Source organism: Tenrec ecaudatus, chromosome 16 (assembly GCF_050624435.1).
Source record: "Tenrec ecaudatus isolate mTenEca1 chromosome 16, mTenEca1.hap1, whole genome shotgun sequence".
Classification (NCBI taxonomy): domain Eukaryota; kingdom Metazoa; phylum Chordata; class Mammalia; order Afrosoricida; family Tenrecidae; genus Tenrec; species Tenrec ecaudatus.
In genome coordinates, this window is record NC_134545.1 from 20959734 (window position 1) to 21098534 (window position 138801).

The window sequence follows — 138801 nt, forward strand, 5'->3', positions numbered from 1 at the left end:
CTCTGTCCACCCTTGCCTCTCCCACCCCACCCCTGTGCCCTGGCTCCCAAGCCTCACTTCTCCCCATGTGAGCGAGTGCTGTCCAGGATGCGCAGGGCGCCGACATGCCACTGCTGGAAGCGGGGGGCCGCGGGCCTGGGCGTGAAGGTGAAGGAGCCGTTGTTGGAGACCTCGGGGGCCAGGGTGTACAGGAAGGACCACTGTGCTGTCCAGTCCTGCGAGTAGGGCTGCCCTGAGGGCAGAGAAGACCCACAGTCTGTGCCCTCTTGCAGACAGTGGCCCTGCTCACCACCTCCAGATCATCCCGGGCCAGGCTGGCCAGGGGGGCCTCAGGGCCTCTTGTCTCTGGCCACCCAGCCCCATTTGTGACCCCTCCAGTCCCCTCACCTGTCTCCTGGTAGCCCCACAGCTCAATGGCGACACTGTGCGTGGGCAGCTGATCGGGGTTCCACGTCACAGTGAGGGTGCCTTCAATGCCAGCTGTCCCGTAGTACTGCCAGTTCGTCTCGTTTACCAGCAAGCACTTCTCCGTCTCTGACACCTTGCTGGGGTGCACTGGGCAAGGGGGGATGCCCAGTGAGCAGACCCTCCCCTCCCCGGTGTGGGGACATCTACCTGGAAGACCGCGGCAGGGTGTAGCACGGGGGAAGTGAGACAGGGGTTTCCCCCACCCTGTGGAGTGCAGCACCCAGGACCTGGGCAGGATGCCCAGCGACTGGTTGGGCCTGTGCGGCAGGTAGAAGGAGGCCCTGAGACATTCCAGGGCTTAGATTAGTGCTGGGGAAAGCCCCAGGGACACAGGGGTATTGGCTCACCAGCCAGCCAGGTCCCCGAGCGGTCGAAGGTGCGTCCGTTGTCCAGCGAGAGTGTGAAGGGGATGAGGCCACTCTCGTAGAGCAAGGGGGACACGCAGTGCACCTGCTGGCGGCTGTCCACCCAGCCTCGGGTCAGCACACGATCCTGAAACCTAGGAGTCCGAGAGGTGGGCCAGGGCCTGTGGGGCAAGACCGCCTCCCTTCCCTGCAGGGACCCAGGGGCGGCACCTACTTGCAGACAATGCCCTGGAAGGCTCCCGGACGCAGCCACAGGACCACGAAGTCCTTGCCGCCCATGGTGGAGCCCGAGTAAGGCAGGATGTCCAAGCAGAAATCCCTCACATCCAAGCAGCAGGTGTTCAGCCCCCCGCAGGTCGGGTGACAAGAGCAGGGTCCGTTCTTGTCCCCACAGCGCTGGGCGCAGCTGTTCTGGGCCCCTGAGGAGAGAGAACACTAGTGCCCACTCAGGTCCCACTTGAGTGCGGAGCCTCTTAGGGACCACAGGGCTCTTGGGGGCACAAGTCCCGCTGAGGCATGACTGGCTTTCAGCCACCAAGGCCCCTGGGCCCAAGGAGCGGGGTCCCCATGCAGAGACAATGTGGCCTGCAGCCTCATTTTGTGGTGGTTACGTGGTGGCTGGTTGATGGCCAACCCGCCAGCTGCTCCAGGAGAGCGTGACGGGGCTTTCTACTCCCACAAGGGTCAGTCTCGGAAACCCACAGGGGCAGTTAGACCCTGTCCTAAGCGTTGTCGTGAATCGATGGCAGTGAGGTTTTCTCTTTATTTTATTTTGCGTTGGGCGTGCCACGCATCGCTTGCCCCACTCCCCTCCCAGGGCAGCGCCCCTTAGAGATTGCACCCTTTGATTTCTGGCCAGTGGTCCTGTTTGGGGAGGGTCTGAAGTCCCTGGAGGGACAGTGGGTCGAGTGTGGGGGGATGCTCTGGTCCTTGCCTACGTAGCTCAGCCAGGACCCGGGCTGGGGCAACCGGCCCCACCTCGCCCTACTTCTTCCACAGCTCGGCTGGCTTTGGCACTCAAGAATGTCAATAAATATGTATTGGCCCATTATGGGATGGCTCTGGGGTGGGGGAGGGGCCAGGGATGCCAGTAAATGGGATAAAGTCAGAAGGATGCGTAGTATGGGGGTGCCGCCCAGACCAGGGTCCTTGGCTGAGAAGCCTCTCCACTTTGAGGGTCTCGTCCCTCCTAAGTGAGGGCAGGGAGCACTCATAGCTCCCCACACCGTCGCCCTGTGCCAGCCCACAGCCCCCTGGCGAACCTGGGCTGCTGTAGGGTGAGGGTGCCCCCAGCCCCCGTCTCTGCCAAGTCCACAGGGCCCCACCCTGGCCCCTGTCCACAGGTCTCCATCCTGCTAGCAGCCCCTCCCCGGGGTCCCAGGCATTCCTCCCCCAGGCCATCGGGGTCCGGGATGGCAGGTGTACCTGTGGTGGGCTGGGGGCCTGGCCCCAGGAGCAGCAGGGTCCAGAGCAGGAGCCAGGGCTTCATGGCGCGGCCGGACCTGCGGGTGGGTGGCGCAAGGCTGGCTGCAAGGAGCACTTGGGGTGGTGGCCGGTCCGACTGACCTCCCCGCCCTCGCCCCGCCCCCTCCTCTGCTGGCCTCTCAAAGTCCACAGGTTGAGGGCGAGGGTGGGCCCTCTGCCTGGCTAGCACATTCCAGAAGCCCTCCCTCCCAGGGAATACTGGCTCTGACCCCACCCTGACCCTACCTTGTCCTCCTCAGAGACTCGCAGACCCTGGTGGCTCCTGGGGCTGCAGGGTGGCACCCCAGCTTGGGCGGCCTGAGCTGGGGAAGAGTGTTGGGGGTCTGAGAGGTAGCTTGACTGTGGCCGATTGGGAGCTGAGAAGCGTCAGGCCCGCCCTCAGCCACTCCCGCCCTGCAGCCCCTTACATTTGCATAGTCCCCGCCCTAGCCTGCCCGTCCTAGCAGGCTGGATGGATGAAGAAACTGAGGCTTGGCCAGCAGACTGGGCGGGGCAGGCCTGCAGAGACCTGGCCCAGTGGCTGCTGGGAGGACTGTCAGGGCATGCCAACTCTGGCTGCAGGCCATGCTGGGCACGTGTGAGGATGCTGCGTCTCAGGACCAGGGAAGGACTGAAGATCCGGCCCCTGGGCTATGGTCCAGCACGCTCTGCTCCCAGCACAGGGCCCGATGCCTAGCTCCCGTGGGGGTGAGGGGAAAGGAAGCCTGCCTGGGTCCCCACAAAGATGCCAGCTGGACAAGTCCCAAACCCCACTGCCATCGCGTGGATCCCGTGATCCTATAGGACACTGGAGTGCTGCCCCTATGGTTCTCCCAGGCTGACAAGCTGTATGGGAGCTGCCAGCCTCGTCCTTCTCCTGAGCAGCTAGCTGGTGGGCTTGAATCGCTGACCCTGTGGTGAGCAGTTGAGTGCTCAGCCCACTGCGCAAGGCCGGCAGCGATTGATCAGCTCTTGTGTGAGCTGTTGTCCCAGGCGGGAGTGGGAAGCCCCCACGGGAAGCCCCCGCACCCTGTCAATGTGTCAGTGACGGCAGCCAGCACAGGCTGGTGGTTGTCCGGGGCAGAGGCTGCTGCCTTGGCATTGGGTGGGCTCCAGGACCGGCACCCCTCCCCCACAAGCCTGGCACTCGGGCTGCGGCTGGAGCAGACTCTGGGACACTCCCTGGCTGCCGCCCATGGTGGGCAGGGGGTCCAGGAGGTGAGGGGTGGAGAGCATGCCCAGCTGAGGGAATGCCCACCCTTCACCCCGCCTGGACCCGGGTCACACCGGCAGCCCCTAGGCCACCTCCAGTGCTGCCCCCTCCCCTGGCACGTAAGGAGAGGTGCTGCAGGGGCCCAGCTGCGCGGCCCCTCGCCCATAGCCCCAGGGAGAGAGGACACAGACACTGGTTCCATCTTTATTAGAAAAAGGAAACGAGACAAGACGGGGGTGGGTGGGGGGGATAAGGAGTGGGCCATGGGGTAGGTGGCTGGCTGGTCTCAGCTGTCCATGTAGTCGTCCTCCTCGTCTGTCTCACTCTCCAGGGACGACTCCTGGCTGGACGTCTCCAGCACTTCCAGGGCCGGTTGGCTCAGGCTCTCCTTCCTCACTGTGGCAGCTGACTGTGCAGACAAGATGGCCGACTGCGGGGGTGGGGTGGGGTGATGGTGGTCAGGGGTTGGATCTGCACCCCGATCCCACCCCTCTCAGGCCCCTCATAGCCTGCACCCCACTCTCACCCTACCAGTCACCCCCACGCTCTCGCCCTTGGTCACCACCTTCAGCCTCTGCTTGGTCTCCTCTGAGATGCTGCCTCTGGGTGACAGCAGGGTTGGCGTGGGAGGTGTGACGGTGATCTCAGGCGGGAACTTGGTGGCGGCCGCAGGAATGACCAGCTTTGGCATGTTGGGTAGCAGGCGTGGTTTGGCCCTGCTGGCCTCAGCCTTGCCCGGGGGGCTTCCAGACGGCTGGGCATCCCCGGGGCTCGGGGCCTTGGAGCTGGAGGCTGTGGGGCCAACAGGGCAGAATGCTGTCACAGGAGATGGAGTGTCCTTTATGACCAGAGACTCCAGGGACAGCACCCAGCCTGCCCTCAGCCAGGCCTCGCCACCCCCTGCCTCCTGTCCAGCCCCCCTCCTGCAGACTGCCATGCTAAGAGCCCTGCCCGCAGGGCCACTGTGCACTCTGGGAGCCTGGGCTGGGGTGTTGTCCAGCACGCTGCCTCCCTGCCACTCCCGCTCCCCACACCCCCTTCCCAGACCTGCAGTCTCCTGAGCTGAAGCAGGCCAGGGCGGGAGGATGGAGGCAGCCCAGGATCTGGGCCAGGGTGAGCTGGGCAGCAGGTCCCAGGCCCTGAGGAGCTCAGCCCTGCAGGCCAAGGACAGGCTGGGGATGGCTCGGTCTGGGTGGGAGGCACATGGGTGCCCGCCGTGGCTTTAAACGGAGTGGGCCTAGCCATGCCAGCTGTCGCCAGCTGCTGTTCTCAGCAGAGTTACTGCCCGTGGGGATGCTGTCCATCCTGGGCATCTATCTGCCAGCCTGCTTCCCCTACCCACACCTTCCATCGGAGGCGACACTTGGGGTCCCACCCTCGACAAACTTGGAGTCCTCTTCACCACATGCCCCCCCAGCCTCCCAACCCAGCATCTCCGCAAACAGGCCCCTCCTGAACCCACCCCCCAGTCCACTTGCCTTACCCTGGCTACAGGTGGGCTCAGCGCCTGCTGGAGGCACCACAGCCTCCGAGGGCCATTGGCTCGGCCCTGCGGGAGGCACCGGCTTCACCTGCTGGCTGCGCCGGGGCTCCTGAGGCGGGAAGATGGCGTCCTCCACTGCTCCTGCCTGTGCCTCACCCTCTGTGGGGACAGAACCAGCTCAGGGCCAATCACATGCCAATCACTCCCACACAGGTGGGAGGCACATCTGGCTCATCCACTCCCCCTTCCCTGTCTCCCTTGGAGGTCCTTCAGAAACCATCAGCCCCCAGTGTCTAACCGAGGGCACGCTGACCACCTCATGAGGCCTACAGGTCTACACGAACCTGCCCTTCACAGCTTACAAAAGGGCTGCGACCCCAAGTCCAGCCAATTGAGGCTGAAGAGAAGAGGGTAGCAGACCCTGTCCCTGTCCTGAAGGTGATCTTATCCAGGTCCTCTGCTCCCACACAGGGAAACCACCCCCGGGCCCTACAGCCCAATCCCTCCAGCCCCCTGCCAAGCCGTCACTTCTGCCCCACTCAGGGCACCTATGCAGGGCTCTGTGTGTCCCACTGGACCTCCAGGTCCTAGGGGGAGAGTCCTGCCAGGAAGCCACCCAGCCTCAGGACACTCGGGGGCCAGCCAAGGGCCAAGGAAGGGATGCAGGCGGCGGGGGATGCCGCCGCCACACTGTCAGGCTAAAATGTCTTTGCTGGCTCGCCAGCCCCCACTTTCCCTGAACCCCTGAGAGAGGGAGTGAGGTGCAGGTGAAGCCTCCTGGATGGGTGGGAGAGGGATGGGGTACAGCTGAGAGCACCTCAGGCAGCCTATGGCTGTGAGAAAGGCTAGGAGCAGATCCCCCCAAAGGTGCCCGACAGGCTGAGCCAGAACCACTCTTGCCACCGCCTGACTTCCTGACCTTCAGAAATGGCCAGGCCATGCTGGAGACCCAAGTGGCAACATCGGCCAGGGGCAGGTAGGCTGCCACCTAGCCCTGGTGTGTAATTTCCTGACGCACCTGGACTGGGATGGTCATGCTGGGTTGGAGCGTGTGGCAGGCTGAGGCAAGAGCCCCATTAGCTGAGCCCCATTGCGGGCCTACTGCCTGGCCTGGGTTTTCTCCCTTTGGGCCTCACAGCAAACAGATGGCGGGCCCGGGGCTGGGTTGTGGTGGGTGGTGGGCCGCTACTGGGACCTTGGTATTCACCACTGCACTCACCACCCCCATGCCAGGCTCTGCTGCCCGCTGCAGGGCCCCGTGTATCTGCAGGCTGCCCAGCAGAAAGGGAGCAGAGCCCCGACGCTGGTCCCAGCTGCTCTCTGTCCCAGCCACTCAACCAGGCAGTTGCCAGTCAGTGGGGTCCTGCTTGTCACAACCTCCCATGACGACCAGAGACAGGCAGACGGGGAGGAACGGGGAGCCAGCAAGCCAGAGGGACCCCTAGGGAGGCCGCTGCACCTGCTCAGTCAGAAAGGACACAGCAAGGCCAGTAGCCCTGGACATTGCTTGGGGCATCAGGTGATGGGAGTGGGGCCAGGGTGCACAGGTGGAGGGCCTGAGTGGCCTGTCCAACCGTGGCTGCCCCTGGGTCCAGGTCTCCAGGCTGTGCCTGCCTTACCCACCCAGGCTGCTAGGCCTGCCAGCCTGGTGCTGGGTCCTAGGTGGCCCCAGTCAGCCCCTCCCTTCGTTCTGTCCTGTCTGTCCTGCTGTGAGATGGCAGGGCAGGAAGGCCCGCGGGTGACGAGGTCCTGCTCCCTCCTCTCGTCCTGGTCCCTTCTTCCAGGGGCCTGGAGAGGTGAGGGTGCCAGGGTGGGAGAGGACAGGGGCAGGATGCTGGCCAGCGGTCCTGTGACTGACCAGACGTGGCCCCCTGCCCTAGCGCTACAGGGCCCCTGCTGGGAGGTGGGAGGAATGAGGTTTACCTGGAGCTAGAGCAGGGGTCCCTGGGGTGGCCTCAGGCCTGTGCAGCCGGGGGGGACCGGGGTCCTTAGCTGGGTCTGGGGCAGCGACTGTGGCACAGGGTGGGCAGCTGATGGTGGCCAAGGTGGGCCGGGGCTTGGCGTGGCTGTCGCTGGGCCGCTGGAGGGCGTCGGGGGTCGTGGGGGTCACTGCCGCAGGGAAGAAGTTCTCTCGGCTGTCCTTGGGGTGCTTTGGGGTTGTGGGCATGTCCCCAGAAGCCTGTAGGACGAAGCAGGGGAGTGCCAGGGGCCTTTGGGTCAGCAAGGAGGGTGCTGAGGAGCTGGGGTGACGCCTCAGGGGTGGGCTAGTCCCCTTGGCCAGCTCAGCTGGTGCACCCAGGGTCCTGAGAGCAGTTGTGGGTGGGGTGGGAGCTGGGCAAGCCAAGCCACCAGTGGTGAGTGGTTCATCTGCCTACCCATGGGGCTCCCCGCACCCCAGACAGGCCAGACTGTCAGTAGCCGGTGGGGGTGGGTGGGTGGGTTGGCCCTTTGTGGTTGGGACAGCAGCCAAGGGGGGTGTGGGTGGAAGGAGCCAGATGCAGCTGGGGTCAGGTCACCAGTGGGGCTATCTCCCTGCATGGCCTCCCTTGGCTGCCTGGACTCCAGCCCAAACAGCCCTCCAGGCAAGGGAGTCTCAGGGACCCGCTCAGCGGGGTGGGGCTCACCTGTCTCTGGGCAGCAGCCCCCAGGTGGACCTGACAGAACTTCACTGCCTGTTCCAGCGCTGCCTCCTCATCCACCTGAGGAGTGGACTCAAGGTCAGAGTGGGACCTCCATCTCCCTCGGAGGGGCTGCTGGCTCCCCAGAGCCAGCTGGAGCAGCCAACCAAAGCCCAGCCCTGGGGTGGTGCCGTGCCCAGCCTCAGGAGCTGAGACTGACCAGGAGGGCCAGGCTGGAGGGGAGGGTGAGTTCTTAGGGGCCCGCCAGGAGCAGAGGGCCTTTCAGTGGGCAGCAGGGTGCGGGACAGAGGGGAACAAAGTCTCCCAGAGCATGCCATCTTGGCAGGGCTGTGATTCTTAGTGGCACTATATGATGATCTCACGCAGTTACTACGGGATGATGCTAAAATGCAGGGGATTTTATGAAAACATGTATGGTTATGTAATGATCCCACCTGTTATAGATCCTTCACCTCTGTACGACACGTGGGCTATGTTATAACGTCATGTGGTCACGTGATGATGCACTGCAGGGGACCCAGGATGCAGTGTGGTTACGGGACGATGTAATGCAGGGTTATACGGAGGCGTGATGATGTAACGTAGTTCTGGGGTGGTGAAACGTGGTTATGCGATGACCAACCACGGTGACATGATGACACAGTGTGGCAGCGGACGTGATGATGTAATGTGGGGAACAGGTAATGGCCAGCAAGTTGTCTTCAGGGGGACGGGGATGAGATTCTAATTGGCTGTGTCCAATGTTCACCCCAAACACAATGAAGTATTTCTGGAGAGGATGCAAGCCCGCTGCAGAAGCGCCAGGGCGCCGTGTGCCCTCTGGGCAGCCCGCCTCACCTGCTTGATGAGCATGTAGGTCTCAGACATGACCCTCTCGATGCGGCCCAGGTCGTAGGCGACACCCTTCTGGCCCTGCTGCCACACACGGTAGGCATCCAGCAGCAGCGTCTTGCCCGACTCTGTGTCCTCCAGGAGCTTCCGCTTGCGGCTGGGCCTGGGGGCCAGTTCCTCAGGGGGCCCGCCTGCCCTGGGCCCCGGCAGTGAGGGCAGCAAGGGTGCGGGGGCAGGGGAAGCCAAGGGGAGCACTTGCCCAGTGCTGATGCTCAGTTCCTCCAGAGACAGCTCGGCCGGCCGGTTCTCGGGGCCCCACTCACGCGGGGGGCGGCGGACACCCCCCTCAGCCATGTCCATGGGCTCTGTGGGGCCTGCCTGGGGGCTCTCCTTGTCCCTGAGCTCCCTGCTTTGGTCCATGTTGTCCCCTGGGTCCAGGACCACAGCCCGGGGGTTGAGGGGACTCGATTTGCCCCCAAGCTCGGTCCCCAGACCAGAGCCATCAGCCATAGGGGGTTTTTTGGGGTGGGGCAGGCCCTCCCGGCCATTCTCAGGGCTGGCCTTGTGGGAGATGTCGGTGGTCATCCTGATAGCCTCGGTCCCAGGGCATTCAGATCCCTACAGGGGACAGAAGCAGGAAAGACCCTAAATCCTGCCACCAGGTCTGCCGCTCCGGAACCCATGCCACCCAGCTCTGACAGTGTGCTGGCCAGTAGGGCATCAGTTTCACTGGGCACAGGGGCTCAGTAACAGGGCCAACCCCAGCCAGTGGTCACGTGCAAGTTCAGGTTCTAAACCCAGTACAGGGGGCAGGTGGCCAGCTGCTATGGGGGAAGTGGCTGGAGGGCAGGCAGCACACCTACCTCTGCGAGCTCCCTCAGCGTGTCCTCCAGCACCTTGACCGTGAGGATGAAGGCTCGCTGCGCCAGGACCTGGCGGTCAGCATCTCGGAGGTACTTCCTGCAGAGGACAGAGGCCCCATGCCTAGTGGATCAGCAGCCAGCAGCATCCTGCACGCCCGCACCGACCCTGGCTGCCCACCACAGGCCCTAAGCCCAGAGAGCTGGTAGAGCCATGAGTCCCTCCCTCCTCAGGTCCTCTCCTGGGGCCCCAAGTGTGAAGCTGGCCGCAGAAGTGGAGGCATAGGCTAGGGTGGTGTCCAGCTGCGCCTGTCTCCCTGCAAGTAGCCACCGTGAGAGCAGCCTGTCCTGCCCGGCTGGCCCTTCCTGGGGGCAGGGTCGTTGGCGCAGCTTGAAAACCCATCTTCCCAGAGTCTGGCTTTCGAGACGGAGCCCAGGGCCAGCCCTGGGCTGTGGTCCAGGCTCCTGGTGGTAGCACTCACTTGCCCTGGTCAGGCGTGCGCTGCAGCATGGAGGACACCTTCAGCAGGGTGCTGTGGTCCCCCAGCTGGGCCAGCACCTTCAGCAGCAGCACGATGGAGCGGTTCATGTGCCAGGCGAAGCTGCCTGGCCGGTCAATCTCATCCACGGGGATCCGCCAGATGCCCTGCAGGGAGGGCGGGAAGCTGCTAAGTCGGGGGGTACTGAAGCCAGGGGTCCCACACAGCTGTCCCTGTAGCCAGAGAGCCTGTCCCTCTCCACCGGCCCTCACTTTCTCTGCAGCACAGCACGGCTTCGAGGATGAGCAGTCCTGCAGCGCAGAGACGTGAGCCCATCCCCTCCCCTAGATAGTACCAGCCAGGGAAGTGCCTTGGAGCCAGGTCTGGTACCAGCAGGGGCTTTAGTCCAGCCTGATAAGGGTCCAGGGCCCCCAGATGTGCTCAGGCCCCACATTCCCAGGGGACCTCACATCACTATGGGCGTCTGCTCTTTGTGAGCAGCCTCTTGACGCTGGTACCAAAAGCCCACAGCCCAGCCCCAGCCCCTCTCATGCCTGTTCCTCAGGCCCCCATAGTCTGCTCAGTCCATGGCTAGCCTTGGGGCAGGACATCTGGTCACCGCCCTGCTTAAAGCCTCCACCGCTTCTTTCGGGGCACGAAGGGAGCCAGCTGTCACAGGCAGGCCCGCTGTCCCGTCCCCAAGCCCCTCTGTCCAGGGCACACAACACACACGCACGCACCATGTCTGTGGGTGCTCCGCAGGCCCCAGGGGGATGGTACCACCTCTCTGTGGCCCCCGCCCCAGCAGGAACCCCTTGAGGATAACCATCATCACTGCCCAGGCAATAGGCTTGTGACCAGGGTGCCCACTTACTGGTGGGGCTCCAGTCAGATCTCCCTGCACCCCACGCCTGGTCCCAATTTCTGGGACTGAAGACACAGAGAAGGGTCTCAAGGTATGTAAGGGGCTTCAGGAAGCGGGTGGAAAGAGCAATAAACAGATGTCTGAATGGTGGTGCTGGCAAGGAGTAGTGAATTACTGCGGAGCACCAAAGAACAGACAGCTCTGTCTTGGAAGAAGCGCAGCCAGAGTGCTCCTTAGAGGCCAGGGTGGCGAGATGTACTTTGGGCGTGTTGTCAGGAGAGACCAGTCCAGTCCCTGGAGAAGGACGTCATCCTGAGTAAAGTAGAGGGGCAGTGAGAGAGAGGGGGGCTCTGGACGAGATCGATGGACACAGTGGCTGCAAGGACTATGTGTGACCTGGTGTCACTGGGAGTGGGGATTGGCTTCGTGGACGTCAGGGCCCTTCCTAGATGCCCTCATGGAGCCTCTACAACATGGCCCCTGCCTGTCTGCTCCCCTGCCTCCACCGACCCCTCCCACCTGCAAAAAGAAAATCACTGGGCCTCTGGAGGGCAGGCTGGTGATGTCTGGGTGCCTATCACATCTTTGAGGCGGAAGAAAAGGCCTGGAGAGTCCTCACAAAACCTTAGTCCCTGAGGACCGGTGGAGCCCAGCTCTGCTGGGATGTGGCCCGGACTGGATGCTGTGGGGTGGGGCTCCTCTCTCTCCGCCATCCCGTCCCCGTGGTGTAGGGGAGCAAAGAGCTGCATCTTTCTCCGTCTACTACTGCAACCATTTTAAAATTAGCCCCACCGACACTTCACTTGTGTGGGGTACTGATACTGTTCAATCAGAAGTGCAGTACGTTCCTAAAATATACATGTCCCCCAGGACTATGGTCCACACCCATAGGTCTGGATGGAACTCAGCTCTAGGTTCGAGTCCAGCTGGCAGGCAGGGAGATCCGGCGGCCAAGCTGTCTCCTCTGGGACTCCTGGGCTTCCCAGGCAGCAGGGACGCTTCACTTTTACCTTGGTTTCTCAGCACACTCACAAATGTCCAGAGAGGGCTGCTCACACAGCCCCAGCCTACCCCCCACAGAGCTGTTTGCCTCCTTGTGTGATAGTCAGCCTACACGGAGCCATTTTAAATTAAGCAATTATTCTGCACCAGTCCTAAAGTGCAACCTCAGGCCTTATAGCATTTTCAACAACAACAACAACAAAAAAACCCACAAGCCAACTAGCCTCTTGTTCCTAAAAACCAGCAAAAGACTATCCCGTACCAGGAAATCATGCAACCACAAAGTCTGCTTGCTCAGTTGGGCCCTTGAACCGCAAGTTCTGCTTCTGTACCAGCCTGATTAGTTGCGCCGTTTCACCGCAAGTTCTGCTTCTGTACCAGCCTGCTTGCACAGTAGAGCAATCTAATGAAACCTTATAAAAACCCAAGTCTGTAAGCAAAAGGGACCAGCCGATGGCCACATGTTGTCTAGGGCTGTCTGGTCCCTGCGCAGGTTTCTTTTGTTATTAAACGTTTTATTTATTTCAATCTCACGCTTCAGTTGTTCTTGTCCGGCTCATGTACAACATTTTGGAGGTTCTGTTAGGCAGCTTAGCCTAGGGAATTGGGAAGTCCATTGACGCATGCCCAGGAGAGCCAGCATAGGACAAAGCTGGATTTTCCCCGCCAGTGGGCTCGGATGGGCGTTGCACCTGGAGCAGCCCACCTGGGCCAGGTGATTGCAATTCAGCCAATGGGAGCGACCTGGGGTCGTTCACCATGCCTCCCTGGGAACCCTTGAAAAGGCAGGGACTGGAAGGGAGGGGGCTGGTCGTCTTCGTGGGATGAGAGAGATCCTTGCGTGACCTGGGGCAGTCTGCCAGGCTGCATGGTCAAAGGAATCCCATGGGTGCCGCGTAAAACCTGAAGCTTCTTTTAATTCTCATTAAATTCACTTGGATCACGAGCCTGGCTTCGGCGTGAAATCTTTCTCGCGTGGAGCCAAGGACCGAGGCTGAAATCTAGTCCCGGAGAGAGAGAGACCGAACAGTTCCACCGAGATTCTTGGTGACCAGGTTGTGCATCAGCGGGACAAGCAAGACCCCAGGAATGGGTGATCTCCTGAGCCTGTGCCACAACTAAGGAAAGGCCCCGGAGAGATAGATGTTCCTCCACCCCAGTTGTTGAATCTTGTCCTGTACTGCAACTAGGGGAGGGCCTCAGAGAGACGTTCCTCCGCCCCAGTTGTTGGATTCTGCCCTGTACCATAACTAGGGGAAGGCCTCGGAGAGACGGTCTCCTGCCCCAGTTGTTGGGCCCGGTTCTGAGTGCTATAGAAACTGGTGTGCACTTTCTGAATTTGGAAAATAGGTTCGGTTGGACGCAACATTTGGACACTCCCAGAGGACCAGGGAGACGTCCCTGTGTTCCCTGTTCCTGTAAGTTAATGCCCTGGTGGTATTTTTTTTGTTATTTGTCTTGTGCGTGTAAGATTGCTGTACCTTGTTTATCGGTGTTTTTGTCCTTGTGTGGCTTGCTCTTGCTCCCGCCCGTTCCCTGTTATTATTTGATTTCCAGTGGCTGGAGTAAAGATCATGGGACAACAGCAGTCAATTCCGCTCCACTGCCTCTTAAAATAACTTTTCTGATTTCTCGAAAAGGTCTATGTCAAATTATGGATTCAAAACTAAGGCCTTCCGCCTCAGGTCCTTCTGTGAGATGGACTGGGTTGCAGGAGTGCCTAATTGGCCTTAGAGGGTACTTTTTCCCTGCCCCTCCTGTACCAAGTTCGAAGGTTTGTCTATGGAAAACCAGGTCACCCGGACCAAATCCCGTACATTGATGTGTGGGTTAATGTAGCCCCTAACCCTCCTCCATATATTTGAAAGTTTCTTCCCCCTAAGCAGGTCCTGGTGGCAATGGAGAAGGAAACCCAAGCTAAAAACAGGAAGCCTCCGAAACTTTATCCAGTCCCCCAGAGTGCTGAAGAAGAACTTGAAATTCGGCCACCGTGCCTTGAGCCCCCCTTGAGGCAGCCAGGCCCTTGGCCCCTCCTCTGTACACCACGGCCGGGATGGGTCTGGTGCCCGCCCCTGAAATGTCTGCGCCTTTCAGTCCTCCCCAGGATATATGTAAACACCAAGAGTGAGCAAAATAAGCCGGACAAGGCTCCAGTCGGCATTTTCCCGTTAAGACAAACTGTTCCACCCCCAGGAGCAGGTCAGGCAGTCCCCTTTATGGGTTATGTTCCTTTCTCTATGAGTGATCCTTACAAGTGGAAGCAACAAAACCCATCCCAGGGTTTCATCTCTTTACTGGAAACTGTCTTCCACACCCATCAACCTACCTGGGTGTTTGTCAGTAACTCTTGCAGGTCTTGTTCACTGCAGAGGAGCGGGAAAGAGCCCAGCGGGAAGCCCATAAGGTCCTGCTCGGGACTGCCAGCCAGCCAGTAACTGCCCCCCATCTGCGAGAAGCCTGTTTCCACCTCAGCGTCCTGCCTGGGACCCCAATGATGCACAGGGCAGGGGAGCCCTGACCCGGTGCCGCCAATATCTGTGGCAGGGCCTCGGGGGGCTGCTAGGAAGCCCACTAATTTGTCTAAGGTAAGCAGAGAGCTACAGGTGAGTCACCAGCCGCTTCCCTTAGATGCCTTATGGAGGCTTATAGGCTGTACACCCCACTCGACCCCGAGGCCCCTGAAAATGGGCAGGCCATAAATATAGCGCTTGTAGCAGCACAATCAGCCCCAAATATCTGCAAAAAGCTGCAAAAGCTGAAGGGGTTTGGAGGTAAAAATCTTAGTAAGTTAATAAAGATAGCCCCAAAGTTTTTAATAACAGGGAGGATCCATCCACCTGTAACCTCCACAGGGCAGACGGCAAAAACCACGGTGGCTGCCCAGCGGGAAGAACAAGAAAGAAACAGGCCCAACTCTGTGTCACAGCAGCCACATATGTGGGTTGCCAGCTCCAGGCGGGCCAAGAAAGCTATCTACCAGCAGATCAACGCGGTCTTGCAGACACCTTTTCCAGAGACAAAGCCCAAGGTGCGTGAATCCCTGGGCGCGGTGGGGGACTGCCGTCTGTGAATAACTGGTTTTGCAGAAATCGCCAAGCTACTGTATGAAAGCAAAAAGGAAGAGGGGCAGGACGTCCTGAAAACTCCTGAGCCAAGAAGCTGCCTTAAAAAAAAAAAAATTAAAAGGGCCCTTCTGTCGGCCCCAGCCCTAGCTCTTCCGGATCTGCAAAAACCATTTAAACTGTTTGTAGCAGAAGGTAAGGGGTCACCAAGGGGGTCCTCACGCAGCACCTGGGGCCGTGGAGAAGACCTGGGGCTGACCTATTAAAAAGCTGGACCCAGTAGCCACCGGGTGGCCAGGATGCATGCGGGTCATAGCAGCTCCTGCAATGTTGTTAAAGGAAGCATCAAAGCTCACGCTGGGCCAGGGCATTACCGTCATGGAGGACACTCGGTGCAAAGCCTGCTAAGAAGCTCACCTGACCGCTGGATAACAAATGCCCGCGTGCTCCAATACCAGGTACTGTTGCTAAACCCAACCAGCGTCCAGTTTTCCAAAACAGCCACTCGCAACCCTGCAACCCGACAAGCTGGCCGAGGAGCCAATCCATCACTGCACGGAAACCCAAGGAAACTCAAAAGCAATTAAAGAAAACCTGTGTGACCACGCGGCCAAGGAAGCAGCCATGGGTGCTCAAAACCTGGGAGTGACAGTGGCCCTAGTCGAAGGTAAGAAGCCCCCTACTCTGCTCCAACCTAAACTGCCTGTTCACCTTGTCTGTTCTGAATCTGAACTTAAGTTAGCCCAACGGCTGGCGGAAAAGGCAGCCCAGCTGGCCTGCGTCAAAGACCCAGACGGATGGCTGATCCTGCCCGACCACCGCAGGCTAGTGCCAGAAGCAGTTGGGCAAGAACTAGTGGACCATCTTCATAAAACCACTCATTTGTGGGGAACTAAGCTGTACCAATATCTGTCTACAAGGTACAAAATTCCGAACCTCCAAGAGTGGACTCAAGCAGCTGCTGAAAAGTGCATCACTTGCGCCCAAGTAAACGCCCCACCAGGTTCGCCCACCACCTCAGCATCGAGAGTGAGGCACTCCCCGGCCAGTACTGGGAGGTGGACTACACTGAGGTTAAACCAGGACTGTATGGCTATAAATATCTGTCAGTTTTTGTTGACACTTTTTCAGGATGGACAGAAGCATCCCGACCAAGGCAGAGACAGCTACTGTGGTCTGCAAACTGCTGTTAACTGAGATCCTCCCCAGGTTTGCCATTCCCTTACAAATTGGCTCTGATGATGGCCCGGCCTTTGTAGCTCAAATTTCTAAAATTTGAGCATTAATTAAAAACTTCACTGTGCCTGCTCAGGACAGGTAGAGAATGAACAGAACTTAAAAAAAAAAAAAAAGGCTTTAACTAAATTATGCAGAGACTGGCGAAAACGGGGTCAGACTTTTGCCTTTTACCCTGTTGCATGTGCAGTGTACTCCTTACTTCAAAAACGTAACACTATTTGAAATTCTATAAGGCCGGTCGCCTCCTCTCTTACCAACCAGTTAACCTGTCTTACTAATGCTGAACTTTTAAAATCTATACAGGCAGTCCAAGAAATCCACAGCACCAACAACGCCTTAGTGGAGCCATCACCACCTTCCAGGAGGGGCTGGACCCCATCTGGCCAATAGGCCAGCCCGGGCTGGAAAGTCTGGACCTCTCTGTATTGGGTCTGGGTCAAAGGTGGACTGGACCTTACCAGGATTAATGTAGTTTTGGACATCAAGTACATTATTGAGAGGGAAACAAGTCACATCATTGTCGAAGCCATTTCTGCTTATTTTATTTGTAATTTATGATTTGATTTGACTACAGTAATGGGGGAGTTGTGATTGCTGGAGAAGATAATGATGATGTAATCGGTAACTTAAAAGAAGCTCAGTATATCCGCACAGAAAGAATGGAACAAGCCTTCGGCGCTATTGACCGTGGAGATTACTGTTTGGAAGGCTACAGAGAAATGCTTACAAAGACTTGGCCTGGAAGCATGGCAACATTCACTTAGCAGCCCCATGCATTTATTCTGAAGTTGTGGAAGCATTGCAACTTCAACCAGGATTGTCTTTTCTTAACCTGGGAAGTGGAACCAGATATTTAAGTTCAATGGTGGGCTGGATTTTAGCTAATTTTATTTTTGTAAAAATTTTATTTTCAAGTAGATGAAGCTGTTTATATTTCTGTATATGATTTATAGGGTGTATAGTTTTGTATATCTTTGAGTGTGTGTATTCACAAAGTAATCTTTCTTAAATGTGGAAACACAATGCAATATTCTTCTCATTCCAGCCCTAATTGTGGTAGTTATACTTAGGTCCTGCAGACCATCCGAAACTTACAGCAGTATGTGCCGATAGAGAGGCTGGAAAACAATCTACCTTTACCCTAAAAGGCTTACAAGGGGAAGGGCACTGTTCCCAAGGGTCCCCAGGAGCCCACCAGTGTAGTCAGTATTGTGCTACTGTCTCTGTAATCCCCTCCTTCACAGACCCATACCTATTGGTTGCGCCTGCAGGCATGTGGTTTGCCTGCTCCATTAGAAGCACTCCCTGTTTGTTCTCCCTAACCCTGCGTGCCTCTAAACAGTCTGAATTGTGCATATTGGTACATCTTTTACCCCAAGTGTACTTGTACTCCGGGGAAGCTGGGTGGCAGCATTTCAATACTTACTCATGAGTTGGAAAAAAAAAGAAAAAAAGCACCCATCCTAGTTCTCCTGCTGGTGGGTTTGGGCATTGCTGGGCCCGCCTCAAGGAGCACAGCTGCCACAATACAGGGAAATGAAAACTATGAAATACTTAGCCATCACATTGATAATGACTTACAAGACTTAGAAAACTCTGTCAGCTATTTAGACAGGCCTCTCAACTCTTTAGCTGAGATAGTGCTGCAAAACAGACGGGGTCTTGACCTCAAGCAAGGGATAGGTTTATGTATGGCCTGGGAGAAACTTGTTTTTATGCCAACCACTCAGGAATAATTAAAGATAGTCTAACCCTAGTCAGGAAAAGACTTAATGAACGGGAAGAAAGTAGAAAAGGTCAAGAAGGATGGTTTCAGCAAATGTTCAACTGGTCTCCCTGGCTCAGCACCTTAGTGTCCAGCCTAGCTGGCCCGCTGCTCTTGCTCTTACTGGGACTAACCTGCGGGCCGCTCATCAACAGACAAGTCCAGTTTGTGCAGGACCGAATACAACCTGTTGTTAGTGCTAAGCAAATCTTACGAGCAACTAACCCAGAGTGAGCCACCACTACAGTCGTTTGAAGACTCACACCTGGGAGATTCACAAGTGTAACAAAAACAGGGGGAAATGTGATATTCAGCCTACAGAGCCATTTTACATTAATCAACCATTCTGCACCAGTCCTAAAGTGCAACCTCAGGCCTTATAGCATTAAAAAAAAAAAAACCACAAAAAACCCCAAATATCCCTTGTTCCTAAAAACTCAGCAAAAGACTATTCTGTACCAGGAAATCATGCGCCCGCAAAGTCTGCTTGCTCAGTTGGGCCGTTTCACTGCAAGTTCTGCTTCTGTACCAGCCTGCTTGCACAGTAGAGCAATCTAATGAAACCTTATAAAATCCCAAGTGTGTAAGCAAAAGGGACCAGCGTGGGCTCCCTGGGCCTGGCCGCGGGCCCAGCACCGCTGACTTGGCCGGGCAAACCTCCGGGGCCAGGCCTAACGTGGCAGGCACTGCCACTAGGGGCTGCGTTCCTAGCCCTCAGGGGCTGCGTTCCTAGCCCTCCCGTGGGGAGCTGCAGGCGAGGGGGCACGGCCCTGGGCGTGTTAGGGGCCCCAGAAACCACAGGGCACTGTTCCCACCTTGCTGTAGGGCACGATGGCATGGCGCCCCCCCGGAGTGTGCCAGGTGGTCCCTGGCTGGTCCCTGCGTAGGTTTCTTTTGTTATTAAACTTTTTTATTTCTTTCAGTCTCACGTCTCAGTTGTTCTTGTCTGGATCATGTACAATACTTTCGGGGCATACAGTGGAGGTGGGGGCTGAGCCCCAGGGCGGGCGGTAAGCCAGCCCATGGCAGCTCTTTCTGACAGTGCGCGCCCTGCCCAGACATGGTGTTGGCACACACTTGGGAAGATTCCGGCATTCCCTGCACGGACCCAGTGGTGTGACTCAGGGTGCTGGGTGGCGAGGGTGGGAACTGCCAGCGCTGAGGGGGAGCCAGCACTGGAAGAATGGGGAGTCCCTGCTCCGTGCCAAAACACAGCCCTCTCCCACCCATCACCTGCAAACCCACAACACCCAAACCACAGGCCCGCTGGGGGAGGGATGTCGCAGAGCCGTGCCCGACTGCCCGCCCACAGACACAGCCTCCTGGCGCTCCAGCACAAGTGTGCGCACACCTCTTCCTAAAGGACACTGCTCCAGGGCACATGGCCAGCAGGCGCCCCCCCCCCCCCCCACGAAGAGGGCCCAGGCTGGGCCCGCCCTCAGGGAGGCCCCACCTCTACTGTCCAGCCCCTTCCCGCAGGCTGGCCTTCTGGGGCAGCACCTTCCACAGCACTCTGGGCTGAGATCTCAAAGTCTCTGCAGATTCCGCACAAGTCCCCGGGCACCTTCCGGGCTGCTGCGGTGCCCTTGGCCCCCACTTCCACTCTGAGGTCCCTTGCCATCCTGGCTGGGCGGCCCAGGGCCAGGGATTCCCCCCGCGCAGCCCCCCAGGTAATGCGCCGGACGCGGGCAGCCCCGGGGAAGCCTGCCACCAGGCTGCTCCCAGCTTCTCCCGCGCGTTGGGTCCCCACTACGGCGGCGGCCCCTCCCCCACCATGAGCAGCAGAGGCGACAAACAAGCGGCGCGCGCCCCGCCCCTGCGTGCGCACTCGCCACCCCGGCCCACCCCCGCAGGCGCGGTCCTCCGCCTCGCCTCCGCAGGGCGGCCAGTGTAGCGGGGCCGCCCCCGCCCCCGCCCCGCTCACCATCCCTGGCGCGCCCGCGCCCCCGCCAAGTTGCCCGGGCCGGCTGGCTTTCTCTGTCGGCGTGGCCGCCCGCCCGCGCGCCCTCCGGCAGGCCAGGTCCACTCTGGCGCGTCTCTTCCAGGGCGCCCTGCCAGCGCCCCCGCACGCCGCCCCGGCCGCCCACCTGACGCTGCGCGGGGCGCCAGCCCGGCGGGGGCCCAGCGGCCGCCAACTTCCTCCGCGGGCGTGCCCTGGGAGCGGCGGCCCCGCGGGCCGGCTTCCTGCTGCCTGCGCCGCCCCGGGGGGCGATGCGCTGGCCCCGGGCGAGCTCCTGCCCGCCGGCTCCGCCGTGGCATCTGGGCCGGGGGCAGGGGCGGGCGCCGGGCCACGGCCGCCAGGCGGCTCGAGCGGGCCGGGGCGGGGCGGGCCGAGCCGCCCGGGGCGCGGGCTCCCTGGGCCTGGCCGCGGGCCCAGCACCGCTGACTTGGCCGGGCAAACCTCCCGGGCCAGGCCTAACGGGGCAGGCACTGCCACTAGGGGCTGCGTTCCTAGCCCTCCCCGTGGGGAGCTGCAGGCGAGGGGGCACGGTCCTGGGCACTGTTCCCACCTGGCTGTAGGGCATGGTGGCATGGCGCCCCCCTGGAGTGTGCCAGGTGGGACCCTGGGGCATTAGTGTCTGCCTGCGGGCACACCACGGGGGTGTGTCAAGCCCGGGAGTCCGACGTGGACAGTTGGGGAGTGAGGCCGAGGAAGTTCGTTCAGAGGGGCTTACAGCTGGAGAGGCCCCCACCCTGTCCAGCCCTTTCACACCCCTTCACACACACTTCTCAGCAAGCCCGTGACCAGATCAAGTCCAGAGCCGCCCCCCGCGCCCCCCCCCCTTTCAGGCTGTTCTAGTCTAAGGTGAGGCCTGACCCATGCTGGGTTTCTGCTTTCCTCCTGTTGGGATGGGGTGGGGTGGGGGTGGGACACTGCACCCTCACCCTGGGTCATGTTATGCCTCCAACCTCTGACTGACTCGTTTGGGGGACCTCTCCTGGCTGCGGCCTCTCTGGAGATCTGGGTGGAGGACGCAGTACTGTGTCTCAGCAGACAGCTGCTCTGGTCAGCTGCTGGCTCCCCCACCCCAGCAGCAGACAAGACCACAGGCCTGAGGCGCTGCTTGGCCACAGAGGCTTTTCTAGGTCCTCTTCTGCCTGGTCCTGGGCGCTCCAGCTTGGCTGGCCTCTCACCCCCACCCCACCCCACCCCCACCCGGCTCCAGGCATCCAGCCTTTCTTCCCCATCCCAAGCCCTCAAGTCCCCAACTCCTGCCCACCAGTGTCTCCCTGCAGTCCACAGCAAGGTGGTGGAGCCCTCAGACCACTTGCCACCAGTGCTCGCCCTCGGTCCCGGCCTAGAGCCCGTGGCCCGTTTACGCTTATTCCTCAGCCTCCTCTGAAAAGCAGACTGGGCCCCTCAGCCCTCGGCTCCTAGCTCTGTCATTCCTGCAGCCCCACAGGTGAGGCTTGGCCAAGCATGCCCCCCTCAATGGGCCGGGGCGGCTCCCACCTGAACGACACAAGTCAGTGTGACACTCGCCCCCTCCCAGTCTCCCCTGGTCTCAGCCCCGTGCCCCCAGAATTCTGTCTGTGCCCTGGCACGCTCCACACAGGGCAGATTCCTGATGTCTCGCTGCGAGCAGGTGGCCCTCTGCGTCCAGCATATCACACTCTCCTGCTATCTTCCATGGCCTCCTCTGGGGCAGAACCAGGCAGGCTAGGTCCCCTCGCGGGGCCTCCCCCTCAGTGGTTCATGTGCATGTGGCAATGTGGGCAGGGCACACATCATGGCTGGTCATGAGTGCAGGTGGGGTGGAGGGATTTGGCCTCGGGGTGGTGCCCACAGGATACGTAGAACTACTGGCCCAAACCTAGTTAGTTGCCATGGGAACCAGGGGCCAGGAGCACCAGGTTCCTCTGGTCTGCAGCTCAGCCCCAGGCTGCTCCGGAAGCCGCCAAACTTTCCAAATAGGAAAAGTGGAAAAAGAAGGTGGGGGGAGAAGTGAGCTCCAGAGAGATGGTGGGCCAGGTACTGGAGCAGAGCAGGGTGGAGAGGGGCAAGGGGGTACTCAGAGCTAATGGGGGTAAGTCCAGCCCACTACCCCCAGCCCCCTGGAAAAAGGGCTGGGAAGCAGGCTCTCTGCAGACACGGGAACACGCCTGCCACAGGTGGTCAGCCCAGAATGGGGCCATGGCCAGATACCCTCCACCTTCAACATGCCTATATCTGCCCAGCCCCCTCCCAGGGCAGCCACAGCAATAGGCACAGCAGAGGGCAGAGCCCCTGCCTCTCTAGGTGAGTCCCCTGTTCATGCTGCTCTGCTCAGACCCCTCCAGACTGGCTGGGACCGCTGTCCTGGGCCTCGGGGACACTAGGTCTCGGAACAGGGCTCTGAGAAAGCTGGCAGAGGACAGGGAGCCTGTTCTGATGGAGCATGTCCCTGAAGGCTACCGTCTGCCCGTGCATGTGTGTTAACCAGGCACCCGGAGGCCATGGGAAGGAGAGTGGTCAGGGGCCCAGCCAGCTTATGACCAGGAGGCTGTGTGCCACGGGGCTGCACTTTTGGACAGTGGCAAGGCTGAGTCTACACCTGGACTTGGGGCTGTCTCCAGGTGGCCTAAAGAGTGTTGCTGAGGGCGTGAGTGACCGTGTGGTCTGGTCAGGGCAGTGGGTCTCTGGGCCCCCAGGCAGTGGGGGAGGAGGGGAGGGAAAGACCACCAAGGCAGGTGTGCATGGCCCTTGCCGGGGCACTGACGGGAGGAGGAAGAGCCGGGCACCCAGCCTCGAAAGACGTGAGAACGTCCCCTGGTCTCCTTGTTTATGCTTCGTGCCGCCGACTCCCAGACCATCTCAGCGCAGCTATAAATAGTGCTGTTCACAGCGGCTCCACCCTCCCGGCCCTCACTGACCCAGCCAGCCAGCCAGAGCCCAAGGCTGGGCAGCCAGGCAGGTCCCCGCATCATGGGGGCTGAGGGGGAGGCCTATCCCTTCCAGCAGTGTCCTGACAATGCCCGAGACACCCCGTGGGCACCCCCTGGGCCTGTCCTCACTGCCCTAAGCACGCGCTCAGTGCCCACAGTGAAGCAGGGTGGCAGCTGCATATAACTGGGTGCCTGGGGCACCCTCACAGCAGCTCTGGGAAGCCCTCAGAAACACCCTGCCCCCACGGCGGGCCAGAGGGCGCCTCAGAGATGCTCCCCTGCCCGCACAAGCAAGTACACCCCTTCTTAGGACCAGACCAGGATAAGGATCCCAGCCTAGCCACCACACGTCTTGTGAGCCTCCCATGGGGCTCCTGGTCAGAGACGCTCGTGCCTGGCCAAACACACGCTGTCCAGCAGGCTGTGAACCTGTGCACAACACACAGCAGGAGGCAGCCGCACCCACATGATGTGGGCGAGCACCAAGTTCCGGGAAAGCACCCTCCGTGCACACACACTGCTTGCTTCTCAAAGACTGGGGAGAGGACACAGACAGACCTGCCCATCCTTCCCAACTGTCACTTAGGGAAGCTGAAGGTCGGTCGGCCTCAGGCCATGGCTGTGTGGTGCGGTGGCCAGGCCTTGCCCAGCCCTCACCCTGCACCACTCAGCCTGCCCAGGCCCCATGAACCCTGGGGCAGATGCACCAAGCTCTCTCCTGTCAGCCCCAGGCAGCTCAGCGTGCCTTGTGAGGAGGTGTCAAAGGACGTGTGGGGACCTGCTTCAATCCGCTCCACAGGTCTCAGGCATGGACACCAGGTGGAGGCCAGGGCGGGGTCCACCCCTAGGGTCTGCAGAGGACCTGTCCCTCGGGGGCTGCGTGTGTGGGGAGGAGGGGAGGCACGTGTCTGTCCCAGGCTTGGCAGCTGTCTACACAACCAATTAAAAAAGCTGGTAACAGAGTGCCAAGGACAGGTGGGAAATGAGGTGGGTGGGGCATGCTTGGGACCCATGCTGAGGCAGACAGACGCAGGGCTGGCTCAAACCTATGGGGGCACAGAGGTGCAGGGCTGGGCGCTGCTTCCGTCTGTCGTACATGGTCTGGGGCCACTATGGGTTGGCGCGGTCGAAGGCACCCGACAACGACCCCATCGCCATGCAGCTCTGAAAGTGCCACAAACGCTGGATGTGGACTTGCAGGCATGTGTGAAGACCAAGGCAGGAAACAGTTTGTGCACCGGGAGGGTGCCTGGGCAGGGAGAGCAGGGCTGCGCACACACGGAGCAACCACTGGCCAGGAAGGACCCCGTCCCGGGATGCTCCCTGACAGACTGCTGAGGGGTCCTCAGGGTGGTCAAGGCCTGACATTGAAAACACACGCACACACGCAGCCAGGGTTTTAGTGTGACCAGCGGTTTTTCTGTCTTTGTAAGTCCTTTGGCTTTGCTCACGGGGACCTCTGACTATATTTACGGGCACCTACGCCCATGGGCACTCCCCTACAACTATGCCCATGAGATCTGCACCCGTGTGGATGTTCTTTATGAAACAGCTGGCTGTACACACAGGCCCGTGGGTGCAGAGGGAGAGAGGCTGCACTCCTGTCTCCTCTCCACAGGCACCCTGAGAACCACCCCATCATGGAGGCGCTCAGGTCCTGCTCAAGCAAGCCCACCTGTCCCTAAGGTCCTGCTGTGTGCAGGAGGCAGAGTCCTCGTCCAGCACGCCCACCACCTGCCACACTCAGGGGCGGGCACTCTAGGAGCCTGGAGCCTCCTCGTCACTGACAGCAGTGGTCCCACAAGTCCAGGGCTCCGGAGACCCCCATCTCTCACCCAGCCTCTCCCCACAGCCAGCGTGTGCATGCTGTGCCATCTGCCTGCCCTCTGGGGGCGTCTGACCGCATGAGCCCTCGCGGGCTCGGAAATCCAACAAGCGAAGTACTCACGTTGAAGAAATTGGTCTTGTTCCTCTCACAGAAGAGCCCCTGTGCCGGCATGTGGTGCAGCTGTTGCCACGGGATACTGCTGCCTAGCAACACGTCTCGGGCCCACTGGAGGTTCTGGGGAGACAGAAGTAGGCTGGGGGTAAGTGCGTGGGCTGCTGGGTGCCCGTGGGGAGGGCGGGTGAGGTGTCTGCACAAGCTGGCATCATGGGTGGTGCTTCCTTTCCCGAGCTGGGTCTGCCGGGCTCTGGATGGCGTGAGGTGGGTTCAAATGGGACCCCCATGCCCACCTCTGAGATTCTGTGTGGATCTGCACCCTGTCTTTGTCAGGGGCCTCCCTGACTAATGACACCAGCTTGGGAGGGCCTTCCTGTGGCAGGACGGGTAGGGGGCCACCATGATAGAGCTGAGCCAGTGGTCTCGCAGGTGACCCCAGGGCTGTGGGTAAGCAGCAGCTGGTTTGGCTGCCCGAGCATATGAGCACCCCGCCTTCCCCAGGGCAGTGCCAGCGGCCTGGCTACCCAAGCATGTGCCAACACGGGCTGGACTGAGCCCCGCATGGTCCTGGGGTCAGGCTGCTCTCGCAGGGCCAGGCTGCACCCCTTTAAACTTCTCTCATGACAACTGTGGGCTCCCTTGCCTGCCTGGGCCCCAGTGAAGTCACAGAAAGACAAGAGGGTCGTTTGTGGCTCCGACAGAAATTCTCCCACAGTGTAGGAGGTCCAGGTGTGGTCTCAAGGGGAAGGCTCTCTGTGTGTGTCTGCTCCGAGGCCTGTTTCCTTGAGGAACTGGACTGTGTGTGTGTGTGTGTCTGTCAGGGCGTCCGGTTCTACTGCCTGCTCAACAATCCCTTTTGCACAGGCAGTCCCTGGGCTGTGGGCATCGGACGCAGGGACCCCAACAGTAGAGAGCCCTATTGTGGTTTGCACCGCAGGCGCTGTGCCTTGGGGCGCTGTGGCCTGTCGTCACCGCATGGCCGGGCCAGTGGCCTCAGTGCGCCGCCAAGTGTTGTTTTCATGTGTTCCACGCCCAGAAAGGAACTAAGCAAAACCAAAAAAGCCCAAACCCACTACTCTCTAGTCATTTCTGACTCATATTGGAATTGGAGCCAGGGGCTAGAGACAAGGCCGCCCACCTCACCAGAGGCAGGGGCTGGATAGGGCTGCCCTGCTAGTCGGAGGGAAAGCCTGTGCTTGCCCCGGGCCTGCCTGCTTGCTCAGAGCCCCGATGACCCTGCGCTGGCTAAGACCGGGGTCTGGTAGGCCCTATGGGAGACCCCAGGCTCTAAGCCTGTGTTTCCCACCATGGGTGATCCCGCCCCCTGGGGGCATTGCTGGAATGATCCAGGGGCAGCAGAAGCAGAGGCTCGTGCTCCATCCTGATGACTACAGCACAACCGGTCCTTAAGGGTGTGTGTGTGGCGGGGCAGGGGCTGAGTAAGTTTTGTTTCCTGGAAGGTGGGGGGGGGGTAGGCCAAGTGAGCTTAGGAACCTATGGTCCAGGAAAAATGAACACATACGTCAATTCCCTACACGGAATTAAGGGAAACAGATCATCCGCCCTGGCTCCCCCCATGGCCCCCTGGACCCCATGCTGGTTCTGACGCTCCACACCCAGTTTCCCTGGTCTTGGCATAAAAGGAGTCCCAGGCAGGCAGTACCCACCCTGTCCAACCCCAGACAATCTCCTCTGGTTGGTTGTAATTTTAGGACACGTCTTCACCCAAGGAGGAGAGGGAGGCACTTACTGCCCACTGAGGAGGTCCAGGGGGTCCCTGGTCCTGGAACACATCTAAGCCATCGTCTGCTTTCCAGAAAGGGCTGGAGGCCGCCGCCTGCCTCCAACCCCACGAAGAATTGTTGTGTTGGTGGTTTGGGCAGGGACCCCAGCGGCGAGCCCAGGCTAGGGCAGCAAGCAGGGGGAGGAGGGCTGGGCACTCAGAGAGGGCAGCCAGGCATTGGGCAGGTAGAGGCCCAGGCTGACCCTCACATGAGAAGGTCCCTGGGTGTGCTGGCCTTTGCCCTGACCCCACAGGTCCACCCCAGCCTGGGTCCGGCACCACAGGCAAGCCTTTCCCCGACTGGGCCTCCTTGCAGGCCCTGGAAAGCTGCGCCACCTTAGGGTGTACCTCCCGCTCCGTGACCCCTACCCGGTGGGTGTTGCTGTGGGCGTAGAGGAAGGCCAGCCTATAGAGGCTCTTGTAGTGCTGCGGGAAGCGGCTGAGGCACAGGCGGAAGGCAGCCACGCACTGCTCGGTCAGGAACTGGCGCTGCTCCTCGGCACCAGCCGGCAGCCCCTGTGGGAAGGTGGCCGGCTCCCCAGCGGGGTCCCCCCGTCTCCTAGTCTCCCATGAGGAGGGGGCCGGGGCAGTGGGCTTGGCAGGGTGGCAGGCTGAGGTGGGGGGCTCCGCAGCAGGCCGCTGGCTGCCCTGCTCGGCTGCCCGGAAGCCCTCCAAGCTCGCCAAGGATTCCTCGGATTTCCCTGCAGTTGAAGAGGAAAATGTGGTCACCCCTTGGATGGACACCAGGCCCCACGCCTCCACCCCCTCTGCTGGACAAGGCCCCATGGCCTCCACCTCCCTTCGCTGGATCCACAACATCCACCCCCTCTGCTGGACAAGGAAGGCCCCATGGTCTCCACTCGGGCTGAGGTGGGAGGAGGGAAGGCTGTCTGGGAGAGAGGAGGGGCTAGGCTGGGGGCTTCCCAGAAGGTGAGGTGGGGATGAGGCCTGACCTGCCGCCATGGGTCCAGGAAGAGCTGAGAGCCTGACCACAAGTCTCCCTCTCTTCACTTCTGAAAGCCTCCTGCCAGAGGCCAGAGGGTGCCCCGCAGAGCAGGGCCCCAGGTGCTACACACACCCATCCTGTCCGGTGGTGGTACCCATAGGCCTGCCCTTGGTGGACTCTGGCAAGGCCAAGGTGAGGAGGCCCAACCAGCAGAGGCTCCAGGGTGAGGAGGGAACTGCGTGGTGTCCCCAGCACAGCAGCAGCGCAGGGAGCAGCTCAGGAGGAGGGAGATAGGAGGGTGCCAACCCTAGGCAGTGCTGCTTTGAGCTGTAGGATCCGGGAGGCCGGAGGAGGGGTAGCCCAGGCCAGTCAGGCCCTGCAGGGGGAGACTCTTCTAGGATCACTGTGAGCCCCAGGGGTGTGATCAGACCTGTCAGACCTGGCCCTGCTCCTGCTCGCAACCAGAGCCTGGCCGAGTGTGAGGCCGGGCTCCAGTGTCTTGGAGAGAAAGAAGGGGCCTGGGGGTGTGGTGGGGAGCACACACCCTCCATTGGCCAAGGCTGGCCAGGCACCTCTCCAAGTAGCAGATGTGGGCAAGGTCCCCAGCACCAAGTCCCTCGTTTTCCTGGCCAATGGCAAGTCACCTAGCTCAGGGGTGCACGGGATGGTTGGAGCAAGAGGCAGGGGGAGCCTCCTGTGTCTGGAGGCCCCGGCAAGGCTGCTCTGGTATTAACGGCCCCCATCCCTTGCCCCCAGCCCAGTAACCCCCAGACTCAGTGAAGCCCTGGCACCTCTGTCCTCCTGCAGCTCTTTCCCAGGGGCTCCTGCCTGGCCGGCCGACGGCAATCTCTTGTCGGCCACGCTGGACTTGCGGGGGCCCTCCAGTGAGGTGGCTGGCTCGGGGAAGAAGTCCTGTGTGGAGCTGGAGTCTGAGAGCGCCACGGCCGTGCTGTCTTGGCTTCGTTCTGCAGGGAGGATAAGGCATGACCTGAGTCCAGGGGTCCTGCCAGTCATCGGCTGGGTACAGCTGTTCTGACCTGCACCCCCCCCACACAGAGGGGGCACTGAGCCACCAATCTGGGCGTCAGCATCTGATGATGCTCATGGTCACTTTCGCTGGCTCCCACAGGACCCGGAAAGAGACATTCCCCCTTCCTCAGATGTAAGCGGTGCCCACCATCCCACAGGGATTTTGGCAGCTGTTTGCCTGGAAGATGGCCCCAGGCCTGCCCTCTGTCTGGGAAACCTTCCTGAGGTCCCAGCCCTTGGCTCCAACAATGGACTCCAGCTCACAGTGACCTTGCAGGACAGAGCAGGGCTGTCCCCTGGAGGTCCTGAAGCTGCCCACCTTTCCATAAACAGCCAGCCAGTGCGCCTACACCAGGCTCCTGAAGTGAGGGAAGCATGGGGAGCAACTGCCCGGCTGGGCTGGGAGGTCACTGGACCCGGAGGGAGGAGTGGGGGGGGGTCATACACATTCACTGGCTTCTCTCCTCCACCTCCGATAGGTGTTTATGAGAAGGGTTAGGGGCAGGGGAAATTGGGAGTATCATCCATTGAGCTGCCAACTACGAGATCAGTGGTTTGAAACCAGCAGACACTCCGGGGGAATGAGGAGGCCATGTGCCCGTCCAGCATTAAGTCCTCCAGGGTCATTCTGAGTCAGCTCGGGCCTGGAGGGGCAGGCAGCATGGTCCCCGCGGTGGGAAGGGCTTGAGCTCGGGCCTGCCCGGCTCTTTGCCAAGGAGTCCTGGTGGCGAGTGGTTACAGACTGAGCTGCGGTTCTCAAGGTTCGTGGTTTGAAACCACTAGCTGCTTGTCAGGAGAAAGACGGGGCTTTCTACGCCATCCAGAGCTACAGTCTTGGAAGTCCACGAGGCAGCTCGGCCCTGTCCTGTGGGGCCCCTGGAGCTGGCCCTTTCACAGGCCGTTAGACCCAGGTGCTCCCCTGGCCGGGAGGGGTCGGATCCTAACAATGGACTTCTCCTGAGAGGCAGCATGGCTCCAGCCTGAGGCAGAACCCAGCCATGAAAGACCGGTGGGGGTGGGATGGGGCCAAGAGGCAGGAGAGAGACCCTTCCTAAGGCCACACAAGCAGCCCAAAGCTGGAACATGGAGGACAACGAGCCTCCTCTGGAAGCCAACACTAGAGGAATTGGGAGCAGGCACGTGCCGGGCTGCTAATCTCAAACCACGATCTGACGGACAAAGAGGAGGTTTTCTACTTCTGCAGAGTTACAGTCTCAGAAACCCTGTCTAGGACCGCTATGAGTTGGAGTCAACTCAACGACTGCAGGCGTGAGTATTTAGTCACCGGCAACAGCAGAACCCCCGTTAGACACGACTTCCATCCAAAGCCCTGTTCAGCTCAACTTCTCTTCAGATGGCAGCAGCACTGGGAAGCACAGCTCCTTTTGTCTCTTGTTATTTAGTGAAAAACAACCCCCACCCCTCCTCTGGAGAGAGAGAGAGAAAGTCCACAAAATCAGACTGAGAGCTAATGCGGACAACAAACTTATAATCATCATCTCAAAAACTTACTGCCACTGAGCTGACTGGCTCTAGTTAATACTTGTGCTTAACATCATCATCTCATAGAGACCCAGAGCAGAACTGCCTCTGTGGGTTTCCAAGACTTCAACTCTTTATGGGAGTAGAAAGCCTTGACTTCTCCTTTGGAGCGGCTGGTGGTTTTGAACTGCTGGCCTTGTGGTTAGCAGCCCAATGTGTAAGCACTAGGCCACCAGGGCTCCTTGCGTCTTCTAGTAGCTCAGGATAAAGACCTCACAAAGACAAAAACAATCTTTTTTTAAGTGAAAATATTAACCAGCCTTGGAAACCACCAGCTGCTCCTCAGGAGCGAGAGGCTCAGAAGCCAGGACTCAGGGCCTGTCCTAGAGGGCTGCCGTGAGTTGGCATCAACTTGACCACAGTGTCTTTGGTGTGGGGGTCAGATAGTGAGGATCAACAGGCCCAACATTTCTGAAGCAGAAAGAACCTCGAGGTGCAAGACTGGTCTCACAGACAAATATTGGCTGACACAGGGCCCATCAGAAGACAATGGCAAGAATACCGTCGGGAAGCTGATCCATGCACGTGCACCCTGCTAATACAGTGCACAGAGGGCCAGCCTTGCTCAGGATGAGGGAGTGTCCTGCTGACCACTGCTTAGCAAGCACCATCCGACTAGGGGAGGGGAGGGGCCCCACAGAAAGATCTGAGCTGGAGAAGCGACTCCCTGAGGCCTGCAGGCCTCTCCCCACCCTGGGAGCCAGTCAGCACTGCCGAGCCTCCTGGAGTGGAGGGCAGAGCCCTGGCCCAGTGAGCAGCTTGCGGGCGGGAGGTGACGTTCTGAACAAGCCCTGTGGAGAGCGGGTCTCCTAGCTCACCAGCTGCCTGGACCAAGCAGGCCATGGCAGCAGTTGGAGACTGCCGGAAAGGAAGGAGGGAGGGCAGCAGAGGGAGAACCAGGGCCGAGTTGGCCATGGGCCCTCAGACTGGAGGTCCAGGGGCGGGGTTTTCCCAGGCCTGGAACAGAGATGGAACTTGGTGCTGCGCAGTAGCGCTCACCCAAACTCCAGGGGCGTGGTGTGTGGGTGCGTGCGGTGCAAACTGAGCTGGACTCCAGATAGTCCCAGGGTGCCCCCTGTGGGATCTCCCTTTCCATATTTCCCCACCCCCAACTGTCCTCTGAGTCTGTCTATGCACACTCCACAGACCTCACAGGCTCTGTTGGTCGGCCTGGGCCCGCTGGAGTGTGAGGATGTGTGAGTGACAGTAACCAAACCCTTGGACAGTCTACGTCTTAAGCAACTGCTCCCCTGAGGACCATGCTGCTGAGCACTGTCTCCCCCACCCCGCTGCCCACTGCCTCTGCAGCCCACCAAGACAAGGCCAGCTGTGCAGGATGGGCGCCCATCTACAAGCCAGGCAATGGGGACAGACAAGGGGGGCACGGAGACCTTGCAGGCTGAGGGTGGACACACAGAGGAGGTGGCAGGGGGGGTGGACACAGGGCCGCTGCCCCACCCCTCCCCAGAGCCAGACTGTCCAAAAAGCTCCCCACGCTCAGATGTGGAAGGCCTGAACCTCACCAAGCAGCGCACGAGCTCAGAATCACTCTCCACACACTCAGAATCGTGCTCATGCTCACGCTGAAAACCGCTCACCGTGCACACAGCTCACCGTGAGCACACCCATTACTAGTGCTCGCAGCTCAGCCTGTGCACAGAACTCACGTCCACTACACACAACTCATGCCCCACATGCACAGCTCAGTTCATGCTCACACTGTGCAGTTTGCGCTCACAACTAACCCTGTGCACTCACAGCGCACACCCGGTGTATGCTCACAGCTCGTCTGCACGCTGTTTCACTCACTGCACTTGCAGCTCCTGCTCAGTGAGCACACTGTGCACTTGCTCAAGGCCGATGCTCAGAACCGCTCAGCGCGCACACACACACACACACACACACACACACACTGCACCAATTCATGCGCACTGGCACATGCTCTCAGCCCTGTGCTGCTCAGGGGCCCCTCTCCTGTCCCTGGCATGAGCCAGAGTGGGAGCAGCTTCAGTGACGGGCCACCCACTGATCAGGCTGGTCTCTCTGAGGGCCAGCCACAGGCAGGGCAGCTGGGGGAACGTTTCACTGAGTGCCATCCAGAGCCAGGGCCACGTGGCCTGCTCCCGGTCCCTGGGGGGCGGTGTGTGTGACCAGCAGGCCCTGGCTGCTATCTGCAATGCTCCACCACTCAACTCAGTCACCTCCACATCATCCATGTGCCTCATTCTCTCAGGCGCTAGCCAGGTGGCCCACACTGTGGACACTGCCTCCTGCCCACAAGCCCACGCCTCTCTGCTCCTCCAGCTCAAGGCACCCTCTGGGCACCAAGCACGGTCGGTACTCAAGGGCTGCCCGACCAGCCCTCTGGTCCAGCAGTGCATACACCACCTTCATCTCCACCTGCCATGGCAGGAGCTCAGCCCACATGAGGTCAGCTAGGGCCTGAAGACCCTTGGAAACGTTAAGGCGGCAGGCGTGAGGACAAGGTAGTGGCTAGCCTGCCACCGACAGCCCGCCCTCAGCGCGGAAACCCAGGACAGCCAGCTCCACCACATCTGCACCCTTTGAGGAGGCTGCTCTGCAGGCATGCCGCTCCCCTGTTCAAAGGGCCTCTCCTCAGTCCAGGGAGGGGCTGGGTGGCGCATACTGCTGGGCAAGCCCTGTGCAGCCTGGACACCACCCGTGCAGGCAGCTCCCTCACTGTGCTGGGGCTCTGCGTCTGCACGCACACAACAGGTATCCTCGCAGGGAAGCGCAGGCAGCTGGGCGCCTGTGCAGAGCACGTGGGTGTGCACATGTGTCTGTACGCTGAAGCAATGGCATACAGGTACAGCTGGCAGGAGGGCAGTGGCAGTAGCTGCCCGCGGGTCATCAGCTCAGAACTGGGAGGACGGGCGCCGGCAGAAGCCAAGCACAGCGACTGTTCTGCGAGCCACAGGCCAGCAGGCTCGGAGGCGGCGGCAGGACCCTGTCGGGGGCAGGGAGCTGGCTGCAGGCGAGCATGCGTCTGGGCTGTCCCCGAGGGCACCGCCGTGACAGGGGCAAGCGGGAAGACAGCCTGGAGGACAGAGGGCACGGGGTGAGGGCAGCATGGGCAATGCTGGCGGGGGGAGGGGCAGGCGAGGATGAGCACACAAGGACACGGCACGGTGACAGGGACAGGAGACGATGGCAGCAGGCAGGGAGGGTGGTGGTGTGCTTCCCAAAGACCCCACGGCCTGAGTCTCCCCAGCCCCTTGGCCCTGTCCCCAAAGGCTCCATAGCCCCAGCCACCCTGCCCATGTTCCTGCCCCATCTGGTTCTAAGCGTCTTCTCTTCCAAGGCCTCCACGCCCGTCCCAGGAACCTGGCTGGTCTCTCTGAGGCTGACCTACTTCTCTGGCTGCAGGAACCAGGGCTGCCCTGTGGATTGATGCAGGCTGGTTGGCCCTGACACTGGACGGAGGCCTCAAGGAGCCTGCCTGCTGGCCAGTCCTTCCCTTGCAAAGCCCTGGGCCCAGAGATGGGCATGTAGCAGCTGCTGCGTTTCCTCAGGACCAGCTGGAGGGCACAGGTACCACCCCCGCCCGGGAACACTCACTTTCACCAGGTTCCAGGCTCTGGGCTGCAGACGAGAAATGGCTGCTCTTCCACGGGCGCCCTGCCTGGCCCACACAACAGTGTGTGGTGGGCCCCCCACACTCACAGAGACATGCACACACACACACACAGACATGCACACGCACACATGCATGCACATAGGGGCACTGGTTTTTATTCCCACACCTCCTCATGCTCTTGGAGCAAGTGAGTGTGGGTGAGCGGGGCCTCGGCTCGTCAGCTCCGGGGACTGGCCTGGCGAGTTGAGGCTGCAAGCACCAGGCTGGGACGGGGCTCGGACTGGGCTGGGGAAGCCTTAGTGACTATGAGACTGACGGGGACTGCTGAAAACCTAAATGAGATGTATCACATCAGGCTCCTGCCACGATGTTGGAACCTGGAACCTGTCTGTCCGGCTCCCTACAGATGCCCAGGAGGCGCCCCAGGGTGGCTGCATCATGGCGGTGGGCCGGGCAGCCCCCGGCCTGCACGGGGAGGTGCAGTGTCTGCCCTCTCTGAGGCTGCTGTGGCCCTCTCCTGTGCCTACAGGGCACTCACTCGGAGTGTGTGCTTCTTTTCTGCAATGGGAGAGAGCGTGCTCGTGAGTGTGAGAGAGAGAAGCGTATGGGAGGGGTGCTTCAGGCCCAGGTGTACAGGTGGGGCAGGGTATGAAGGCCAGGAGTAAGGACCCCTCTCCTGGAACTGGGGTGCTGCCAGCAGGGGTTCCCAGTGCAGAGCTAGTTCCCACATCGACTTAACCCTCCATGACTAATAAGCCCCTGCAGGCCACCGTGCCTGTCGCCACCCCTGGAGCTGGGCAAGGGGACGGGACCACACTTGATCCTCCCAGCGCCCTCACGCAGGGGAGTCCACAGCTGAGGAGCGAGCAACAGGAGAGGCCCGGGAGTCCGTCTGTCCGTGTACACAGACACACACACCAGCCTCAGTCACACCCACACCCACCAGCTGCTCTCACAGCACTGCCCTGCTCTGCGGGAACAGTGGTGCCAGCTCCTCCTACCAACAGGGACACCCAGTGTGTCCCTCCTTCTATGAAAGCCACAGGGTGGGCAAGGGAGGGGAGGGAGAAGGAGGGGAGATGAGGAGGAACAGGAGGTGGGCATGCAACCCCCCCCCCCATCGATGTTAGTTGGGGTAGGTGAATGGTCGCCACCTGCCCTCCCACGCACATGGTGGGAAGTGCAGCCTGTAGGGAATGGAGGGTACCCAGCCCGCCCCTCTGGGGACGCCCAGGTGGGCAGGGGAGCAGGTGGCGAGGCTGCATGTCTGGGCGCAGCGTCCCGGGAGTGAGTCCATGAGGTTAATGAGCACCGCACCATTGCCCGTGCCGCCCGCCCCATCTCGTGCCTGCTGGCCTGCGCCCCCGCCCCCCGCCGGGGCTGGCGTAGGGAGAACAGGGATGTACCGTCCGACGTCGCCTGCTGGTGGGGTTTTTTACATTTGACGTAATCGTGGTCAATCGGAGTGGCTGTGTAAGGTGGGGATGTCAGACCTGGGCCAGAGGAGGAGGGGAGGGAGCCTCCGGGGCCCGGCAGCGGCCCGGCCGAAGAGTGGGAGTCCTCGTCCGCCAGGCAGGCCTTCTCCCTGGGGGCCAGAGCAGTGGTCAGAACTGTCCCCGCCCTGTGTCTACCAGGAGACAGGGAGGACAGGCAGACACCCCCCTCACCCCTCCCCCCCCACACGGGCAGACTCTCTCTCGGGGAAGTTCAGGGGCAGAGGCAGCCCTGCGTGGGCGTCCCAGCACACTCACTTCTCTGCAGCTCGCGGCATGCTCTTCTCCTCGCCCCTGGCAAAGGGCCCTTCTGCAGCCTCCTTCATGAAGCCCACCAGCACCTCCGCACCAACGCCAGCCTCGGCCGTGCCCAGGAGCTTCAGGATGGATGCATGCAGCCGGAAGTACACCTAGGAGGCAACCAACCAAGTGTCAGCGCCCGGCCCGCTGCCGCACTGCCACCACGCTCAGCTGGCGCGCGGTTCACAGCTACCAGCCGCAGCTGGACGTGAAGAGGGAGGGAGGCTTCCTGGTCACACGGGGAGCAGGGCAGCCCTGCAGCTCCACTCACAGCCCCTCCTCCCCGCTGGGACCCGGTGTCCTGCAGAACCAGAAGAGGCCACTGCAATCCCGCCAACACTCACTGCACCCCTCGGTTTACAAACGGGGCCAGGAAAGCCTAGGGTCAGGGTCAGCTGAGGCTCGTCAGTCCCGGGTCCTCGAGGGACGCCACAGCATGTACAGGCAGGCACGGGCTGTCACTGCCCAGCGCACACCAGGCTGGGGACGTGCCCCCGCGCTCTCATGGCCGGCCAGCCTCATCCCCGAGGGGCTCTCGAGAAGGTACCCCTCAAGCACTGGCCGTCCGCCCCCAGCCTGCACTCTGGGTGCAGGAGACGTTGAGGCACCCACACACTTGGGGAGTAGACTAGGCGGAGCATGCTTCTCCGAGTGGCACTTCATGCTTCCCCTGGGAGCTGGGGTCAGGTGCAGACAATGGTCGCTCACCAGAGCTCTGCGGCCTCTATCAAACAGCCGGCTCGGCACAGGGAGACGGCCCCCACCCCCGGGGCGGACCCACTTCATCTCTACCTCTCACCCTTCCCCCGAGAGCTCTAGGCTCTTTGATTGAGACCCTGTCGGAACGGCAGCTTGGGCACCCTCTGGAACAGTCGCCTTTGAGTTTGGGGATGAAAGGAAGTCGGAAGGGAGCACGATGTGTGAGGGCAGGCCTGGCTCCTCTGCGAGGGCGAGCAGGGGCACCGGCACGATGGGGAAATGTTCCTCAGCCACCCACCCGGCCTGGTTCTCACCAACGAATTTCCCTTTGTTTCAACTTCTCCCGAAGCCCCGTGATCTCCTGTGTCCTCCGAGACAATGTCTCCAAACCTGAGTGAGCTCTGCCTTGAAGGCAATGGCCTTGTGCTCTCACCGGACCCAACAAGCCCGAGACAGTCTACCTGCAGCCAGCTACCAAGATCACCCCGCACGAATGAAGCCAAGGAGCCCTGGTTGCTGCAAACCCCAAGGTCAGCAGTTTGAAACCACCAGCTGCTCCACGGGAGAACGATGAGGCTTCCTGCTCTTGGAAAGAGTTAGTTTTGGTAATCCGCAGGGGCAATTTGACTCTCTCCTGTAGGGTCACGGTGAGCCGTCGGTTTGGGATGAACTGGGGCCCTAGCAGGCAGCCATCCCCCCGATGCGTCCGTGAACGTGATTTTTAAAGTATGATACACATGCACAGCAGCGGTCCCAAAGTAACATGTTGGCCGATGCTGGCCGTGGCCACACTGGCTCGGGAGCTGACCACTCCTGTGAGGGTGGTGGGGGCCAGTGCTGTGGGGCACAACGTTTTGAGGAGGCTCAGACCCACCCCCTCTGGAAACCCGAGCTACACAAGGGGGCCTCAAAAAGACCCTGGAACAGCTTGAACTCCCTTTCCCTCGAAGGGCCCTCGTGTCCCAACGGCTGGCGGGTGCTTTCCCGTTCCGACACATTTCCGTGGTTCCCATTGTGCATGTGTGCTAACGCCACACTCAGAGAAGCCTCTCCACCTCCCTGCGCCGCAGTCTGCAGCCGGCCTCTCACCGGCTGGGGGACCTCAGGACACCCAGGCCCAGAAGAAGATCTGTGGTGCTGCTGAGCCTGCCACCACCGGGTGTCCTTCCTGTGGCCTGCCCAGCCTCACCTCCAGCGCCTCCATGGCCAGCTCGGGCGGGTTGTGATAGTGGATCTTTTTGGGGTAGCGGGCGGCCTCCTCGTGCAGGTGGTGGCTGGCCTGTCGGTAGTGCAACAGGTACACGGCCGGCGGCTGCTGCTGCTTCTCGGCCACCTTGCCCAGCATGTAGTGGATGAGCCACTCCTCCTCGTCCCCGTTGCCCTCGCAGCTGGCCGCCGACGTGAAGCAGTGGCGGGCCGTCTCCAGCATGCTGTCACGCCGCCCCTCCATCTGCAACAAGACACGGGTCCCACCGAGCCTGAGAAGGCAGGCGCTGCCTGAGCCTACATGCCCCCCGCCCCGACCTTGACTCGTAGCTGAAACTTGGCGTATGGGAGACCATTACGGTGGAGACTTGGAGGAGTGGGGGCTCCTCCCAGGTCAGGCTCCAGGACCTGGAAGCCCTGGGACTTGGGGGAGTAGAAGCCCTCCAGCTAAGGCTCCAGGGGATGGGGACTTCCTTAGGCCCAGACATCCTCACAACCTCCACCACATCACACGTGTGAGGGCCGCTCACAGCGCCCTGCCCTCAGTGGGATGTGCAGCCCAGCCAGGGCCTGGGTGGGCTGTGTCTCTCTGGAGGGAGGCTCAGGTTGGGGTGCTGGCTGGGCTCTGCACATGGCAGGTTGGTGAGGAGCCTTCTTCCAATCCTGAGACTTCCTTCTGCTTCATCAGGAAGCCCAGCTTCGCAGACCATCTGCTTGGCATGCGGGTGAGGAGGGGCGGTGGGGGACACAGCCCGACACACACTCGCTGCATCCCTTTGCCGCTTGACCGACTCCTGCTTGGACATGGACGTGAGCAGGTGTTCTGAGTGCCCACTCTCCTCAAGCAAATGTCTCTGTGGTCAATGCAGTGTGGGCCAACGTCTTCTGGAACCCCGTCTCATGCCAGCGGTCATCTCCCTCGTGTCAGGTCCTCTTCTGAGCCCGCCTGGAGTCCCTGTTGACAGACGGCTGGAGGGTTTGGAATTCTCCTCAGCAAAATCTTCCTTGGGTGTGATATGAGGTGACTAGAGTACCCGATCACTTCCACCATCTGTTGGATTTCCTTTCTTTGGAATGGGCACAGAAGGGGTCTGGTCAATTGGCCAAGAAGCTGTCTTCCAACTTGGTTGGTGCAGATGAGTGAGCGGCGTCTGCAGTGCTGCCCCTGTTTTCTGAAAGCGCTGGAATTGGCAGTCTATCAATTCCTGGAGCCTTGTTTTCTGCAAATGCCTTCAGCGCAGCTTGGAATTTTTCCTGCACGATCATCGGTCCTGGAACACACGCAACCTGCTGAGACGACTACATGCTGACTAGTTCTTGTTAGTGCAGTGGCTCCGAGTTCCTTCTATCTTCTTTTGACGCTTCCTGCATCGTTCAGTTACCGTGCCCGCAGAACCCTTCCACACTGCAAGTTGGAAAATCAAGTCCCCAAACCAACCAGGCGCCACCATTCTCTGTTTAAGAATGAGCCCACACTCCCCGTGTCCTAACGAGATGCAGGCACATATCTATCACCGCTGGCTAGTTCACACCATAGCAACCTTGCGCCCACCTCAGTGGAGCCACCTGGCCCTTTCCCAGTGTCCACACCCTCAACAGTAGCCCTCCGTGACGGCCTCGCCTCTCAAGTCCCTCTGCATCGTCGGGGTTTTACACATTGACATCACTCTTGTGGAAACTGGGCCACTTCTGGGAGCAGGGCTGGGCCTCCCAATACTGAGATTATTCCCCAGGGAGATGCCTCGGGGTCAAGGAAGGCACCCAGGGCCTGGGGGCTTGTGTCCTTCTCTGTAGGGTAACCAGCCTGAGTCCCTGACAGAGGCCAGAGTGGTTGAAGGGGCCAGAGCCTGGCTCTATGATGACCAGAGGCCACTCAGAGATCAGTGTAGTCCGAGGGGCAGGGCAGGGGTGGTCTGAGTGCCCGCCCTCGGGCATGTCTATTCAATTCAGCCAACAAGCCTGGGAATGTTGGCCACCTCACATTGGTTCCTGGACACAGACAGCTGCATAAGAGCTCCTATGAGGGGCCACTTGATGGACCATGACTGAAACATGTCCCCCTGGCTTCTGCAGGCTCCCTCCAGGAGCCAGGGCTCCCTGCTGGGCAAGACCTGGGGCACACACTGCAAACCCAGACACAGCTGAGGACCGCCCCACTCCGCCCACTGTTGAGAGCGTGACAAGGTTCTGCCCAGCTCACTGGAGGGACAGGCTGCCCGCACCTCTCAACTGGCCTGGAACAGAAGCTGTAGTGGGGTCTCTAGCAGCTGGGCAGAGAAGGCACCTGGACATGCCTGCGCCGGCCTATAGCACGTATGGGGGAGCCTTCCCCGTGCCCTAGCCCTGCCACCCACTCACCTGCTGCACGACCTCGGGGGGCAGCTCGGCCCTCCACTGTTTCAGCTGGCGTGAAGCGAAGGAGTGCAAGGCGTAGGACATGGTGCCGTATTCGATCCACAGGGACAGGTTGGAGCTATCGATCTCCAGGGCTCGGCGGAAGCAGTTCAGCACAGGGGTGGCATGCTTCCAGATGGGCCCGTCACTCTTGAGCTCGTTGGAGTTGAGCTTGTCCTGAATGCGACTGGCTCGTGCTAGGGCCATGCCTGCCCAGGAGTCAAACCTATGGGTGACAGAGGGAGCTTAGTGAGGGCTGGCATGGAGCAAGGGTGTGGCCCAGACAGCCACTGTCTGGCTCTGAGCCCTGCCTGGACCGGTCAGTCACTCTTGGGCCTTCTATCTGACCATGGTGCACTACAGCACTGCGTGGTGCTCAGGAGTCAGTGTGATGGCATGAGGCTGCCTGGCACCTCACCCCTTCTCAAGACCCACTGCGTCCCACACACAAACTCGGGCCTGACCCATTCAGACGGGGCTGTATTGAACGGAGTGGCCCCGACCTCCCAGTTCCATACATCAGGACCACCCAGATGGGCCACCCCGCCTTCCTCCGACCAAGACCCACCCAGATGGGCCCCTCACACCTCCTCTGACCCAGCGTCTGCCCAGGGTCCTCTGCAAAGTCAATGCTCTATATTCTGTGGATAACTCGCCTTTCCTGGCGCTCCAGTGTGGAAAAGATCCCAGATACAAACCCATTCTATAGAGAACCCCTTTAAAAGCCCCTTTATTCAGGCTTTAACAGGGCAGAGACTAGACAAAAGGTAAGCCCGCTGCCATGGAGACGAAGTTCTAGCGCCCCTGCCCGACAGCCACACTGCTCCCTAGGTTTCTGAGACTGCATCTGTGGGTTTGAACTGCCGACTCTAGTTAGCAGTCGACCCTGAATGCAGCAGGGTACCAGTCTACAGGGACCAGCCCTACTCGCTCGCTCGCCCTCCGCAGCCCCCAGTGCCCAGGCCAGACCTGTCTGGGCAGATGCAGATGTCCAGCATGTAGAACTTGATGGCTTTGGACTGCTCCTTGTTCTTGAAGTGGTAGTCAGCCAGGAGGTAGTAGAGCTCGTTCACCACCTCCGGGGAGGGGTCGGCCCCGTCGGGGAGGCAGGGCACCTGGAGTGGGGGGACGGCGGCAACACGGGGCATCAGCGTGGCAGGTGTGACGGGCCAGGAGCCCGCTGCCTACACCGCCGAATGCCCACCTCGGCCAAGGTGCCCTCTATGTAGGCGGACACTCTGTGCAGGCTCAGCGCTGGCCTCCTGGAGCGGGGCACGATGCTAGCGATGCGCTTCAGCAGGTTGGCCAGGTCGGCGGACACCGTGCTGGTCTTGTAGCTGTCGAACTCCGGCAGCGTCTTGGGCTTGAAGTACTCGAACATGAACTGGGCGTCCTCCCAGATCAGATCCACCTGCAGCAGAGGCAGAGACAACCCTCAGGAAGGTCGTGTGACCCGACCCGGTCACCACAGAGACCAGCACGGGGCGTGGCTCCATCGTACCTCCAGGGCCCACTTCCACACCGGCCTGTGAGGCGTGTGTGCACAGGGGAGGCTTCAAGGAGCGGGCATTTTAGGGATGGAATCCCAATAGCTGGCTAATCGACGGCCACCAGGTAACAACATGCCCAACACCGCTGGTGCTGAGAGCGGCCGTCGAGCCAGTGCCCACTCCCAGCACAAAGTGTTGCGCGGCCCCGCACCAGCCCAAGGCTGGTCGTGGATCGAACGTGGCACTGTTGATTCTTAAAGGAGATCACCAGGTCTCTCTGCTTTGTTTCCTTCATCTCAAAGTGCAGCAGTCACCTACCCACACCCTCCCTGGCATGCTGCTACAGGGCGGGGGGAGGTGGGGAGAGGTCTGCACAAGAAAGGCTGGAGTCCAACAAGGGTGGTCTCCCACAATGGGGTGAGGGCTCTACCATGGGACCCCAATACCCCAGACCTGCCTTAAGAACCCAAACCACCAAAAATGCCGGGAAAAAACATTTGATCTCTTAAATTAGGAAAAAGGCCTGTTCCCATCATGCAGTTTGGGGCACTCAGGGAAATGGCACTGTGCCGCCTTCTGACCAAGGAGCCACCAGATGGTGCGCACGGCTTCGTCCATCTGTCCGGTTTGTTCTTTTAGCTTTCATGGAGAATGGGTGACAGCTGATGGAGGTGAGTTTCCCACCCAACGCGTGCATCTCCCGTCCGTCTGTCCATCACTGCTGTCCCTTCTCCATACCCTTGTTTCCTGTTTCCACTCCTCCTCCCTTCCTGACTCTGCCCTGGGGCCACTGCTCCCCACCCACCCCCATGGTGGGCTCCCAACAGGACCACCACCTTCCAGTGTTACTGCTCACCCACTGGCTTGATTTTCCCCCACCTCCCGACGGAGTGAGTATCAGGGCCCCCAGCGACGCCAGAGCGATGGCCTGAGTGCAGTGAGCGTGGACTGTGCCCTCACCTGCTGGGCCGAGTGCTCCTCCAGGTAGCGGGCCTTGCCCTTCTTGCTGGGGAAGCTGTATAGGCAGTAGAAGCACTGCTCCAGGGCCGTCTCCAGCTCCTCCTTGTAGGGGTGCGTGTCTTCCGAGGTGGACGCGGCAAGCTCCTTCTGGAGAACCCTCACCTGGTGGGCAGAGGCCGGGCCTGAGGAGCGGTGGAGCAGGGAGGGCGCTTCCAACGAGAGGCGGTGCTTGTGTCTGTCAGGGCCCTGTGGAGCTCCCTTCCCACCACACCTGGGACAGGAAAGGGAAGGGCTCACAGGAGGGGGAGGGCGGTGCCCTTAAGACCCCCGAGCTCACCTGCCTAGCTTCCTGCCCACTCCCTGCTGTCTGTGGAGCAAGGCATGGCCCAGCGCCCGTTCTCACGGAGCTCAGGCGAGCTCCAGTGGGGCTCACCCAGCAAGTGCCTGAGCAGCGGTATCAGGACCACGGGAGCCTCTGAGCCCGACCGTGGGAAAGGGTCACACAGTGATCACGTTGGAGCTACAGGGACGAGGCCCAGTGGATGACCACACCCAGCCGTGAGCCAGTGCACAGCCCTTTCCAGAAGCCCTGGGACTTGTAGGAAAACAAGACAAAGGCCAATTCAGCAGATTCAGAGACGCAGTGGCACACAAGTCACACCCTCAACTTCAGTACACCCGGTACAGAGCAGAGCATTCATAAGCACGAGGGGCGTCACAGGGCTGGTGGGAAAACGTCATCATCCTTTCATGCCATTTCCCACCAACCTTCTGAAGCCACCCCACCCGCACCCCATGAATACAAGGATCCAGTCCTCCTGGGACTCAGTGACACCGGAGCAAGCAGCACATCTGACAAGGCTCAGTGCTCTCTGATGAGCGCAGCCTGAGATGAACTGTGGCAGGACTGGGGCCCGAACAACCCTGCAGGGTGACGACACGATCCAGTCCAAGCAGGCAGAGGCCGTCCACAGGAAAGAGGGAAGCCGTCCAACGTCGAGGCGGCAGCGAAGGGGAGGGAAAGCAGGCAGTCAACAGCCCAAGAGCTGGTAGTGAGAAGACTGCCTTGGAAGAGCCTCGGGGAGACGGACTCCCAGCGCAGTCACTGAGGGATGCTGGTTAAGAAAACAGCCGGCAGCAGGGCGCCCAGAGCACGCACAGCCTGGCCTCGAGGAGATGCTCGTGCCCCTACTGCTGCCACCGCCACCGCCACCAACTGGGATGAGAAACCGCAGACGCCTGGCCGGGTGGATGCCCTACAGAAGTAAGAGCTATAACAAGGACAGACGTGCATGTGGACAGACTGCCGTGTCTGGAAACAGCTAACAGCCCATCCGTAGAAGGCCAGCTGAAGAAACTGGCCCATGCCCGCAGTGGAAGACTGCACCCTTAGGAACAACGACGAAGCCGTGAAGCACCTGCATGGGGAACACTGTGCTGAGAGCGGCGCGTCGAGCCAGTGGGACGAGGACAGTGGAGATGGGTGAACACCAGCAAGAGGCGGACAGAGCAAAGGGAAGGCTGTGGAGGCTACCAAGGGCGTGCAGGGTTGACAGGTGCTGACTTGGGGGAGAGGGAGGATGGGCGCAGGGCATGGGGGAGCGGGTGAGGTAGGCTGGATGAGTGGTTTCACCTGTTGAACGCACGGGGGCGCTCCAACTCGTCTCACCCTGGAAAATGAGGTGGAAGGAGAACAACAGGGCGCTCCTGGTCAGGAGGCCGGAGAGGCTTTGGCTCGCTTGCTTTGGACACGTGATTGGGAGAGACCAGCCCTTGGAAGAGGACATGCTCTGTGGAGGGTCCCTGCCATGCGCTGGGCGGATGCCCAGCCTGTGGTGCCCGAGGGCGCCGTGAACTGGCTTCAACCCCGCAGCAAGCAGGGACGACGAGGGAAGCCCATGAGTGAGACCCTCAGTGGGGCGGCGCCTGAAGACGGTCAGCCACAATCCCTGCCCGCCAGCCCGAGCTAGGCAAGCGACCCGGAGGCCATCACGGGGCGGATGGGTTTTTAAAACCATAGCGACAAATATTTACAGATGAAGGAGCCTAGGTCTGGGGTTTGCTTCAAAGGGACCTGGGGGTGGGGGCGCCAGGTGGGGTACAGCCACGTTGATCAGCACTCGATGTGGGCGTCCCAAGAGAAAGGGCTACCGTTCTTGGTCTACGTGCACAGCGAGGGCCTGTGGGAAGCAATGGGCAACGGCAGTGAATGAGCTGCATTTACTCGCAGCCCTGTGAACGCAACTCAGCACCAGCTGCCACAGAAAGCTGCCGAAGGCAGAGACCCTCGGGGCAGAGTGAAACGCCTGTGCCGCCAATCTTCACGGCAACTGACAGCCTCCTCTTTCTGTAGCCCACTCCAGGGCTCCCTACGACACTGAGAAAGGGGGAACCGATCGCAGTGATGGCGTATAACTCCCTTCCGGGGGACAGACAAAAAAGCGGGGGACAGACAGCGGTCAGTGTAAGAGGTGGAAAAAACAAACCAACTATAAATGATAAAAAAACGAGCTGACACCAAGGGTTCCAGTAGAAAGAAAATGCTCTGAGAACGATGATGGCAACATATGTGCACGTGTGCTTGACACAACAGATAGACGTATGGATTGTGATGAGCTTTAAGAGCCCCCGATAAAATGATTAAGCAAACAAAAAAGGCTACACAGCGCTAACAGACTATGTCTTCTGTTCATTCTCCCAAGCCCAGGAAGCTGCCCTGAGTCACAGACCAGCACTACGGCTCACAGCAGAGGCAGCACAGATGTGGACTTTGGGGGCAGGGCCGGGAAGAACCTCCCACACCCTACCTGGAACTCAGCGCCATCACCAGGGTGGGTGGGCACCACACCCCACACCTCTTCGTGGGTGGAGCTGGCTGGTGAACCCAATCCTAGTGGGCAGAGCGGGTGACAGTGACAGCCAAGCCGCCCCCGGGGACGGAGCACTCACGTAGAAACGCAGCAGGGCCCCGTCAGAGTTGCAGCACCAGGACCGCCTGCCCAGGTACTCGTGGGCCGTGTTGAGCAGCATGAGGGACGACGGCAGCATGGCGGTCTCCGACATCCCTGCGCACGGACACACGGACAAGCCACAAGTGACCCACCAGCAGTGCCGTTTGATTTACAACCTTTGCCACTTTTTAAAATCGGGTTGTCTTTTTGTTGCTAATCCTCCCAAGGTTTATACATACTTGGGAAGGGATTACATTTGTTTAACTCTTCTTTAGTCTGTCTCGGCAGTGTCTTAGAGTTTTTGTTTTCTTTCGCCTCCCTAGCCCCTGCAAAACACCAGGATTGTGCTAGATGGAGCAGAGCTTTCTTAGTGTGCATTCCCCACAAGACCGAGCAACTCGCTGAGTGAATGCACCCACGGCATCGCCTGGGAAGGGTCTCTGGTCACAGTGAATTTTTCAAAAAAGCCGTTTCCCTTGAACCTCATTTTTTGTGGTGTCTGATTTAAGAGAACAGGGTGTGGCTGTGAAATTTTGTTTCCTGCTCTGGAAAAATGCTGCAGAAACTGTTGTGATGTTGAACACGGCTTGCAAGGATGGCGCGATGGGAAAAACTCAAGTGTAGGAGCAGTTTTGTTGTTTCAAAGAAGGAGAAATGTTGACTGATGACAAAGCTCATACTGAGCATTCGTCAACTTCCCACATGGACGAAATGTCGGCTCGTGGTGCACTTGGAGTTCGTTCCACCAGGTCAGACTGTTTGTCAAGATTTCTACTTCGAGGTTCTGAACAGATTGCGTAAAAGTTTGCAACAAAAACGGTCTGATTTGTGGCAGACTGGTGACTGGTTTTGCCACCACGACCATGCACATCTCAGTGTGCCAGTTTTGGAAAAAAATAGCATGCCTCTCTTGCCCCACACACCTGACCTCACTCTGTGCGACTTTTGTTTCCTCGAATGCAGGGACACGAAAGGACAGATTTGACAACGACGTAGAAGAGGTGAAGGAAAAACGAGGGAGATGCCGTCAGCCATCCAAACAGAGGAGTTTGAAAAATGTTTCCAAGAGAAAAAGAAAAATGTTTCCAAGTATGGAATCGCAGGTTTGACAAATCTATTAGGTTGTGATGGAGAATACTTTGAAGGAAATAAGGTTGTTTTGTAAAAAAATATATAGCTTTGAAAAAAAAATTCAGATTTTTGGGGGTCTCCCCTCTAGGACTAAATTACGTATTCTCCTAGATGCTGATGTCAACGGATGGGTCTTCTCCCCTATGTTGATCTCTTAATCGTGTTTGCTCAGTTCATCTGCAGTCCCGTTCTTCTGGGGAGCTGCTGCAGGTGATCCGCACACCATGAGGTTGGACTTGCAGTGTTCTCTCACCTTGACGGCTTCACTCTGGAGGATGCTTCATGGAATCTGAATCACTAACCAAAAGTTCCCTGGGGCAAGTCACAGCGGTTCTGCCTCTGTCTTGCAGTCTGTGGTTCTGACCATGCTGAGCTCACCTGGTCTGGTCTGGGGGCAGGCTCTATTCTTTCTTGCCTTCGGCCCCTTCCTGGGGCAGGGCAGGGCAGGGCAGGGCGACAGGTGGCGCTGGGCTCTAACGTCAGTACACTTGCCCTGCTGCCTTCCCAGTCTCTGGCCAGGCGAGGCGGGTGAGGTGCGAGGGCTCTGGAGCCTGCAGGGCTGCCATGATGGGCAGGGTAGCTCTGGAGCAATGCCAGTCCATGGGTGTGCAGCCTGCAGTGTGCTCATCCCTCCGTGTGCCACGCACACCAGCCACGGAACCCATCCATGCCTCCCCCACCACTGAAGGAGCTCCTGCAGGAGGACGCTGGTCCTACAGCTGGCACCCATCACCCCCATCGCTCTTGACAAACCTCAGTCCAGGCCAGAGCCCGGCAGTGGGGACGGCAAGGCCAGGACCCCCCACCCCCGCCAGTCCCTTTGTTCTGAGCACCTTCATCCAGCGGGCTCTGGAGGAGCTGCTGCTGCTGCTGCTGCTGGCACAGGGAGCGGAAGGTGTCCTCCTCCTGCCAGATGATGCGGTGCAGGATGACCCAGGGCAGCACGGAGGACACGTGGGGCTCCTTGGGCTCCTCCTGCACGGCCATGCTGCAGTCAATGACCTGCAGCGGGGACAGAACGACACGTGAGCAGGGGACCTGCTTCCTGCCCCTTCTACTGTCTGTGCTGTAAATCCCAAGTCTACCCTTATGAAAAGAAGCCCTGGTCGTGCACTGGGTTGGGTGTGGGGCGGCTGACAGCAAGGTGGGTGGTTTAAGCCCGCTGGCCGCTCCCTTGGAAAAAGATGAGGACCCTATAATGATTCACCATCTCGGACAGCCTGGAGAGCAGGTCTACCCTGTCCTCAAGGGTCACTGCCAGGCGCAGTCAGCTCATGCTGTGGGTGGGTTCTAGGTACAATACTTGTAAAAGGGTTCAGATGGCACCTGGCTACGTGCACAGTTGCTAACCGAAAAGGGGTGGCAGTTCAACCCCCTGCAGCCCCTCGGAGAAGGGGCTGGCCATCTCAAGGGGTCTCAGCCCTGCAGATCCTCAGAACAGTTCCAGCCTGTCCCCGGGGTGTCTGCACTTAAAAGCAACCACAGGGAATGCCCCAGAGCCACAGCCTGGGGGCAAGCCTGCTCGGGAGCGGTGCTCTTTCCAAGGAGTGGCGTGTGTGGGGTGGGTTGGGGGGGGTGCATGGAGTCACCTGGATGAGGTTGTTGGTGAGCCTGGCCAGGCCTGAGGGGGAAGAGGAGGAGGAGGAGGAGGAGGAGGCCTCCTTCAGGATGCTGCCGCTGCTGTCCACGGAGAGCGCCTGCTCAATGCCAAGCAGCAGCTGGGTGACCGTGGCCACCCACTCCTCCTTGGCAGCGGTGTCGCCGGCATTGACCATCTGCTGGACGGCCTCGTGAAGTGCCACGTCGGAGCACTCAAAGCACTGCTTGCAGTCCTGCAGGCGGAGCAGGGAGTCCTGCACAAAGGGAAAGCCGAGTGAGGCCTCCGCCCAGGGCTGCAGGCTGCAGGCAGCCCAGAGGCCTGCTTTGGGAGTGGGGCACTGGGGAGGGGTTCAGGCACCACCAGCAGCCACAGGAATAGTGAGACTGGCTGAGCGCAGGGCCCCAAAGGAACTGTGCGGGTGGGTGGGGGGGCCGGGGCAGGCACAGTGACAAAGGGAGGTCTGAGGCTGCTCTGGGGTGACGGTGGCGAGTTCACAGGGACATCTTGAAGAGTGGATAGCCGGATAGGTGGTTGATTCAATGCACGATGAGCAGACGGATTGACGGGCAGGTGGGAGTCTGGGTGAACGATGTCCCCAGACTGGCCTCCCCAGAGGGTCAGAGCCAGGTGGGGGGTCTCCCCTGAGTGCCAGCCCCCAGGCTCTGACTGCCTCCGCCTGGTGCTGCTGAGTGAATGGCTCTGACTTGCTATGCTCTGCTCTAGGCCAGTGCCCGAGGCTGTCCCCGTGCTGGCCATGGGTCAATGTGTAAACCAGCCAGCCCGGGGCGCACACACCTGCAACAGCAGCAGCTGGGCTGGCCTCTCGGGGATGGACGTCATGAAGTCCAGGTGCTTGGCCCGGTCGAAGTTGCCGGTGCACAGGGTGGGGCGCAGCAGGCGCACCACGGCTTTGTGGTCCCCGGCCTCATAGAGCCGCTGGATCTCCTCCAGGGACTGGCACCGCTCCAGAGACGTCAGGTTCTTATCGATCTGAGGGAGGCCCCGCCATGTGACCGCGCTCTCCCTACACCCATCCACAGGCGAAAAGCCCATCCAAGACGCATGCCGATCCCGGGATGGAGGAAGGCAGATACACCCGCCAAGATAGGGGGCAGCCTCTGGCCACCGCACAGCAGGGACAGCGCAACAAGCCTGCTTGTGGCCCAGGGCAGCAGGCCAGGGGCGCAGAGGTGGAGCAGCCCATCCACCACGCTGGCACCTACCTCCTCCAGGGAGACGACGGAGTCGTTGTGCAAGTTGGGCAGGCGGATGACCAGGTCCCTGCACTGCGAGTCCCCTGCAGCCTGGAGGCTGGCCGAGCCCTGCAGCACCTCTGTGCAGATGTCGTAGTTCTCCAGGGCCTGCTCCATGTCCCCCTGGCCAGGAGAGTCTGTCAGGAACTGGCCAAGGGCACCACAGGATGGTGCCCCCCAAGGCTACTCTCCTGCCCAAGAAAGCCCCTGGGGGGTGGCCGAGTCCTCAGCAAGAGACCGAGGGCAGATCTCAGGGCAGAGTCAGGACGAGGGGCCCTGGCACGACCCCAAGCTGAAGGCCTCTCATTGACCCGCGACTCCTCTTTCCCTCTGCCTGAGCCGCTGGGGAAGGGCCAGGGCCAGCAGAGCGCATCTCAACCCAAGGCCCAGGCACCACCAGGTGTGGAGACCTCGGCGCCTCCTGGAACCGCCTATCTCTGCTCTGACAGAGGTTAAGCAGCGGGATGGACCAGCGTGCTTTATGTCGATCTGGTGCTGTGTCCAAGGCACCCTCGTGGCGCAGCGGGGTGGGCACGGGGCTGGTAATGGCCAGGTTGGCAGTGTGAACCCACTAGCCTCTCGGCAGGATGGAGAGGAGGCCATCGCTCCTGTCAAAACCGACCATCTGGGAAACCCTCGGGGTCGCTAGGTCTTGGTGGATGCAGGACTGTGTGATCAGGGAGTTTGGTGCCCAGTTTGGGTTGCTCGGATTCTGAAATCCTCACCCCCTCATGCCAAACCCAACACCCGGAGGAGTGCTGCTCCCCGGCTGATGCCCCCACACATACAGGGCACGTACAGCCATACAGCCCCCATCCCCAGACGCCCGCCCACCCGTCCTGACTCCTAAACACGGCACCCAGCCATCCACAGCCCCAACCCACCTCCACATATCCCCACAGCGAACATACCCCATCCACCCTTCCTGACACACACACACACACACACACACACTCACACTCACACACAGCCCCAACCCACCTCCACATATCCCCACAGCGAACATACCCCATCCACCCTTCCTGACACACACACACACACACACACACACACACTCACACACAGCCCCAACCCACCTCCACATATCCCCACAGCGAACATACCCCATCCACCCTTCCTAACACACACACGCGCACGCGCACACACACACACACACACACACACTCACACTCAGCCCCCTCTGGGCGTCCTTCCTGACTCCCCGTCCCTCCCTCTCTCCGACCCCAAGGCACACTCCCCAGGCAGCCGATCCTGGTCACCCACGTTCGGAGAAACAGACCAACCTGCAGAGCCAGGAAGCGAGCCTTCAGCCAGTACACACGCACCACAAACTCCAGCCAGCTGTCCCCCAGGAGGGTCCGCTGGGAGGAGGCAAAGGACAGCTGCAGGAGGTCCCCCAGGAAGTGGGCGCCCGGAAAGTCAGGCCCAAGCCTGCCGCTTGCCATGCCAGCCGGGCAATTGCGGGGAGACACTAAAAGTAAGGGGCCGGGCCCAGTCAGTGCCACGTGCATGCCACACCTTATCACGGCCACCCAGCCTACTTCAGCCCCTCCACGCCAGCCCAGCTCCCCTTGAGCCGTCAGTCGGTGAGAACCTGCCCCCCTCCACCCAGTGAAGATGCGCAAAATGAGCCCCTCCAGAGCCCTGGTGGCACTGTGGGTCAGGTGCTGGACTACTAACCAAAGATTGGTGGTTCAAGTCCCCCGTTCCTTGGCCATGTGCTTCCTGAACCTGAGCCCGTTTCAGCTTGCTCCCAAACCCACTGTCATAGGGTCAATCCCAACTCAGAACCATCCTGTCTAGGGTTTCGAAGACACACCTGACAGGAGCACGCAGCCTCATCTTCCTCCCGGGGAACGGCTCATAGGCCTGAGCAGCTGGCGGCTCTGAACTACTGACCATGCATGCTAGCACCTTACTTTCCTAACAAGCCGTGTCCAGCTCTGAGCATGTCTAGTTGTGAGGACAAACCTGTCTGGGAGGAAGCAATCAGAATGCTCCTTAGGGGCAAGGATGGAGGGGCGGCAGGTGCGCCTTTGCCGCGTGTACTTTGGCTATGTCATCCGGGGAGACCAGGCCCTGGAGAAGGACATCTTGCTTGGTGAAGTGGAGGGGCAGCGATCAAGAGGAAGGCTCTCAACAAGATGGAATGAAATGGGGGCTGCAATCACGGCCTTGAACATGACCACTGTGAGCATGGCCCAGGGCTGGCAGTGTCTCGCTCCATCGCACAAAGGATGGCTATGCATCCGAACCAACGTGCTGGCACCCCGAAACAGCTGTGCAGGCAGTCTCTGAGGGGTGTGCTGACCCCGATTCTTGGCCCCTGGGAATTTAGGTAACACCTTATACTACAACACAGGTGGGTCATGTCCAGACCAGCAATGTCATATGGGACAACCCTGGTACGCTGGACCTCGGGTGTGATAGTTAGGTTTTGTGTCAACTTGGTGGATTCTTTGTGGTTCCGCAGTTAAGGGCTAGTCATCCCCCATGATGTGACCTCACACGATGACAGGATTTGTGGGAGCAGCCAACCAGTGGTCAGAAGGTCAGGGTGGAATGCAAGCCCCTTCCTCGAGCCACAGCCCTGAAGCGTCCTCAGGGGTGTGGTCTGCTTCCTACCCAAGAGGACGCTGTAGGTGAGCTTGCTTGCTTTATGCTGGGCCTGGATCCTGCATCTGCCTTGTCAACTTCTGGTACTTTGGCCTTGAGCCAACAGCCTGCCATCTGATCTGCTAATCCTGGGTGTCATCGTCAGTCTGCCACCTGACCCGCTGATCTTGGGTTCAGTCACCTGCAGTGTTCCTGCCGATCATGGGGTCACTGGTCCCCAAAGCTACGTGACCCAGGACAAGCCTCCAGCTTCACATCTGACCCACACTTGCAACTGGCTGGACTACAATTGTGCTGTCTGTTTTCCTGAGAAAGCTTGCTTTCTATACGCATACATGCATCAGCGTCACATGCTTTGCTTCTCGGGAGCACGCAGCCAAGCACACCGTGTGATGGGCTAAACAGCTCTTCCTCTCTGGGCGGAATCCAGTGACTCCCCCTCCTAGCCCCCAGGCCCCTGGCTTCAAGAGTCCCGAGACGCCCAGCCCAGGACGCAGCAGATTATTTACCCGAAGAGCTGCGGCCTTTGGTCAGTAGCCACTGGTCCAGCTGGAGCTCCATGCAGGAGAGAGACATCAGCATCATGTCCTGTGGGGCAGGAGTCGACAGGAGGACTCAGAAAAACACAGCTCTCCTCCCATCCAAACCCGACATCACAGGTGATTGCCAGGGGCTGTTCACCAGGAAGAGACAGGTGGAGTACTGTTCACAGAGGCCTTAGTAGGCTGGGGTGGGGGGTAGGGAGGGGTGGAGCCCTGTCTCCTCCCAGTGCCAGGCAGCCTTGACCTCACGCTCTCTGGTGTAGTCCTGCCTGGAGCAGACCCATGAGAGCTCAGCTGAAAAAGCCAGGACAAGAGTGTTAGCCCAGCCTGGCTAGCCTGGCTCCCCCAGCACCCCACAGGGCCTCAGAGAGCTAGGTCTGAGGCAGGCAGAACAGCCAGGACACAGGCCAGGCTGGGCACAGAGCGCGTGCTGGCCCATGTGGCGGCTGATTCACCTGAGCCCCAGGAGTTCTGGGTGAGAGGAATCTGTGTGAAGGGGTGCAGCCCCAGCCCCCTCCTGGCACCAGCTTGCTCACCAGCCAGTTCCCAGATCTCAGACATAGCCAGAGTTGCCTCTCACCTCCACTGCACATAAATGCCTCATTGTCACCAGTCCCTCAGCTCAGGGCCTCCCAGGAGCCCCCAGCAGCTCTCCCACTCCAAACTTCCAGCCTCGCCTGGCACAGACCTGGTGGCCCTGTTCCCTCCCTCACAGAACCAGCAAGGATCTTCTAGTCCAGGGCCCAAAGGGGGGGCATGCAGCGCCAACCCAGCCCCCTCACGACCCGGAACCCAGGCAGACCTTGACGTGGGTGTCGCTGCAGTCCCGCAGCAGTGGGTTGGGCAGGCTGGTGCTGTGGCGCCTCCAGCTGTGATAGATGCTGAGCACGACGTCAGGCAGGCCGGGCGGCCAGCGCAGCAGGAACCTGTGGCCCATGGCCTTCAGGTAGCGCATCATCAGCTCCAGGATGCCGCCGTTGGTCAGGTTCCCCCGCAGGAACTCGTGCACGTCCTGCCTCTCTGTGGGGACAGCGGGTCATGAAGTCCACTGAGCCCCTCAGCCAGGACATGGTGGGCCTGCCTTCTCCACGGCCAGGGGCCTGTGGGCATGGCCACGCAGCCAGCCCTCAGCCCCGAGCAGCCTCTTTTCACAGCAGCCCTGAGGCCAAGCTCCACAGCACACAGCACGGTCCAGAGAGCATGTGCAATGGGTGCCGTACAGACTCGAGCCTGCCAGGCACAGGGGTCCTTTGGAAGCACAGCTAAGGAGAGGAAGGTCCAGCCACTCAGCAGTCCAGGAGCGCCTTCGCGAGACAAGCTCAAGGCGTGGGGCTGTGGGTGCCCAGGTGGTAGGCAAGTCCTGCCAGTCCCTACCTGACTCCATGAAGGTGGCTGAGTCCACAGACAACCTGGGCAGCCCTGTGGCTGGGCAGTGCTCTGGCTTGGCCTCCGACAGGACTTCATAGCTGCTGAAAGGGCCATCCTCCTCCTCAGGGTCCAGCTTCCTCAGCCTGTAGGACACAGTGGGTCAGGAGAGTGGTACAACTTTCACAACTAAAGCTGCCTGGGAACCAGGAGCACCCGGGATGAGTGGGTGGAGCACCTCTCTGTTCTGTAGGGGCCAGAGAGGGAGTCAAAGGTGACAGCTGGCAGGGTCCTCTAAGCAACAGCCTTCCACATGTCGGGCCAAGCCTAAGTAGCTCCACAGGAGGACACGACTCCTAGCCCCCTGGCTCTGCACCCACACGCGTGCTCAGGGGGTACCCAGCTCATGAGGTAGTCACTCTGCCCAAGAGGGCTGCTGGGCATTAGCCACGCACCCGGCGCTGTACCCAGTGTACCCGCAGAGTTCTGGGTGGGACTGTGTGAGGGGTCAGAGAAGGCCCGGGGAGTCGGTCCTCTCGTGCAGGGAGGGAACTGGCTGACAGAACAAGGGGGGAGAGGCCTATGGATCAGGAAGCCGCAGCTGCAGGCCTGAGCGGCCTGGGTGACTGGGCTGAGGCAGGGCGTTTTCCACTGGAGGAGCAGCAAAGCCACCACCGTGGGGCCCAGAGTGACTGTCGGGACACAGAGCTACCGGGCAATCCCTTTCTCCCACCCCCACGCCTTTTCCATTTGCTTGGTTTGACAGAGCGCCAGAGAGGGGCAGGATCGCTCTCTACTCCCCATGTCCCTTTGCCGCCCCACCCATCTGCGGCTGTACTCCTCAGGCATGCCCCAGAGTGGGACCTTGAGGTAAGCTCCATGGTGACTGGGAAAGGGACAGCAGGTGCTGGCGTTTGTCCCCAGAAGCATGAACTGCCCTAAGAGCCTAGAGACAGGCAGGGAGAGCCGAGACCCTCGGAGGCCTGAGGCAGCAAGCTGGATGCCTGGTGTGCCTGGATGCCCTAGGAGGCGGGGGTGGTGGTGGGGTACGGCTCCCGAACCTGGACGGCAGGAATTTGGCCAGCAGCTCCTGGAAGTCCACCCTCTCCTCCTTCTTGCACTTGGTGTTGCGGACGCGGGCCGAGCGCCTCTTAGCGGTCTCACCGCTCTCCTCCACCGGTTTCTTCCGCTTCACCCCTTTCTTGGACCTGTCGCCCCCAGAAGCATCGCCTACAATAGGTAAAATGACACGACATGGGGTGAGGGCCTCAATCTCTCTCTGATGAGCCTCCACCTAAAGGGAGCTCCAGTACACATGTCCTGCCGGCCAGCTGAGGGCACTGGAGGCTGAAGTCCAGGTGCCTGGGGGCAGGCCCCCAGTGCAGTCGGTAACATGGGACATCAGGGCAGTGTGGGCTAGATAGGCCTCCGCACTGTCCCAGAGTTCCCTGAGCATGGAGACCACCCTCGCCAAGAAGGGTCCTGAAAAGGCAGGCAGCACCCCCACCCACAGGGCCACTCAGATCCTCCCTGATTGCTAGACACCCCTTTGCATTTCAAGAAGCACAGAATTCCACAGTGGGCTCAGAGGTCCCAGTGACGACTGCAGTCCGCACAGAGGAACAGGACCATCGTATGTGGGTTCACCTCCCAAATGGCCCCTCTGCTGCATGCGCACAGCAGGCACGTCTACCATCCTAGACCGCCACGCCCTCGGCACTGTCCACACGCCACCACTGCCAGCCCGCTACGTTAAAGTCCCACTGTGCCCAGGGCCCCACCCCCTCAGGCCGTGAATACCAGGGAATTGCTCTCCCTGGAGGGACCAGACTTCCCCACTCTGGTCATGCTGGCTGCTCCAGGCCCCCACTGACACCAGGAGGCTGCTCACCCGCTGGCAGGCTGGTCTCCAACAGGCTGGGACTGTGGCGAGGGAAGCTGGCGGGCGCCATGGGCGTGTAGGGTAACACGGGCTCCACCAGGGCCCCCACTGCCGGGGGTGCACTGACGGGGCTGGGTGGGACCACACTGGCAGGGGGTACCGCCAGCGAGGCAGCAGGGGGTGGGGTGTCATCCTGGTAGTCAGACAGGTCGATCCTCTGGCCCAGGCTGGGCCGAGGGGGCTCGCAGGTGGTCAGGTGGTTGTACATGGCGAGCAGGCTCTCACCAAGGCACTTCCAGCTGTAGGGAGAGGCAGCATCATGGCACATACGCACATGGGCTCGCTTCCCGCCATGGCACCTCCGGGCCTCAGGGCTTGGCCAAAGTCTGTCCACAGGAGCCTCCACATCCTGGGTCCACTGTGCTGAGGTGCAGTGGCGGCAGTGGCTCAACCCAGAGCCCAGGACTGTGACTGCCAGGCCTTGTGGGACACGTGCCCAGCCCCTGGGGACATCGTGAGCCCAGAGAGAAACTCTGGCTGGCACCAAAGCCCTGCACTGAGTCAGTTCCATCCCATTTCACATCGACCTCAGGCACAGTGGAACTGGCCCCTTGGGTTTCCAAGGCTGCCTGGCTTTACGGGAGCACGTGGCCTTGTCTTTGTCTCTCAGAACGGCTGGTGAGCTTGAACCACTGACCTTGCAGTTCCCAGCCCAATGCTTATCCCACCGCCCGATTTGTTACCTTAGGGTAACAACTACCTGCTCTCGACTCAAGCTAACAGACTGCCCCTGCGCACAGGATGGCTAAGGTCAACACGGCCCCTTCCACGTGTGTCATGCTGTCGGCTTTCCACCCGCTCCCCAGGGGCAGAGCCTACGTGAAGAAGGGGATGGGCTGCACCAGCTGCAGGTCCGGCACCTGCTCCCGCACGGTCAGCGCTTGCCGCTTCCTCCGCAGCCCCAGGGCCTCGTCCAGGATGGCCTGCGCCTCCGCTGGGCTCACAGTCGCATCGTGAATCGACATGTCACTAGGAACACGGGCACACGGAGGAATTGGGAGACGGGGACAGGGCCCCCATTATGGGGCCCTGGAGAGAAGAGGATCCCGGGAAGCCAGCCCCCGGGCCATGGGGGAGGGTGGGTCCGCACCATCGGAGAAACATGCGGAGGGAGTCCTTGCGGAGACAAGGCTGCTCCTGGAGGATCTTCTCCTTGAGGACCAGCCCCTTGCTGTAGCGGCAGTCCTTCTCCAGGGCCTTGCAGATGAAGTAGAGACAGGCTGAGGACACACATGACACAATCAGGCCTCGGGGGCTACTGGCCACAGCACCTTCCTGTCAGGGCAGCCCAGCATAAGGGCTCACCCTCCTCCAGGGCAACCAAGTAGCCTGAGCACAGGCTGCCGGCACCCAGACTCCAGGGCAGGGCCACTTGGAAATCCCACCGACATGCAGATGATGCCGCAGGCCCCAGACCTCGGGCTGCTTCCACATCCTGGGCTCGGGGTGCCGAGCTCCCCCACCCCACTCCCGGGGCTCCCTCTAGGCAAGGCGCACATCCAGCCCCAAGGCCACTTTTCACTCGCCTGGTGCCCCGGCACCAAGGCACAAACCAGAGAGCTTGGAGGGACAGTGGTACCCTGAAGACCCTCCACCCCAGGGTGGCACCCAGACCACAGGAAGAACCTCCTAGAAGAAACAGCCTCCTAGAATGGTGCTTTGCTGAAGGATTTTGCCAGTGGTAGCCAGAAACTGACGCCTTAGGATTAGGGCCCCCCCTGAGCCTGGGCTAAATATCCTGTGGCTCTGAGGAGCCCAGGTGGCATGGTGGGTCAGGAGTCGGGCGGAAACCACCAGCTGCTCCAGAGAAGAAGAGGCTTTCTGCTCCCGTAAAGCATTTCAGCCTGGGACACGGCCAGGGGCAGGGGGACCTGTCCTCGAGGGGTCCCTAGGAGTCAGCCTTGACCCAGCAGCCAGGCGGGAGCAGAGTTGGAAGGAGCAAGGAGGGAAGGCTGGGTGGGCGCAAGGGCTGTACTGGCTTGCTGCGGGGACAGCCACTGGCGGTGTGGGACAATCTGGGTGAGCCCTACTGTACGGGAGCAGGTCCAACTGCTGGGAAAGCGCCCACCTAAAACTCAGCCGGCGGTGTAAGAAGAGGCTGGCCGAGGCCTGCTCACAGCAGTGCACACAGGAGCCACATGCAGAGGCCAGGGGAAGGGCGGGCACGGGCAGAGTGGAGTGAGGGTAGGCTTGCGGACCTCGCCTGTGTGCCCCTGCCCAGGGCATGTGCCCCTCCCTAGAACACTCTAGAGCCTTCCAGAGAGAGAGAGGGGGAGCACAGCAGGGCCTGTGGGCCCACGTGTCCTCTAGGCTAAGGCCTTCCAGGCTTCAACCTCTAGCGTGAGAGCACACATACTTGTCAGTAGGTCTGTCCTGCACGGACCTTGGGCCTGGCCTGATATGGGGATGCCTCTACGCAGGACCTAGTGACGCTCAGAGCTCCCCAGCCCGTGTGCCCCCAGTGGGGTGGGGCCCGGGGTCAGAGACAGCGGCTGCGGATCTCTTGGCTGTCCCGCCCAGGAAAGTGCCAGCCACAACACACGGGCTTCTGGAACCGCTGACATTGCACTTGGCAGCCCAATGTCTAAGCGTCTCTACCAGACACACCACACAAACCACGGCACTGAGAGACGGCGGAGCAGAGCTGGGCACAGGCACACCTCCCACCCACCCACCCCATCCCCACAGCTGGCAGAAAGCCCTGTGCTTGAGGGGGCTTCTGCAGCCCAAGCACCTTCCTCCCTTCCTCCCTCCCCCACTCCCAGGCCGGGCGCCGATCTCAGGTGGACTCACTTGTGTAGTCGCTGAGCGTGTACAGGATGGTGACCAGGTTGTCCAGACAGGGCCAGTGGTCGGGGTTACAGCGCAGCCCTTCCTCAAAAGCATGGCGGGCCAGGGGCACGCGGACGAGCCTCAGGGCCACGTGCCCGATCTTGTACCATAGGTTAACATCGGTGGAGTCCAGCATCACTGCCTGTGAGGACCAGGGCGAGCCCGTTGGTGCCCAGCCAGGTGGGCAGGAAGACAGGGTGCGGGTGCAGCCACCCACGGCCTCCTCATGCCTGCGCAGCTCCCTCAGCACCGCCAGGATGCCCACTCCCAGCTGGGCCGCAGCACGCCTCACACCGTCAGAGGGAAGCTGTGGGTGGGATAGCTCTAGGGTGGGGTGGGGGCCCTGGGCAGCCAGCGCCCATGCCTCAGTTTCCCTATCACCTCTGGTCTTGTGATCGGGGGGACCAGCCCCTGGAAAAGGACACCATGCTTGGTAAAGGAAGCCCCTGGACGAGGGGTGAACAGAGTGGCCGCAACAATAGCCTTTTCCTGCCATGTGACGGAGGTCCCCTTAATGCGACAGCTCTGCTTCTCAGCCGGCAAACGGCCGCGACAGCAGTGGGGCTCCCTTGGGTGGCGTGTTGAAACTGGAGGGTCACCAGGCTTGGTGGAAGCTACGTGTTGGCTGACTGGCTTTGGTTTAGTGGGGTATGTTCACACTCGTTGGCTGTCTCTGTGAGCAATTCAGATCGACCTTTTCTTTGTTGGCTCTGACTTGCCAAGCGTTTTCAAGGGTGGAAATTGGAAAAGCAAACCTATTAACAGTAAGGAAGCATTGTTTTAAAGGTCTTCAGAGTCCTGGTGCAGAATCAGCTTATATTCGCTAATTGCCTATAAAAAGTGTTCTAATTTCCACAAATGCAAACATGGAGCATTACGAGGCTGGCGCAGGACTACGGAGTGTTTCATTCTGTTGCACGCAGGGCCGCCACAGGTCGGAGGCCACTGGAAGGCCTCACACAGGCCACGCGTGGCTGGCGGTAGCTTCTCTGGAGGCCAGCATATGTCCCAGCGTTCCCACGAGTGGCAGTGAAAGGAGGGGTTGGAGCAGCACCAGTCCTCTGTGATGGCAGCAGGGCCTGAGAGTTGGCTGCGTGTGGGTAGGGGACGTTCCTGCACCTGACTCTTCTGGAGGTGCAGACCTGGCTATGCCAAGAGGACGTCCCTACCCAGGGCCTCTCCACTGAGCCTCTCCACACGCTGTGACCACAGGCTAGCAGCACTGACCCATCTCTGCAGACCTGGCCCGGCCTCACCTCCAGGTAAAAGTCCATGGCGGTCTCCAGGTCCTCTCGCTGGACGGCCAGCTGCGCCAGGTTCTTGTACGTGGAGTACTTCAGCATCAGCCCGGGCTGCCGCAGGCCCTCCTGCTCATCACCTGTCGGGACCGCCTGGGGACACAGCAGGGGAAGGGACAGTGGGGTCTCTAATGGGTCCAGCAGGGGGCTGGCTCAGCCATAGGACCCTTCTGCTGGAAAGTGACATCGCTGCCCTGGGAGCTCCAGGAGAATCCCCTCCAGCACCTGCTGGTTCCTCCCCACGCCCGCCCCCTCCCCACCCCCCGGGCTCCATGCACAATGTGCTTAAAGCTCTCTGGCCTAGAGTCCCCAATAGGATTCAGTGTCCCCGCAGGGCCTCCTGCTCCAGCAGCAGTGAAGGCGTCTCAGCTCCCATATCTGTACGTGGGGGATCCCATGCCCACCCTGAACTGAGGGGGAGAAGCAATGACATGATGACACTGACCCCAGGGGAGTGGGGGGAGGCCGAGTGTGTGGAGCTCACCTCCCGCAGCAAGCGGGCCTCAAGCAGTGCGTGGTAGGCCTTGGCCGACTCCTCGAACCGGTCATGTTTCTGCAGATCCAGGGCCCTGTGGTACAGGGCAAATGCCTCCGCTTCCTGCGACCAAGGCGAGACACAGGCTCACACAGCACTTGGGTCAATACCAGCTCACAGTAGCACTATAGGACAGGGTCGAGCTGCCCTGTGAGCCTGAGACTCTCCTCCTGGGACTGGAAAGCCTCATCTTTCCCCACAGTCAGTCCCTACAAGGTACGCAAAATAGGCCAATCACCAGGAGGCTGCAGCCCAGGTGCAGACAAAAATGATCAAACTAAAAGCTGTTTACAGGTCAGTGTCGGTCAACTGGGACAGAGGTGGCACACTCCTGGGGCAAAGTCTTTGTCCCTTAGGGAAGAGATCTTCCCAGCTGGTTTTTAAGACGCAACAAGGCAAAAGGCTACCCAAAGGACTACATTTCCACACCACCGGGGTCTCTAACAGAACGACCCAGTTCTGATCAGATCAACGAGACCCACAGCCAAGGAGAGACCAGTAGGCTACAGCGAAGGCGGGGCTTCTGTGGATGACTGGCAAGGGTTCGGAAAAGGTGGTTCTTGGAGGTGGCGCAACCTGCCGATGGTCGCCAGTGTCCTTCAGTGTGTCTGCACCAGAGATTAAAGGAAGAGACAGAGGTGAGTGCGAGCCTGGGATCCACACACCTGAGCTTCCTTGGTCTGGGTCTTATGACTTTTAAAGCTTCCTTCAGGATCATCCTCGACTGTGGAGCTGGCATTTAAGGCGGCAATTCGAATCTGCAAGGAGGCAGGTGGGGGAAGGAGGAGACGTAGCTGTTAGCCGAGACCGTGTTATTGCATCAGCAAGCTGCACCCTATGGCGGAGAGTGGGGGTGGGCTTCAAATATCTGCCCCCTCACACTTGTCTCAAAAAGCGGCGGCCTTCTCAAACGCTGGGAAGTAAATGAACGACCATGCAGGGAGAAAAGAAGGACTTGGGCAGTGCAGCCTGGTTACAGCCCACAGCCCGGGCACATTCTGATGCCAGCCCAGCCCAGCACAAGACCAGGTATCTGAGTAACCGAGGCCAACAAACTGTGTTAGCTTTGCCTCCTCACTGTGGTGAGGCCACCCCCATGACCGGGCATGCAAATGTACCCCCAGTCCTCTCTGCAGAAGGCTGTCCACAGCGAGGGCCTTCAGAGTCCATCCTGGAGAGTGTCCCTTGCCCCAGAGGGAATATCACCCAATCAGCCAGGCCTCCCTCCTTACCATGTTTGGAGCCTCAGCACTGGCGTCTCCTGTCACTTCCCATCACGGGCAGAGGCTGCACCAGCCATGACTCTCCTAGAAGGAAGCAGGGTGGGCTGAAAGTCCCCTAGGAGCCGGGCAAGTCACACTGCCATGAGCCTTGCGGGCTCCACACAGACGCCACCTGGATGGCTAGGGTCACCAGACAGGGCCCTTTCTGCCTGAGGTCGGCCCTGCGAGGTGCTGCCCCAGGCGCCCTGAAGACACAAAGAAGCATACCAGGGGTTTGCCACTTAGCGGAGGCAAGAGACCTGTGGGCACAACCCACTGCTGCCAAGCCAATTCAGATGCACAGCAACCCTGCAGGGCAGGGCAGGGCAGGGCAGAACTGCCCATGGGGTTCCAGGGCTGTACTCTACCAGAGCCTATGACCTATCTTCCTCCCTCCTGGTGGAGGCCTGAGGCTAAAACACTGTGCTACCATGCCTCAAGGGACGCCCCCAAACCCAGCTCCAGCCCACTGCCATCAAGCTGATTCGGACTCACAGGGACCTTGAAGAGCAGAAGAGGGCTGCTCTCTAGGCCTCGAGGGGCGGTCAGTCTACAGACCAGCTTATCCTTCTCCTGTGTCTGGGCTGGTGCAGCACTTAACCCACTGCACTACCAAGGCCCCTCTTCTGACTCGTGCCCACTGCCATGATATCGACTCCAATGGTCGGAGAGCCTGGAGAACAGGGTGGAACTGGCTCCACCGGGTTTCTCAAGGTTGGGCTTTTCCAGGCGGGAGTCTCTCTGAAGCCCACTGTCAGGCCAGTCTTCCGAGGCATCTCTAGCGGGCTCCAACAGCCCCTCACAGGGGAGCGCTTAGCGGTTTGCACCGTCCAGACAACCCCCCATGCCAGCTGTGGCTACCCAGTGCCACCCAGTGGTATCTGATGCACAGCGCCCCTGCAGGACCGAGCAGAACCGTCCCTGTGGCTGGTGGCCGCGGGTGTCAGTCTGTATCGTATGGGAACAGGCAGCCTCACCTTTCTCTCTCAGAGTGCTTGGTGGGTTTGAACTGCGGACCTTGGGGGGAGCAGCTCAACGCTTAACCCCGGCGCCCCCCTGCGAAGGGCAGCAATGTCAGTGAAGGTGAACGGGCGGCGCGCGCTGAGGCTGCCGCCGAACGAACCCCGGGGCCGTGGCTGCGGATGTGCCCCCGAAATGCCACCCCTACCCCACCCCACCCCCCACCGCCTGCCCGGCCCCGGCCCCTGGGCGGCGTGAGCCCGGCCGCCACGCTCTGCTCTGCGACCCCTCGCTGCCCGACCGTGGCGCGGTCTCTCCGTGGAGCTCCCCCGGCGCCTGGCGCTCCGCCAGCGGCCCTCAGGCACGCACTCCACCGCCGGGCTCCGGAGAACGTCGCCGCCCCGGCCGAGCTCCCCGCCCGGGAACTCACCGGCGTCTCCACGGCAACACAGCTTGTCCGCCGACCCCCCGCGCCGACCGGCTACGACGTGGCAACAAGGCGCTCTCCCATTGGTCCGTGCCAGGCCCCCGCCGGCCAATCAGCGGGACTGCAACCCGCTAGCGCGTCCGGCCCCTCCGCGCGGCCCCGCGCTTATTGGTTCCGGCTGTGGCCCGGGCCTCGGAGTAGCGGGTTTCAGGGTCCCCAGCGGACGCCACTTGTGGCTTGTGCGGTGGGCGAGGCGCCGAGGCCTGTGCCCGGCCCGGAGCAGTCGCTTAGCTACAAGATGGCACACTGGCACTGCCCGGAGCAAGGGCATTGCCATTCGTTATCTAGCCGCCCCGCTTCCGCAAAGGCTCCGGAACCCCCTACCACCGAGTGGATTCTTACTCGTCGCGACCCTACAAGGCGAACGGCCCCTGCGGGTTTCAAAGGGTGGAAACCGTTAAGCCGCCCCTCTCTCCAGAGTGGCTGTGTCTGTGTGTGTGTTCAAACCGCCAACCTTTGGTTAGCAGTCCAGTGCTTAACCGACTCCCCCCGCCCCCAGGGCGCCTTGCGGTGGGGTAGGGGTGTTCTAGAGCCGTCCTGTCGCTTCCATGATTGAGGCGTTTCCTGACAGTCGTCCCAGAAAGGGACAAAGGTTGTTAAACGAACCATCCAGTTGATTCCTCCTCAGTGGAAGCCGAACGCCTCATCGGTCTCTGTGGGAGCAGCGGGTGGGTTTGAACCGCCAGTTAGCAGCCCAGTGCTTAACCTGCAGCGCCATCAGAGGCCACTGGGAGCTGATGGGCGTTTCTGGGAAGGGCTTCACTCTGTGGTTGAGTTCGTAGGTGCTTGAATCCCAACATAGTTGACTGATCGAAATGGATGAATCGGGTGGCCTTTTCTTTGATCTTGGACACACGTAAAAGTGTGCTGAAGAGTACAGCCAGTCTGGTACAAGAAAGCTTTATGGATAGTCCAGGAGGCGCAAAACAGTTGAGCGACCAACCTTGAAGGGTCTGTAGCCTTGGAGGGAGGGGGTGTGGGGCACAGAAGCATGAACAGACGGTTTAGAAGGTGGGAGTGACCCGCAGCCTTGAGAACAGCCCCTCCTGACGTAGAGGACAGGATTGAAAACAGCTGGGAAAAGGCAGGAAGGGCGGAGGGGGGGAAGGGGGTCAGTGCAGACCATGCAGAAGCCAAAATAAGTTTGTTTAACCCTCGAATAGGCTGGCCCTACTTATCAGTGGATTTCTTTTCCTATTGTAATTGCGGCGAATTCAAGCATCCCCTTAAAAATGCCTGGGTCGGCTCATCATCTCCATCACAGCGGCCTGTCTCACCAGTAAAGCAGATGTGGCTTTTCAACCGCGTGGGAAGTTGGCACTCCTAACCGTCCATCTTCAAGGATCAAGGATGTTACCAGGAAGCAAAGCTTGGGCTGCAAGCACAGAGTGCTGGAGATGGGAGGGGCAGCCATGCAAGCAAGCAGATGACACATGGCTCTGCTGACAGCTGGGACTGCAAGCTGATGGTGGGGCGTCTGACAGGAGACTGCAGCCTTACAGCCCCTGCAAGTCAGGAGTCCCTTCCTGGGCTGGCAACCATTCATTCACATTCAACCCACCACACCCACTCTCCCAACCCCTCCAGGGGGCAGGAAACTATGGCGGAAGGAACCTGTGCAGAGCCAGGGAACCAGGGAATGGGACTCCCCAGTCCGGCTTTACACCAGGCCCCCCCCCCCCCCGGTTGATCGAGGAGCCCTGGTGGCATAGTGCTTACGTATTGGGCTGTTAACCTCAAGGTCAGTGGTTTGAAATCACCAACTGCTCCATGGGAGACAGATGAGGCTTTCTACTCCTAGAGTTAGTCTTACTCTATCCTGTATGGTCGCTGTGGGTTGGCATCAACTTAGTAGCCATGATTGGGTTTTGGCTTTTCAAGGGTGGCCAAGCAGAGCGTGTACAGGCAGACCTCATTTCATTTTATTAATGAGCTGCGCCGCAGACTCAGAAGCTTGGGGCCCGAAAACTGGCACTCCACAGGTGCATGTAGGCAAGCGTCGTGCCTTCTCTAACTGCAGGGAACGTGCCCACCAGTGCCCATGTACCCTCTGCAGCTATGCAAAGGGAGACTTCTACTCCCACCCCCAGCCCATGTGCCCTCAGCAATGGAGCAACAGGACCCCATATGTAAACACGGTGGGCACGCATCCATTGTTAGTGCCTTTGCTGGTCTGCCATTGGGGACGTGGGTTTTTTAGTCATTTTATTGAGGGCTCATACAACTCATCACAATCCAAACATCAATTGTGTAAAGCACGTTTGTACATTCATTGCCCTCATCTTTCTCAAAACATTTGCTCTCCACTGAAGCCCCTGGCATCAGCTCCTCATTTTCCGTCCTCCCTCATGAACCCTTGATAATTTATAAATTACTTTGTCTTATCTTACACTGTCCGACATCTGCCTTCACCTGCTTTTCTGTTGTCCATCCCCCAGGGATGTAGATCCCTGTAATCGGTTACCTCTCTCTACCCCACCCTCCTGGTATCGCCACTCTCAACACTGGTCCTGAAGGGATCATCCGTCCTGGATTCCCTGTGTTTCCAGTTCCTATCTGTACCAGTGTACATCCTCTGATCTAGTCAGACTTGTAAGGTAGCATTGGGATCATGATAGTGGGAGGTGGAGGAGGGGAGGAAGCATTTAGGAACTAGAGGAAAGTTGTATGTTTCATCATTGCTACACTGCACTGTGACTGGCTCATCTCCCCGAGACCTTTCTGTAAGGGGATGTCCAGTTGCCTACAGATGGGCTTTGGGTCCTCACTCCGCACTCCCCCTCATTCATAATGATAAGATTTTTTGTTCTGATGATGCCTGATACCATCGACACCTTGTGATCATCACACAGGCTGGTGTGCTTCTTCCATGTGGGCTTTGTTGCTTCTCAGCTAGATGGCCGCTTGTTTACCTTCAAGTCTTTAAGACCCCAGACACTATATCTTTTGATAGCCGGGCTCCATTAGCTTTCTTCACCACATTTACTTGTGTACCCACTTTGTCTTCAGCGATTGTGTCGGGATCAATTGAGCATCATGGAATGCCAGTTTAATAGAACAAAATATTCTTACATTGAGGGAGTACTTGAGTGGAGGCCCAATGTCCATCTGCTACCTTAATAATAAACCTATAAATGTATGCACATAAATCTATTTCCCATCCTCATATATAAATATATTTACATATGTACATGCATTTGGACCTCTATATATGCCCTTTGCTTCCTAGCTCTTTCCTCTATTACCTTTGACTTTCTTCTTGTCCCACTATCATGCTCAGCCTTCATTTGGGTTTCAGTAATTCCTCTCGGTTAATTACCCTTGATCAAGCCCTACCAGGCCTCCTATACCCTCCTCACCACCGATTTGGATCCCTTGTTGTTCCCTTGTCCCTGGGTTTGTTAACACCACTACCTTCCCCCCGCCCCCCGCCCCCCCCCGCACCTCGTCTCCCAGGGGGCATGGGTTTTACAAGATGCCTTACTACCAGCTGGGGGAGAAGGGGGCACCCGAGAATGCCCATGGAAGTTCCTGGAAGCCCAATCTGCCCTGCTCCTCTGGTCAACACTGGGGGACTGCAGGGCACTGCCCAGGAGCACCTTTGCCACAGGGTCTGCAGGTAAGTGTAGGCTGGACCAGCGGCCTCCACCTCCCCCAAAGTGCAGCTGAAGCCCAGGAAGCAAGAGTTGCTGGGGAAGGGGGTGTTTGCAGGAGATCAAACAGTCATGCTGGCAGGAGGCGGCTCTCAGTGTGTTTATTTGGTACAGGGACCAGGGAGACCAGGAGGTTACCGACATCGCTGCATGTGGGGGTGCCCGAGGCTAGTTCCCACTAGGCCTTCACTGCTGGGTGGCCACACGAACAGATGGCCAAGGCACATGCCTTGGACGTCTCCTTTCCGATCATAGGAAAGTCATGACCGTCCCTTTCTTGCCAATCTGCCAGGGCTCCACGGGGAAAAAGCGGATAATTATCCTTTGGAAAATGAAAACAAACAAACAAACAAAAACATGTCATCAGTTCTTTGCCTAACACACCAATTCCCAAGACCCCCAGCCAGGCACCTCCTACCAAAGGCTCTAGGGCTGCCAGCCTTAGCCCACCAGGTAGTCTCCAAGCCTGCGTCACGCTAGTGATGATCTGTTTGGGGGTGGGGGTGGGTATGTGCCCACCCAAGGCAGACTTCTGTGGTTACCACAGGCTCTCTCTTTGCTGTAAGACCATCACAAGGTCTTCTTACTCTGAACTGCACGCCCCTGTGGGCACACACCGTACCTCAGCGCCAGGGTGGCCCCCCTCGTGTCTTCGCAGTGAGTGAGATGGGCCTTCCAAAGAGAGGATGGGCCCTTTCTAGGGAAGAGTCCCTGGGGGAACCTGACAGGAAGGCGAAGGACCGGGCCTCAGTTTCCCCACTCGTAAAATCGATAGAATGGATGTGCCTGCCTCCTGGGAAGGCTGGTGGTGATCAAGGAGAACCACACCTGGGAAGTACCAGGCCCGTGGTCCCTGTTGTGGTGAGGGTGATCATGGTTGGCAGACAAGGTCTGGGCACCCTCCCTGGCCCAATAAAGGCTCGTTCTGCTCAGCCCTCCCAAGCTCCTGTTGCTCTGTGCTCCTCGCCCATGAACCCACTGCAGAACGGCTCAAGGCTCCCTAGGCTTTCCAAGGCTACCAGGCTTTACGGGAAGTCACATCACTCTCCCACTGAACAGCTGACCGTGTGCTTAGCAGCCCAACCTACAGCCTACTGCGCCACCAAATCCACGCTCACGGCCATCAAGTCAATCTGACTCAGAGAGCCTATGGGGCAGGGTAAACTGCACCTTTGAGTTTCTGAGACCAACTCTTTATGGAAGTAGAAAGCCTCGTCTTTCTCCCAAGGAGCAGCTAGTGCTTTCAAATTGCTGACCTTAGAGTTAGCCACCACCAATCGTAACCACCACGCCACAAAAACCCAAACCCAGTGCTGTTGAGTAATTTCCAACTCGCAGTGAGCCTGTAGGAGCGAGTAGACCTGGTCCCTAGGGCTTTCAGGGTGGTTAGTCTAGATGGAAATGGACTCCCCCTTGGAGTGACTGGTGGGTTCAAATTGCACCCTCTCTGTTAGCAGCCTAGCACATCATGCCACCAGGGCTCCGTGGCTCCTCACAGGTAAGACCTCGGCCCCAGAATGAATTTCCTGCAGAAGGCAATTCCTACCTTGCCATCAAGTCCCAGGTTTTTAGGGTACAGGAACCCGCTAGGGGGATCACTGAGTCCACCCCCCTCTATTCACAGTGACCCCTCTGGGGCTGACATCTGGGCAGAGTCCTCCAGCCACTCTCCGCCCATATTGCCCCAGACACACAAGCCTTGTTGACCCGTGACCTTCCTGCAGCTTCTGTCTGGGGCCTGCTTGGGCCAGAGGCCTAAAGGTCATGCAGTTTGAGGACATACCCAGAATTCCACATGATAACCTGAAAAGGTTATCAAGGACCAGATTATAGGCCTTGTAACAGACAGGGAGGCCTAGCAGAGTTATGTCAGTGAACCACCACCCAGCCTGGCACTTCCAAACAGGAAACAGCATCCAGGTGCCCCCCTTTTCCCCCAATGTCCCTGAAAAGATCCCAAGCTTTGCCCAGGCGTCACCGGGGCACATGCAGAGCCAGGGATGCGTCCTGCTGGGCAGCCCCTCTGCACGTGGACGTGCCAGGAACTCCTGGGAGGGCAGTGAGTCCGACTTGGACAGGGAGATTGATGGGTTTTTCCCCTGGGGCAGGGCCACTTCCCTCCGGGCCCTTTCCTGCCGTTACGCACCGGTCCTGGGCTAGGGCCAGCTCCTTGGTGAGGACCTCAAAGAAGCGGGCGCTGTGGCCTCGGTTCTCCTCGGCCGTGCCCACCACGCCGATGGAGGACACGAACAGCTGGGCGCAGGGCTCGGCGGAGCCGTTCACCGCCATGGCCAGGCCAGGGCGCACGGTCACGTTCACGCGCTGCGGGAAACACGGCAGTCAGTGGTCGGCCAGGGGCGCGCGGGGGCCGGGCTCGGGGGTGGACCCGAGGTCACCGGCGGGGAGGGACCCAGGGAGCCCAGGGGGGCGCACGCTCACCTCCTCGGGTTTGCCCAGGATGGCGGCGGTGGCGGCACAAAGCCGCTTCTCCAGCCCCGCGGGCACGCGGTCGGCGGGCAGGTTCGTGTCCAGCTCCACGAACGGCATGACGGCGGCGCTCAGCGAGCCCGCACTTCCAGGCTCCGCGGTCCAGAGGGCTGAGGAGTAGGGGGCGGGGCGCCGGGGAAACCGGGACGCCCATTGGCTGAGCGGCGGCCTGCGGCCGTCACGTGACGGCAGCAGCCAGCGCTCCGGAAATCGAACGCGGGGCGTGTAACTCCGCCCCGCCCCCAGCCGTGACTCCGCCCCCGCCCCCAGCCGTGACTCCGCCCCCGCCCCCAGCCGTGACTCCGCCCCTAGCGCCGAGGCCCCGCCCCTTATCTCCCCCAAATCCCAGTGGCCCTTGCCCCCTTACAGCTCTGGGCCTGGCATTCTTCTTTTTTTACCTTTTTAAAAATCGTTTTATTAGGGGCTCATACCAACTCTTTTTTTTATACCAACTCTTATCACAATCCCTACATGCATCAATTGTGTAAAGCACATTTGGACATTCATTGCCCTCATCATTCTCAAAATATCTGCTCTTCACTTAAGCCCCTGGCATCAGCTCCTCATTTTTCCCCTCCCTGCTCCCCCTCCCTCATGAACCCTTGATAATTTATAAATTATTATTTAGTCATATCTTGCCCTGTCCGACGTCTCCCTTCACCCACTTTTCTGTTGTCCGTCCCCCAGGGAGGAGGTCCCATGTAGATCCTTGTAATCGGTTCCCCCTTTTCAATCCACCTTCCCTCCACCCTCCCGGTTTCGCCACTCTCACCACTGGTCCTGAAGGGATCATCCGTCCTGGATTCCCTGTGTTTCCCCTTCCTATCTGCACCAGTGTACATCCTCTGGTCTAGCCAGACTTGCAAGGTAGAATTGGGATCATGATGGTGGGGGTGAGGGAAAGAAGCATTTAGGAACTAGAGGAAAGTTGTATGTTTCATCGTTGCTACACTGCACCCTGACTGACTCGTCTACTCCCTGCGACCCTTCCCTAAGGGGGGTGTCCAGTTGCCTACAGATGGGCTTTGGGTCTCCACTCTGCACTTATCCTCATTCACAATGATGTGATTATTTATTCTGATGCTGCCTGTTACCTGATCCCTTTGACACCTTGTGATTGCACAGTCTTGTGTGCTCCTTCCATGTGAGCTTTGTTGCTTCTGAGTTAGATGGCCGCTTGTTTACCTTCAAGCCTTTAAGACCCAAGGCGCTATATCTTTTGATAGCTGGGCACCATCAGCTTTCTTCACCACATTTGTTTATGCACTCGCTTTGTCTTCAGCGGTTGTGTCGGGAAGGTGAGCATCACAGAGTGCCAGTTTAATAGAACAAAATATTCTTGCATTGAGGGAGTACTTGAGTGGAGGCTCAATGTCCATCTGCTACCTAATACTAAGCCTATAATATATTCCCATCCTCATATATAAATATATTTACATATGTACATGCATTTATGTAAACCTCTATAAATGCCCTTTGCCTCCTAGTTCTTTCCTCTATTTCTTCCTACTTTCCTCTTGTCCCACTATCATGCTCAGCCTTCATTTGGGTTATAGTAATTCCTCTCGGTTACATTACCCTTGATCACGCCCTACCAGGCCTCCTACAGGCTCCTCGTCACTGATTTGGATCACTTGTTGTTCCCTTGTCCTTGGATTTATTAACACCACTTCCTTTCTCCTGACCTCCCCCTCTCCCATGTCCCCCCAGAACTGTCGGTTTGTTGTTTTCTCCTCCAGATTGTTCATCCAGCCCATCTTATTTAGACAGACCTGCGGAGATAACAACATGCACAAAAACAGGACAGAGCAAAACTAAGCAACAAATGAAAACAAAACAACAACAACAAAAATCCATTGACAAAACAAAAACCAACACAACAACAAAGAAAAGCTTGTAGTTAGTCCAAGGACTGTTTGTTGGCTTTTAGGAGCATTTTCTGGTCAAATCTGTTGGGGCGCCAAGACTTGGCCCCAAAGTCTATTTTTCCTGGGAACTTCGTTGCTCTGTTGCACGCCCTTAGTGTTTTGCTTCGGTGTGGTGGGATCAGATCGGGCACAATTCCTACAATGAGTCACCAGTGTTGTCCCCTGTAGGGCTATGGGTCAGTGAGGGATGTCGTGTCTCATAGTGGGGCCAGCCATATGGTTTCCTCTGGGGATTGGCTGCTCTGAGTGAGAGTATCGTCCACAGGGCTTGGGGGGCCAGGATGCGCTCCACTCTCTCTACCTCCACCTTCATTAGCTCCCATGTGCTCTGATCAGACATGTTCCTCTCCTGGAGCTGCAGATTCAATGCAGTCCTCTGAAATAAATTCTTCTGGGGGGAGGGGTGACTGTCCACGTAGTTGGGATTGGCGCCAGCCCCTCAGACCTCTCCATTGGCTCCCTACTCCATGCTGGCATGTTGCATTCACATCTTGGAGCACCGGGTTGAAGTCTGGTCCCTCTTTCCCTGTGGTGATATAAACAAGACACACACACCCCTTCTGTGGGTTAGTGCCCTGTTCCCTGGCTACCCATTTCTTTTTAATTTTTTTCCTTTCCTACACCTCCTTTTTAGTTGGCTACCATATGTGTCCCTGGATTTGGTCTGGCCCGGGACTGGCATTCTTAATGCATATTTGGATGGAGATTTATTGTTCAAAACTCAAAAAAACCAAACTCGCTCTATTGAGTCGGTTCCTCCCCAGTAGGACTGAGTTGAACTGTCCCAGTGGGATTCCAAGACTGTAGCTCTTCAAGGGAGTAGAAAGTCCAATCTTCCTCTCATATAAGAGCACAGCCATGTATAAAACTTTAGTATCTGCAAACTGTCCTCTGTCACCGTCCTGGTGACTGTGGGTTTATTGCCCAGAGATCAAGCTTCTAATCAATTGGGTTATGTCTTTTGATCAACTTGGAGTGGTTATTGACCACCTGTTTTGGAGAGGATGCGTCTGAACCATGTCAAGCAATTGTGAGAAGCTCCACGTTTAAACCGAAACACAAGAAAGCTCCATCCTCACCCTTGGACCAGGAAGCAGCGTCTTGGTCAACAGAGAAAAGATGGGTGTTGTCAAAGGTCTCGTGTGGATCCACCTCTCACCCAGCCAGCTCAGAGAGGAGCCCTGGTGGCAGGCGGAGTGGTTACAGGTTGGGCTGCTAACTGTAAGGTCAGCAGCTCAAAAACACCTGCTCCACCGGAGAAAGACCGGTTTTCTACTCCTCTCAAGAGTGATATTCGCAGAAACCCCAGGGGCAGGTCTACCCTGTCCGAGAGGGCCGCTGAGTCAAAATAGACTCAATGGCAGTGCGTTGGGGCCAAGAAGAATATGTCTCATGGGCTTTGTTCATGCGGTCCCTGGAGGGTGGCATCATGCTTGGTCAAGTAGATGGTCAGCAGGAAGAGGAAGACCCTGGATGAGCTGGACCGACACTGGCTGAAACAGGGAGCTCAAACAGCAACCACGGTGCCAGTGGTGCGGGCCGCACAGTGTGCCCTCGCGGTGTAGACACACATCGCGCCCTGTAGATGTCCCCCTACAAAGGCCCTCCACGAAGGTAGGCCGGCAGGTTCCGCGCAAGCTCACAACACTGCCTCATGAGCTCTTTTTAAATGACTTCGCCTCACATAGTTTGGACATGTTTTCAGGAAAGACCAGTCCCTGGAGAAGGGCATCAGGCTTGGTACAGTAGAGGGGCAGCGATAGAGAGGAAGAGCCAGGCTGAGATGGATGGATGCAGTTGCTGCAGCCATGGAGTCAGGAATGAGGACACTGGTCAGGAGGGTGCAGGGCCAGACGGTGTTGCCTTAGCTGTGAGTCGGAACTGACTCGAAGACACCTAACAGCAGATGTCACAGGATCTGGGAGACAGCCCTGAGGGGAGAGGACGGGGGCAGACTGAAAGTCGGGCCCAGAGTGGAGCCTGGAAAAGGTATTAGCTTCTTCCCACTGTCCCTGGAGAACCAGGAAATATCTTGGATGTCATTCCTGGACCAGCCTGTAGGGGGAGACATCTCCAAGATGAAGGTCATTCTTCATGCAGACATTGGGTCCACTCTGCTCAAACCCTGTCTACTAGGCTTTGTGCCCTGGACTCTGCCAGCCCAAGGGTGGAGCACAGGGGCTTATGGACACAGAAGGGAACCAGGCCAGGCTTGGGGCCAAGGAGGTCAGGTCCCAAATCTCCCTGGAAACATGCCATGTGCCAAAGGCCAGAAGACCAGGAGGGGCCAACAGGCAACGAAGGTCTGAGCAGAGGGAAGGGAGCCCCGGTGGTGTAGTGGTTACACATCGGGCTGCTAACTGCAAGGTCAGAAGTTCGAAATCACCAGATGCTCTGTGGGAGAAAGATGAGGTTTTCTACACCTCTGAGGTAGTTAGTTTATTGTGTCAACCTGGTTGATAAACACATGTGGGATTAATTGAAGGGCGGAGAGATAAATGGCTCGGCGAGCCTCTCTGGTCTCTTGCTCTTTGATCATCAGACCAGTGTGTGGCTGCCTTGTTTGTTCTGTGTCTCAATCTACAAGCTACACTCCCTGTGGGACACCTAACCCGTGGACTGTGTCTCTGTAGTTTGAGGTTCCTTCAAGACCTGCTTTGCCACACCAGTGGAATTTACATCTCTTGAGCTGGGGACTGTCTGACCCTGTCATCTGGCTGACTGTTGGTGACCTGTCTTGCTGTTTGCTGCCTGTGCCCGGATAACCTGAATTGCTCTACAGAGGACTACCCGGCGGCCCTCAAGACTTGAAGGACTGCCAGTGTCTCACAACTGTCTCAGGGGAGTGAGTTGCACCGAGTCATTTGTACTGCTTTATAATTTAATTAATGATCGTTACTCATGTTATATATCTATCTATCTGTATAAATATATGTAAAATTATTAGCATTCTGGTTTTGTTTCTTTAGAGAACCCCGTCTAACACAGTCTCAGAAACTCACAGGGGTTCCTCCCTGTCCTGTAGGGTCACTGTGAGTCAGTGAGTCGGCATCCACTCAATGGCAGTGAGCTTGGAAGCCAAAGTCAAAACCAACCCACTGCGCACTGGGAGGGATTGGGGCGGGGGGGCAGTGTCAGTTCCTTCCCACGACACCTCGCAACCCTCTACAACACAGCAGCTCTGCTCCAGAGAGTTCCATGCGGGTCCGTTTTCACCTGAGCAGACAGCCTCACCTGTCTCCTCACGGTGCTCAGCGAAGCGGCTGTGGGCTCAAACTGCTGACCTTGCAGTGACGCAAGGGCTGGGGCAGCACCTTGAATGCGAGGTTCACCAGCTTGTGCCAGAGCCCGGCGTGCTTCAAACCAGGGAGGGGCACGGCCCAAGATGTGTGCACAGCGGGGAATGGGTCCAAGGGGCCTTGTATGTGACTACGATGCTCACCCAGACTAAGTCGTCCCGGGCAGCAGGCCTGCAGTGACTTCCTGCTGATAGGCCTGTGGGATGCAACGACTGGTCCCTGTTGGTCCCCCAGGAGCTGGGGGTCAACTCTAGCAACTCACAAGAATGAGGTGCATCCAAGTGGCCCCGTGGCAGCTGGTGGGTCTGGAGGCGGGGAGAACCAGAGAGAAGTGTCGACAGGCACGGGGATCACACAGTGTGTCTTACTCCCAGGTAGCCTCACTCTTTATATTCACCACACAGTCTCATGGGGGTGGGGTGGGTGTGTGTGTTGGGGGGGGGGCTCCCCTATCACTGCAACACATGCTGCACCAGTGGCTTCCACTGCATCTTCACGGAGAGATCGCCAGAGGCAGATCCTTGGTCTTCAAGATGGTGGCGTGGGCCTCTTGCAAGAGATCTTCCCTGACCTCAGCTTCCACACGCTGGCGCCACGCGGCCAACTTGGGCTTGCCTTCGAAGATGCGGCAGCCAGCGCTGACAGGCTACGTAGGAGAGGAGAGAGCCAGACCTGCGTCAGGGGTTCCCCTCCCACGTGGACTGGCCCTTGTCTGCCACAGAGGATGCTGGGATGTGGCGGGAAGAATCACTTCAGGGTGAAGGACACACTGCAGCTCAGAGAGGTGCAGTGACTTGCTCAGGCCTTCCAGCCTCGCCTTCCCCCCATCCAGGAAGTGAGGATGTCTGCCTGCCCCCTGCCTAGGCAGCCCAGTGCCCAGCAGGGCCCCTTCATGCTCGCTCACATGCATCAGCTCGGTGATGGCCATCAGGTCAGCCACAGAGATGTGAGGCCGGGCCAGGAAGGCATTGTCCTGCAAAAACTTGTCCTCCAGTAACTGCAGACACCTGTCCAACTTGGCCAGCGTGACTGCCAAGGTCTTGGCAGGCACCGGCTCACTCAGAAAGACGGGGAACATCACCTGGTGGGTCAGCAGGCAAAGCAAGGGGTTGGGGGCCTCCTCAGAGCGAGGCATGGTTACCCCCTCATCTGTCCCATCACCAAATGTTGGCCTTTCTCCTCACCCTCACTCCAACCCTTCCTCCCCAAGGTACCCCATCTCCTGCTCAGACAGGGCAGCAGCCTCCTGCTGTTCCTGGGTCTTCACGCAGCACAGCCCCGGGGAATCCTTTCCAACCCCAATCTGCCTGTGTCTTCTCCCTACCTACAACCTTCCATGGCTCCCTCCTGCCCTCGTGGCCAAAGCCTCAATGGCAGACCCGCCCCAGGTCAGGGCTCCTTCTCTGCCCACTCCCCAGCAGGCTTGGTATCCCCACCCCCTGGGATCTGGTTAAATTGAGCTGTCACCATCAGTGGGTCTGGGCAGGGCCCCAAGAGGCTACTGTGCTGCAAGCCCTCCTTTGAAAGCCAGGTGGCGCTGTCGGGCACCATTGGGCTGCTGACCAGCAGTAGGAATCCGCCAGCCTCTCTGCAGGAGAAAGATGATACATGCTTGTTGTTCGGTGCCACCAAGTCAGTTCTGAGACATAACAACTGGACGTACAACAGGATGAAGCACTGCCCAGCCGGGCAGCGTCCTCACAACTCTTCCTGTGCCAGAGCCCATGGTCTCAGCTCTGTGTCAGTCCATCCCCTTGAGGGCCTTCCTCGATTTCACTGGCCCTTTACTTGACCAAGCATGATGGCCTTCTCCAGGAACTGGGCCCTCCTCACACGTCCAAAGCACGTGAGATGAAGTCTCGCCATCCTTACCTCTCAGGAGCATTCTGGCTGTACTTCTTCCCGGACAGACTTGTTAGTTCTCGCGGCAGTCTGTGGTACTTTCTATTCTTCGCTAACAAGCACCATAAATCAAATGCACTAACTTCATCTTTGCTCTTTCCTATTCAGTACCCAACTTTCACACGCATATAAAGCAGCTGAAAAGACCATGGCTGTGTCAGGCACACTGTGTTAGTCCCGGAGACTAGAGAAACAAATCCAGAGATACTCATGTGTGTGTCAGAAAGAGTTTTATATCAAAGAGCAATTGTATACTGAGAAAAACATCCCAGCTCAGTCCAGAGCAAGTCGGTAAGTCTGATATTAGACCATAAATCCGATCGTAGTCCATGAATGCCTCTCAGACTCACGAAGCACATGGCATGATGTCCGAGTACAGGAAGATCACACGACGGTGGGTGCAAAGTCTTGTGGATCCAGTGGTGGTGGAAGCATCTCAACACTGGCTGGGTCTCCACATGGTTCCTCCAGCTCTGGGACTCTCTCCATCGCAGGAAAGGGAAGGTAGAGAGAGAGTGTGTGTCCTGTCTCCAGGGAGGAAGAAAGGGGGTTCCCAGAATCCTCCTGATTAGGCCACGCCCACAAGTAGACATCTTCAGGCTGTGAGCTGACTGACAGGCTAGACTCTACCCTTCACTTTTTATCAAGTCGACATGAAATTGTGTAACTGCCACACAAGTCTCCGCTCTCAAAGTGACATCCTTGTTTTTCAACACTTGGAAGAGATCTTGTGCAGCGGACTTACCCACCCCAGTGCGTCTTTTGATCTCTTTCTCGACTGCTGCTCCAAGCAAGACAAAGCCTTTGACAGCTTCAGCCTTGTCTGTGTGGATCATGACGTTACCTGTTGGTCCTGTTGCGAGGATTTGGGTCTCCTTTTCATTGAGTTGTAACCCGTGCTGAAGGCTGCAATCCTTGATCTTCATCTGCAAGTGCTCCAAGTCCTCCTCACTCTCAGCAAGCACGGCATGTCACCTGAGTATCCCAGCCGTCCGCCAGCCCTGATGTCACATTCTTCTTCACGTCACCCAGCATCTCTGATTTGTTCACCTAAGAAGCGAGGACCCCTGCAGAGGGTTGGGATGGACTTGATGGCGTGGATTCGGTAGGGGTGGTGATGTGGACGAACACACTCAGCTGATCATCAAAAGGAAGGAGGGCTCAGTTTGCTCACAAGCATCTTGGAATAAAGGCCTGGCCATCCACTAATGAGAAGCTAAAAAAACCACACTCATTGCCTTTGAACTCATTCCGGTTCGGAGCCACCATATAGAGCAGATGGCTGCCAATCTTTACCTGAGCAGACAGCCTCCTCTTTCTCCCTTGGAGTGACTGGTGGATTCGAACTGCTGACCTCCCAGTTAGCAGTCTCGCGCTTTAACCACCGAGCCTTGAACACCATACGGATGACCCAGTGTACAATTAACCCAGTTATTTTTCAAAAAGTATGTTCTGCTTTGTTATTGATTAACATTTCTTTATTTCCATGGGTCACCGTTGCTGGGGCTCTTTGTGTTCTGTCTTGATTTTGAATGATTTTCTGTAGATGAAGCCCAGATGAGGGAAGCCTAGAGAGCCAACCCCTGCAGATCCAGAGGGACACGATGGGAGGCTGGCAGGGAATGGGGAGCCAACAACAATGCTCACAAGGAAAAAGAAAGGTCCTGGAGTTGATGGGGCGATGGTGACACGACACTTAGGAATGTGAGTGAACTAGTAAAATGCATGAGATGTGAGTTGTAGCAGTGATATTGTTAAAGGTAGACTAATTGTCAAATTTTTAAAAACCTACAATGGTATGGGGCATAATTCCACTCAGATGGGCACGGAGTGGCCAGATTCTGGGTTGAACGTGAAGCAACGGTCAAGTGAGGATTCTTTTTCACTCCACCACCATCACCCCACCCCGGCTGCCCAGCCCACCGCCCACTGCCATGGAGTCCATTCCAGTGGGTGCTGACCCTACAACGGGTCTACCTACACCTTGTCTATCTGCTCAGAGCAAACAGACCTCCTCTTCTTTCTCCCTCAGAGAGGCTTGGGGTGCAGCCTGATGCCTAACCTGCTGTGCCACCAGGAAGCCTGTCCTGAGCAAGAGGTCATCAGATGAAGGACCGCCGGCTTGGGGCAGTGACTACACCTCAGTGTCCCCCCTTCTAGATAGACGAGCTGGTAATGTGTGATCCAAGGATTGTAAATGATAAAATCCAAATCCACGGGAGGGAATGGTATCAGATCTTAAATTCTGGATCCCTGGTTTGCACAAGGTTACGCATGACCCCAAATCTATTTTCTGGGTTCCCACATGGATTAAATTTCCGGTGAATCCCTCTGTCCAGGGAGGAGGGATGCCAATCCCCTTTCTATCAAACAGAGAGCACTGTAAAGTGAAAATGGCACATGGAGTTAAGTTGAAGTGGAATGCCCTATCGTTTGATTCCCCCCTTTTGACCCATTTTAATGTTGTTTCAATTTTTACTACTTTCCTCTTTCTCTTTGAGACTTTCTATGTTTTGTCTAGTCGCTGTTGCTGGGTTTCCTCTGTTGTTGGTCTCTTGCTTTGTATGATTGTGTTTTGCATCATTTTCTTATATAAAACGTAGGATAGGTAAATCTACAGAGACAGAACTGGATCTGGGCCTGGCAGGGGAGGGTGGGGGTGGGGAGAGGGGCAGCTAACAACCATGAGTAAGAAGAAACTATTCTGAAATTGATTGGGGTGATGATTGTACAAATCTTGATATGATTGAACGATTAAATTGTATTATATGTGGAATATCTGCCAATACATTGATTAAAACCACTGCCGCCATCACCAGATGGCAGGGATGGGCCATCTTGGCACGTTGGCTGGCATTTCCTAGAGGGAGCATCCTGGGTGGCACCTGCCCCCTCTCCCTCCTCCTCCCCCTCGGCAAGCTCCAGTCACCACCCTCTGCCACAGCGCCCGGGTGCAGCTACTCCGCCGGCCTGTGTGCTGCCATGCCAGGTACAGGTTCTGAGGGTACCAGTGGTTGGGGGTCTCGTACTTGTGGGCCAGGTACAGCAGGATGGCTACATGGGTGGACAAAGTGGAGCGGCACATGCCAGTCACCTGTCAAGGCAAAGATATCCTCACCGAATGTCTCCTCCCAACACTCTGGATGGGGGGGGGGCGTCTTTTACTACCCCCATGGTGCAGGGCAGAGGGTGAGGCTCAGAGAGGCCAAGTGGATGTCTGGAGCCACACAGCTGAGAAAATACATCTCACAAGGACTCGGGCACCGGGGGGTGGGGAGGTGGGGACCCTGAGGTCTCCAGGAGGAGGACCGAAGCAGTTTGGACAGTCCTGTCTCCCGGGCCAGGCCAGCAGTCCAGAGGCACTTGCCTCCCAGCCTCCCAGGGGCTCTGCTCCCTGCCTGCCCATCTTCCCAAGCCTCTGTCCACCTCTGGCCAGCTGCTGGAAGCCCTAGACTGTCCAAAGATGAAGGTGCCTTGGACCTAATGGATCTGAGTTCGAATCCTGCTTTTAAAAAAGCCATCTCTACCCTGGAAGCCAGCCTTGGTTGCCATCCCACCCCCTCACCTCCAACTTGTCAGCAAACCCTCCAAAACACAGCCAGCCAGCCCACCACTCTAGCACGTGTACTCGGCCTGGACCACTGCAGCCCCCTCCCACCCACCCGGTCCCTATTTCCAAGGATCTTTAAGGCCCCTGCTCAGACCCCTGGTGGTGCAGTAGATTCGGTATTGGGCTACCATAAAGTCAGCAGTTCAAACCTACCAGTTGCTCAGAGAGAGAGAGAGAGAGAGAGAGAGAGAGAGAGAGAGAGAGAGAGAGAAGAGAGAAGAGAGAAGAGAGAAGAGAGAAGAGAGAAGAGAGAAGAGAGAAGAGAGAAGAGAGAAGAGAGAAGAGAGAAGAGAGAAGAGAGAAGAGAGAAGAGAGAAGAGAGAGAGAGAGAGAGAGAGAGAGAGGAGGCAGTTTGCTCTGACTGCCTGGAAACCCTACGGAGAGTTCTGTTCTACCAAGGTGCTATGAATCAACACCGACCAAAAAATAGGGAAACCGAGGCCCAGATAAGGAGACTTGAACAAGGTCCCAGTAATGGCAGGGGCTCTACCGGGAGTTCCTGGCTGGTACAAAGGGTGACTGCACTCAAAGGCGGGGAGTTGGGGTGCACTCAGGTGCCTCACAAGAAAGGCCTGGCGGTCTGCTGCCCATCTAGAACCTCCTGGCCGGACACATGCAATTGAGCACTCTCAGTCAGGGTCAACGGGGGCGCAGGGGCTTGGTTTGGGGTTTTAAACCAGGTACCTCAATGGACCGCCTGTTAAGGACCTCCCAGACCAGTTCTGCTCCTCTCTCGTGGGAGCATACATGGCCCCACGAGTCGGAGTCTACATGGGGCCCGTGGTTTGGTTTTTAGTTTTAGACTAGGCACCTCAGATCTGCTTTCCAAAAAACCCAGAAGGCATTGCCATTGTGTTTAGGCCAATTCACAGCGACCCCACAGGACAGGGTAGAACAGCCCCCACAGGTGACTGAGACTGTCACTTCATGGGAGTAGAGTGTCACATCTGTCTTTCCACCAGGGAGTTTCTGGTGGCTCCAAACTCTTGACCTTGCACTTGGGAGCCCTGGGCATAACCCACGATCTGCCTGGATCTTCCTGGATCCAGCCAATCCTGTGGGGTCGGCAGGGTGTCCACCCCCCTAGGGAGTCCAGAGAAGGCCTAGAGCTGCTTTCCATGGGCCAGGTGGGGAGGCAGTTTGTGGAGCATGGGCAGCCTGGGGTACATGGAATGGGATGTGGAAGAAAGACCAATAGGACTTGGAAGAATTGGGGGTGGGAGGTGGGGGGCACATGGAGAAAAGCAAGTGTGACTGTGGACCAGAGGAGAGGGCAGGAGTGGAGGCAGAGGAAAGTGGGGAGACAATGCACAGGGCCACTGACGTTCTGAGCAGAAAACCAAAACACCAACCCACAGCTACCCAGATCCCCTGTTACCTCTCGGCCAAGGTGAAGTTCCCGTCCTTCAGGGCCGGCAACTTCCTTATGGGATTCACCTGGGCATTACTCTGGTGCTGGCCTGCAGGGGAAGCCAGTGCGCCAGGTGGGAGGAGGTCCTGGGGCCCCTCACCTGACCCACCTTCCCACTTTCTGAGGCTCCTGTCCAGGGGGGACCAGTATCAGGAAAAGGAGGTGAACTTCTCCATCAAGACTGACCCACCAGAGGCCACCCGCCGCTCACCCTCTTGGAGCTGCGCCAGGCAGGAGCTTGGTTCAGTCCTGGCCCTTTCATTCCAAGCCCAGGTTGCATCGTGGTTATGCATTGGGCTGCTAAGTACAAGGTCAGCAGTTCAGAACCAGCAGTAGTTCTGTGCGGGAAAAGAGGGGGCTTTTCACTCCCAGAAAGAATTAGAGTCTCAGAAACCCACAGGAGCAGTTCTGCCCTGCCCTATAGGGTCAGCATGAGTCAGCCTGGACTCCAGGGGCGTTTGGCTTGGAGTTTTCATGCCGAGAGGCAAGGTTTTTTGCTTCCGTGACGGCAGACAGCCTCGGAAACCCAGAGGACAGTTCCACTCCATCCTACGGGGTTGCTGTCAGCTGGGAATTGGCTCGATGGCAGTGAGTTTGGAGTGAGTGAGGACTTTACCAACAGGAGCCTTGGAACATCTGGTTCCACATTGGGATTCTAACCTCAAGGTCAGTTGTTTGAAACCACCAGGCACACTTCAGAAGAAAAATGAGGCTTTCTGCTCCCATAAAGATGAACAGTCTCAGAAACGCACAGGGGGGCCGTTCGTTGCTGTGGACTCAATGGCAGTGAGTTCGGGAGTGGTTTTATCACCCCAGGGTGCTGCCTGGGGAGTGAGGACATTGTAGGGATGGGCCTCAGACTACCCCGGGTGGCCCCATTGGGAACAGCAGCAGGGGAGGTTCTGTCCAGTCCCAGCACCCACCTTCTCCATGGACCCCAGAAGGCTCTATCTCTAAGGGAGGGGTTAGCTGGGCTGGAGGTCAGGAACCTCTCTTGGTCCCCAGCTTGGTCCCCTCCACTCGCTCCATTGTCCTATCCCGGGCCTTCTCCGCCAGCCTGGGGGGCTTGTTGATGATCCCTCAACTCCGGGCACCATGGCTTCACCCCTTCACCAGCCCAGCTTCCAGCCCGCCCACCCTTTCCTGGGCCAGACCCTCAAGACTTCTTCCAGAGGGCCGGGCCCAGGTCTGACTTGCCTCTGCAGTCCCCAGCCCAGGATGGACTCCTGGAACACATGCGGGATCAGGTAACGTGGGCGGGTCCTCACTGGGGCCAGGCTGACCTATAGGGCATAACTGCCTCTGGCCAGCCCCTCTGTGGGCATTGTTTCTAGAAAGTGTTTCTGCCCAGTCCCTGATGGCAGTCAGGTGACAGTTTGGACCCAGTGATTGCTCATCACTGATGGCCATCCCCACGCTGCCTCCCCATCCCACTTCCTCCCCGGGGTCCCCTTCCCTCCATGCTGTCCCTTTGACACCGAGTGGGGAATAATTCCAAGGTGTACAGACCTCCCTAGTGTTAGGGTGACAGAGGGCGAAAGAATTCGCCCGCTGTTTATCAGTCCACTTGAAATAGAACATGATTAAAGATTCAGTGCGTTCAAAATCTCAATGTAACCCCCCCCCCCTTTATGCTTAAGCAGTTGGATGTCTTGACTCGGGAAGGAGGCGAGCAAGGCCCTTGAAATACGTAGCCAGCCAGAAAGCCTGCCCCATTCAGAGGCCTCAGGGTGGTGGTCTGCTGAAACCCGGCACAGAAGAGGTAGGTCAGGGCGCACAAGGCCCCAGGGGACGGTGGTCTGCTATCCACTGGAGACATGTAAACGCGTCACTGCCGACTCATGGGGACCTTACAGGACAGGGTGGAACTGCCCCTGGGGGGTCTCCACGGCTGTGACTCTTTACAGGACTAGAAAGCCCCATCTTTCTCCCCAGGTGCAGCTGGTGGTTTTGAACTGCCGACTCTGACTAGCACGCCACCCCCAGGGCTCCAAGGAGAAACCTAGGTCTAGATCATTTCCTAATACTCATGGGAAAACCTGCCTTCCTGGGGGATCCGCTGAGCCCTGCGATCACTGTGAAAATCTGCTCATCTCTTGCCGGGTCAACACCTGTCAGCACATGGTCGAAGGTGAATTCACTCGGGACTGAATTCTGAGGAGAAACCTGTTACAGGAATCCACTTAGAATATTCTGTCTCCAGTCCACCTGGTGTTTGTTTTTGGCCAATCCAGTGACAGGCTCCCTGGACCCCTTGCAGGCAGTCACAGTTGTTCTCTCAGAAAACCTCTCTAAGGATCCGTTGACTTAGACCACAGAGATGGGTTCAGCCCCAGCCCTGAAGGGCGTCAAATGCCCACAGTCCCGGCAGGGTCTGGCATTTAGGGAGTAAGCCCCGGTGGTGTAGTGGTTGTGCTTTGGGCCGCTAACCGCGACGTGAGCAGTTTGAAACCACCAGCTGCTCCCCACTAGAAAGACAGGGCTTTCTACTCCCTTAGACTGACAGTCTCAGAGCAGTTCTACCCTGTCCTACAGGGTCGCCATGAGTTGGCATCATCAGCTCGATGGCAGTGAGGTTTTTGGAAGTCAATAGGCAAGGATCCAGGGGATGCGGTTCTTCTTGGCCAAGATGTAGACAGCGTGGCAGGGCAGGTCCAGGTCCAGGTCCAGCTCCAGGCCTATGGAGGGGGCAGCCAGGGTTGAAGGGAGGTGACCTGGCAGTGGGGGACAGCGGAGAGCTGCCTTCCCCCCCACCCTCCCAGGGCGCGCCCTCCCCACGCATTGGCTGACTCCCTTGTACTTTGGGCCAATCCACAGCCCCTGTGATCTGCCCTCCCTCTCCAGGGCCAGGACTCTGGAATTCCATGCCAAGCCCCACCCCTTCTCTAGAAAACACCCCCCCCCCTTTTTACATGGGGCTGAGACCTTGGTCATAGGGAACTGGGCTTTGTGGTCACCAAGGTGAAAGGGTTGCCTGCATTCTGTCCCCACCCAGAGAGGAGGGGTTTAGGGGTTGCTGGGATAACAAAGGAGGTCTCTAATCCCAGAGTGTCATAATCATCACACCCATTTAATCCCCCCAAACTAAGGGCAGAAGCCCAGTGGAGCCCAGCAGGGTACCTGGAACTGATCTTGGGGCTCACCTCTTCGTTAGGGCCAAACCCCCCCAGCTGCAACCCAGGGGCTCCTGAGGCCTGTAGAGCCCTGCTCCCCACAGCACCCTCCTGTGCTCCAACCCAGAGTTTAGAGCTGCCCCCTGGGCCAGAAGATTGTTTACAGGAAAACTTGAAACTAGTTCTGCAGCTGCCCCCGCCCTATGTCCCCCCCCTTTAATACATATCCCTCACAAGGGGGCCCTTTGGCCTCTCACTCGCCTCCTCCAGGGCTGGGGGTGGGAGGAGGGTGTGCTTTGTTCAAAGGTCTTCAACATCCAATCACCTTTCTTTCTCTTTGGCTGCCCTCCAGTGAAGCCAGGCCAGCTGGCAGGACAGCAGTCTGAAATGCAATGTGAGCTCACCATTCCCGCCTCCGTCCAGATGGGAGCCTGGCGGGGAGGAGGGGGGCACTCCAGGCCCTCAGAAACTTGCACTCGGTCACTGCCGTCTTAGTGACCCTCAGTGGGTCTGAGACGGTCACTCTTACCTCCCATTCAAGGCCTTGATCCTCCAGGCACAAGAGTGAGGATTGTCCTTCAGGCCAAAGAGCCAGCCCGGACTATTGACTGACCACCGTGCAGAAAGCTGCCCCGTGTGGTTTTCAAGGAGCAGAGGAGAAGGGCAAAGAGCGCAAGCGGGGAGAAGCTCTGCCAATGAGGGATTGCCAACTCATAGCCACCCTATAGGACAGGGTGCAACTCCTTGTGGGAGTAGAAAGCCCCTTCTGTCTTTGCAGAGCGGTTGGCAGTTTAGAACTGCCAACCTTAGATCGCAGCCCAACTCTGAGCCACTACACCAGCAGGCCAAAGGGAATCTGCTCGTTTTGACTTAGGACCATCTTCAGGGAGATGCCAATTTCTATGCCCTGTTTTTGTTTTCGGTCTTATTAGGCGATGTTGAGTCGGTTCAACTCGCCGCACCGCTATGTGCAACAGAACGAAACACTGCCCGGTGCTGCTCGTGCCCGTCGACACAGCCATCGTGTCAGTCTGTCTCGCTAAGGGGCTTCCTCTTTTTCGCCGTCCCTCCACTTTCCCAGCATGATGTCCTTCTCCAGGAACTGGGCTCTCCTGACAGAAGACAACGTCTCATCATCATCGCCGCTAAGCCGCACTCTGGCTGTACTTCTTCCAAACAGATAGCTTGCTTTTCTGGCAGTCCGTCCGTGGGACTTTCATGAATCTTGGCCAGCAACCTCATTCAGAGGCATTGACTCTCCATCTGTCTTCCTTATTCAATGTCCTGCTTTCATATGCCTGTGAGAGGACTCAATACCATGGTGTGATAGGTAGGTTTGTTGTGCCAACCTGGCCAATAGGAACATGTGGGATTAATAAGGTCGCAGTTTGATTGGAGGGCAAAGAGATCAATGACTCGGCAAGCCGGGCCTCTCTCTCTATCTTGCTCTCTGGTGATCAGAACAGCGTAAGGCTTCCTTAGCTAGTTCTCTGCCTCAACTTGTGAGCTGCACTACCTGTGGGGCGGTCAACCCAGGGATCGTTTAGCTAGAGCTTGAGTTTCCATCAAGACCTGCTTCGCCACACTGTTGGCGAATACATTGCTTGAGCTTGGGGACTGTCGGATCCTGTCATCTGGCTGACTGTCAGTCACCCGCCCTGCTGTTTGCTGCCTGTGACCAGACTGCCTACATTGCCCTAGGGAAGACTCAGCTGTCTGCTCCCTTGACCTTGGACCCAGCAGCCCTCATGAGTTGAAGGACTTCCAGTACAATAACTGCTCCATAAATGTGGGTTGAACTGAGGCCCCTGTACTGCTGTGTGGACTAATTAGCGGTTATATTCCTTTGTGCTGTATATATCTATCCATATATATAAAATCTTAAGTATCCTGGTTTTGTTTCTCTAGAGAACCCTGTCTAACACGCATAACTTGGGTCAGGCCTAGAAAAGGCCAAGACCAGGAGGAGGCAGAGAAAAGTCCCCAACTCACAGCCATGCAGTCAGTTTCCACTCGCAGTCGCTCGTAGTGACGCTCCCTGGGCTTTTCAAGACTGCGAAGCTCTACGGGGGTAGACGGTCTCATCTTTCCCGCTGGGAGCAATCGGGAGGTTCGAACTGCTGACTTTACACTTAGCAGCCCAGTGCCTATGCTATGACGCCATCAGGACTCCCTGGGCCAGGCAGGAAGCATGTCAAATCAATCACACAACAGACCGAGAAGGAGACACACAGGCCGAGCCCAATTTATGAAGCAAACTGAAATCTGAGAGCAGGAATGAAAACGTAAAGGGAAACTGGTCCTGGGTATGCGTTTCCTGGGCATCTTTCGGGCAGTGGTGGAGGGCAGGGGCGAGCCCTGGCTGTTGAGGCCAGGTGAAGTCACTGGAGCATAGCTTGGGCCCTAGGCATCAGTGCTTGCTTTGTGCTGGAGTCTGCTGGGGATCTATCCTTGACCTGCAGGATGACCTTATGAGCTTCCTGGAAGAGGTCCTGCCCCACTACCATCTCCACACGCTGGCGCCACGCGGCCAGCTTGGGTCGGCTTTCAAAGATCTGGCAGCCGGCACTCACGGGCTGCAGGAAAAAGAGAACAGGTTGGCGGGGGGGTCATGGGGCAGGTCTTGGGCAGAAGCACTGCCTGGCCTTGGGGCCCCGAGCTCCAAGCATCATCACAGCCTGCTACCTGGAGGGTCAATGAAGCAGAAAGCCGCCCTCAACAACCCCCAGGACCATAGCCCTGCCCACGGCGCTCACGTGCATCAGCTCAGTGATTGCCACCAGATCGGCCACGGAGATGTGGGGCCCAGCCAGGAAGGCCTTGTCTTGCAGGAACTTGTCCTCCAGCAGCGTCAGGATCCCCTCCAATTCTGCCAGCGTGGTGGTCAGTGTCTTGGGGGCCACTGGCTCACCCAGGAAATTCGGAAGCATCACCTGGTGAGTGGACAGGCAAAGACACAGCTGGGGAGGCAGGCTTGCCTGGGGTGGAAGACAATACTTCTCTGAGCTGCTCCCTGGTTCTGAGGCCCAGCTAAGGCACCACTGCAGGGCCGTGGTCTCTCATCGACTCGAAGGCATGGGGGTGGGTTGGCTGGCATTACCTATAAAATGTGTACGGGATTTGGAAGACTTATGGCCCGCCCCCCCCCAAAATGCATAATAGCTCTTTCATCATTTTTACACTGGATTCCGTGTTGCAATGGCACATATTTTTGGTGGATTATGGCCCCCACAAAATTAGTGTTGAAATCCTGATCCTTATACCTATAAGTAGGACACTGTTTGGCCATAGGGGAGTCCTTTAGTTATGGTAATGTGGCCATGCCAAGGTGGGGTGGGCCCTAAACCCAATTGCTCTGAGTTATGAAAACAGCAGAAATAACACACACACACACACACACACACGCACACACACACACACATACTCACGGACACTAGGCCCCCAGGGTCACCAAGGGAGACACTGAAAACCAGGATGGAGGTTCACAAAAGGCAGACCAAGACCCTGCTTGGACTTTGAGTTCCCATTTACTACGAGAAAACACCCTTCTTTAAAACCATTCCCTGTGGCGCCTGTGTTACTACGCAGCTCCAGAAACCTAACACTATGGTAGAATGTGTTTTTAAAAAAATTTTTGTGGGTGTCTTAGTTTTCTGGTGTTGCTACCACAGAAAAGGCCACACCTGGATGGTTTAGCAAACAAATGTATTATAGTGTCGGAGGCTAGAAGTTCAAATCCAGGGTGCCAGCTAAAAGGAGCGCCTCCTCTCTCCATCACCTCTGGCGGGAAGTCCTTGCATCAGTCTTCCCTTGGGCCTAGGAGGTTCTCAGCGCAGGGACCCCAGGTTCAAGGATGCACTCTGGTCCCAGTTCTTCTTTCTTGGGGATACTGATCTCTGTTCACCTGTTTAGTCTTTTTTTTTTAATATCTCAAAGAGATTGACTCAAGATACAAACGAATCCTATAGAGCATACCCCGTCTCATTAATACACATAACTACCCTGAATCCTGCCTCATGACCTCATAGAAAAGAGGCTTTACAGCATGTAGGACCATGAACTCGCATCACACCAGGGAGGATAAGTCCCTCCATGGCTGAGAGTCAGGGCTCAGACAAATTGACACATATTTTTGGTGGACACAATTAAACCCATAACATCGAGTTAAGCAAATTATACTAATTTCACCTGTCACCTTTCTTTATTATTTACAAACAAAAGAACCATTTATTTCATAAATAGAATCAGTGTCTCTATTTAATGAATGAATGTCCTTCTAGGGGATTTTGGAACGAAATTGTTGAACGTGGCTTACCACCAGTTGCTAACCTCAAGCTGGAGGTTGGAACTACCCCGAGGATCTGCAGGAGATAGGGCTGATGAACTACTTCTGTACACATTCCTGCCAAGGAAACCCTAGGGGAGGTGTCAGCTAAGTCCACATGGAAGAAGCACACCAGCCTGTGTGATCCAAGGACTGCAAATAATAAAATTCAAATCCGAAGGAGGGAATGGTATCAGAGCTTACATGCTGAACACCCAGTTTGCAGAAGCCGATGGAGACCATGGAAGCCCAAAATCTATTTGCATGGATTGTTTACTCCTTGATCATAGTCCAGGGCTCTGAATAGCCTCACTACCAAGCAGAGAACATTGTCAAGTAAATGATGGCAGATGCAGTTAGGATACAATGTAATGCCTTATCATTTGATCTCACTTTCGACTCATTTTCATGTTGCTTCCAGTGTTAATATTTCCTGCTTTGTTTTTCAATTGAGGTTTCCGCCCGTTTTGTCTAGTCATTGTTGGCGGTGTTTGTTTTTTGCTTCGTGTGTGTGTGTGTGTGTGTGTTGTCTGATTTTCTGTAGATGAGATCCAAGATAGGTAAATCTCTCAAGGCAGGGACTGGAGACATGGCAGGGGAGGGTGGGATGGGGTGGAGGTGGAGGAATGGAGAGCTAACATCGAGTATGAGATGAAGACGTTCTGAAATTGCTTGTGGTGGGGGTGATTACACACCTCTCCTTACTACGATTGAATGGTTAAATTGTCTGGTGTGAGAAGTAGATGCCGGTGACAAAAGGTCGTCATTGTTAGGTGACGTCGAGTCGGTTCTGACTGAGCAGCACGCTGTTGAGCAAAAAGAAGGGACCATTGCCTGGTCCTTTGCCATCCTGAGAATTGTTCCTGATAAAAAAGCAAATCCTGTGGAGCAGATCTACTCTATGACATCCAGGGTCCCCGTGAGTTAGCACCAACCGGACTCTAAATCGCTAACCACAACATCTAATTTTACATATGTGGCTCAGTTTCTCTGTGTGGTGAGCAGGGCCAGATGAAATGAACTCAGTTCAGAAGGGTGAGCCCTTCCCAGATGACTCATTTTCATCTCTAGGCCTCTGGCCAGCAGGCAGCGAGGCTTCCAGAGGCAAGGGCTTGGTGGACGAATGTGTGGAGCTAGGCTGAAAAGTGGATCGGATTGTCCAAGTTGGTGCTTAGATTTCAAAGCCCCGGGGAGATTGAGCAGCCTGACCCCCTCCTTGAGATGCTTGAAACCAGAGACGATCTGAAATAAGGGATGAGCTGTGACTAACAAAAGGGGCCGTCCAGCCCAGCTGCTGCTTAGTCGGCAAAGATGAGCAGGCCCACCCTCCGGGAGGTACTTATCCTCTGCTTCAGCCTTGACTCTTCCCCTAGACTGTCCAGCACGGAAAGATGGGAAGAAGTGGGAAAATGGTGACCCCTTCTCAAGAGAGGAGAAGAACAGTCAAGGGAAACAGATGGGCAGAGGGCCCAGCTATGTAAACGAGCTGGTAATGACTTTTGAAGAATGGTCACACTATGAAGGAGCGCAGGTGTGACTGTGGGTTAAGAACTGGCTTGCTGACAAGTCAGCTGTTCATACCCACAAGCTGCCCTTTAGGGGAACGATGAAGCTGTTTGTTCCCATGAAGGTTGACAGCCCCAGTCCTCAACATCTCTACTTCGTGAGAAAAACGCCTTCGTGTAGGGCAGCCATTCTCAACCTGTGGGTCGCGACCCCTTTGGGGGTCCAGGTGGGTCCGCACCCATGCAGATATGCCCACATATGGGGCCACCACAACACGGGGAACTGTATCAAAGGGTCACGGCATTAGGAAGGTTGAGAATCACTAGTTTAGGGGATCATGCTATGTTAAAGAATTTAGAGGAAAAGATGGATAAATGGGTGAGGGATGGAGCATTTTAGTAGGTGTGGCAGGTACATAATCTCCTGTCAACTTGTGAAGGAGTGGAGTATAGCCTGCAATCACGTTGCCGCTTGATGACCTCCTTTGGAGATGTTACCGAGATAAATAGTTCACTGGAGCCAGACACCCACTCTCTGCTTTGTCTTCCAACCTGCAGGTGGGACACACTCCCTGCAAGAGCTTCCTGTTGACCAGACACATAGAGACCTACTGCTAGAACTAGAGCCCTGGAGCTGGAGGAGCCACATGGAGGCCCACGCCAGCGCTGAGATGCATCCAACGCCACTGGATCCACAAGACTTCCCAACTACTGGCCTGTGGTCTTCCTGCACTCGTCATCGTTGCATGTGTTGTGAAGAGGACTTTATAGACTGGCATTGGACTTGTGGGCTAATATTGGACTTGTGGACTTGAACTGGTCTGGGCTGAGATGTTTGCTTAATATGCAATTGCTCTTTGATATTCAGTTCCCTATTACAAACGTATGAGTGTCTCTGGATTTGTTTATCTCGTCCACCCAGACTAACGGAGTAGGGAAACAGGCACCCGAACATAGACTCAAATGGAAAGCCTAGCCCTGAAACATACGTATCTGAAACAAAAAATTCACTAGATGGGCTTAACGGCAGCCTGGGCACACAAGAGAAAACAATCACTGGACTAAAAGACAGACCAACAGGCTGGAAAGAGTGCCATGGTGCCTGAACCCCAGTGGCACAGTGATGCCCGCTAGGACCTCACCTTTTGCCACAGGGCTCGCAGGCAGCTTCTCCGCAGGGTGGTGTGCTGCCATGCCAGGTACTCATCCACACGGGCACAGGCCTGCAGGTCCTGGGGGTACCAGTGGTCTGGGACCTTGTACTTTCGGGCCAGGTACAGCAGGATGGCCACACTGCAAGCGAGCGAGCGAGCGAGCGAGAGAGCGAGAGAGAGAGAGAGAGAGAGACACACACGTGATGCGTGGGGGGAGGTCACTCTCACGCACCACCATCGACTTGATGCTGACTCACAGCGACCCTATCGGAGGAGGTGGGACTGCCCCAGCCAGTTTCTGAGACGGCAGCTCTTTGCGGGAAGTAGAAAGTCCGTCTTTCTCCTGAGGAGTGGGCGATGGTTCCAGCCTACTGATCCTGATGCAAGCAGCCCAGTGTGTAACCACGAGCCCCCCGGGGCTCCTTAGGGGCTTCATACCGAGTGTGTTCTCAAATCTTCCTGCCAACGTGTGATCCCTGTTTTCCAGATTGGGAAATCAGGCTTGAAAAGATGACAGAGTTTGCCCAGGGCACCCATTCTGTAAGTGTCTTAGAGGAGCTTTCTCCCAGACACTAATGCGCAGGCTGGTCCTAACACCAGGCAGAAGAGTTGCCTGTCAAGCGTCCAGAGGGAATTTCTGACCAGGCTTTTCTGGGAGCAGTGGGCAGGCAGAGCCTGGAACCCAACCTACAATTCTCAGTGGGACGTCAGTGAGCAGCAGACCCTCAGTCCCTAAGGGCTTCAGTTCCCCTGCCTGTGAAAGAGAAGACTGGTTCCAACCATTGCCCCGGGCTCAGTTACCTTTCAGTCAAGATGAAATCCCCATCCTTCAAGACTGGTACCTTCTTCAGGGGGTTCACCTGGATGAACGCATCTCTGAAGTGTTCACCTGTGTAGAGACCAGCATGGGGGACACTGAGACCTTCATGGCCTGTGCTCACTCACTGCCACGGCTAGACCCCACCTCTCCAGGATCCTGCTCCAGGCCCTGGGCTGCTTCCCACATGGGCCGCATGCGGAGGAAGGGAGCAGCTGCCCTCCCAGCCGGTGTGAACTGGGTTCCCTCCACTCCGGTGGCCAAATCCTTATGGGCACAACCTGCTGCTACCCCGTCAAGTTCAATGGGCAAGGCCTGCTCCTCTGCTGGTGACTCAAATCCGGCACACACACACACACACACACACACACACACACACACACACACACACACACACACACACACCCTTAGATTCTAGGGAAGGGACATTGGTCACTGAGAAGTGGCTGACTCCTACTTTGTGGAAGCCATGCTGGGAACTCTGGTGGGAACAGTGGGTCGAGCCGCAAGTCAGGGCTCTGAGGAAGAGGATGAGGCGCTCTGCTTTTTTTTCTTTCTCCTTTTTCAATACTTTTACTTTTACTGGGGGCTCTTACATCTCTTACCACAACCCATACATTCATCCAGCTTGTCAAGCACATTTGCACACATGCCGCCATCATCATTTTCTTTTTTCCCCGCTTTCTCTTGGATCTATTTATTTATTATTATTTTTAAAATCGTTTTATTGGGGGCTCGTACAGTTCTTATCACAATCCATCCATCCATCCATTGTGTCAAGCACATCTGTACATTTGTTGCCATCATCATTCTCACAACATTTGCTTTCTACTTGAGCCCTTAATATCAGCTTCTTATTTCCCCCTCCCTCCCCGCGACCCCCTCCCTCATGAACCCTTGATAATCATAAATTATTGTTATTTTGTAATATCTTACACTGTCCAACATCTCTCTTTGCCCAAATTCTCTGTTGTCCCTCCCCCAGGGAGGAGGTAATATGTAGATTATTGTAATTGGCTCCCCCTTTCTACCCCACCTTCCCTCCGCCCTCCCAGTATCACTACTCTCAGCATTGGTCCTGAAAGGATTATCTGTCCTGGATTCCCCGTGTCTCCAGTTCCTATCTGTACCAGTGTACATCCTCTGGTCTAGCCAGATTTGTAAGTTAGAATTGGGATCATGATAGTGGGGGGAGGAAGCATTTAGGAACTAGAGGAAAGTTGTATGTTTCATCGTTGCTACACTGCACCCTGACTGGCTCATCTCCTCCCCACAACCCTTCAGTAAGGGGGTATCAGTTGCCTATGAGTTTTTGTTCTTTGATGCTAAATACCTGATCCCTTCGACACCTTGTGGCCACACAGAGTGGTGTGCTTTTTCCATGTGGGCTTTGTTGCTTCAGAGCTAGATGGCCATTTGTTTATTTTCAAGCCTTTAAGATCCCAGATGCTATATCTTTGGATAGCCGGGCACTATCAGCTTTCTTCACCACATTTGTGTAAGCACACATTTGTCTTCGGTGATCATATCGGGAAGGTGGGCACCCACTGATATGACTTTTTGTTCTTTGATGCTAAATACCTGATCCCTTCTACATCTCATGGTCACACAGGCTGGTGTGCTTCTTCCATGTGGACTTTGATGCATCTGAGCTAGATGGCCGTTTTTGTATCTTCAAGCATTTAAGACCCCAGATGCTATATCTTTTGATAGCTGGGCACCATTAGATTGTTTCACCACATTTGCTTATGCAAACATTTGTCTCCAGCGATTGTGTCGGGAAGGGGTACATCATGGGATGCCAATTTAATAGGACAACATGTTCTTGCATTGAGTAAGTACTTGAATGGAGGTCCAATGTCCATCTGTTGCCTTAATACTAAACCTACAAATATATGCACGTAGATCTATTTCTCCACCATCCTATATAAATATATTTATATATGTACATGCCTGTATTTAGACCTCTCTAAATGCCTTTGTCACCTAGTTCTTTCCTCTATTTCCTTTTATTTTCCTCTTATCCTACTATCATGCTCAGCTTTCATTTGGGTTTCAGTAAATTTTCTCAGTTACATTGCCCTTGCTGAATCCCTACCAGGCCTCTCATACCTTTCTTGCCACTAATTTTGGATCACTTGTTGCTCCCCTGTCCCTGAGTTGGTTAACACCATCTCCTTAACCCCGCCTACCCCTCTCCCATGTCCCCCCAGAACCATTGGTCTCCTTCAGACTGTTCATCCAGCCTATCTTGTCTAGATAGATCTGTAGACAGAATAATATGCACCAAAAAACAAGGCATAGCAAGACAGGTGACGAATGAGAACACAGCGATGACAACAAAAAAGAAAACCAATGACCCATAGAAGAATAAATTAATTAAAAGGGAAAAAATTAAAAATGAAAGAAAAACCTGTAAATAGACCAAGGTCTGATTTGCCGCCATCATCATTTTCAAAGCATTCTTTTCCCACGTGAACCCCTGATATCAGTCCCCCGTTTCTTCCCTCTCCCTCCCCTCCCTCACGAATCCTTGATAAGTTATAGATTATTATTTTCATATCTTACATCGTCCTTCGTCTCCCCTCACCCACTTTTCCGTTATCTGTCCCCCTGGGAGGGGCTTCTAGGTTCATCCTTGTGATCAACTCCCCACCTTTCTCCCCACCCTCCCCTAATCCTCCTGGTGTCTCTACTCTCCTTGTTGGCCCTGAGGGGTTGATCTACCCTGCTTTCCCTGTGTTGCGAGCTCTTATCTCCTTTACAGAGCGGCTGACTGCCTGCTAGCCTCCCTGTGAGGCAGAATGAATTGGCCCTGCTCACCCCCCTTCCTGTCTGACCAGGACTATCTCTCTCTTGATCCCTGGCCTCCCCATTTCTGGCCCCAGTGTCTTCTTTTCTCAGGACAGACCAGGGTTTGGGAGGAGGTCTTCCTGGTGGCTCGCCCCCTTGGGCCTGATCTCTAAACCCGACCCAGTGCTGCCCTAGGAAACCCCCAAGAGAGGTCTGGCCTCTCCAAAGTCCCAACCCCCTAAAGGGAGGTCTGCCATGACCTAAGAGAGGGCTAGCCCCCTACCCTCAAGGCCCCCCAAGAAGGTCTGGCCTTCCTAAACTCACTGCCAGCAAGTCAGTTTCGACTCATAGCGCCCCTGCAGGGAAGAGGGGAGCTGCCCCTGTGGGTTTGCAAGGCGGTAACCCTTTCAAGCAATCAAAAGCCTGTCTTTCTCCGAAAGAGCAGCCAAATGTGTAACCACTATGACACCAGGCCTCCCTTCATCCCCCCCCCCTAAGAAGACCTGGCCTCCCTAGGCCCCCCAATGAGGTCTGGCATCCCCAGGTCCCCTTTAAGGAGGACCAACTCTCCCCAATCCCCTGCCCCCAGGAGGTCTGGCTTTCCTGCTAAAGCTCCCACGTCCCCACCCCCAGCAAAGACATCTGGAAACCCCAAGTCCGGTGGCCAAACCCTACAATTGAGCAGGTTCACAGCTCGCAGCTCGAAGGGGATGCGGTTCTTCTTGGCGAAGATGTAGACAGCGCGGCAGGGCTGGGACAGCAGATCCAGGTACAGCTCCAGACCCATGGTGAGGGCTGCAGTTCTGGCCCTGCAGCCCTGGGAGATTCAGAGTTTAACAGCAGTGGCGGCCAGTCCCCCAGCTCCGTGTCCTCAGGGCGGGCTCTCTGTGCCAATCAGCAGTGTGGCCCAGAATGCAGTGTCTGGCTGGGCCAGGAACTGGCTTGCCCAGTGTCACTCCCTGCCAACCTGTACTCCACCCCACTCCTGGACAGAAGCCTGGCCTTTATGACTGTGTGGCTGGAGAAGGTGGGGCCTCTGCAGAGCACCCGGAGCCTGGGAACTGATCTTCCTCTGGGGCAGGCTCCCCACCGCCTGCAGGCCCCTTCTCTGGACATGTTCCATCTCCTCATTTTCTTTTCTTCCAGGCTGCATGGGTGCAGAGCCCAGGACAAGGGAGCTGAGCGCTGGTGGGCAGAACGCTCGCTCTTTCCCACGTTCAACAAATGGACCTGGGAATGTGAGTGTAGTCAGGAACAGCAATGCGATACCATTGAGTACATTGTAACAGTTATACTGTTGGGACCCTGAGGGGGTAGCGGTTTTAGGTTGGGCTGCGATCGGCATGGTCTGGAGTTTGAAACCACCAGCTGCTCTGTGGGAGAAAGACTGGACTTTCAACTCCCCGAATCATTACATTCTCAGAAAACAAAGGGGAACCAATGCTGTCAGTCAGCACTGACTCGATGTCAGTGAGTTTGGTTTTACTATAATGCTTATTATTATTGTAATTATTTGAGTGTTGAGTGCATCCTAATTATGTTTATGGAATTATCATCATGGGAATATTGAGTGCATTATAATGCTAGCTTATTGCATGATCATCATCATATTTTATAGATGTAATGACTAAATTACTGAGTTTATTGTATTGTTGTTATAGCCCTGGTGAGGTAGTGCTTACAAGTGGGCTGCTCACGGCAAGGTCAGCAGTTCTGAACCAGCAGTTGCCTGGTGCTTTCTACTCCGGTAAAGAGTTACAGCAAAAAAAAAAAAAAAAAAAGTGCAGCCTGGGAATCTCACAGGGACACTTCTACCCCATCCTATGGGGTCACTCTGAGTCAGCACCAACTCGATGGCAGTGAACGGTTGATAATTATTATAATGCTTGTTCTCTTGCCATTCTAATGTTGAGTCTTCTGTCATGGCAGTCATGTGTGTTGCATTGTCACGATGAGAACAAGTATCATTAATTGGTTGCTATAGCATGCTTCGGCTGTAAGTCTTCATGAGAGCATCCTGCCTCAGAGTGGCTGGCGGTTCGAACTGCTGCATTTGTGGTTATCAGCCCGACACGGGACCCACTGAGCAATCAGGACTCCTCCACACTTCCTGCCATCGAGCCGACTCTGAAGCACAGCGACCCAACGGGTCAGGGTACTTCTTCTAAGACAGATTTGAGCATTCTTCTCACCACCCATGGTCCTTTCGGTCTGCTTCACCGGCACGGCGGTTCAAAGGCACCCATTCTTCTGTGGTCGTCCTTCCTCGTGGGCCAGCTCTGATGGGCATCTGAGGCGACTGGAGGTGCAGGTCAGGCGCCCCTTCAGCCTCCACGAGACATCTTTGTTCTCGCACACTTTGGAGCGCTCTTATGGAGTAGATTTGCCCAATGCACACAGTGACCCCATAGAAAAATCTCAAGGGGGGTGGAAACAGAACATCACCTAAGGTGCAGTGTCTCAGGAAGCCTGTAGGAGGCAGAGTGCAGGTAAAGGGAGCCAGGCCACGAGAATGCACTTTGCAGCAGGGAGGACGGCTTGGACAGGTGCAGACAGCCTGCTGGCTTACAGCAGCCGAATTACCCTAGGCTTAGCAGTGTGAAACACGGAGCTTCTGAAAGTTTGTAGCAACAACCCATTAGCTCTGAATCTATTTCCCCACACACTCGGAAGTGTTCCATTCAACCATTCATACATCCACCAACTCACAATCTCTGCGGGGTGGGAGCCCGGGCATAGCTCTGTCAGTTCACAACCAAGGCTCAGCCAGGGTTAGGGTCTCACCGGAGACCTGAGCGGGGAAGAGTTCATTTGCAAGCCTACTCAGGTCGTTCGCAGAACTCACGCCCATGTGGTTGTAGAACTGAGCATCCCAGCTTCTTGCGAGACATCAGGGTGTGGCCATCATCAGCCCCCTCCAAGAGGACCTCTTCACCCCATGACTTATTTCCTCAAAACCAGCCAAGGAGTCTCCAGAGCCAGTCGACCAGCAAGTGAAGAGTTGTGCAATGAACTGTGATCTCAGGAGAGGCACTCCATCCATTCTGCCGTATTATATTGCCTGGAAGCAACTCTCAGACACCCCCCGCCCCCGCTCCACCCACAAACACACAGAGGGGTGGGGGATGGACGACACAAGGACATGAATACCAGAAGGTGGGTATATCCCATTGCTGTCTGCCCACCACACCCTCTGTGATAACCGTGAGTGTTACCTTGGCGGGATCAAATTTGCCAGTGGTTTGGCATCGCCCGTCATCTGACTTAACATCATGCCATCGAAGCCAACCAGTAGCACACCTCCACGATGGAATAAGATTACTGTGGAATACAACCCTCTTACTCTGGTCACAGCACGGGTATAATTCAAAGGAAGCCTCTCTTTCCAATAGGAGGACACTGTGCAGGACCCCTGGTGCTTTAGTGGTTATGCATTGGGCTGCTAACCACAAGGTCAGCAGTTCAAAACCACCATTCGCTCGTCAGGAGAAAGACAAGGCTTTCTACTCCCATAAAGAGTTACAGTCTTGGACACTTACAAGTGGGCAGTTCTACCTTGTCCTGTAGGATCACTAGGCTCTATGGCAGTGGATTTGTGTGTGTGTGTGTGTGTGAGATCCAGCTCCACATCTGGATGGGTTCTAAGGGGGCAATTGTGTAATTGATGGGAAGAAATTAAGAGGTAGACAAAAGTGTTGGGGTGCTCACTTCAGGAACCAGGTCAGAGCAGAGAGATATAATGTATTCCCAATATCAGCTGATATACTCTCGGGGCAGGCAAGCCCCCTTAAGTACAGGTAACCAAATATATATAAAAGTGGGCTGTACCCTAAGCCTAAAGGTCCCTGAGTTCATTGTAGGAGTAACTCAACACCAATGCTGGGGCAGGTCAGGGGGAGTGACAGTCCCCTAAGCAGGGAGAGCAATCATACATGTCTGCTCCTATAATTAAGGCTGCTGGTGCTTACAGACATGTACTTGTAAGGAGAAACTTTAAGGTTGCACTATTCTGGGAAGATATTGTGGGGAATCAATGTTAGTTATGAAAATGTGATTGGGACTCATCTCTAACCCACAATGTGAAGGCCTCCATCTACCCAGAATCTTGGCCTGCCTGGCTTTTTTTAAAATTTAAATAAATAATTTTATTGGGAACTCATACAACTCTTATCACAATCCATGCATACATCAATTGAGTAAAGCACCCTTATACATTCGTTGCCCTCGTCATTCTCAAAATTCACCTTCCACTTGGGTTCCTGGAATCACCTCATTTTCCTTTTTTCCCTCCCCCTCCCTCCCCACTCCCTCCTCCCTCATGAACCCTTAATACTTTATAAATTATTATTTTATCTTATCTTACACTGCCTGGCGTCTCCCCTCATCCACCTTCCCGTTGCCCATCTCCCAGAGAGGAGGTTACACGTCGATCCCTGAGATCGGTTCTCCCTTTCTATACCCCTTCCCTCCCGGTGTCGCCACTCTCACCGCTGGTCCTGAGGGGTTCGTCCATCCTAGATTCCCTGTGTTTCCAGATCCCTACTGCACTGCTGTGCATCCTCTGGTCTAACCAGGTCCCCAAGGCAGAATTGGGATCATGCTAATTGGGGGGGAGGAATCATTCAAGAACTAGAGGAAGGTTTTGAGTTTCATTGCTGCTACACTGAACCCTGAGTGACTCATCTCCTCCCCACTACTCCTCTGCAAGGGATGTCCAGCTGTCTACAGATGGGCATTGGGTCCCCATCACGCATGCCCCTTATTCACGGTGATGTGATTTTCCCCCCCGCCTTTGTTGTTTGAAACTTGGTCCCATCGGCCCTTCATGATTACACATGTTGGTGTGCTGCTTCCATGTGGGCTCTGTTGCTTCTGGGCTAGATGGCCGCTTGTTTACTTTCAAGCCTTTAAGTCCCCGGACGCTATATCTCTCAATAGCCGGGCACCATCAGCCTTCTTCACCACGCTTGCTTATGCACACATTCGTCTTCAGCGTTTATGTGAGGAAGGTGATCACACAATGATGTTTTTTGTTCCTTGGTGTCTGCTACCTGGTCCATTCAACACCTTGTATTCGCTTAGGCCATGTGCTTCTTCTCTGTGGGCTTTGTTGCTTCCGAGCTAGATGGCCGCTTGTTTGCCTTCAAGCCTTTAAGACCCCAGACGCTATATCTTTTTGATAGCCGGGCACCATCAGCTTTCTTCACCACGTTTGCTTATGCACACGTCTGTCTTCAGTGATCATGTCGGGAAGGTGGGTATCATGGAAGGACCATTTAGCTGGGCAAGGTGCTATTGTATTGAGGAAGTGTGCCAGACTTCTTTAAATATGAGAATGAAGAATTCATCTGCATACACTCCCTTCCCAGTCCCGTTTCCCACATTTCCCCCTTTATGTATAAAATTTATGTATAAAAGAACCATTGAGACTGTATGCCTTTTTTTGCGTGTGCATTTTCTTAGCCTGCTATAGAAGCAGCATGTGAGTGCAGAGACAGAATTACAATAAGCTATAGCTAGACTAGGACTTAAACTATGTAAAATGTTTTGAACCCAGCCATGTGCATCAAGCCCTTTCTAAATCATCAGAGCCTTAAGTGGCTAAAAAGAAATCCACTTATCTCTGACTGCAGAACCACAAACAAAGAGCTCCTCCTGTTGGGCTGTTAGCAACCTGCAAACAGTCATTGTTAAGACTGGATGGTGTCTTCATCTTTTCCTTGTCCTTCATCTTTCTTCCACACGTGTTGCATCCGCCTAGGGGGAGTCCACCTGCTTTCTCCTGCCTAAACATAAGTGAACTGCCTCTCCTGTGGGCGATTAGGGGACCTGGATGCCAAACGTGATTGTCAACCTCCTGGGTCTTCTCAGGATCAGCTTGCTCTGTAGAGAGGAAAACGTGTTTATCTGCCCTAATTTTGTCACGCTTTTGTAGGAGGGAGAAAAAAAAATGAATTGAAAGGACTAAATGAAGTTCCTTAGACATAAAATTTGCCTTCTCCTCCCCACTCTGCTTTACTAATGGAGAGGTAAGGCACTGTAAGCACTCTCAGACAACTTGCGTAATTTTTAACTTGTCAAACCAGGTAGACAGACTTCATTGTTATGTAAATTTCAGCTCCTTGCTTCAGGGATTCAAGAGAGAGCTGGAGCTTACAAGGAACAGACACCAGATGGGACTGTGGAGCCCTTTTTGACACACACAGGATCATCTGAAAGACTGAAAAAAATTCCTAACAAATTTCTTCAGCTGTTGCTTTTAAAAAACAAAACATTTTATTGGGAGCTCTTACAGGTATTATTACAATCCAACATTTCATTAGATCTAGCACGACTTTACAATTGCTGCCATCATCATTTTCAACACACTTTCTTTTCTTCTTGAAATCCTTGATATCTGCTCCCCTTCATGCCCTCCCTCCTGATTCCACCAGCCCCCTCCCTCAATATATTATTATTATCATTATTATTACTGGGGTTTTTTTGGCCAGAAATCCCACCAAACCATTTACCGAATCACCTAAAACTGATTTTTTTCCTTGCCAGTGGGGTTAAACAGTCACCATTGCTATCTGTTTCCCTTTCCCCCCTCTCTCCACCTCTCTTCCAGTATCCGCAGGGTCATTACTCCCCTTACTGTTTCTGAGGGGCTTCTCTACTTGAATTTTCTGCACCGGAAGATCTCGATTGCACCAATGTACATACACAGGTCTAGTGAGATTAGTTAGGTAAAAGTAAAGCCATGATAGTGAGGGAAGGAAATTTTGAAGAACTGGAGGATAGTTGTGAGTTTCATCAGTGCCCTACTGCACACTGGATGTGTCAGCCCTTCTGTGTGGCCCTTGTGTGAGGGGCTGTCCCACTGTCTTACAGGAGGGCTGTGGATCTCCACCTTGCCCATGTTCCTCACATCAGTGTGATTACTTGTCTTTGAACTTCTGATTCCTTTTCCCATGGATACCTAATGATCACACAGGCTGGTGTGCTGCTACCATTTGGGATTTGCTGCTTTCCGGATAGATGGCCACTTGTTTACCTTCAAGCCTTTAAGACCCTGGATGCTATGTCTTTTAATAACCAGGCACCATCAACTTTCATCACCACATTTTCTTATGCACCCATGTTGTGTTCAGCGATCGCGTCAGGAAGATGACATCATAGACTGTCACATTATTGGAACAAACCATCCTTGTACTGAGATAGGATTTAAGTGGAGCCTCAAAGGCCATCTGTTTACTTATTGTCTTTACTTATGTATACATACATAAAGAAATTCACCTACCTGTATATATTTATATCTTTAAATATATGCATTTCTCTGTTTATACCTGTGGACATAATTTTCACTCCCCAGTTGTTTCCTCTATTTCTTTTTTCTTTCCTCCACCTGACTCTCATGTTCACCCACCATTTGCCTCTCCACAATTCCTCTCAGGGGCCTCTCACTTGATCAAACGTCACCAGGGACCCTACACCCTCCTTGCCTTCAGTTGTAGGTCCCTTGCTATTCCACTTTTCCTGACATATTGGCTTGCTGCTCCTCCCTCTCTTCCACCCACCTCCCAAGTGTCAGTCCTGTTGCTATCTCCTTGAGATTGCGTGTCCATTCTATCTTATATAAGAAGATGTCAGCACTGGGCCCAGTGTCAGGAGTCTCCTCTCGAGATGCCTCAGAGACTTCATGCCTTCATCCCCGTTGCTGGTGTGTTGTGCTCCCCTCTAGGTTGGCCCGCAGGTGGGGAACTCACACCGGTCTCACTCCCTACACTGTATCCTACAATACTGTTTAGCTGTTTTTGAACTGGGTCATAAATAGATCTGTTTTTCCACACCTTTATAAATGTGGTTACTGGTTTAATTTAGCCGTACTGCCCTCTCGGGCTGTTTACCCTGTATGATCTTACCATTTTGTAATATCCTCTTGGTTCACTTATCTTATTCCCTCCATGTTGGTTTCGCAGCGAGTCTGTGGACCAGCCTTAGGCCCTTGTGGATTTTTTTTCCCTCTTACCATCTCACTTCTTTTTTTTTAATAAATCTTTTTATTGGGGCTCATACAACTCTTATCACAATCCATACATACATCAGTTGAGTAAAGCACCCTTATACATTCATTGCCCTCGTCATTCTCAAAATTCGCCTTCCACTTGGGTTCCTGGAATCAGCTCATTTTCCTTTCCCCCCCTCCCCCTTCCTCCTCGCTCCCCCCTCCCGCCTGAATCCTTAATAGTTTATAAATTATTATTTTATCTTATCCCTTGTGGATTTCTTATGGGAGTGACCCCATATCCACATTTTAAAAATTGTTCCCTTAATTTCTAATTCCATGTGGGGGCACTGTTCCTTCTCCACAACAGCGTCCAAAAGACTCCTTGATTTGTAGGTGGGGCGTATTTCTCAGAAGATCTTTCCTGAGAGGTATAACTTTTAATCATAGAAGTGAAAAGAAGCAAAAGCAAAAATAATTGGCTTAGCAATTTTCCTTCTTTGCAACCCATTGTGTTTCCTGCTTAACCACTGCCCAAACTTATACTTCATAATCCTGATCGATAACTCCAGTAACAATCTGAACACTTTGAGAATTTAGATTTGCCCTTCCTAATAAGCACTCTATAATTCTTTTAGTCAGTGGACCCCCAAATAGCAGTTGTAATGATTTCTGGTTTAATTACAGCTGTTAGATTGTCTGCGTCACTCTGCTGAATAACTCCAGTATCAATTTGAATGGCTTGAGTATCTAGGTGAAATCTCCCTGATAAGCATTACACTGCTTTCCAAGCAGAGAGGTTCCTGCTTTCTGGATTTAACGTGCTGCTGTAGGAGCTCTTGATCATTCAACATACTGCAGGGAGACTGAAGACAGGGCTTTGCAAGTTTGGGGAGGCCCAGTCTCTTGCTGAGAGTCTGGGTGACACTTGTGGTCGATATGGTTGAGGTTTAAGGATTGTGGGCTGAGATAGGCAGACGCTGGGCCGCCCATGTTCTGCTGGGCAGGGTTTGGAGCACGCTGCATCCACTCTCTTCCTGCGGAGTAGTATTTGTTAACAGAACTCCATTACTGTTGAATCTCCAGGGGCACTTATGTGACCACTGATTTACCTTCCTGCAGCGAGGACAAAGTGTGGGTTCTTTTAAACCCGATCTCGGTGGTCCTGGCCCTTGCTGTAGTGTGGGACACAGTCTGCTTCTCACAGGTTGCCTGATGGGCCTGCATGCAAGATGTCCTTGTTATCATTTTATTAGGGGGTTCTTACAGCTCTAATAAGAGTCCATACATCCATGTGTCAAGCACATTTGTACATAGGTTGCCACCATGCTTTTCAAAAAAATTTCCTTTTGCTTGAGCCTTTGGTATTGACTCCTCATTTTCCCCCTCCACCCCCACCCTCCCTCCCTTATAAGCCTTAATCAATTATAAATTACTGTTATTTTCATATCTTAAACCATCTGCTGTCTCTGCACCCATGTTTCTGTTGTAGGTCACCCTAGGTGGGGGTTATAACTCCATCATTGTGATCGGTTCCCCTTTTTTCCTACCATTTCCCCTCCTACCCTCATGGTATCACTACTCCCATTATTTTTTCTTGAAGGGTTTATCTATCCTGGATTCTGTGTGTTGAGAGCTCTTATATGTACCACAAGTGTATATGTTCTGGTCTAGCTGGATTTGTAAGGAAGAACTTTGGTCATGATAGTGCGTGTTGGGGAGGAAGAACTAGAGGAATGGTGTATGTTTCATTGGCGCTATGCTGCACCCTGGCCGAATCATCCTTTCCATGTGAACCTTCTGTGAGGAGATGTCCAGTTATTTACAGATGGGCTTTGGATCTCCTATCCAGTGCACCCACACCCAGTTCACATTGATATGATTGTTTGGTCTGGGTCTTCTGATGTCTGATACCTGATTCTGTTGACCCGTGATGATCGCAAAAGCTGACACCAGGTGGACTTTGTTGCTTCCCAGCTAGCTGGCCACTTGTTTACCTTCAAGCCTTTAAGACCCGAGACACTGTATCATTTAATAGCCGGGCACCCTCAGCTTTCTTCACCACACATGCTTGTGCTCCATTTTGTTTTCAGCGAACATGTCAGGGAAGGTGAGCATCACAGAATGCCAGAAAAATTAGAGTCTTCCCAGACAAGGAATAACTCAAAGAATTGGTAAAAAAAGAAACCCAGCCCTACAAAATATCCTTGACGACACAATGTGGACAGAAGATCAACACTCACGAGTTTACATAAGAGATCGTCACATAGAACAACTACACCCAGAGGGCAGCAAAGAGAAAACTACCTTCAGGATAGCATTAACTCAATGATGGAAAGAATGCAAGAATGAACCACACTCACACACAACACACACTGATAAGATAGGGAGGTAGGAAAACACCCAACACAAAAGGTACAAAATAACATCGCAGAGTCCACAAATGGATGCAATTACACTGAATATCAATGGACTGAATTAAGGCATTAAAAGGCAGAGGCTAGCAGAATGGCTTAGAAAACATAATCCATTGATCTGCTGCGTACACTTCTCAAGATTACAGACAAAAGCAGGCTGAGAATTAAAGGCTGGAGAAAAATATACCAAGCAAATCGCAACTCAGATAAAACAGGGGTTGTGAGTTAAAGTTTATTGTGCCAACCGATAAACACATGAGGGGTTAATTGAAGGTCAGAGAGATAAATGGCTCAGTGAGCCTCATCTTTTGAGCTCTTGGGTCTCTTGTTTTGTGATGGTCAGACCAGGGTGCAGCTGCCTTAGACAGTTCCTGCTTCAGCTTGCAAGGCTCACTTCCTGCAAGACATCCCTGAGGAGAAGTCGCATGGACCTACCCTGCTGCAGTCATGGGTGCTGGAGCAGCTGTGTGGAGAACCCTGCCAGTGCTGAGATGCTTACACATTCACTGATTCTGCTTTCCTCCTGAAGTCGGCATCATAGAGTGTGTTTTGTGAGACAGAGGAGGACTTTGTGGATTGGTGTCAAACATAAGGGTTTATGTTGGACTTGTGGGCTTGGGCAGCACTATGTTGGGATGCTTTCCTGATCTGCACTTAACCTTTATATAAAACTCTCTCTTATACATGAATTTCTGTGGATTTGTTTCTCTAAAGTACCCAGTCTAGCACAGGTTGCAATCCTAATCTTGCATAAAACTGATCTCAAGGTGCAAGACATAACAAGAGACAAGGAGGGGCACTACATAATGCTCAAGGGAACAGTAGACCAAGAACCGGTGAGCATAATAAACATATATGCACCCAATGAGAGACCCGTGAGATTTATAAATCAAACACTCCAAAAGATGAAAAAAGAAATCACAGGCTCAATAATTACAGTAGGTGATTTTAATAAGTGTCTATGAAAAAGATAGATCACAGCGAAACAAGGGGGTTACAGATATAAACAGTACAATTGGTTGGCTTGACCTAATAGATATTTTCAGAGCTCTCCACCCAAATGCAAAAATTCACATTCTTTTCAATCCCTCATGGCACATACTCAAAGACAGACCACATGATGGGACACAAGTTGAACCTGTGTAAATTCAGGCACATAGAGATCATACAGACTTTGCTCTCCAAGCACTACATTATAAGCTGAAACCAACAAGTGGATGCTGAAGAAAACAAACAAACAATTGGCAGATGAATAATTCTCTATTGCAAAAGGAATGTGTATTGGTCCAGATCAAAGATGAAATCAGGAACTTTCTAGAATCCAAGGAAAATATGGCATACCAAAACCTTTGGGACACAGCAAATGCATTTATCAGAGGAAGTTTTATAAATAACAATACATGCACACATGAAATAGGAAGAGATACTTATGGTTGATAGTCTAGTACACAATTACAGCGATTTGATCAGAGTCAACAGGACAATGCTACTGATAGCAAAAGGAAAGAAATAATAAAAATCAGGGCTGAGATACAGGTAGGGGAAACAAGAAAAGTATTGAAAAAATTAATACAGCTGAAAGTTGCTCCTTTGAAATGATTAACAGAATCGACTGACCACTGGCAAACCTAATTAAGGAAAGGAAGGAACAAATTTCAATAACAAGGATGAGGGATGAAACAGGGAACTTTACAACAGACCCTAATGGAATCAAAAGGATAATTACACAGTACTATGAAGACCATACTCCAATAAATTCAACAACTTGGAAGAAATGGACAAATGCTAGGAAAAACAATCCCTCCCTAGACTATCCCAGATAGATGTCAAGAATGTCAACAGATCCAAAGCAAGGGAAGAAATAGAAGGGATTACCAAAAAAAATTCCCCTGGGTCAGATGGCTTCACAGGAGAATTCTACCAAGCATTCACGGAAGAACCAGTGCCAATCCTACACAAACTCTTCCAGAACATATAAAAAGACGGCAAACTCCCAAACCCTTTCTATGAAGCTATTATAATTCTGATACCTAAAGTGGGCATGGATCCCACAAGTATTGAGTCCTACAGACTAATATCCCTAATGAACAACGATGCAAAAATCTTTAACAAAATACTGGGCAATAGAATACAAAAGCCTATATAAAAATAATTTACCGTGAGCAAGTGAGATTCATACTAGGGATCCAGGGATGGTTCAACATACAAAAGACCATGAGTATTATTTGCTATACTTACATGAAAAATGATAGCATTTGACAACATCCAACGTCCATTCCTGTTTAAGACACTCAGGAAGATAAGTATGGGCGGGAAATTACTCAATATTATGCAATCTATATATGAAAGACCAACAGTCAATGTGGTAGTCAATGCAGAAAGGACAAAAACAATCCCACCCAAAAAGGAATGGTCCCGGTCCTCACTCCTATTTAACATCATACTAGAGGACCTAGCTCACAACATAAGGCAAAGAAAAGACATCAAAGGTATTCATCTGGGGAAGGAAGAGGGGAAACTATCATTATTTACCAATGATAGGATTTTATATATTGAAAATCCGCAAAACTCCACAAGTGGAATGGTGGAAGTGATAGAGGAATACTTTTGGGGAGCCGACTAGAGTCCGTAAACCTGCTCTTTTGCATGACTGTGAGTTCTGTTCCACAAGTTCCTCTGACTCTGTCCAAGATCTCTTAATATGACCTCTTTCAGGACAGTTGGTCTGAACACCGGGCACCATCTAGTTCTTTGGGTCTCAGGATTATTCCTGGGAACTTTCAGAAGACCCTTCATATTTCCTTGTTCATCTTCTGTCCGATTCATTTATCGACTATCAAAGGTGGGATATTAAACTCTCTGACCAGTGTTCTTGACCAACATTCATCAGGAGGGCCCACAAACCAGCATCTTTTTCCCTGAGACTCTCTCTGACATTGGGCCCTAAGCTTACGCCAACTGACCTGGCCCAGCAGCCCCGGTTCTAATGCCAGTTCTTTATTGGACCAAGATATGGAACTGCTTTCCGCCAAGAGGCCCAGGGAGCCTGAGCTGGCAGGGCCTCTTCAAGGAGGGGCTGCGTCTGGAGTCACCTGAACTTCTGCAGAATCTCGCAGATCCTTTCTTTGACCGTCGGATCCAGCGTGGAGCAGTCCCACTCTGCCAACTTCGTCAGCCGGTCATGGGCCTCGGAGAAGAGGCCTGAGCCTATGGTCAGCTCCACTCTCATGCGCCATTCGGCCAGTTTGGAGCTGTGGAGGAAGACGTTGTAGTTGCCCCCCATGGGCTGTGGACAGACAAAGAGAAAGGGGCACTTAGCCAGGGGACCAGCTCCACCTGGGCCCCCTCATACAGTCTCAGGGCCTCCCCATCTCCCTCCACTTAGAGCAACTTGTTGACCCCAAGGATTGGGCAATGGAATAGATGTGGGCTGTGCATGGGCTTCTGGAACCACCAGTTCTTGATCTCAGTTCTCAATCCAGTCTCCTTGGCAAAAGTGCTTCCTATTCATGTGGCCTGCAGCCAGCTCCCATGACTCCTACCCTCGCCCAGTGAAGCTCTCTGTCCGCAGGGGAGGAGGGAAGAAGTTCTGTTATCTCCCCTCCCTCTCCTGGGGATCCTCCCTCTGTGATCAGTCACAGGGTCTGAACCTGAAGACCCAGGACAACCTGGCTTGGAGTGCACCTGACATCAGGAGCATGATCTCAGCGTATTCTGGAAGACAGGGGTGGCATGGAGGAGCTGATGTCATGGAAGGTCTGCCCCTAAGCTGACAGACTGGTTCAGGCTTCCCCAGGGCTGGCCTGTGACACACACAGAATTTTACAAATTGACCAGAGACCAGGCTGACCTCCACAGACACTGTTGGGGAAAAAATGAGCAATTGAATACCAACTGGGTCACCATCCTTCACAGCTGGAGGTCAGGAAAATGGCCTGCCAGGTACATGCCCCTAGTGCCCAGGTGATACTGTAGGAGGAGCACTGCCCAGCTGTCAGTTGGGACTTGTGGGTGGAAAGTGATGCCAGACAGATCCTCTCTGTGGAGTTCAGAGGGAGAGCAGGTTCTGGGGAGTCTTGACAGAATGACCAAGATGTACAGGTGAGCTCCTTCCTACCCTAGGCTTGCCTCCAGGTGCTCCTCACGACTAAGGTAGCTTTGACAAGTACAGACACGCATGGCTTTCCCTGACTCCAAACCTGTGTGTTCCCATAGTCCCTGGTTGGGTCTGTGCACCAAGACTTGGCTCCCTCAGTCCCCACCATGGCCCTACCTGCCTCCCTCTCATCATCAGCCCACCTTCAACTGTGTGCCTACCTGCATCATCTCCACCAGAGCTATCAGGTCGGCCAGGGAGATATGGTCCCCGGTGATAAATAGTCTGTCTTCTAGGAACTTCTCCTCAAAGAGCTGCAGGTTGGTCTTCACTTCTTCCAGGATCTTCTCTGTCTTCTCAGCGGACACCTCCTCTCCTGTGATCATAGGGATGAGCAGCTGGCCAGGGCGATGGAGAGAAGGAGAGAGGAGGGTGTACCCCAGGCCCTCAGACCCCCTTTCACACTTCAGTGTCCTGGTCTGCCAGGTGGGGGCTGGGTGGGTCACCAGGTTCTAAAGGAGTTTCACCTCTTTGAGTAATTCTCAATAGGAGATGTTGTCTAGGACCATGTGCTCAGAGGGATTTTGAAATCCACTCACTCCGTACAGAGCAAAGAACTTGGTGATTGATTAGTGATGTCTGCCACTGGTGTAGGATAAAAGGACTACGTGAACTGTACGTTGGGCATCTTCAAAGTTGCTGGTCTCTGCAAGGAACCTTAAAGGTGTAGTGGTTACGTGTTGGCCTGCTAACCACAAGGTAAGTAAATTGAAACCACCAGCCCGCAAAGGGAGAAAGGCTGCACTTTCTACTCCCATAAAGAGTTTCAGTCTTGGAAACTCACAGGGAAGTTCTCTTCTGGGCTGTAAGGGTGTGAAGAGTAAGCATCAACTCAGTGGTCATGAGTTTTCTTTGGGGTGCAAGGAGCTCTGGTGATACTGCCCAGTAAGCATTGACCTACTAACTGCAAGTGGAGGCTTCAAATACACCAGTCACTCCGCAGAAAAAAAGCTGAGGCCGTCCACTACTATTAAACAATTATATAATCATGTTGTTATGAGAATCAACTTAATAGCCATGTGCTTTATGATGCAGGATCCCTGGTGACACAGTGGATTAAGCTCTGGGCTGCTCAGCTCGGGTCAGCATTGGAACCCAGCAGGCACTCTGGGGCAAGGACAGAGAGCCAAGTGGCTCCACTGTACTTTGTGGGATCATGATGAGATGGAGTGGGCTCAATGAGATTAGTTTCATTTGGGCTCTGATGGGCTGTCTTGAAACCTCCTGATTTTATGTCAACTAGACACTCCTGGCCTGGAGTGGAGGTCAGCCTGTCAATCAAGTGATTGATTGATGACCCCTTCTTGAGGGTGTGGCCTTTTTTACAAGAATGGGGGACTCTGAAAACTAACCCTTTCTTTACCCCTCTGCCTTCCTGCTCACTGGAGATCTGTCTGCCTCCAGGGGTGGGCCAACTACTAACCCTGAGAGCTGCCAGCATCTACCGGGTTCCCACCGACCTTGGATCCACCTGGCCCACCAACCTTGGATCCACCTGGTCCACCGACATTGGATCCACCTGGCTCTGCACCCATTGGCCTGTGATCCTTCTGCCTCCTGTTTCATCAGTGTGAGTCACCAGCATGTGGGAATGTGAGCTGGAAGAGGGATTTATGGACTAGCATTGGACTTATGGCCTTGAATTGTGCTGGGCTGGGATGTCTTCTTGATATGTAATTATTTCTTGATATAAAGTGCTTTCTTATCCAGAGATGAGTGTCACCGAATTTGTTTCTCTAGACATCACACCTACTGTACCTTGAGTAGTACAAGCTCCTCTGGAGCATCCTTACCATGTCCTATTCAACTGAGTAGATTCTGACTCATTGTGAGTCTACTGGACAGAGTAGAGTTTCCCCATTGGCTTGCTTAGCTGTCTCCTTTATTTGCGGATAGATGGGCAGCCTTACACTTCTTCCTGAGAGACACTGGTGGCCTCCAACTGTAGACCTCACCCGTTGATCCACCACCACAACCCCTTCTTGCCCATGTTGGGAGTCTGTAGACACTGACAACTCTGGGAGGGGCGGAATAGGGAAAACTTGGGGCATCTGAGGGAGCCTTCCTGGAGAGGAAGGACTAGGCCAGGACTGCCCTCTCCCTGGGCCCCAGCCCCGTTCTAGCAGCTGTCAGCACCCTGGCAGGCCTCTGTGCCCCTACTCACCTTGATCCACAATATCTTGCTCATGGGCAGCTGAAAGGCCGTGTGCTGCCAGGCCATGAACTCATCCACACGGGCGCGGGTGTGGAGGTCAGGTGGGTACCAGTGGGAGGGGGCACTGTACTTTCGGCACAGGTAGGAGAGGATGGCCACACTGTGGAAAGGGGCCATTAATTACCACGCTTGGCTTAGGATCCCTGGCGATGTAATGGTTATGCGGTAGTCTACTCACTGCAAGGTCAGCAGTTCAAAACCACCAGCCACCCAAAGGGAAAAAGATGAGCCTTTTTTACTCCCATCAAGAGTTACAGTCTTAGGAAGGCAGTTGTATCCTGTCTTATAGAGTCACTATGAATTAGCATGACCTGATGGCATTGAGTTTGGTTTTGGTTTCGGGAGTTTGTGAAGGAGCTCTGGTGACCCGAGGGTTAAACTCTCAGCTATTAGCTGCAGGTTCAAGGATCAAACCCACCCAGGGCTCCATGGAAGAAAGGGGAGGCTGTCTGCTCCCGTACAAACTGAATGCCCCAGGAACCATAGGGAACAATTCTATGCTCTGCTGTGGGTCACTTACCATGACTCTGAATCACACTGACAGCGGTGGGTCCTGGCATCTGAGGAGATCTGGGGGTGCAGTGGTTAATTGCTCAGCCATTAAACGCTAGATCGGCAATTAGAGTCCCCTGCTCCTCCTCGTAAGGAAAATGAGGCTGTCTGGTTCTGTGAAGCCCAACAACCTTGGACACCTCATGAGGCAGTTCTTCAGGGTCACTGTGGGTAGGAACTAAGTGGGCGGCCAAGCTTTGGTTCAATGATACAGACATTAATGGAATAGATGGAGGCTATGGAGTAGATGGAGTCCGGAATAGACCCGCGCAAATGTGGTCAATTGAAGTTCTAAAGTAAAAGGGGGAAGGGGCAAAGACTAGTTAGTAGAGGAGGGATATTCTATCAGCATATGCTACCGGGACTTCATGGGCAGTCCCAGACCAAAGAATGAGCCTGGGCCCTCCCTCACACCACATACCAAAGTCACTGGAGCCAGATCAAAGAGGGCAGGAAGTGGAAGAGCGGGGGTGAGAGGAGGAAAGCATTCCTAGCGATTCTGACTCATAGACCCTGAATAGGACAGAGTAGAGCTACCCCTTTGGGTCCAGGGACTTTACAGGAGCAGACAGCTCCATCTTTCTCCCAGTGAGCAGCTGTGGATCGTGCAGCCAGCAGCTCAGCATGTGACCACTGTGCCACCAGGGCCCTGCAGCAGGGTAAAGAGATACAGGGAGACCGGGGCCCCACCAGCCACAGTAGCATTGGGTGGAAGCGGTGTTGCGCTCATTGGACAACTTTAAACAAATTATCCATCATTTTATTGAGGGCTCTATCACATCTTATCAGAACTCATCATTCAATTGTATGAAGCCGTACACATGTAGCCCTCAACATTTACAAAACATTTCTTTCAACTTGGGACCTTGATATCAGCTCCCTTTCCCGCCCCCCTTCCCTACTACCAGCATCCTGAATCCTTGATCAATGATCTATTACTGTTATTATTTTCTGTTTTCAACTGTCCATTGTCTCGTTCCACCCACAGTTCTGTTATTTATGCCCCTCACGGGGGGGGGGGGCTATATAACCAACCATGTGATGGCTTCCCCCTTTCTTCCCAACTCCCCCCCCCACCATCCCCATATCCTCAGGATATTTCCACTCCCACTATTGTGCCTGAGGGTTTCTCTGTCCTCAATTCCATGTGTCAAGAGCTCTTATCTGTACCAATGTGTTTACTCTAGTCTAGTGGATTTGTGAGGTAGAACTGGGTCATGGTGAGGGGTAGTGGGGGGAGGGTATAGGAAACATTCACGAACCGGAGGCATGCTGTGTTTCGTTGGTGCTATACTGCACTCTGGTTGACCCATGCCTTCCTTGTGACCCTTCTGTAGGAGGATGTCCAATTGTCTCCTCATGGGCTTTGAGTACCCACTCTAATCCCCCTTGTTTGCATTGATATGATTGTTTGTTTGGGGTCTTCTGATGCCTGACACTTGATCCCATTGACACCTCAGGATCACACAGTCTGGTGTGCTTCTTCCATGTGGTCTACTTTGCTTCCCTGCTAGATGGCTGCTTGTTTAACTTCAATCCTTTAAGACCTCAGACACTACCTGTTTTGACAGCCAGGCACCATCCGCTTGCTTCACCACATTGGCTTATGCACCCATTTGGTCTTCAGAGCTTTTATCAGGAAGGTGAGTATCAAAGTGCTCCAGGTTAGGAGAACAAGGTGTTCTAGTGTTTCAGGAGGCCTTGAGTAGGGGGCAAAGTCTGTCTGCTAACTTAATATTTAATATACAAACATATGTACATTGGACTCTATCCCTTTCTTTATAAATCAATATATTTACATCTATACTTGCCTATAGCTATGCCTCTATTCATAGCTTTTGCCTCCTACTTCTTTCCTCTATTTCCTTTCACCTTCCTCCTATCCCACAATCATGTCCACCCTCACTCTGGCTCTCAGTAAGTTCTCTGGGACACATTGCACTTGATCGACCCCACCAGGCATTATATGCCCTCCTCGCATGACCTGAGATATCTCGTTGTTCCCTTATCCCTGAATCTGTTGGATCCCTGATCCCCCTCTCCACCCCCGCATCTCCCATATCCCCCTTGGGACGACCAGTCCCTTTGTTTTCTCCTTGGGGTTGTTTGTCCTGCCTATTTTATAGAGATCGACATAGGGTGAAATAAAACAATAATGCGACAGATAGTCCCAGGTCTGTCTGTTGACCCTTATGAGTGTTTTCCAATGGAGTCTGATGAGGTGCATTGGTCTGCCACAAAAGTCAGAAAGGTATTTTCAGGATTCCTCTGGGATTTGGCAAGTTTGCTCCCCCTGCTGTTCTGTTGCACTTCATTCACGTTTCACCCAGCTGCTCATTAGATGACTTTTTAATCGTCACTGGATCCACTACCATGTGTATGCATGCTCCTGTGTGTGTGTGTGTGTATATATATATATATATATATATATATATATATATATATATATATATATATATATATATGGGTACACACCCCCATGAGCATATATGATTTCCAATTAAGAAACAGTGCAATCACACTAGTGCCAGCTAAACCTGAAGCCGACGGCAGAGGGTCCAAGGAAACTGTTACCTTTCAGATAAAACAAACTTCCCATCTCTGAGGCTTGGAAGCTTTTTCAGGGGGTTGATCTCGATATACTCCTTGCTGTGGTGGTGACCTGTGGGCACAGGAGAAGGCTGAGGCTGCAGGGACCCCAGGGCGGAGAACTGGGACCCCAGAGGCAGGAAATCTTCTGCTCTGTTTTCCCAGAAGGGGGAAAAGAGACATGGAAGGAAGGCCCTGGCTTGCCCAGGTCAGTGAGCTGAGCCAAGACTGGGAAGCTGACCTCTGTCTGGCTGCACTTCAGGACCATGGAATCCAGGATCAGGACAACCCACTGGCTCAGAGACTGCAAGGACCCACAGTGCTAACCCAGCTCATTGAGGAGTCCCAGAATGTGATCTAACCACAGCCTGGGACCCCAGGAACCGCCCCACCCCCAACCCCTCTCACTCATACTCCCCCTATGAGCCAACACGCATCTGCAGAGCCCAGAGGAGCAATCTGGGGGACACAACAGGGAACCCAAGTCAGGGGCAAGAGTTTTCAATCTCTCTACACCAGCTGCCTTCAGTTAGAACACGTCTGGGGCTCCACCCATGACCCCGCCTCCTGTGTCACCCTCCATGCTGGGAGAAGCTGAGCGTCCCGGACTTCCCTGGGGTCTGTCACTGTGTCACCTGAGGTTCTGAACACGAGGGAGACGGGTGTCGACAGAGGTGGGATGTGAGCACCCATATGTGAAATGACGCTCATCTTCTACCTTGGCCGTGAGATTGGCAGGTGTTTAGGACAACAAGGGGCCCAACCCCCCAGAGAAAGTGCAAATGCCAGGTGATGCCCTTCATCATCTTGTGGGGGCTCCTGGTATCCCGAGAGACAGAGGGAGCTCAGTTGGCCAAGGACACCTCCTCCTTGGTGGCCCTTAGGTGTGTCCCTGATCTGTGTCCCTCTGCACTTGTCAGAATTGCCCCTTCCCCCCTTACACACATATACACAGATGTATACACAGCCCAGGACCAGGCCTTCCCCCGGAGTGGTCAAAGCCAACCTTTCAGGAGATCCACAAACTGGAATTCAAAGGGGATGCTGTTCTTCCGGGCAAAGATGTAGACGGCCCGGCAGGGGGCCGAGAGCAGGTCCATGTATAGTTCCAGAACCATGCTGAGAGCCCGGCCTGTGTCCAACCTGCAGAGCCCCTGGCTTGCCCTTCTCCCACAGTGCCACTGGGCACCACATTCTGGAATGTCCTTCCTGTTCACTTGGTGAGGAAGCCTGGAATTCTCATGGTGGCAAGAATTCTGAGAGACGTCCACTCCTTGCCCTGCACCCCAATGAGCACACATGCCCACACACACACAATGGACTGGATCTGGCATAAGCAACAGCTCCTCTGATGAGTGCTTCGAGTCCCCAAGGTCAGACCCTCCTTGTGAAACAACAAGGGGTTGGCAGAGTTTCTAATGAGCAGGTGGTGAGATCAACCTAGAGGGCATAATGTTAGCCTGGGGTAACGAGCGGATGTTGTACAGAGTTAAGACTAGGTGCTCTTCTGGAGTAGTATGTTACAAGTTGGGGCTAACCACAAGGTCAACATTCAAGATCGCCAGCTGCTCCCCCATAGAGATTTTTAACCTTCGACACACCCACAAGTGCCATCACTACCCTATAAGGTTGCTATCAATTGGAATCGCCTATGGCAGCGGACTTGGTTTGAGTTTGGGGGCTCGGGGAGTGTCCTGGGGACATTCAGTTGAGTTGGAGTGTTGTGTTCATTCAGTTTTGTGTCAACTTGGCTCCATCAGGATTCTCAGTGGTTTGGCAGTTCAGGGCTAGCAGACCTGCTTGATGTGACCTAGCAGAGAGTAATGACCTCCATCGTGGGAGCTGCTCTGAACAGCCAATCACCTGTGAGAAGGTGAGGGAGGCATATAACCAGTTCTTTGAACTTGAGCCAGTGGTCTGCATTGTTGCCTGCCAAGTCCAAGAGCTATTTCACTTACTGATTGTGGATTCATTGCTTTCTGCCTTTGATATCAGCCTGTATCTTCCTGCCAGTCTCAGGTGGGTGAGCCCCTAACGCTGCAAGATTCAGGAGACGCCTCCAGCTTCACACATGACCCTCGACTTGGAACCTGCCTGGGCTGGATATGGACAGGCCAACTCCTACAATTGTGTGATAAATGCATAAGAGGTGGAGTCAATTAATGTGGATTTTCTAGCAATAATCCTTTATGTGAGGCATGATGAATTCTAGACTCTGTGCCTGTGACTCTGATCCCATTTTGGAGGGAGCTCTCTGCGGGGCTAAGGGGCAGGACTAAGGTGGGACCTCCACCTTAGTACAGGGTGGGAACCAAGTGACCACCCTTTTTTCCCTGGGGTTGTGGTCCACTGATGACCAAAATCACATGTGCATGAAAGCCCTGCTCTGTTTAAGAGCCACATCAGAAGCAGGATAGAGAGAAATCCCAGAACCCTAATGGAAGAAGATTCACCTGCTCACCTTCCCAACAAGATCACTGAAGACTAAATGGGTGCATAAGCAAATGTGGTGAAGAAAGCTGATTCTTCTGGGCTATTAGATAATATAATATCAAGGGCCTTAAAGGTCTGAAGATAAACGAGAACCCATCTGGTGAGGAAGAAACAAAGTGCACAGGGAAGAAGCTCAGCAACCCATGGGATCATGAGCTATCGATGGGTTGGGCTATCAGGCATCAGAGGACTCAAACAAACAACCTTTCCAACATGAAGGATGGGGGTCAGAGTGAAGACCCAAATGCCACCTCTAGACAATTGGATATCACACCACAGAATGGTCACAAGGACGGGCCGGGCCAGCCAGGGTGCTGTACAGATAGCACTGACAAAACACACAGCATTGCTGTCGTCCTTTAGTGCTCCCCACTGCCATGCTATCCCCAGTTCATCCTTAGACATCTAGCTAGATCAGATCATGGACACTGTTAGAGATAAGAGCTCTGAACACATGGACCCCAGCACAGATATACCCCTCAGAAATAGTAATGGGAGTAGTGATACCATGAGGGTACGGGTGTGGTGTGGGGAGAAAGGGGAAACTGCTCACAATGTTCGACGTGTAAGTGGCCTCCCCAGATGGATTAACAACAGAAATGTGGGTGATGGGAGACAGCGGATGGTGGAGGATATGAAAAAGATAATTTATCAAAGGGTCATGAGGGTGGGAGAGTGTGACAGGTAGGTTTATTGTGCCAACCTGGCCCATAGGAACTTGTGGGATTAATCAGATGACAGTTTGATTGGAGGTGTAAGAGGTAAATGGTACTACAGGCCTGTCCCCCTCTCTCTTGCTGTCTGTTGATCAGAGTGTGCTGGAGCCTGGGTGCTGCTGCTGCTTTAGCTAGTTCTTTGCCTCAATCCACAGGTTGGGCCAGGCCAACCTGTGGATTGCATTGCTAGAGCTTGAGGCTCCTTTGAGACCTGCTTGGCCTTGCTGCTGGGGCGTACATTGCTTGAGCTTGAGACTGTGTCCTGTCACCTTGCAATGCTTACATAAGGTAGCACATCAGGGACTGCTTCGCTAAGCTCCCAAGTTGCTGAGTGTGGGTGAACCACCCTGCTGTTTGTTGCCTGTGGCAGACTCTGCTTGCCTTGCCCTAGGGAGGACTGTGCTGTTGGCTTCCTTGACCTTGGACTGTGGTAGTATAAAGAGACCTCCCCAGCTTTGTCTTCCCCAAAGACCTGCCAAACACTAGGGGCTTTTTGCTAGCATATGGGGGGAGGTCAGATGCTTGCAGACATCCTCCCTGAAGGCAATCAGTCACCAGACTAAGGTAAGCCCGCTCCCTGATGTTAAGGACAATGGGCTACTTCTCTCTGAAGGCTTGGGACCATTAGCTTGGTTCCTGTAGGTGAGGTTGACACCTTACTGATAATGGTTCCTATGGAGATCCAGAGAACAGATGAAACTGGCTCAGTGACATCCAGTGTTAGGCTGTCATCCTGGATCTAGGAACTGCCCTTCTTGTCTCATGTCTAGCTCCTATCCCTCCTCTTCCTGTTGCGTGTATATCCCTAGATTGTCCCCCTCTCATTGCTGTATAGCCTATAGTGCAACCCCTTCCTGTGATGTATGTCTTTACCTGTAATTAGTGGGCTTGTACTCCCCCGAAAGGTATACATATAGGCCTGGGGTAGCAATAAAGAGCTTTGCTTTCTTGGCTCCTCCCTTGACCTCTCTTCTCCCGCCCTGTCTCCCCTGTTCCCTTTCCCCTTGTCCTCCTTCCTCTGCCCCTCTCTCCGCATGGACCACCAAGAAGGGCTGAGGTCAACATTGCTACCATGACATGTGTCTGACTCCATTATTTCAATATTTGTTCTATCTCTCATGCTCTCTATGACTTGAATATAATATTTACATATGGCAACCATACAATTGTGCCTATCGAACCTGTGACTAGTGGAGGGGGCTGGCACCCCCTCCAACCTCACTGGACCCCACTGCCACGTGAGTTGAAGGACTTCCCGTATGTTAACTGTTCCACGGGATGGGTTGAACTGAACCCTCTGTACCACAGTGTGGACTAATTAGCTGTTGTATTCCTTCTCGCTGTATAAACCTATGCAAGATCTCTCTCTCCGGGCTAGAGTTACAACTCGTTCCTTGGCTCCATGCGAGAAAGAATTCACGCCGAAGCCTGGCTCGTGATCCAAGTGAATTTAATGAGAGTTAAAAGAAGCTTCAGGTTTTACAAGGCACCCATAGGATTCCTTTTCACCATGCATCCTGGCAGAGACTGCTTGGGGTCACGCAAAGATCTCTCTCCCAAATTTTCCTCCGAAAAAGAGACTATCTCATGTTCTGTCTCAAGTTCTCTCCCCAGTTCCTTTCGTTTCTCCCCTCTCTCTCCCCCCTGGCTCCTGCCTTTTCAAGGATTCCAGGGGGAGGCGTGGTGGACAACCCCAGATCGACCCCATTGGCTGGATTGAATTCACCTGGCCCAGGTGGGCCGATCCAGGATTAGTGCCCACCCCTGCCCACCAGCGGAAAAACCTAGGCTTCTGTTCAATGTTTGGTTCTCCTGGGCATGAGTCAATGGACATCCCATCCCTGCCTATCTGCCTAACACCTACCCTCTTATACATATACATAAAGTCATAAGGGTCCTGAGTTCATTTCTCCAGAGATCCCTGCCTAACACAGGGCTCTTACAAATCTTAAGACGATCCATCGTTCAATTGTATTAAGCACGCTTGTACATACGTTGTCATCCACATTTACAAACATTTTCTTTCTACTTGAGCCCTTGGTATCAGCTCCTCTTTTTCGCCTCCCTCCCCACTCTCCTACCCTGGTGAATCCTGGATCCATGATATATTATCATTGTTATTTGTGTCTTCCACTGTCTGTTGTCTCCCTTCACCCACATTTCTGTTATCCGTGCGCCTCAGAAGGGGGGATTATATATCCAGCCATGTAATTGGTTCTCCTTTTCTATCATTTCCCCATCCCTGTCATTCCCTACCCTCATGATATCACTACTCGTACTACTGTTCCTGAGGTTTTTCCTGTTCTAAATGTCATGTCAAGTTCCCTTATCTGTACCTATGTGTGTACTCCAGCCTAGCCAGATGTGTAAGGTAACACAGCGTCATGGTAGTGGGGGGCGGTGGGGCTGGCATACAGGAATGATGTGTGTTTCTTGGGTGCTATACTGCACCCTGGTTGAATCATCCCTTCCTTAAAATGCTTCTGTGGGTAGATGGCCAATTGTCTACAGATGGTCTTTGGGTCTCCACTACAACCCTCGTCTTTCACATCGACATGACTGTCTGTTTAGGACCTTTCGATACCTGATCCTGTCGACACCTCATGGTCACAAAGGCTGGTGCCCTTCTAACATGGGGGCTTTGTTGCTTCCCTCCTAGATGGCGGCTTGTTTATCTACGAGCCTTTAAGACCCCAGAAGATATATCTTGTGATAGCCAGGCACCATCACTTTCTTCACCACATTTGCTTGTGCACCTGTTTTGTCTTCAGGGATCCTGTTGGGAAGGTGAGCATCAAAGAGTTCCAGGTTATTAGAACAATGTGCTCTTGTGGTTGGGGATGTCTTGAGTAGAGGACCACAATCTGTCCTCTATCTTAGTGCTTAATGTGCCACTATTTGCCTCTGTCCCTTTCATTATGAACTAAGATATTTACATCTATACTTGCCTACAGCTATAACTCTATTAAACGTTTTTGCCTCCAAGGTCTTTGTGCCCTTACTCGTTACTGACAGTGACTTATGGTTACCTGTTAACTCCCTCCATACCTGCGTCACTGTGCAGATTGGCTATGTGTTCTCGGTGTCCAAGCTGTGGGAGCTATGGTTACTGTCAGAACAGATAAAGAAGGAGGGAGGGTGGAGGCATATGAGGTATGGCCCAAACTACCATTTCCTGCTCTCTCCCTCCCTCCTTCCCCTTTGCTCCTAGGCCTCAGGCTTTTCTAGGAGGTGAACCAGCACATGCTGTACTCATAAGACCCCGGTGAGATGGTTCCGCAGGTGGCCCAGGGACTGGCTGATCACCTCTAGAAGCAGCTCCACTGAGAGCGCAGGAACCCATTGCACCCCAGCTCCGGTCCCTGATGCCTACAATAGATATGTGTACACTGTCTCCTCCCTCTCATGGTCCCAGGAGACGGCATGCTCTGTGGGTGAGCCTGGAAATCCAGGAATCATATACACACCTTCTGTCACGACTGGCCCTGAGTGGTTTGGTCTTGGCTCAGGGGTCACTGATCGTTCAAACAACCATGTGAATCTTGCGAAAGACCCAGGATGTCCCAGACACAATGGCGTGGCCTGGGTCCAGGCTAGGACATGGACACAGCACCCCTGACCCGACAGGTGCTATAAAACCCTAGGCTTGACTCTCACCCATTTTTGCCCAAGGCTGGAACCATCCGATCCTGGTGTCTGTAGAGCCCACGGTTCACTCCAGGCTGGTTGCCGTCCTTCAGAAAGGGCACACACAGTTTTCTCTTCCTGACGGGTGTTCATTCTTACAGCCACTACTGCTGATCACAAGACGTCTGTGGAAACTGCCAACAGGGGGCACCCTGCCCCCCACTTCAAAGCTGCAACTGTTATGCACAATATTCAGTTCAAAGACATCAGCCTAACGGACCACTGAGGAAAATACACTGTGTACCTTTTCACCCTCCTGACATCCCTGTTTTGTGCTCTGTATTGGACAGGGTTCTCTAGAGAGACAAACCAGATTGCTAGTAATTATATATAAATATATTTATAAAGATAGATATATAATACAAGAAATGAACCATTAAATTATATACAGATAGATAATACAAGAAATTAACAGTTAAATTATAAAGCAGTGAGACACTAGCAGTCCTTTAAGGTTTGAGAGCCATCAGTTGCCAGTGCCTTTCTGTAGAGAGAGCTGGGCTATATATCCAGGCAGCAAACAGCAAGGCAAGTCACCAACTGTCACCAACTGTCGGTCCCCAACTCCAGAGACGAACATTCCAATTGTGTGGGATTAAAGGGACCTCAACCTGCAGTGACACAGTCCACAGGCTAGGCATCCCACAGGTAGTGTACCCCTTTAAACTGAAGCACAGAACAAGCAAGGCGAGGCTCACTGAATCATTTATCCCTCCGCCCTTCAATTAATCCTACTTGTGTTTATCGACCAGGCTGGCACAATAAACTATTGCATGCTCCAAGGAGATCATTGTTTTTGGTGACAAGGCAGAAGAATTTAAGAATCTCAACTGCCAAGGGATTGGTGGCTTCACTGGGTGCTCACTTCTGCCATCTGGCTTGGATCAACACACCCATGAAACATGGAGGCCATGATCCCCTTAGTATCAGACCCCAAGCCCACCAGGGCTCAGGACTAGGGGTCTTAAAGGCAGATGAAGGGTCCCTTCCATCTTTAATGCAAAAGGGATCCTTTGGTAAACCCTGTAATTGACCTCCCTATTGACTGTTCTGTGGATGAGACTAGTTCAGGCCTTCCAGTTCAGGGACAAACATGGGGGGGTGTGGCCAGCTGGCTGGAAGCCCGGCAGTGATCCTCTCAAGCCTGATGTCCAGAAGAACACAGAGTACTTCTCCAAGTAGAAGTGAGCACTGGTCATTTCCGTGCTAGGCTGCGAAGCGCAGCCTTGAGAAAGCAAACAACAGACCTCCTTTGTAGTCTTCCTGCTGAAAGCATCAGGCCTTGGACTCTGTTGAGAACCCGGCTTTCCTTGCAGGGGAAGAGGGCATCGGTCTTTATTAGCCTTGGTGAAAGTGACCTGAGGCTGTTGATGTGTATCGTGGGCGAGGAGTGGGCAATGAGCCCATGGATCCTTTGCAATTTCTATTAAACTTGAACCCAGAACCAGAAAAGAAAGGGAATTCACTCTCTAGGTGTTATTGAGCCAACCTTCCTTCAGGTGAGACCTGGGGCAGGATTCTCGGATAGGACCAGGCGTGGGCTTCTGCCTGAGCAGGTTGTTTGCTGTCCCCTCATTTATAAGTCTTCTCCTAGGACTGCGATGGGTCAGGCTCCACACCTGGACAGAGAATCTTCACTGGAGCCCATTTATCTTGTCTGGAGTCCCCTGTCCACCCATGGGAGCACTGTAATTGTATATAGTTTAGGTGACTCTTCCAGGAAAAGGACATCACCCACGGGAGAGGAGAAGGTCCGTGAAATAGAGCAAGGCCCTCCAAGACATTGATGGGCACAGAGGCGGCAACAAAGGACTCAAACATACCCAGCACGTGGCGGGCACAGGACCCAGCAATGCTTCACTCTGCTGTACTGTGGCTGGAGGGCCGCTCTGAGTGGGAACCAACTTGACCACACCTGCCAACATCAACACCCCTGGGGTGGGACTGGTTTTAGCCCAACCTTTCAGAAGATGCCACGTGGAGCTGAGGATAATGGAAGACACGAGGTCAGGTGCCTCATTCTCTCTTCTCCAGGTGTGCTGCTGTAGCTGATTATAGAATTCCATCCCGGACCCCAATTCCCTCATTGTGGCCTTCTGAGTCCAGTAGGTGAAATCATACGGATTGTCTTTCTGCTGACATATTGTCCCTTGCTCAGCACTTTTTTTCTTGGTTTTTGCCTACACTCTGCATGTTGATGTTAGGCGCCCTAGCGTCGGTGCCAGCTCAGAGCCAGGGAAACAGTACTTGGTCCCATGGCTTCCTCCTTCCCCTCACTGATGTCCTTTGCTGCAGCCACTGTGTCCATCCATCCACCAGCATGATGTCCTTGTCCAGAGACTCGCCTCTCAGGAGCAGGTCTCTAAAGTATGTGAAACAAAGTCTCGCCCTTGTTGTTCTAAGGAGCACACTGACTGTCCTTGCCCCCTCACAGATGGTTCCTTCTCCTGCCAGCCCATGGAGGGGCCCCTCAAAGGCATCTGTTCTTTTTTATCTGTCTTTTTAAAGTTAAAAAATCATTTTATTGGGGTTTCAGCCAGCTCTTATCACAATTCATCCATCTATCCATCCATCCATCCATCCATCCATCCATCCATCCATCCATCCATCCATCCATTGTGTCAAGCACATTTTTCCATAGGTTGCCATCATCATTCTCAAAACATATTCTTCCCACGAGAGCCCTTGGCATCAGCTCTCTATTCACAGGTCACATGCTACCTCATTCATGAACCATTGATAATGTGTATATATATCTGATGTCAACTTTCTCATACTTTTCTGCGCTCAGTCCCCCTGGGTGGGGGTTATATACAGATCCTTGTGACCCGTGTTCCCTTTCTCCCCCACCTCTCCTTTCCCCTCCTGGTGTCACCACCCTCATTATTGGCCTCGAGGGGTTTTTGTGCCCTGAAGACATCCATTTCTACACCATCTTCCCACTTGTCGTTGGCACAAGTATGCACTCTCTCCTCTCAGATCTTGGGCAGCACTTGAGTGGGGTGGGGGGTGGGGGTTTAGGTCATGTCCTGTCTATTGCCCTGTCTCCTTCTGTTGGCCTATCCTTTCCCCAGGAGCTACCTGCTCTGCATGTTTGTCTTGTTTCTCTCTCTTCCCCTCACATCTCAGACTGTGTTCTTTGGCTACGTTGAAGCTCCCTGGTGTGTGCAGTGCTAATCCGAACACTGAAGGCAGGCCCTGTCTCCTGCTTTGGGCCCGAGTCAGCAAGGTGGCAGGTCTCAAGGCTTCCTGGTGTCTTGACCTTGAAGGCCCCTTCTCAGCACCAGGTACTTGTGGAGCCTGGGGCATGGGGAGTGTGGGGCATGGTGACTGCAGCTGCCAGGGCAACTGAGAGCACTTGAGGACTGTGGTGCCGTGGCAGGCCCCTCCTCACAGAGCAGGCAGGGGTTTTGGGGGGAGGCTCCCTGCGTTGCCTTGAGCTAAGAACAACTGTCTCTAGAGTCATTCCTCATCTGGATTCCAGGAGCCCAACCCTGGATCTCTACCCTCCTGGCCCCTCCCAAGAGAAAGATGAGGTTTTACTCATGTAACGAGTTACAGTCTCAGAAACCCACCGGGACCATCCCAGTCCGTCCTATAGCATCCATGGGAGTTTAAATTGGGTAGATGACAGTGAATTGTGACCGTCTCCACCTTCTCCAAGCCCACAGCACCCTAAATTAGCTCTGGGGAGTGATTGGAGGGTTGCTGTGTGTGTGCGTGTGTGTTTGTGTGTGTTTGTGTGTGTGCGTGTGCGTGTGTGTTTGTGCGTGCGTGTGTGCGCATGCGTATTTGTGTGTGTATGTGTGTATGCGGGTATGTGTGTATGTGTGTGTATTTGTGTGTGTATGTGTATGTATGTATGTGTGTATGTGTGTGTATATGTATTTGTGTGCGTGTTCGTGTGTATATGTGTGCGTGCATGTGTATGCATGTATTTGTGTTTGTATGTGTGTGTGCGTATGCGTGTGTGTGTGCGTGTGCGTGTGTGTGCGTGCGTGCGCACGCCATCTGTCACCACCTTCCCTGTCAGACAGGCTCAGGTCACTGGGGCAGTGAGAGGATTCTGAGATGGCCGCAGACAGGTCGGACTCAGACGACTCCCTTGCATTGCTGCACACCACGGGGTGTCAGGGCCCACATTCCACAAACAGTGGCAAGACAGGGAGCTGCAGTGGCATCCAGACCCCATTTGCCTCAATAGATGTCCTCAACTCCACCTGGCTGCCCCCTTCCGAGGGCATATCCCGGCCCAAGGCCTGCCTCCCTGGGGCTTCTGGGGACACTAGGTTGATGAGAAGCACCCTCGGTGGAAAGCTCGTGTCCCCGGGCGTCCCCCACCATCTAAGCTTTTTGATCTTATTGTTGCTGTTGTGATTTTTACCTTTTCATTGTGGCTTCTCTATACATACTGCAGCCGTAGGAATTAACACTACAAAAACGAAGGCGCTTCAGCTAAGCAGGCACCCGTGGGTGTCCTTAGAGGCTCCTGGATGAGATTCCTTCCCACAGAGAGTCAGGCACCACCACACAGTGGGGGCACTGTGAACGCACCATGGCTCCACCTCTTCTCAGAATAGCATAAATGGAGTAAGCAAATCATCAGAAAATGTGGATGATATGAAGAAGATTGTGGCTTCAAGATCAGAGAAAGCATTATCAACAACGGTATGTATTTACCTATAATGATAGGGACATAGATCTATGCACATATATGATATGTTAAGTATTATGGTAGCAGGCAGTCATGGGGGTTCTGCTGAAGTACTCCCTCATTGCAAGAACACTGTGTTCTAATGCCCTGGCCTTCTGAGATGCTCACCTTCCCAACAAGATCGCTGAAGACACAATGGGTGCATAAGCAAATGAGGTGAAGAAGGCTGATCGTGCCTAGCTATGAAACGTTATACTGTGATAGGAACACATGGGACTAATCAGGATGCAGGTTGATTGGAGGGCAAAGAGAGAAGTGGAGTGGCAAGGCCCACCCCTCTCTCTTACTTTTTGGTGATCTGACCGATGTGTGGCTGCTTTAGCTAGTTCTCTGCCTGAGCTTGTGAGCTACACTCCCCATGGGACAAGCCAACTCATAGATAATGTCGTTAGAGGTTGAGGTTCCATCGAGATCTGCTTCAGCAGGCTGCAATGGTGTACATTGCTTCAGCTTGAGGCTGTTGGATCCTATCATCTTGCATTGCTTGATTTTGGTATCCCATCTGTGTATGCTTCACTAAGTTCCTGAAGGTGACCCTTCCTTTCTGTCTACTGCACGTGGACAGACTCTGCCTGCATTGCCTGAGGAAAGACTCAGCTGTCTGCTTCCTTGACCTTAGACCCAGCCGCGCTTGTGAGTTGAAGGACTTCCAGTATATTGACTGTTCCACAGAAATTAGTAGAAATGAGACTTCTATTCAGCTGAGTGGACTATTTAGCTGCTATATTCTTTTGTGCTGTACAAATCTATCTATCTATCTATCTATCTATCTATCTATCTATCTATCTATCTATCTATCTATCTATCTATATCAGTGTCTAGGTCTTGTTTCTCTGGAGAACCCATCCTAGCATAATCAGTACCAGGAGTGGTTCTAGAGGAACAAGATGGTAAATATGGGTTTTCAAATTGATTCTCCAGCCTAATTAGGCTTAACTGCACTGAGAATGCTGCCTCTACTCATAGGCCTGGCTAAGTCTGCCACTCTTACTCGAGAGGGTAGTGTGAATCCATGCTGGAAAGTTGCCATGCCAATATCCTCACAATCACCACCAATAGATGAAGTGCTGGTGAGAGGAGAGGCTCTGTGTGATCATGCTTTTTCTATTTTCCGCAGTTTTGTCGGATGAGAAGTCAGGGAAGCTTGTTGGTTCATCCTCCTTGCAATAGAAAAATATGATCAAGGACAAGGATAATCTCAGGACCTCAGCAGCACGTCTCAAGTGTGGAATAACAGACCTAAAAGCTTCTGCATGTGCTACAAAGGAGAGCCTTCTCTCCTCTAGCAGTAGAGCTGACATTGCAAGACCCAGTCCAGAGTCTCGGCATCTGAGTAGCTGAATTACAGCATCACCTGAATTACAGTTCGAGAACAGTGTCTGATATTACAGTCAGGTCATTAATCAGATAGAATTGGGACTCTGAAACCTGGGATGGGCACATCTGGGTGGATGATTCAGAGGAGGAGGATACTGAGCCCCTAGAGTGGACTGAGCCCTCCAATCAATAGTTCCACCCTTCTCGCCTGAGGTGATTAATCCACTGTCAGTAAAACAACTCGCAACTGAGCAGATTGACTAATTGTTGACACGGAAATGCCATGTGGGTCGGTATGTGGGGCATCTTCTGGGGGAGATGCCTCACAAGATATTGCTGAGAACCCCAGGGAACACCCTCACCACCCATTATTTCCTCTAGACCTGTAACTAGAATTAAGTCTCAGAAAGTTCCTAAAGGTGAAGGTCAGATGATGACTCAGGAAGAAGTGTGCTCTACTCATGAAGATCTGCTCGAGTGGGAGCGTGAGGTGTAAAGGGAGAACCGATTACAAGGATCTACCTATAACCTCCTCCCTGGGCATGGAAAACAGAAAAGTGGATGAAGGGAGATGTCGGACGTATGACAATATAATAATAAATTATAAATTATCCAGGGTTCATAAGGAGGGAGTGGGGGAGAGGAGGGAGGGGAAAAAAGAGGAGCTGATACCAAGGGCTCAAGTAAAAAGCAAAAGTTTTGAGAATGACGATGGCAACAAATGTACAAATGTGCTTGACACAATGGATGGATGGATGGATTGTGATAAGAGTTGTGAAGCTCCCAATAAAATAATTGAAAAAGAAAAGATCTGCTCCAGTTTTCTAATCAGTACAAACTGAAGTCAGGAATATGCCCGGGAATGGTTACTGAAAGTGTGGGATACTGGTGCAAGGAATGTAACATTAGACAAGTCTGAGTTCCTTGATATGGGCCCCTAAGCACAGAGTCTCCTTTCAATGTCTCAAAAAGAGAGGTTAAGAGAGGATCTAATTCAGGCAGCCTCAAAATATGGCCCGTGTCCACATGCGGCCCACCGAGGACAGTTATCCAGCCCGCTGGGTGTTTTTGTCCCCCCCTTTTTTACTTCAAAATAAGATATGTGCGGTGTGCATAGGAATTTGTTCATAGTTTTTTTTTAAAGTATAGTCTGGCACTCCAACGGGTCTGAGGGACAGTGAACTGGCCTCCTGATTTAAAAGGTTGAGTGAGGATCCATGATAATAGCTTCTTTGATTGGTTCACTGAAGCATGGGCTGCCAGATGAGACCAACTTGAGGTTCCTGACGAAGACATTCAAAAGCTGAGGGAAATTGGTAAGTTGGAATAGATCTATCAGAGTAATCACACAGACCCCAAAAGGTAGTGTCCCAAGGACATGTCGTTCACCACACCATAAGAACAAGTTTGAGAAGTGGGTCCCAGCATCTCTGAAGACTCTTGCAATTGCTATTTTATGTTCACTAAGATTAACAGGGGGAACTGCCCTAAATGAACTCCGACATTTGCTTACAATGGGGCTGATTGGACCCCCGGGGAGATAAGAGGCAGGTGTCAGCAATGTATCAACACAGACAGGGTGAGTGTGGTTATCATAATGGACAGCAAAGATTTCATAGTAATCACAACAACCTGTCTCGTGTGGACTTATGGTTTTGGCTACTGAGCCACGGTGTCCCTAGAAGTGAAATGCATGGGAAACCTACTGAATATTTACGTGTTCTCCGCAGGCAGAAGAATGCTAGATCAGGAGAACAGCAGCAGAACAGAGTCACGATGCTCCATCAGTTCCCAGACCTGAGCCAGTTTACAGACCCACAACCCCGGGAACGAGGGCAAGGCCAGGTCCCTTTGAAGCACGACCCTGCTTGTTAACAAACCCAGGGGCAAGGGAACAACAAGTGATCCAAACTTGATGACAAAGAGGGTGTAGCAGGCCTGGCAGGGCTTGATCAAGGGCAATGTAAGGGAGAGGAATTACTGAAACCCAAATGAAGGCTGAGCATGATGGTGGGACAAGAGAAAAGTAAAAGAGGGAGGGGAAAATGAAGACTGATGCCAGGGGCTCAAGTAGAAAGCAGATGTTTTGAGAATGATGATGGCAACCAATGTACAAATGTGCTGGACACAATGGATTTTATGCATGGATTGCGATATGCGTTGTATGAGCCCCCTGTAAAATGATTTTAAAACAAGAGGAAAGTAAAGGGAAATAGAGAAAAGAACTAGGAGGCAAAGGGCATTTATAGAGGTCTAAAACCAGGCGCGTATATATGTTCATTGTGGGAAAGGACATAATCACGCTATTTGGGGATTCGTGGACACTGACTCTGAACTGACACGAATTCCAGGGGACCCAAAATGTTTTCATTGAGAGCATGCCAGTTAGAATAGGGCATATGGAGATCAAGCTATTGGTGGAGTTTTGGGTTAGGTAGGCCTCATCGTGGGTCCAGTGAGCACCCAAACCATGCTGTCCTGATTTCCCCAGTTCCAGAATGCATCACGGGAATAGACATACTGAGTAACTGGCACTACCCCATAATGGTTCCCCAAAATATGAACTAAGGGCTATTGTGGTGGAAAAGGCCAAGTGGACACCACTCAAACTACCATTACGTAAGAAAGTAGAAAACCCAAAGCAGTCCGCATTCCTGGAGGGATTGCAGAGATCTGTGCCACCATCAAACACTGGAAGGATGCAGGGTGGTGATTGCTACCACATCCCCATTCCACTCGCCGATCTGGCCTGTGAAAGCACAGATGGATCCTGGGGAATGACAGTGGGCTGTCATCATCTTCACTGGGTGGTGACTCCGATTGCAGCTGCCATTCCAGATGTGATCCAATTGCTTGAACAAATTAATCCTTCTCCTGGGACTTGGTATGCAGCTATTGATCTGCCCAATGTTGGCTCCTCAATACCGTGAGGTTGGAACGCAGGCGCAGAATGAAAACAGAGCTCAGCCAAGAAAGACAAGTAAGGAAAGACTTGATAGAGGTTCGGGGACTCTCCCAGGCGAATTTCAGGAAAGTCGCAGCTTGTCCAAGAGTCAGGTAGAGACATATAGGACTCAAGGTAAGGAAGTTTACGTGGACAGAAGGTAGTGAGATTTTTCTGTTGCTTGCAGCTGCAGGGCCTTGAGTCAGGATGTGACCCATGGGAAGTCACGTTGTTGTTTGGGAACCTACTCTCTGGAGTGCTGGCAAAGGGGCTCTACAAACCCGCCTGGGAAGACAAATAGCTTCTTGGGGTGCTGGGGAACGGGCTACACACACATGGCCATGTGAGAAAAGATCTTTGGGGTGTCGGGGCAGGAATTGCATAGTTCAATAGGTCATCCATCCTCCCGAGAGGCTGGGAATGGGGGCTTTGAGGTCTCATCTTCCTGAGGACCCAGAGAGGAAGTGGGGCTGCCTGGTCTGGACCCATCCCCAAAATATACCAGTCTCAAAAGATCACCAGAAGCAGTTTGCTTTCAGCTAGCGGGGCAACACTTCCCGAGGGCAACATCGAGTCTTCTGCCCTGTGCCATGATTTAGTCCTAAGGGAAAGCTTCTCAGGAAAGGAAAGCCAGAGAAGTGAAAGGGAAGCTGCAGGTCACAAGAGCTTTGTGAAGTGTGGGAAACAAAGACTTCTCCCAAGTTGTCTCCCCCAAATAGATCCCCAACTGAGCTGTTTGCTACAGGTGGAGAAGGACTAAACACTTGGAGGTTAACAGAAGTAGGTCAGGGGCTATTCTCCCTAAGGGTTACCAGCCATCAGAGTGAGCAGACACCACGGTTTATCCCACAGCAAGTAGGGCCCCTCCCTTCTGATGAGGATGGTAGTAAATTGTTTCCCTGAAGGAGAGCCCAGGGAGGCCCAGCCCACTCAAGAGTGAACAAGGTTAGGCCACCATCATTCATCTAGGTTCTGCCCTCCTGTCACATGTGTACCCCTAGTACCTCCCGTTCCTATCATGTGCACACCTGTGTCAGTGTGGGTACTTTAGAGCAACAAATCCAAAAAACTCCTGTAGAAGAGAGTTTTATATCAAGGTTAAATGCCCATCAAGAAAACATCTCAACCCAGTGTTGCCCAAGCCCACAAGTCCAACATTAACGCATACTTCCAACACCAAACTACAAAGTCCTCCTCCATCTCACAGAACACACACTCTGATGCCGACTGCAGGAGGAAAGCAGAATCAGTGAACGTGTAAGCATCTCAGCGCTGGCAGGGGTCTCCACACAGCTATTCCTGCATCCAGGGCTGCATCGGGGTAGGTCTATGTGGCTTCCACTCAGGGATATCTTGCAGGAAGTGAGCCTTGCCAGCTGAAGCAGGGACCTGGCTAAGGCAGCTGCACCCTGCTCTGACCATCAGAAAGCAAGAGACCTGAGAACTAGAAAGGCGAGGCTCAACAAGCCATTTATCCCTCCGACCTTCAAGTCACCCCACATGTGTTTATCATCCAGGTTCACACAAGTAAATACCTCAACACCCCTATCTCATCCCCTTCTTGTTACACTTATGTCCATTGTATATCCCCCACCTATTGCTTCTATTGCCTATTGAACAGTCCCTTCCTGTGATGTGTGATTACCTGTAATCACGCCCCCAAAGTAGAGATAACCCTCGTTTAGCAATAAACATCTCTCTCTGGCTCTCTCCCCTGCCCTCTCAGCCTGTGCTTTGTGCACACCTGGCTGTTGAGATCATGCCCATCCAGGAGGTGAGCAAGCTATTATGAAATGTGTCTGACTTCTTTATTTTATACTCTCTGTCATTTCTCTCATTCTCTCTGACTTTATTACTATATATATATATATATACATACATATATATACACACATATATATATACATATATATCATACAACTGCGCTCACTGGACCCATGATGAGTTGTCAGGGGCTGGCCTCACCCCCACTGTAAGTGAGCCAAGCACTGTGGTGGGGTGGCAGGGCCTGCCTAGGAGAACACGTGTCTTGGAAAATAGCCGTGTGCATGGACAAAAGACTTGAGGACTGTATTTGTGACTAAGTATAACAGGTTGAGGTAGTTAGTCTATTGGGCCAACCTGGTCGATAAACACATGAGGGATTAATTGAAGGGCAGAGAGAGAAATGGCTCGGTGAGCCTCGCCTTTCTTGTCTCTTGCTCTTTGGTCATCAGACCAGTGTGCGGCTGCCTTGCTTGTTCTTTGCCTCACTTTGCAAGCTACACTACCTGTGGGACACCTAACCCATGGGCTGTGTCGCTGTAGTTTGAGGTTCCTTCAAGACCTGCTTCGCAACACCATTGGAATTTACATCTCTTGGGCTGTGGACTGCCTGACCCTGTCATCTGGCTGACTGCTGGTGACCTGCCTTGCTGTTTGCTGCCTGTGCCCGGAGAGCCTGAATTGCTCTACAGAGACTCCGGCGGCCCTCACGACTTGAAGGACAGCCAGTGTCTCACAGCTGTCTCACGGGAGCAAAGTCCACTGAGCCATTTAGACTGCTTTATAATTTAATTAACTGTTTGCTTCCTATGTTATACATCTATCCATCTCTACAAATATATATAACCTTATCGGCAATCTGGTTTGTTTCTCTAGAGAACCCTGCCAAACCACCGCTTGTTTAAGTTTCTGTTCGGTGCAAAGTGTAAAGCACTCCAGCAAAGGGTTTCACTCTGTCTTTATTTTTTTCTCTTTTGCACCCATCATGTCGATTGACCAATGTGATAGTCTGATCATGCCACTGAAGGAATGTCTTATTTTAAAACGGTACAGTCTCAAGTTCCCGGGGACGCTCCTGCCCTGTCCTTTGGTGTTGCTGTGAGTTGACAGTGACTTAGGTTTGGGTTTGGTCCCCATAATGGAGCTCCTCCCCACACCATCCACATCTTCTCTGTGAGCCCTGTTTGCATGCCTTCTTTCCGACCCTGCGTGAACATCTCTCTGTGGGCCTGCTAGCCTTTGAACTTAACTGATGGATTGTCCTAAGGTGTGCATCCCTCCCCTCAACGGGTATCTTCTTCACCTGGCTCCTCAGAAACTCCTTCGGTGGAGTGGATTTGAATGTCCTGCTGCAAACCCATGTCTGGGCGGAGATCCGAAAGAGGGATCAGAGCAGGCGATTGACACAGTGTTTATTGTTACTTTCACTGACAGCCCCCGTCGGCCTTCTGCCCACTCAGGGGATCCTGGAGAGCCGCTTCAGCATATTGGGGTGGGCCTCAGGTGCGGGTGTCGGGATGGTCTTACTGGCATTCCACTCCAGGATGCTCATGATAGATCTGTGAGCCTCCTCACAAAGCTCTGCACCCAGGAAGGTCTCCACACGCTTGTGCCAGCTTGCCAGCTGTGGCCGCCCCTCATACAGGTCCAATCCGAGAGCGAAGGGCTGTGGGGACAGAGGTGGGCATTGTGGGGTCCTGAGGCCCCCGACCAGGGGCACTGACCTGCACAGGTGGTGTCGGGAACATTACTGATGTGTCCGCTGCCCAGGTCTTCCCCCCACCCGGCAAGCCCAGGATGTAGGAGGTCCACAGCCACCACCCACCTGCATCATCTCCTCCAGCGCCATGAGGTCAGCCAGGGTCACCTGTTGGCCAGTGAGGAAAGGCTTGTTCCCCAGGAACCTGGCATTCAGCTTGTCCAGTGCCTCATCTATGGCAGTTCTGTTGCGACACACCTTTTCCTCAGGGACCTGGGTTCCAATGAGCGGTGCCAGCACCTGAAGGTGGCAGCGGGTGGCTCAGTCTGTGGCCCACTCGACCCTTCTCCAGCCCCTCTTGAGCATTCCTCACCTTCGTCCACAGCATCACACCAAAGGTTCCCCGTATAAAATCTGCATGCCAGCCCAGGTACTCGTGGACCCGGGCCCGGGCCTGCAGCTCAGCCGGGTACCAATGGTCGTCCGTGTGGTACTTTTGGCTCAGGTAGATCAGGATGGCCGTGCTGAAGCAGGGACACTGCAGTGAGGGCCTGGCTCCGGCCCTAGACATCCACCACCGAGGCCCTGTCTCTGCCCTCATCTGGGCTCCACTCTTTGCTTTGCCCTCACCAGCACCTCAATATCCTAACAGTGAACCTGAAGCGCTGGCCCTGCACCTCCCTTCTGCACCCAGACTCCCAGTGGGAAAGTCATTTGTATGAGGCAGCTCAGCTGGGGAGGGGCTTCCCACCAGACTAACAGGACACCCGCACAGTGGATCCTCTGGCAAGCCACCTGGAGGGTTGTGGCCTCAGGGGAGGCCGGGGAGAGGGATGGGGGGTTTGTGCTCCTCATGGTTCACTCCATGGAATGAGGAGGGAGCCCTGGGCAGCCTTCATTTGTCCCACTGCTCTGGGCTGATGACCATGGAGGGATATTTTCCATTCCATTTTCCCACCTTCAGGTCACAGACACCACCGCCCCCACCAAGTCTATCCCATCATCCTCTCTTCTGGGGTCACTCACTGAGCGGCTAGGGAGATCCTGATTCCAGGGGACAAGGCAGGAGAGGAGAGGGGACTGGGGTAGAGGCAGGAGCCAATAGGGCTTAGGGTCAGCAGTGTGCGTGGAGAAGTACCTTTCAGTCAAGACGAAGTCATCATCCTTGAGGGTAGGGATCTTCTGCAAGCTGTTCAGCTTGGAGAAATGCTTGCTGACCTGCTCCCCTAGGAGGGGGTTATGTAAAGGTGAGGGCACGAGCGAGCCCTGTGCCTGCCTGCCCTCCCCACAGTCCTTCCCACCAGAGCCCCTGAAGTAGCCAGGGCAGTGAAGTGTGGCAGACATGGGTGTGGGAAGACAGAGAGGTTATTTGTGCTCGGCCCGTACACACAGGGTGAGTGGTTTGAATCTACACAGTGGAACCTCGCAATAAAGGCCTGGTACCCTGCCTCAGAAAGATGATCCTCAAGAAAGCCCCAAGGCCAGGGGTGACCCCCAGCCCCTCTCTGGCCTCTCAGGCCACTCTGCGATTGTCCATTTACACAAGTTCTGCTGGGACCTGTGACCATCACCAGATTCCACCTGGCAAAAGGCTGAATATTCAGCCGCTTAGCAGGTATCAGAAAGTTGCTGAATTACCTGGCTGAGGTTATCTCCTTGTTTCTGGGGATGGGAGGAGGAACAGTGGGGTGATAGGGGGTAATCAAGGGACTCCTGTGGAGGAAGGATTGGGAGAGGGGAATTTGTGGGACGTTAGGATCAAGGGATGCTCAGGAAGGAGGCAGCCGCACCCCACCTTTGAGCAGGTCCACAGCTCGCAGCTCGAAGGGGATGCGGTTCTTCTTGGCGAAGATGTAGACAGCGCGGCAGGGCTGGGACAGCAGGTCCAGGTACAGCTCCAGACCCATGGTGAGGGCTGCAGTTCTGGCCCGCAGCCCTGGGAGATTCAGAGTTTAACAGCAGTGGTGGCCACTCCCACAGCCCCATGTCCTCAGGGCAGCCTGTCTGTGCCAATGGCCAGCGGGACCTGGAAGCAAGTGGCTTTCTGGGTGGGGACCTGGTGAAACCAGGTTCCCTTCCCGCAACTCTCTACTCTACCCCACTCCTGGAAAGTCACCTGCATGCTGCTACTGGGCAGCGGGAGAAAGTGAGTCCTAACCTGGGCATCCCATGCCTGGGAACCCAAACCTAGCCCTCTGGGGAAGGCCTACCACTGCCTGCGGGCCAATCTCTGCACATGATCCATGTCCTCATTCTCTTTTCTTCCAGATGCATGGGTGAAGAGCCCAGGTCATGGGAACTGAGCGCTGGTGGGCAGGATGCTCGCTCTTTCCCACGTTGAACAAATGGACCTGGGAATGTGAGTGTGGCGGGGAACAGCAATGCGATACCACTGAGTACACAGTACCTGTTAAACTGTAGGGACCCTGAGGGTGTAGTGGTTTTCGGTAGGGCTGCGATCAGCATGGTGAGGAGTTTGAAACCAGCTGCTGCTCTGCGGGAGAAAGGCTGGGCTCTCAACTCCCTGATGGATTACCGTCTCAGGAACCAAAGGGGAACCAATGCTGTCAGTCAGCCCTGACTGGCTGTCTGTGAGTTGGGTTCATTATACTGCTTATCCTGATTGGAATTAATTGAGTGCTGAGTGCATCCTAATTATGTCCATGGCATTGTGGTTATGAGAATCTAAGTGCGTTATGATAATAGCTTATACTATTACCACCATCGTATTTCATAGATGTAATGACTAAGTTACTGAGTTATTGTATTGTTATTAGAGCTCTGGTGGGGTAGGGCTCACATGTCGCTGCTCACGGCAAGGTCAGCAGTTCTGAACCACCAGTCGCCCGCCTCTCCTCTTGTCAACCTCCCGGGACTTCTCAGGATCAGCTTGCTCTGTAGAGAGGAGAACGTGTTTATCTGTCCTAATTTTGCCACACGTTTGTAGGGGGTGAAAAACGTTCGAGTTGAAAAGACTAAATGAAGTTCCTTAGACATAATGTTTCCCTTCTCCTCCCCCCGTCTGTTTTGGTAATGGAGATGGTAAGGCACTGTAAGCCCTCTCAGACACCTTGCTTGATTATTAACTTGTCAGACCATTTAGATAGACTTCATTGGCATGTAAATTTCAGCTCCTTGCTCTCAGAGATAAAGAGAGAGCAGGAGCTTAAAGGAACAGACACCAGATGGGACTGTGGATCCTTTTTTCACACACACACAGGATCATCTGAAATGCTGAAAAATTCTTAATAAATTTTTTCAGCCGTTGTTCTTTTTGTTTTAAACATTTCATTGGGAGCTCTTACAGGTATTATTAAAATCCAAAATTTCATTAGATCTAGCACGACTTTACAGTTGCTGCCATCATCATTTTCAACACACTTTCTTTTCTTCTTGAAATCCTTGATATCTGCTCCCCTTCATGCCCTCCCTCCTGATTCCACCAGCCCCCTCCCTCAATATATTATTATTATTATTACTGGGGTTTATTTGGCCAGAACTTCCACCAAACCATTCACCCAATCACGTAAAACTCTTGATTTTTTCCTTGCCAGTGGGGTTAAACAGTCACCATTGCTATCTGTTTCCCTTTCCCACCTCTCTCCACCTCTCTTCCAGTATCCGCAGGGTCATTACTCCCCTTACTGTTTCTGAGGGGCTTCTCTACTTGAATTTTCTGCACCGGAAGATCTCGATTGCACCAATGTACATACACAGGTCTAGTGAGATTAGTGAGGTAAAAGTAAAGCCATAACAGTGAAAGAATTAGAAACCGCATTTCATTTTCTTGCTATGGCTTGCACCTTGAGATCCATTTCATTCACACCTCGCTGGGGTACCACTGACCCATGTATAAGCCAACCCCAGTTGTTCAGCACATTTTCAGATATCGACACCTGTCTCCCTCATGTTCAGAACCTCAGGTGACACAGCGACAGACCCCAGGGAAGTCCAGGAGGCTCAGCCTTCTCCCAGCATGGAGGGCGACACAGGAGGTGGGGCCATGAATGGAGCCCCAGACGTGAAGGCACCTGGTGTAGGAAGATTGAAAACTCTTGTCCCCTGACTTGAGATCCTTGTTGTGGTCCCAGATTGCTCCTCTGGGCTCTGCAGATGCTTGTTGGTTCAAAGGGGGAGAATGAGTGAGAGGGGTTGGGGGTGGGGGTGGTTTTTGGGCTCCCAGGCTGTGGTTAGGCCACAGTCTGAGAATCCTGCCTGAGCTGGGGATGGCACTGGGGGTCTCTGGAGGCTGTGAGCCAATGTGTTGTCCTGATTCTGGATTCCATGGTCCTGGGATGCTGCTGGACAGAGGCAAGCATCCCCGTCCTGACTCAGCTCACTGACCTGGGGAAACCAGGGCCTTCCTTTCATGTCTCTTTCCCCCTTCTGGGAAAACAGAGCAGAAGATTTCCTGCCTCTGGGGTCCCAGTTCTCTGCCCTGGGATCCCTGCAGCCTCAGCCTTCTCCTCTGCCCACAGGTCACCACCACAGCAAGGAGTATATCGAGATCAACCCCCTGAAAAAGCTGCCAAGCCTCAGAGATGGGAAGTTTGTTTTATCTGAAAGGTAACAGTTTCCTTGCACCCTCGGCTGTCGGCTTCAGGTTTAGCTGGCACTAGTGTGATTGTGTTGTTTCTTAATTGGAAATCACACATGCTCATGGGGGTGTGTGCACGTACACACACACACAGGGGCATGCACACACATTAAACTGTCATCTAATGAGCAGTAGGTTAAAACGTGAATGAAGTGCAACAGGACAGCAGGGGAGCAAACTTGCCAAATTCCAGAGGAATCC

The 138801-nt window shown here is 54.9% G+C and overlaps 6 protein-coding genes and 1 pseudogene across 11 annotated transcripts in view; all 7 read right to left on the bottom strand.

The window, feature by feature from the left end:
• The window catches only part of SUSD2 (sushi domain containing 2), a 6554-nt gene extending 3843 nt beyond the window's left edge, over positions 1-2711 (bottom strand). The window contains exons 1-6 of the mRNA XM_075533586.1: positions 2544-2711; positions 2259-2335; positions 1048-1252; positions 816-967; positions 388-555; positions 58-232 (exon numbers count right to left, since the gene is read on the bottom strand). Coding sequence (XP_075389701.1) covers positions 58-232; positions 388-555; positions 816-967; positions 1048-1252; positions 2259-2322 — 764 coding nt within the window. The 5' untranslated portion in view covers positions 2323-2335; positions 2544-2711. The remainder of the gene's footprint in view (positions 1-57; positions 233-387; positions 556-815; positions 968-1047; positions 1253-2258; positions 2336-2543) is intronic.
• A 990-nt stretch (positions 2712-3701) lies between these two features.
• CABIN1 (calcineurin binding protein 1) lies at positions 3702-62802 on the bottom strand. 3 transcript variants are annotated; one of them, XM_075533307.1, is made up of 38 exons: positions 62701-62769; positions 62288-62366; positions 61281-61355; positions 60714-60806; positions 59998-60111; positions 59472-59606; positions 58177-58357; positions 56474-56603; positions 56203-56352; positions 55333-55622; positions 54503-54671; positions 53451-53587; positions 52879-53096; positions 52044-52122; positions 50202-50389; positions 48889-49041; positions 48461-48655; positions 47655-47918; positions 46899-47067; positions 44933-45048; positions 41984-42145; positions 40738-40944; positions 40503-40648; positions 39498-39759; positions 37123-37383; positions 35193-35344; positions 34848-35026; positions 28064-28237; positions 26696-27027; positions 24550-24663; positions 9806-9969; positions 9327-9423; positions 8470-9081; positions 7618-7692; positions 6917-7172; positions 4994-5152; positions 4076-4302; positions 3702-3940 (listed from the first exon to the last, which is right to left on the bottom strand). In XM_075533307.1, the coding sequence occupies exons 3-38, from the start codon at positions 61281-61283 to the stop codon at positions 3797-3799; spliced, it is 6507 nt and encodes a 2168-aa protein (XP_075389422.1). In that variant the 5' UTR covers positions 61284-61355; positions 62288-62366; positions 62701-62769; the 3' UTR covers positions 3702-3796. The 3 variants fall into 3 exon arrangements, with proteins under 3 accessions (XP_075389422.1, XP_075389421.1, XP_075389423.1); XM_075533306.1 differs by having other exon boundaries at positions 62572-62707; XM_075533308.1 differs by lacking the exon at positions 62288-62366 and having other exon boundaries at positions 62701-62802.
• Positions 62803-66495: 3693 nt separating this feature from the next.
• DDT (D-dopachrome tautomerase) lies at positions 66496-69025 on the bottom strand. The gene is made up of 3 exons (XM_075533614.1): positions 68850-69025; positions 68557-68732; positions 66496-66732 (listed from the first exon to the last, which is right to left on the bottom strand). Exons 1-3 carry the CDS (start codon positions 68955-68957, stop codon positions 66660-66662), a joined length of 357 nt encoding a protein of 118 aa, XP_075389729.1. The 5' UTR covers positions 68958-69025; the 3' UTR covers positions 66496-66659.
• A 5551-nt stretch (positions 69026-74576) lies between these two features.
• LOC142429647 (glutathione S-transferase theta-1-like) lies at positions 74577-81695 on the bottom strand (annotated as a pseudogene).
• A 4846-nt stretch (positions 81696-86541) lies between these two features.
• On the bottom strand, positions 86542-95540 carry LOC142429045 (glutathione S-transferase theta-1-like). 3 transcript variants are annotated; one of them, XM_075534020.1, is made up of 5 exons: positions 95429-95540; positions 91945-92032; positions 91132-91282; positions 86917-87093; positions 86542-86736 (listed from the first exon to the last, which is right to left on the bottom strand). In XM_075534020.1, the coding sequence occupies exons 1-5, from the start codon at positions 95538-95540 to the stop codon at positions 86542-86544; spliced, it is 723 nt and encodes a 240-aa protein (XP_075390135.1). The 3 variants fall into 3 exon arrangements, with proteins under 3 accessions (XP_075390135.1, XP_075390136.1, XP_075390137.1); XM_075534021.1 differs by lacking the exons at positions 91132-91282; positions 91945-92032 and having other exon boundaries at positions 95424-95540; XM_075534022.1 differs by lacking the exons at positions 91132-91282; positions 95429-95540 and having other exon boundaries at positions 91945-92019.
• A 12705-nt stretch (positions 95541-108245) lies between these two features.
• GSTT4 (glutathione S-transferase theta 4) lies at positions 108246-115787 on the bottom strand. The gene is made up of 5 exons (XM_075534440.1): positions 115676-115787; positions 114655-114742; positions 111478-111628; positions 109475-109651; positions 108246-108443 (listed from the first exon to the last, which is right to left on the bottom strand). Exons 1-5 carry the CDS (start codon positions 115785-115787, stop codon positions 108246-108248), a joined length of 726 nt encoding a protein of 241 aa, XP_075390555.1.
• A 17973-nt stretch (positions 115788-133760) lies between these two features.
• LOC142429189 (glutathione S-transferase theta-2B-like) lies at positions 133761-135910 on the bottom strand. 2 transcript variants are annotated; one of them, XM_075534226.1, is made up of 5 exons: positions 135799-135910; positions 135142-135229; positions 134377-134527; positions 134172-134303; positions 133761-133970 (listed from the first exon to the last, which is right to left on the bottom strand). In XM_075534226.1, the coding sequence occupies exons 1-5, from the start codon at positions 135908-135910 to the stop codon at positions 133761-133763; spliced, it is 693 nt and encodes a 230-aa protein (XP_075390341.1). The 2 variants fall into 2 exon arrangements, with proteins under 2 accessions (XP_075390341.1, XP_075390340.1); XM_075534225.1 differs by having other exon boundaries at positions 134130-134303.
• Positions 135911-138801: the final 2891 nt, after the last annotated feature.

Bases quoted from the DNA above. Each gene is read 5' to 3' on its own strand.
- DDT (XM_075533614.1), bottom strand. From the start codon at position 68,957: ATGCCGTTCGTGGAGCTGGACACGAACCTGCCCGCCGACCGCGTGCCC. The intron at 68,733-68,849 runs GTGAGCGTGCGC...TGTTTCCCGCAG, and splicing joins TCCTGGGCAAACCCGAGGAG to CGCGTGAACGTGACCGTGCG. The intron at 66,733-68,556 runs GTGCGTAACGGC...CATTTTCCAAAG, and splicing joins CTGGCCCTAGCCCAGGACCG to GATAATTATCCGCTTTTTCC.
- GSTT4 (XM_075534440.1), bottom strand. From the start codon at position 115,787: ATGGTTCTGGAACTATACATGGACCTGCTCTCGGCCCCCTGCCGGGCC. The intron at 114,743-115,675 runs GTTGGCTTTGAC...CTGTGCCCACAG, and splicing joins GTTTGTGGATCTCCTGAAAG to GTCACCACCACAGCAAGGAG. The intron at 108,444-109,474 runs GTAGGCACACAG...GTCTGTCCACAG, and splicing joins CTCTGGTGGAGATGATGCAG to CCCATGGGGGGCAACTACAA.
- CABIN1 (XM_075533308.1), bottom strand. The intron at 53,097-53,450 runs GTAGGGACTGGC...CTGTCCCCACAG, and splicing joins AGCCACCTTCATGGAGTCAG to AGAGGCAGGACGTGCACGAG. The intron at 47,068-47,654 runs GTGACTCCATGC...TCCCCGCTGCAG, and splicing joins TCACCAACAACCTCATCCAG to GTCATTGACTGCAGCATGGC.
- LOC142429189 (XM_075534225.1), bottom strand. From the start codon at position 135,910: ATGGGTCTGGAGCTGTACCTGGACCTGCTGTCCCAGCCCTGCCGCGCT. The intron at 134,528-135,141 runs GTACTTCTCCAC...TCCCTGCTTCAG, and splicing joins GACTTCGTCTTGACTGAAAG to CACGGCCATCCTGATCTACC. The intron at 133,971-134,129 runs GTGGGTGGTGGC...CTGTCCCCACAG, and splicing joins CGCTGGAGGAGATGATGCAG to CCCTTCGCTCTCGGATTGGA.
- LOC142429045 (XM_075534020.1), bottom strand. From the start codon at position 95,540: ATGGGTCTGGAGCTGTACCTGGATCTGCTGTCCCAGCCCTGCCGCGCT. The intron at 87,094-91,131 runs GTGAGGTCCTAG...TCCACTCACCAG, and splicing joins TGCGAGCCCTGTGGCAAAAG to GTGATGCTTCCGAATTTCCT. The intron at 86,737-86,916 runs GTGAGCGCCGTG...TTTTTCCTGCAG, and splicing joins CAATCACTGAGCTGATGCAC to CCCGTGAGTGCCGGCTGCCA.